General features: G+C 47.4%; 8 protein-coding genes and 1 non-coding gene across 17 annotated transcripts; 2 read left to right on the top strand and 7 right to left on the bottom strand.

The window, feature by feature from the left end:
- Positions 1-12,627: 12,627 nt before the first annotated feature.
- slc13a2 (solute carrier family 13 member 2) lies at positions 12,628-27,083 on the bottom strand. The gene is made up of 12 exons (XM_088907218.1): positions 26,845-27,083; positions 22,976-23,104; positions 22,201-22,337; positions 21,602-21,834; positions 20,382-20,571; positions 19,925-20,047; positions 19,051-19,263; positions 18,482-18,585; positions 16,806-16,918; positions 16,063-16,224; positions 14,768-14,905; positions 12,628-13,601 (listed from the first exon to the last, which is right to left on the bottom strand). The coding sequence occupies exons 1-12, from the start codon at positions 26,944-26,946 to the stop codon at positions 13,470-13,472; spliced, it is 1,776 nt and encodes a 591-aa protein (XP_088763344.1). The 5' UTR covers positions 26,947-27,083; the 3' UTR covers positions 12,628-13,469.
- Positions 27,084-31,075: 3,992 nt separating this feature from the next.
- slc46a1 (solute carrier family 46 member 1) lies at positions 31,076-39,254 on the top strand. The gene is made up of 6 exons (XM_088906868.1): positions 31,076-31,764; positions 32,731-33,122; positions 34,015-34,475; positions 35,490-35,573; positions 36,769-36,925; positions 37,648-39,254. Exons 1-6 carry the CDS (start codon positions 31,429-31,431, stop codon positions 37,703-37,705), a joined length of 1,488 nt encoding a protein of 495 aa, XP_088762994.1. The 5' UTR covers positions 31,076-31,428; the 3' UTR covers positions 37,706-39,254.
- Positions 38,539-50,506, bottom strand: sarm1 (sterile alpha and TIR motif containing 1). Of its 2 annotated transcripts, XM_088906867.1 has the most exons (10): positions 50,158-50,506; positions 49,334-49,729; positions 47,232-47,850; positions 46,070-46,282; positions 45,700-45,791; positions 44,958-45,193; positions 44,486-44,588; positions 43,775-43,964; positions 43,070-43,191; positions 38,539-42,618 (listed from the first exon to the last, which is right to left on the bottom strand). In XM_088906867.1, exons 1-10 carry the CDS (start codon positions 50,166-50,168, stop codon positions 42,492-42,494), a joined length of 2,109 nt encoding a protein of 702 aa, XP_088762993.1. In that variant the 5' UTR covers positions 50,169-50,506; the 3' UTR covers positions 38,539-42,491. The 2 variants fall into 2 exon arrangements, with proteins under 2 accessions (XP_088762993.1, XP_088762992.1); XM_088906866.1 differs by having other exon boundaries at positions 49,334-50,506.
- A 1,866-nt stretch (positions 50,507-52,372) lies between these two features.
- vtna (vitronectin a) lies at positions 52,373-57,589 on the top strand. 3 transcript variants are annotated; one of them, XM_088907251.1, is made up of 8 exons: positions 52,373-52,523; positions 53,330-53,449; positions 53,756-54,025; positions 54,551-54,690; positions 55,044-55,200; positions 55,812-55,955; positions 56,134-56,592; positions 57,243-57,589. In XM_088907251.1, the coding sequence occupies exons 1-8, from the start codon at positions 52,466-52,468 to the stop codon at positions 57,362-57,364; spliced, it is 1,470 nt and encodes a 489-aa protein (XP_088763377.1). In that variant the 5' UTR covers positions 52,373-52,465; the 3' UTR covers positions 57,365-57,589. The 3 variants fall into 3 exon arrangements, with proteins under 3 accessions (XP_088763377.1, XP_088763379.1, XP_088763378.1); XM_088907253.1 differs by lacking the exon at positions 52,373-52,523 and adding an exon at positions 52,538-52,560; XM_088907252.1 differs by lacking the exon at positions 52,373-52,523 and adding an exon at positions 52,637-52,873.
- A 253-nt stretch (positions 57,590-57,842) lies between these two features.
- LOC148814338 (kinesin-like protein KIF12) lies at positions 57,843-69,320 on the bottom strand. Of its 4 annotated transcripts, none has more exons than XM_088907247.1 (20): positions 69,209-69,320; positions 68,357-68,428; positions 68,077-68,155; positions 67,477-67,598; positions 67,128-67,203; positions 66,841-66,975; positions 66,231-66,366; positions 65,097-65,188; positions 64,204-64,354; positions 63,040-63,158; positions 62,309-62,413; positions 61,801-61,936; positions 61,409-61,526; positions 60,841-60,948; positions 60,341-60,497; positions 59,911-59,982; positions 59,584-59,703; positions 58,984-59,117; positions 58,430-58,617; positions 57,843-58,075 (listed from the first exon to the last, which is right to left on the bottom strand). In XM_088907247.1, the coding sequence occupies exons 1-20, from the start codon at positions 69,229-69,231 to the stop codon at positions 57,930-57,932; spliced, it is 2,289 nt and encodes a 762-aa protein (XP_088763373.1). In that variant the 5' UTR covers positions 69,232-69,320; the 3' UTR covers positions 57,843-57,929. The 4 variants fall into 4 exon arrangements, with proteins under 4 accessions (XP_088763373.1, XP_088763374.1, XP_088763376.1 ...); XM_088907248.1 differs by having other exon boundaries at positions 58,523-58,617; XM_088907250.1 differs by lacking the exons at positions 67,477-67,598; positions 68,357-68,428; positions 69,209-69,320 and having other exon boundaries at positions 68,077-68,135.
- A 1,835-nt stretch (positions 69,321-71,155) lies between these two features.
- On the bottom strand, positions 71,156-80,013 carry scarf1 (scavenger receptor class F, member 1). 2 transcript variants are annotated; one of them, XM_088906553.1, is made up of 11 exons: positions 79,771-80,013; positions 78,818-78,879; positions 78,416-78,517; positions 77,075-77,606; positions 75,699-75,917; positions 74,873-75,001; positions 74,311-74,414; positions 73,942-74,089; positions 73,551-73,675; positions 72,934-73,071; positions 71,156-72,501 (listed from the first exon to the last, which is right to left on the bottom strand). In XM_088906553.1, the coding sequence occupies exons 1-11, from the start codon at positions 79,872-79,874 to the stop codon at positions 71,492-71,494; spliced, it is 2,673 nt and encodes an 890-aa protein (XP_088762679.1). In that variant the 5' UTR covers positions 79,875-80,013; the 3' UTR covers positions 71,156-71,491. The 2 variants fall into 2 exon arrangements, with proteins under 2 accessions (XP_088762679.1, XP_088762678.1); XM_088906552.1 differs by lacking the exon at positions 79,771-80,013 and having other exon boundaries at positions 78,818-79,022.
- Positions 80,014-81,674: 1,661 nt separating this feature from the next.
- On the bottom strand, positions 81,675-92,013 carry rilp (Rab interacting lysosomal protein). Of its 2 annotated transcripts, none has more exons than XM_088906952.1 (8): positions 91,305-92,013; positions 89,642-89,765; positions 87,710-87,831; positions 86,781-86,975; positions 85,625-85,794; positions 85,259-85,381; positions 84,176-84,268; positions 81,675-84,018 (listed from the first exon to the last, which is right to left on the bottom strand). In XM_088906952.1, the coding sequence occupies exons 1-8, from the start codon at positions 91,638-91,640 to the stop codon at positions 83,871-83,873; spliced, it is 1,311 nt and encodes a 436-aa protein (XP_088763078.1). In that variant the 5' UTR covers positions 91,641-92,013; the 3' UTR covers positions 81,675-83,870. The 2 variants fall into 2 exon arrangements, with proteins under 2 accessions (XP_088763078.1, XP_088763079.1); XM_088906953.1 differs by having other exon boundaries at positions 89,642-89,756; positions 91,305-91,963.
- A 708-nt stretch (positions 92,014-92,721) lies between these two features.
- Positions 92,722-92,795, bottom strand: trnat-agu (transfer RNA threonine (anticodon AGU)). Its single transcript has one exon. It is a non-coding gene; the product is annotated as a tRNA-Thr (tRNA).
- A 3,469-nt stretch (positions 92,796-96,264) lies between these two features.
- Positions 96,265-120,228, bottom strand: prpf8 (pre-mRNA processing factor 8). Its single transcript, XM_088906815.1, has 43 exons — positions 120,096-120,228; positions 119,552-119,663; positions 118,397-118,565; positions 117,842-118,006; positions 116,835-117,053; positions 116,062-116,274; positions 115,703-115,828; positions 115,387-115,492; positions 114,890-115,080; positions 114,276-114,395; positions 113,701-113,890; positions 113,410-113,529; positions 112,861-112,995; positions 112,576-112,705; positions 111,846-112,042; positions 111,316-111,522; positions 110,820-110,983; positions 110,373-110,499; positions 110,056-110,248; positions 109,519-109,706; positions 108,666-108,904; positions 108,187-108,333; positions 107,810-108,020; positions 107,530-107,646; positions 107,022-107,269; positions 106,290-106,469; positions 105,959-106,094; positions 104,955-105,124; positions 104,253-104,382; positions 104,010-104,156; positions 103,486-103,646; positions 103,161-103,352; positions 102,563-102,800; positions 102,087-102,215; positions 101,667-101,780; positions 101,232-101,405; positions 100,819-101,012; positions 100,069-100,308; positions 99,137-99,278; positions 98,778-98,918; positions 98,457-98,596; positions 97,857-98,059; positions 96,265-96,983 (listed from the first exon to the last, which is right to left on the bottom strand). Exons 2-43 carry the CDS (start codon positions 119,649-119,651, stop codon positions 96,829-96,831), a joined length of 7,008 nt encoding a protein of 2,335 aa, XP_088762941.1. The 5' UTR covers positions 119,652-119,663; positions 120,096-120,228; the 3' UTR covers positions 96,265-96,828.
- Between the last annotated feature and the right edge of the window lie 3,239 nt (positions 120,229-123,467).

Here is a 123,467-nt window from a genome sequence, read left to right as displayed (position 1 = left end):
GAAGCAGATTTTCTGGGATCCATCAGACAAGAACTGGATGAGACACTTTGATTAATGAGATGCTGGAAACCCAACAAGCAAGATGGTGATCTGATTTTTAATCTTTCCGTCTTTATAACCCATTAAAGGAGACTGAGTACCAATGGATTATAAAATAACACTGAGAGTAGGAATCCCTTCAGACAGACTCCTACACAGGAGGAACTGATTGTCTCTCTTGCTTTTAACGGTCCGTCATTCCCAATTTCATACAGATTCATACTGTATCTTCGTCAGTCTTCTCCAGAGTCATGGGCCCCTGTCCTGCTAGCTCATACTGGTCTGAGTGGGACACGTAGTATGGGCGGCTGGGGGCGCAGTCATGCAGAACCCACTCTGACACAGCAGGCAGGCGGCCTGAAACTAGCCCCAAAGCTCATTAAGATCTCAAGTTCACCGTGAAGATTAGGTCATATAACAACAACAGCCGAAAGAGAAGTTTCTTTTTTTTTTCCTACTTGAACTCAGCTTCTTGTCGAGTAGGGAAATTTTAACGTGTTCTCAGTTGTTTTTTTTTGCTATTTTTTCTCTTTCACCTCCGACGCTACATGAAGCCAAAGATGACAGAGCAGGGTGATGCCGAGAGGCACTCCGCGGCTGTAGGGGAAAACTGAGAAGGTCTGTGTAATGACAGGCAGCTGATCGGCTGACCCTCCGCAGCTGGGCAGTGGGTTGGTGTTTGTCCCTCGTTTTGAAAGTTAGACAGAAGATTAGCGAAGCCCCGGCTTTAAATATTCCCGTCTACTTCTCAACAGAAGAGTGACAGAAATTCTCTGGATGTGCGATTTTGCCATGGTATTTCCTTCATTTCCATTAATTTGCAAAAAAAAGTCACTTTTTTCCTCCAGGTGTGAAATGTTAACGTTTCGCCATGTAGTTCTTTGGGAAATCTAGCTTAAATCTCTACGGACACTGAAAAACAGACCAGTGATCATAGCAGGATCTGCTGGTTATCAGGCCACCAGAGGTCTGAGGTAGCGTATGTTCTTCATGAGCCAATTGAATAGATCACTGGTTTACTTGTTATTAATTTACAGCTGCTTCCAGGTTTTTAGTTATTGAGAAGCTTGGGTTCCCTATAAAGTAAGCAGGACTGTGTATGATTGCTGCATATCCAAGGTGCTTTTGAAGCATCAAGGAAGCTTTGTACAACGGAGCAGTGAGGTGTTGCACTCCATTCACAAATAGAACCGTGGGGAACATTCCCATGGGAACATCATCAATGCACACCAGCTGGCACTGAGTAATGTGCACCAGTGGAAGAGCAGTTCGTGGTTGGGATGTAAAATAGTCTTAGCCAGCTGCCATATCACCCTGCAACTCACAGCCGATAACCTGAAGCCCCGCAGGCGTGAGCCTGGTCAGTACCTGGATGGGAGACCTCCTGGGAAAAACTAAGGTTGCTGCTGGAAGAGGTATTAGTGGGGTCAGTAGGGGACGCTCACCCTGCGGTCCATGTGGGTCCTAATTCCCCAGTATAGTGAAGGGGACACTATAATGTAAAAAGGCACGTCTAGATGAGACAACACTGAGGTCCTGACTCTCTGTGGTCGTTAAAAATCCCAGGGTGTTTCTCAAAAAGAGTAGGGGTGTAACCCCAGTGTCCTGGCCAAATTTCCCCCTGGCCTTTACCAATCATGGCCTCCTAATAATCCCCATCTCTGAACTGGCTTCGTTACTCTGCTCTCCTCCCCACTGGTAGCTGGTGTGTGGGGAGTGTACTAGTGCACTATGGCTGCCGTTACATCATCCAGGTGGGGCTGCACACTGGTGGAGGTGCAGGGGATCCCCATTACCTGTAAAGCGCTTTGAGTGGGGTGTCCAGAAAAGCGCTATATAAGTGTAAGGAATCATTATCATCTACCCCTGTGACAACGTAGTGCCCTCTGGTATCCACTGTCAGAGGAACATGCTCTCTACAGTCCCCATTGTAGGTGCACCCAGTTTTACTGGTCCTCACTACAGTAGCGGGGATACCGTATTAAGGCTGTTACACTTTAAAGCAACACCACAGAGAACATTTGTCAAAAAGGGAGGGACAGGAGTAAAAGGAAGGCAGCAGAGGGCTCAACGAAGAGGCGATCGCCAGGATGCAGAAAATACAGCATTGTACATTTCATTACAGACAACAGGTATAGATTTGTGAAACAGCTGTCCAAAGATTGAGACCTATTTTCACAAGGAACTGGAGCCACAAAGCTCTGAATCTTGTTTATCTCTGACGTCGCCGTTATACTAAAGGAGCCATAGCTTGCGAACACATATCGCTTATTCATCCTGAAACACAGTAATGATGTATGGTAATAATTTGATATGCTATTGTTTGAGCGCGTAGAGTTTCACATTAAGCACCATCTTGCCATTTTACACCTACACAAGTATCCATCTTTCATCTTCAAGCTGTTTCCTAGCATGTTTATGCAGTCATGCCTCACATGTGGGAGACTAACCTTCCCTTCACAGAGCTGAGTGACATTTCAAATGGGCTGGATCCTTCTTCCTTCCACTTTATGCCAAAATGTAATTGGTATGACATCTTTTTTCATCTTCACTTGTGTTTGCAAATTCTATCAGACGTAATGCTCCCTGTCTCTGTGTGTACACGGGCAGGGAGCACATTGAATCTTTTATCTAAAAACAGCACACCCTTCTTGAGCAAGCTACATAGAGTCATTGCTCAGTTTTTGTACAGGTCTGTCTGGCCCCAGGGGAAGAATTGGAAGGATGCACAGCGTGTGGTGAAGGGTCTTGCACTGAGAGCGAAAGGACACGCTGTCGTGTGACATGTAACCAGAGGCTCCTATACTCACACCCAGATTTCTTTAGAAATCCTGAATCTAGGCTGGTAGAGGTACAAAGACACCTGCCTGACCCCTGTTCCAATGAGGTGTAAGAAATGGGATTTATGGTGCCCAGGGTGATTTCCTTGGGGATGGAGCGCAGACCTTTTGGAATCGGACCCCGATTTGCGATGGGGGGGCTCAGGGGGATTCGAGACCAGGACCGGGGACCAGGCAGGAACCCGGCAGCTGCTGTGATGAGCAGTTGCCCCCCTTGCAAGGGCACCTGGCCTTGTTCAGACAACACAAGATGATGTCAGGGAGTGTAAGAGACACCTCTGCCTGGGTTGCCCCCTAGCCAGGACACTTAAGTTAAGTGTTCAGTGAACCTCAAGGATTATTTGGAAAAATTAGCAAATTTATAGTGCAAGGAAAACATCAAGCAATAACACTGGCATTTATTTTACCGTACCAATACTGGCTTGGTGTTTTCTAACCTGTATCTCTCATGGCCCTCAGATATTGTTCTATATCTAAAGACCGAAAATGGACATTTGCTCTTCAGACATGGTTTCTCACACGAAAGGAAAGTTTCCAGCTTTTCTACTTGCCTACGATTCTTTGCCACTGCCTGGAGTCCTTTTAACAAGTTACTTATAAGGCCTGAGTGGCATTTTGGCCCAACTTTGAATTTTTGTGGGTGGTTTGTATTCGGGGGTAGATTTTGTATTAAGCAAGCAACCTGGATCTGTAAGATTTTTGCTGGGTTACCACTAGAGTTTCTCAAACATCCTCATCTCAGATCTCCCCCGGCGCTTAACTGTTAGTAACTAAACAGACACCGGTTCCTCGTTGTACATAAGCAAGGCCCTGTCTTTACTGCTGGCAGCTGTATTTCATTTCTCATGATATCACCTAATAATCTCCACTAAGGCCCTGCTCTCCCTACCCTGCCCCGCTCCTGCTGTGCTCTTAAATGTTCTGCAGTAAAATAAAAACAGACCTAGTGATTTATGCGTCATTTGCCCTGTGTTTTCTAGTTTCCTGCAGTGTGCCTTCACAAACACTGTTCAACCATCCTGTACTCTTTCCTCCAGTAATGTCATCTGGTACCGTATTCTAATTCATCTGTTCTTAGGGCTGTTTTAGAAAGCCCACCACCACTGCGTTTTCTGTCGCTGCTCCTTTGGTATGGAATGCTCTTGCTCAGACTCAAATTCTTTGACTCTCTTCAAATCCAAATTCAGAACTCTCCTTTTCGCCAAGGCCTGTGTCTGATTGCCCTACAGTTTCTCCTGAATGAACCTCTATGTTCATGTTCTTATTATGTACTTTTTTGCCTTTTTCTTCAGCACTATGTACAGTGCCCTCGGGTTTGGAAAAGTGCTTTATAAATAAATTATATTATTATTATTAGTAGCAGTAGTAGTAATAGTAGTGACAGCACCAGCCTCGCTTGAACAGCTTCATTGCTGCCGCCTCTGAGATGAGCAGAGCCTCACCGTTCTCCCCTAGACACAGTGAGCTGATCCAGGATGATTATTGATTTGCACCAAAATCGTACTGGAATGGGCTGACATTGGTGTAAAATATCTCAGGCGAAAGGGCTCTTTTCCTCCCCTATGAATATGAAGTAGAGGACTACTGTGCCTGGTATGTGCTGAAAATTTACAAATCCCATTCCTGATCTGGATATTCCCTCATGGAATAACATGAGATAAGAAAATGCACAAGTGTTAATAGATAGATCAACAACAACAATAATAAGTAAAAATCTGTATCTATGAACAGGCAGTAGATGGTAGAGTCAGGCATTCATGCAGCTGTGAGAGTATCACAAGACTGCTTGCTGGCCGGCAGCCAGCCTGCTGTAACAGAGAGTGATGGGCAGACCTGCTGCAACAGGTTTAAAGACTTTGCTCTAGTCACCGGCAGCTGGGAGAACTTCTCCCAAATCAAAAAAGCTACTTGTTTCAAAGGGAGGACATCAGATACACTCCTCCTGGCATCCAGAGGCAAGGAGTGGGCTGCATGCCCGAGCTGTTTGCCTGCAGCCAGAGGGACCCTCTGTGATAATATCTCCTCTGCTCCTCTGCCTGCCTGTCTAGGCCTACTCTCCTTGGGGTAAACATCGCAGTGGAAACGTCCACAAGGGGCAGGAGAGTGTATCACAACAACGAGCGGTGTGGCACAACACTGTGGGCTGTGGCTCAGCACAACGCCACGTGATGCTTGTGGCAGTTTTTCAGGTGAGCCAGGGCACTGCAAGGTTTCACAACTGACCGTCCTGGAGAAAGATACAGGGACAGGAAGACTAGGCCTTCGGCATGCCGAACAGAGAAGACAGAGACAGCGCACGCACCCTGCACTGCCCTGCATCTCGTTTTGGGAATTGTAACCTACACCTGAGCCAGTGTTAATTGCTATACCTGTTTGCAGACCAATTAATCTTAGATACATAACAAACTGTATGCACAATATGTATTTAGTCATTTTGTCTACTGGATAAGGTAGGTTTGTGCCAAAGCCAAACATCAGTGTTAACCCACAAGAACTGTGAAATTTTCTGCTCCCCCAAGGTAAACTGGCAGAGGATCAGAAGAAGCTCTGCTGAGAAGAAACGGACTGAGGATGCTTTGGTCCTTGCCGGTGGCTGAATGGTTATTAAGGCTGTCTGATGAAAATAAGCTTTATTCAAAGGCATTGCACTTGATTGCCAGTATTACTAAAAGGCAAGTTACGTTTGTAAACTACTCTCCCTTGATCCTACGTGCTAACACCCCTTTTCAACGTAATCCTTTTGTTTATGACGAGGATTTTTAAGAGCTTAATAATTCTAATGACTTTTTCAGGGATCAAGATTAAAATTGGCAGCAACGCTGGCATGGGGGCTCACAATACTGCCTCACAGATCTTGTATCCTGGGTGTGAGTGCAGACCAGAGATCCTTCTGTGGGGAGCGTGCATGTTCATCCCCATATTCTCATGGGTTTTCTCCGGGTGCCACAACAACGTTCTACACAACCTAACATGATTGCTTCTGACGAGGAGGCATGAAAAAACAATCTGTGTAGCAATTCTGTAGAATGTAGCATTCTGCAGCAATATGAAAAAAAGAGCTAGCAAGATGTTTTGACTAGTATTAGAACAGAGATGCAAACTAATTTACAGGACAGGTTCCATACATACAACTGTAGTTTAGCAACAGTGGAATCTTGAAAGCCACTGTCGACACCAACCATGATAGGTGCACAACATATATAGTATTGTATTAAAATATTAATATTAAGTGAATATTTCCTCCTTACCTTATGCATGCTGACAAACATTTCAAGCAGTTCCTGGACCTGTTTAAGTCACCACCAACAGACAGGAAGAAGGAATCTGAACCTTCACAGTGCAAACAGAAGCCAACTGGCTTGTCGGCAAGGCAACAAGTAGGCTGGAAGACACACACTGCCAGACCTTGCAGCTGGGAAAGGGACACAGAGGGCTGGAAGGGGGAGCAGGATTGAGGGATCTGAGGCAGCTCTCGCTGAGCCAGAAGAGGACAACACAAGGCTAAACAAATGACACCTGCGCAACACACAAAAGACATACCAGGAGTGTTCAAAAGCTTGTCAGCTGGCTCGCTGTTCGGCTCTGGTTAGTGCAGGAAGAGGGAAAACTTGCGCAGGTTCCTAAGTATCAGCTGCAGGATTTGAGGAGCTCACATACTGCGTCCTGAGCCTTCTCCAGAAGGAACTCAACAGCCCAGGCGCAGGAGGGCACACTGAGCTGGCGTCTGCCAGGGCCGATCGCCGATCTTTTATAGTTGACAGAGAGACAGGAACTAAAAGTGAGAGAGGGAAGGAGAGAGAGAGTGAAAGAAAGAGAGTCAGAACAGGTAAATTCTTTTCTTACCTTTCACTGAACCAAAACAGCGTAACTCTTTCTCCGGCAGCCTAATGAAGTCACTTTTAAGATGAGAGGGAGGAGAAACGTTGTGGGTTTTTTTTTCTGTGGGGGGGGGGAAGAGATAGCGAAGTTTTCCCTAAGAATTCCTCGAGTCAACTAAAGACAGCTGGTAGAAAAAAAAAAGGTAATAAATAAAAGCTATTTCCCCCGCAGGGCATTACAAGCGCAGGAAGAGTAATGTCAGGAGGGAGCCAGAGGCGAGGTTTCACGGCACCTGCCAAGATGACACAGAGGAACACCCACACCCCTGTGCTTTTATTGACAAGCTTCACTGCAAGAGTTTTTATATCTGTTTTTTTTCACCTGCCATTTTCAAAGAAAACAAATCTCTTCCACCCCACCCCACCCCCTACGATTCTGGGCTAAAGCCTTGACTTCTACTCTTCTCTGTTTCAGCTGCTACCTCCCTGTCTCAATCAATATTTAAAGACTTGAGAAGTGACAGGAAATACCGAAGAGATACAGTGCATGAAAAAGCTAGCAAAACAGTCATTTTTTAAATGTTGCGAGGGCCCAGGGATATGTAGAAATGCATATTTATTTCATTTTAATCAAAGCTGACAAGTTCACAACAGCCATAGTCTTTTTGCAAAAAAGGAGACATTTCTGTGCTTTGAAACACAGTTTCCATTGTATGCTCAGCACTCATCCTTTGCCTTTAGTGTGATTATGACCTTCTTCCCACACTCCCTTTCTAGAGTCGTCATTGAGTTTCAGGAGGGGAACTCCCAGTCCTGTGGTTTGCAGGGTGGGGGGGGTGGGGTGCACACCTGATGCTGGGGGACCCCCCTGGGCCCCTCCCCCTCCAGATCTGGGAGGGTGTCCCCAGGCAGCAAGCAGAAAGAGAATGAAAAGACCACAAAAAGTCACAAAATCAGCCCAGGAGCACAGATTACATCCAAAAAAATGTATTAATTAATAATAATAATAATAATAATAGCCCTTTTCTGGACACTCCACTCAAAGCACTTTACTGGCAATGGGGATCCCCCCACCTGGATGATGCGACGGCAGCCATAGTGCACCAGTACTCTCCCCACTGACCAGCTCTCAGTGGGGAGGAGAGCAGAGTGATGAAGCCAGTTCAGAGATGGGGATTATTAGGAGGCCATGATGGGTAAAGGCCAATGAGAAATTTTGGCCAGGACATCGGGGTAACACCCTTACTCTTTTCAAGAAATGCCCTGGGATTTTTAATGACCAAAGAGAGTCAGGAACTCGGATTTATCCGAAGGACGGCACGATTTTTACAGTATAGTGTTCCCCTCACAATACTGGGGCAATAGGACCCACACAGACCACAGGGTGAGTGGCCACACTAACACCTCTTCCAGCAGCAACCTCAGCTTTCCCAGGAGGTCTCCCATCCAGGTATTGACCAGACTCACACCTGCTGAGCTCCAGTGAGGCTGCCAGCTGTGAGTTGTAGGGTGACACAGAAGTGTCAGGGGGGGCTGTGTGACTGTTGGATGAGTGGATGAAAACACGAATAGACAGCTATTGGAAAAGAACTGCATGAAAGTCATGGAGAAGAGTCCTGGTGGGGTTGTTGAATCATTATAATACTGTCAGGTTAGCAAAACTGGCACAATAGCTTCCACTTGTCCATAACTTTGTCATGCTCCCAAAAAGAGCAGACATTGCTCTGCCTTCTTTCCTCCATTGTCTCTAATGCAGACCTGCTGTTAGGAAAAGCAAACCTTATTGAACAGAACACAGCCAAGCCTTCCTGACTGCTGCAAAACAACCGAGAGGATGATCTGCCTCCATCATGCACAGTTCAAGTCCACAGAGCGCCTGCCCTTTTCAGGCACTTAGGGCAACAGGTGGCTGGCAAGACAGCACATTAGCAAACACCCAAATGGATCTCATCCCTCCTCAGCAGCGACTTACGAGCCGATATGTCAACAACAGCGCAAATTGTGTCTAAGGAGAATGGATTTACAACTCCCCCCCTTTAGTCAAATTAGCTCAAGGTGATGCAATGTGAGTTATGTAAGAGCATTCCCTGCCATGCAAGTGTCATCTTGATATTTCCTCAGCAGATGTTCTTGGTTCTCAACCTATAAAAGATAAGCGAACGCAGCCTCGTTAGGGATTTTAGGGGTCTTTTTGCAGGGTTGAGTGCGAGTTGCGAATGCAGCTACCGGTATGATAACCTGACCTCCACAAGCTGCGTGCTGGCTTCTTCGGGGAGTGGGGGGGTGGGGTAAGTCCCATTGAAGACGTTTACCCTGAGCCTTTACCTCTGACGTGTGTGTCATGAGCGCGGCAGCTCCTGCCACTGCCGGGATTTTATCCATGTGGCTTGTGGGCTCCGAGCACACACAGCTCCACCATGCCAACAGACCGGCCCACCCCTGTCTGGCTCAGGGCATGAGCCCAGTTACTGTATATGTACACTGCCGAGGTTTACAGTCACTGTGTGGAAGTTTGAATGGGCATAATCCGACGTGCATGATTGTGGGTTCAACTGGGACTTGTCCACCTCATTGTCATTTCATAGGCACTCTATGAGTGACATCTCTCTCTGGTGTGGATATATAGATCAAGTTCCCAGCTGGCCTTCTGAAATTAAATGTGGGGATAACCAATTTCATTAGCAAACCATCTATAGTTCAATCAATTCCTCAAGATTTACAGCAAGAAAACATTTAACTGTCAGTGCTAGCTAGTGTTTGTCTGCATTCCTGATTGTTTAAAAGGCCTGGATAAAAATGGTTTTAAACAAAAAAAAATATTTCACAAATATTTCCTATTGCTTGCTTTATTGAGGTGCTGTAGAGAAACTGCCTACAGAGGGAGACAGAAGGAAACTAAAGAAAACATTGAATCAAAAACTCTGGAGAAAGGAAGACCACAATGCATTAATTTCTTTACTGTCACCGCAAACATCCGAAAACATTACAAAATCTAGTAATGTTTTGTTGAATTTCAATTATAGGAACAGACTGATGCCAGTTCTGTTAAAGAAGAGCTTGTTAAACAATATATAGACATAATTCTAAAAACCTTTTCCTTTTGTACAACAAAGTCAATGTATATGAAGATTGTAACTATTGTACGTCTGAAAAATCTGATGTACCTGCACTTAATATCTCAGGAGGATGGGAAAGACAATGCTCACGTCCTTAACAAAATCAGGATTTAGTTTTTATCCTGTGGTGCTTCCATGTGAAGACCAAAATGAGCCATTCACAGATTTCAGTATATGAAGAACTTAAGATAGGTTACAAATGAGAAGACGCCTAGCCCATCTGGTAGTAGTAAATTAACTTTTATCTTTAATATATATACGCAGTAACAATTTCCACTTATCCAACATGGCAGAGAAATTGAACTTATTTTTGTATAGTTTTCCCCTGCACCTATTTATAATGGTGTAAAACAAAGAAACAACCGACTTGCATATTTATCATCAATGACTGATGCTGTAGGTAAATGTAAGACTATAGTGTATTGTTGAGCGCATCACTTTTGCAGTTTCAACTGAGAAAATTAGAAGACATTTATTCTGAAGGGCATGACTCTTCTGTGCCCCCTTTTCTCGTTTCACAGCTCTGCTGAACATGTTCCTGAGCTCGTGAAATACAGAGAAACTGGAAAAGAAAATTTCGGCGGCTTTAGCTTTACCCACGAAAAAATACCAACAAATTACATGAGTACAATACAGAGGCCCCTACAGCGATGTCTGAGCTGGTGGCAGAGCCACTGACGGAATGGAACAGGGTACAGTACAGCCCTGCACACAGGACCCAGACACCTTCCTACCGCAGAGCCCCAAATGAGCTCTGGCTCACCGGCTCCTGAGCTCCAGTCTTTCCTCCTGTGGTCATCACTCCGTGGGAATGACCTCTTCCTAGTCCAGCGTCTGCAGGCAGGATCCAGAGCAGCGAGCCTTCCCTTCTTCCCAAACAATAGTTGCTCCGGAGGGGGAGGATGGGGGAATTGACAGGGATGTGTCCCAGCCGCAACCCGGAGTTCCTACAGGAGGCTAAGACCCGCAATCCAATCCAACATGCGACCTCTCTCTCACTCGGCCAAACCCAATGCATCCATTTCCTTCTAACCTCAATATTTTTCTAAAAAAATAAATTACTGTTTTTGAAAGGATTTGCCTTCTGTCCTCTTGACTACCTCAAAGCTTAAGTCTCCAGATCACAAACCCCGAGTAGTGTCCACCAAATGTAATCCTATACTGTAGCTGGGAGGAGATTTGTGTTCAGTGATAGAAGAAAGGCTTATATCCATGTGGACTATAAAAAGTCTATCTGTCTTCTACTTTTCTTTATGATGTAGTAGTGTTTTAGTAATTATTTGTAGTAGTGTTTTTAGTATAGACGGAGCAGAACTTGGGAATGATGTGTATTTCTTGTCATTTAACATTGTATGACGTAAAAGTGTTATTGTGTATTTATTTAATTTCCAATTATTTCCAAGGACAATGTATCCTTCAACACGTTTGATAAAAAATCACAAGAACAGCTTGAGAGCAAGTTAGTGCCTTTTTGCTTTGGAGAAAGGGTTTTTCAAAAATTATAAATGAATTCAAGCACCATGGACCATTCGCTACATAAAGCAGAAGAGAAGCTCCTCATCTATGTGGGTTTAATTTAAACCAAACCACAGTGTCTTTCTAAAATGTGATCTGTTGATATTTGTTACACACAGGATAAAGGCCCTTTGGAGATTTAAAGAAGCTTTGAAGAAGCTCCACACATTTTCAAACCCCTAGTGTTTTACTTGAAGTAAAACTTGAAGTTGAAAGAAAGCACAAGTTCACAGAATATTCAAGAGTTCTTACAAAATTGTTTTATCAACACGTTGTCCAAAAAAGGACTGAACTCTTGATTGCTAAAATCCTCACACACAGTTTATGGTAAAAAGACAATGCAGAGAGCAGGATTTATTCACCCTCAATTATATTACAGATAAAGAACAGAAGCAGATTTATTCTGTCAGCGCAGAAGCTAACCTGAGCTGGTAACCCTTCAGCTAACCTGTCTGATTTTAACAGTTTTTTTTAACTGTGGGTGGAAACTATCAGAAGACATGTGATGGATTGTCATTCTGAGGAGCAAATCACAAGCAGAATATCACACTTTGTAACAAAGGGATGCAATATGGCTCTTTCCTAGCACAAAACTCCCCCCGGGGACATTTCAGAAGTGTTTTGTATTTCTCACACAACACACAACAGCACAGCCAATTTAATTCCAAGACAAGGATGACTACAGGAGTCTGTCACGTTGCCAGCTCTGCTTAACCAGATCAAGCCTTGTGGATGACTTTCAAAGCATGTGTCTGGAAGGTAAGAATGTACAGTCCAGAGCTCTTCTAGGCCAGGATCTGCACTGTATCCCAAGACATCATTAATACACCTCTCTGCATAGCGCCTGACATACTGACTGCCATGCTAAAACATATTTCACACGATCTGCAAGCAACGAGGAGCTGTTCCCAGTTACAAGTAACTATCCGTTGTTGCTGCTGTTTATTCCAGATGAAACAATATAACACACTAGTTAAAAAGCTGGGGAAAAATGGAAAACTAAGCAATAGTTAAAATTTAAAGTAAATCATTTTTAGAGTAAGCTGAACAAGGAAGTGTTGTAGCTTTTTGATCTCTTTTATGAGCTGTTTTATAAACCCATTAACCTATGACTCCAATTAAATACTGTGGAATATATTTAACCTTTAACTTTAGAAGAAAATGAATAGCATTATAAATTCTATACAGCAGCCCTTTGCTATATACAGTATATAATAAAAATGCTACATACTTTATTGCATATACCTGCTTGTCAAAGGCTTGTTTAATTTACAATATACTAGACATACAAACAATTAGTCAAAGTATTATTTTTTTTAATTAATCAACACACACGTTGTTGGCTTTTTAAAAAAAAAAAATCTGATTAAATTTTAAGAGTTAACCAAACAAGGGAGCTCTGTCTATTCAGACTACCGCAGACTTCAGCCTTGCATATATCTTTCAGCTAGAAAGTGTCTTTACGTTGAGTTTCTGAGACAATGCAATGCAAAATTATGGCAAGAAGGCTCCTGAGAAAAATGTTGCAAAATGCCATGAAGCTGTAAAACCCCATGTTAAAAGATCCTAATTGATGCCTGATCCTCATGTGAAGGGAGACACGTAATTCATGCAACAATTCACCGATATTAACAAAACCACAAAAGTAACCCTGTAAAGATAAAAAAATGTAAAAAAAGGCTTGCCGTGCTCTCAGAAAGGTGTTCGTTTGAAAAGAAATAATATAACTTAATTTAATTTATTTGAATTGTGTTTCGCAGCCCGTGAAATTACAGCCCCTGGCATCGGTCAAGCCCTCCTCGTGAATGAGGAGGGCGAGAAGTTCTGAATCTCAGTAGGTCAAGTTCCTCTTTCTCTTCCTCTGTGTGGATGCTGTTTCACGGGAGGAAATGAAAGAACTTGCTTGAGGTTTCCTGCGGTAGCAGAGAAGGCTGGAAACACGAGAGAGAATCGGCCCTATCTACTGGGGGAGGAGAGAAGCCAGTCTTTTGGGGTGCTGATGATGACAGTGATGATGATGATGATGAAGATCCTGTGCAGGGCTGTGGTTTTGGACAATCCTGCCCCAGTCGCAGATCTCTTCCTTCCCTCCCTCTGCCATCTCTCTATGTCCCTGTCCCTCACCTCACAGTGCGTGTGGCTCAGGGAGCGTTGTCTGTCATGTTTGCCCAAGTGGGAAACGTGTCTAGATGGAAGATCGCTGCTCCCCAGGTGTTCAAGGCCAGGTTTATTGAGAGGACACCTATTACATTCAGCATAGCTCCAGCTTTTGCCTGTGGAAAAAAGAACCCACTGAAAAACCCCTGTTAAATATCAACCCCTTAGCAAGGGTCCCATTTCCAAGAGTCTGTCATGGATGTCGGAAAGGACGAACCGTGGAATGACAGGAGAGCGAAAAGACCCTGTGCGTAGCGGAGAGACGGGGGTCAGCCCGGGCTCAGCTGTTCAGGGAATGCCGTATAGAAACCTATGCCCTCAGGTAGCGGACGAGGGGCGACCTGGTGCTACTGTAGGCGGGTTTCAGGACATCCGAACGTCAATGCTGAGCGAGTAGCAGAGCAGAAGCAGGAAATAAATAGGCTACACAACAAGACACACCAGAAAGACAAGAATAATCACAGGGAACTAGGACCAGGAGGAAAGCAGAGCGCCCTCTAGGTGTACTGGGCGTGACAGAGTCTGCAATGCACACACCTCTGAAAGCTTCATTTAGTACACGAACCCTCATCTGTGATTCATAGCAGAAACCAACGAAATCAATAAATAGGCAAATACAGATTGACAAGATTGAGAAATTGGGACTGAGTAGCTATTGGCCATGAAGAGAACACAATGGATCAAAATCGCACCCAAACCAAAATTCCCAACTGTAATCGTCGCAACAAGGATCCTAGGACACACAAGGAGAGCACTGGGGAGGTCTCTCGGAAGATGGGAATGTGAAACGAAGAAGTGTGCTGGCGAAGATCATTTAATCCCATCGCATTGTAAAATGCACAGGTAAAGAATTCTATGAGCAAAGATGCTGTTCTTACACATCCTTAAGTCATAGGAAACAGCACTTACCTACAACACATGTGCGTCATACAGTATCTGTGTGCTAAGACTAGTGTTACCCCTAAATTCTCTTTGTTCCCATTGTGAGATCTCAGGAATTTTCAATAACAACTGAGTAAAGGGGACACAAACGCATGCATAAACTACTTCTCATCCCAAATGCAGGAAGAGAACATTCTGTCGATATCCTCATAGTAGCCTGCTACTAATGCTTAATTGTAAGGTTATGAACCAAAATCCAGAGACTTCCATTTGTAAATAGTCCACACCTCCTTTAGTGCCAACCATACAGTGTTAGCCACGCAGTTACAAAGTGTGACTGGCACTAAGACCAACTGACAAAGATTTGTCAATACATCGGAAGAAGAAGAGGGAGACTCACCATGTCTATGACTTTGAGGTTCCCGTAGGAGAAAACAATGGCATTGGGTGGGGTGGCCACTGGCAGCATGAAGGCCAAGGAGGCACAGATGGTACAGGGCAGCATGACGTACAGAGGGTTGAGCTCAATGGCTGTGGCCTGGGGAGAGAGGTGCGGGGATGCAGGAAAGTCATTGCAGGAACTGACACGAGGTTCTTCTATCAAGGAATCAATCAACCATTTGTTTTCAAGTAAGTAGCTTACTTGAAAGCTTTAACAAATTCCAAATTATGCACAAAATTGTGAACTTTGTGAAAATACTCTGCGGTCCATTGTTGTCGCAAACCCCTGGTGTCACCATGGGGAGAGAGTGAGAGAGCGAGAGTTCGGGAGAATTGTGACATGAAACAGCCCTTCCTGCTCACTAGTCCCTGTAATGACTAATGTAATGTGATGCACATGAGAGTATGGGGTTTTTATCCTGCTGTCCTGGCTAAATTCCACCTTGGGATTGCTCAATTTGGTTTCCTTTAAATTTAAATTGCTGCAGTAATTTCTCACTCCTCCACCTGATCTGCTGTGTACTTACACAGTGGTGGGTGATTTAGGGTCTTTCCTATATGTAAAGTTCTTTGAGATCCCGAAAAGCACTATACAAATGCAAGGAATTTCTACTACGACAAACAAGATTAAATAAGTGTAATATACAAATACATGTATATGCACTTAATATAAATATAAAACAAAAAATCTATTGTTTTATCTTGGGTTGGTGTTAAAATCCATTCAGCCACAGAATATCATCTGGAGAAAAAATGCAAGTGAGGCTGTAATATTGCCCTCAATCTTTGTTGAACTGTTTCAGTCTATTCCTAGAGATATTATAGAAGAGAGTTGAAAAATTCTCGGTGTTGCTGAAACAAAGACATCCTCTCAACAGGCTTTTCCAGAACAGGTTATATCAACCTTTCCACTCAAATCAACTGTAAATTCCAGGAGATTTATTTCCCTGTATCTTACTGAACTGAAATTTCCTTTGAACTCCTTAAATGCCTGTGGTGTCAAACGTTCTGTACTCTCTAAAGACAAAGCTAACAGAGATATGGCACAACCGAGTACAAACACAAAACACAGGAAGAAAACATACAAGTCCAAGGCACCAATCTAAAAACTCTTACCAAAAACACTTACTTATTACGTTACTTCATGAGCCTGCTGAAAGAGCTAATTAATTTGTTCCAGTTCTAGAAAGCCTGGCCACTGCTGTAGGGTTTTTGGCGCGTTTCTAACGCTGAGCACAAGGGGGCAGCACTCACCATGGAGGCCAGGATGGGCAGGAAGAGGGTGGTGGTGGCGGTGTTGCTGGAGCATTCGGTGAAGGTGCTCACCAGGAAGGACAGCAGGATGGCCGTGGCGGGCGCAGGGATCTCCTTCATCGGGGAGAGACTCTGACCCAGCCACTTAGACAACCCGGAATCCTGAGCACGGCCAGAAACACAGCACACACAACCTCCGTCATAGAGAGTAACCACGCGCCTCTTCTCTAACGACATGAGAGAGTAAACCAGTCTTGATGAGCCATCGATGAGCCCACAGCGACAGGGCACTGAAGGGCCTCAAGAGACTTCTCATGCAGGCAGACATCTGCTGTAATGGTTCTACTTTCTACATTTGTGAAGCTGCCAGAGCTAATTAATATTGGTGTTCACATAAATCATAGCAACTGCTTACTCTTAAGAGACACTGTAACCTTGCAGGGCTTTGCTTGGAAGATATGTATCCACAAACAACAGAGGAAAGAACTGTGGTGATGAAACCAGGTCCCTTACTCAGCCTCTGTGAAAACCAGTGCAGCTCAGGTTTTGAATGGAGAATCAAGACCAGTGTGCTGTTTTAACCACTGTACCCTTAGATGCTACATCTCAGGGAGTGATCATGCCTGTTCAGGTCTTTGGACAGTATCAAGACTTTAAAAATCAGTGTATCCTAATGGCCGGGGTTCAGTGGATTTTGGCAGGGTGTTTGGACTTTAGAGACCAACGTGGTGGCTCAGATTTACCTCGCTGCCCTTGGCCAGGGCGAACCCGCCACCCAGGAGCAGGACGATGTTCCAGGGCATCTTCTCATGGACCACCTCCCAGAGCAGCAGAGGCTTCGGAGCCTTGATCCTGCCTGTAGGAAACACAGGCAGCACCGGGCTGAGATCCGAAGCCTGGAATTCTCGGAGAGAGATCACTACCGGGGCTCCAATCAGGGTCGTGTGGACCCACCAGACAACTCCTTCAGCGTTTCTCTCTGTTCTGATCTTCAAAGTGCATCACAGGCAACAAAAACATTTTCCCTTTTGCGACTGAACAGTTGAATATTTTTGACGGAATTGAGAATAGTTCTAATAAAGGTAAGCCAAGGCTAGAACTAGAAACTTCTAGATCTTGTTTCTATTTGTCTCACTGAGTTTTTTCACCTTCTTTTAGTAATAGAACTGTCTTCAGTAGGTAGCCTCCTGGATCAAATATACAGTAGTTCTGTCTAATGTAACATCCTTTTTTCAGTTTCCTCTCTTGAATTCTTCAAAAATAAAACTAGAAACTTGTTTTTGTCAAGGGGAAGTGAGTGTGCTTTTTTTTAGGCCGACAACTGCTTGTTCTGTTGTGGGAATTTCACAAACGAGCTGCAATCCAAGCATGTTTTGCAACTTGACGTCCCAGCAGACCACAGACCTCAACCTGTGCAACTTCCTCAGTTCCAGTTTCAGGTGCAGTGGTGCCTCTGAGTCTTTTCAGACTGTGAACCTTGACCTCGTGGTGTTTAATCACAATGACAGAGGCTTTTATTGACAAAATACAGAAACACGACTGTGCACTCTGCACATCTGAGTAAGTACTAACCCTAGCACTGCTGGGTGAGAAATGGCCTTGGCCTTGGACTGTAGAGGCAGCTACTCAGATGTGATGGCCTTTTATCAACATTATCTAGATGAAGGCAGCCACAACCAGACCAGCTGCTGGAAAAGATGAGCATTTTTCTCAGCGGTTTCATTCACTTTCCTTTTCACAAGTTCCTGCTAGCAGAGCAGACTCTTTGGCAGCCTTTTGAGCTACATTCTGCAGGAAAAGGACAAATACTTTGGTTTTCATGTGTTATCAGGATGTACAAAAGGGATCCCTTTCTTCAATGCACAATGGTCAGTAAATATACAGTAGTTACTGTGGCCGAGGAGGCATTTGGAAGTTTCTGAGTTGGGGACAGTCCCTTTCAATTAATCAATTTCAATCAGCATTCAAAAACTCTTAATCACTTGTTACTGTGCATGACCACTCAAGTCTCAGGTATGTACTGGGTATGATCATACCAATACTAGAATAAAATTCACTATGTCACTTACTGTCGCACTTCTTAGATTTCTGCAAGGTAGATATCTCACTTAAACCACAGCCAGGATTTGCTTGGAACAAATTAAATTGTTTTTTTTAAATTGCCCCCCTAGTGGATGAATAAAGTGTTTTGAACTGAATTAAACTGAATTGAATTGAATCGTGCTCTCTTTTCAGTGTCTCTCAGGCGGAAGTCGGTGCTCGGCTTTTAGAACGGAGCCTGATGCAATGTTCTGATCCGACACGGGAACAGAATCCCAGTCCTGTCTGGGGAAAATGCGGGATGCCCCGGGTCACATGGAAGCAGCCGTGGTCAGTGAGTTAGCCTGCGCTTGCCAATCGTGAGATCAGCGCTCCTCACCTCCATCCGTTGTGCTGCCGGACAATGAAAACGTCGGGAGCTCCGATGGGATTACAAACAGCAGCAGGGACATGAATATCGCCACCGTCCCATCAGTGACAAACCTGCACACAGACAGAAGACACAGAAGAATCGAAGTCAGAAGAGACTTGAAGAAACATTAGAGATGAGAGGGGGGACATTCAGCCCCTCTATTTCCTTTCCTCATTAGCTCCTAATTGGCAGGCTTTCACAGCAGCCCAATCCAGGGCACAGGCACCACCATTTGAGTGAAAAAAAAGCTTCCTGATCTCAGTGTTAAAATGCTGTCAGCACTCCACAACAAACTCAGGAACACGGCATTGCAGCTGCTGCAGGCACAATGCTTCAGAATCTTCATGAAACTAAAACAAATCCAGATTGCATAACACCAGCGGGTCACAGGGACACTAGGTAACCTAGCTGCGTGTCTTTGGAGGCTACAAAGGCAATTTGAGAGAGCCAATGGAGCCTTCAAGCATGGTGTTCATCTTCCTCTCTAGCCCACAGGCATTCCGAGAGAGCACCCGAAGGGCCCCTCCTGAACTTACTGCGTGTCATTCTTGTTGAAGAGATACGTGGCCCATCCAGGTATAAAGCCGGGTTCCCTTGTGAACCAGAGCAGCACCAGTGTGACGAAGAGAATCAGGATGGCCACCTCGGAGAAGTTCATCCGGCCCAGCTTCTTGTACTCATCCTTTATCACCTTGTACGCCTGCTTGTCCGCGGCAGTTTTACCACCACAGCCAAACGTCTGCTTGAGACTGGGGCAGACAAACAGAGAATTCAAATGGGGGGCAAACGGAGGAGAAAGCAAAACAATCACTCTGTGTAAAGGCAGACATCTCTTTCCCTGAAAGACCTACAGCAAAGGACTAAAGCAAAGCTTCTGTACCTGTGCTTTCATTCTGTCATGGTTGCAAAACACAAGCCAATTCTTCTTTAGCCAAAGCATGTGGTCGCTCAACAGATGCTACTGCATCATATTCTTTTTGTATAAATAAACTGCACTTTGTTGGAGGCTGCTATGCATACAAAATATGCTCAACTTCCACCAACAGGATATTTACAGCAGTAAACCCATAATCAGAAAGCTGCTTATTGCTGTGGTGAGGGTCACAGAAGCAAAGGGCTCCAAGGCAGAACTTTATTCTGGACGGGACACCTGTTAATTGTTGGGACACCAACCAACTAACCAAGGATGTCTTTGGAAGGTGGGAGGAAACCAGAGCACCAAAAGAAATCCCGTGGAAACAGAAGGGGAACATGCAAACTCCACCCAGAAAGAGGTTCACTCTGAAACCAATCCCAGAACCCAGAAGTTGTGAGGCAGCAGAGCTGAGCACCTCACTGTCATCCCACCTTCTAAATAAATAATGGTAATGAGGTTATGAAAAGATGCCTGGAGGGAAAACTGAACCTTACTTGAAGCCTAGATAAATGAACTGCAGCCAGACCCACGACAGAGACAGCATGAGGACCATGTTTGGAAAAGCAAATCCAAACCAGCTGGCGAAGTTGATCACGTCTCCATTCTGAGGGTAGATCCTGAAGCAGAAAGACAAAGGCGCATGAAAGGGATCTGGCAGCAGTTGGCAGCACACCGAGGTCTCAGAGCTCTCACAGCTACAGCGGCATTTACAGGTGGCACCAGCCTGAGGCCTCTATTCAGGCACAAGTACCCCCTTGGTACGCCAGGTCTGGGGGCCCAGCCAGCTCCGGTCCCAGACACAAGGAAGGCATGGGCGACCCCAATATCTTGTGTAATGTGGAGGCCACACCTCTTTGCCTTTCCTGCACTGGATCCAGTGTTCCCATGAACATTTATCTAGTGCCGTAATTCCACGTGAAACCCATTGCGAAGCACTCCCCGATCGCTTACTTGTCAATCTGGCCCTTGAGGATGAGGTTTGGGGTGGTGCCCGTCAGCGTGGCAGTGCCCCCGATGCTGGCCGCGTAGCACACGCTCAGGCTCATCCCTTTGTACAGGTTGGCGTACTTCTCCACCCGACGGCTCGCCATCTCGCTGGCAGAGTCGACGCCCGCCTCCATGGTCATCGCCGGGCACGTGTCTGTCGGAAAGCACCAGCGGTCACTGGCCGCCCTGTGGCCCGAGAAGGAGGGCGACTCCCCGCCAGGTCCTTCCGATCCACCCCATCGCCCCGATTCCCCCCCATTGCCTTCGTTTTTTTGGTAAGGAGGCTGCAAATTAGCTGTTAAAGAAATGAAGGGCTGGCTGCAGCTGGGAGAGCCACAGGTCATGAAGTTACAGCAGCAGAGGGCTTGGAGGGTATGTCATGGCAAGAGCTCAGCCCATTTTCGCTGGCAGCTCTGACAAATTCCCTGTCTTCACAAACGACGTCTCTGGCTTCCTGCTGTTCTACTGCTGCCAGCCTCCTCCCTCACAGGTGGCTCCAGCGGCTCAGGATTGATGGCACTCCACAAGGGGGCTCTTATAGAATTGCTTTTGTGGGTTAACTGGCCAACAAAAGGGGGCACACTCAATGTAAAAGAATGATTTTGTCCATGAATTCCTCCTTGCATGTCCTATGTACAGCCCCTTCCTTTGTTTCTGGCTACTACAGTACTTGGATGGGAGACCTCCTGGGAAAAGCTAAGGTTGCTGCTGGGACAGGTGTTAGTGGGGCCAGTAGGAGGCGCTCACCCTGCAGTCCATGTGGGTCCTAATGCTCCAGTATAGTGACGGGGACACTATACTGTAAACAGGCGCCGTCCTTTGGATGAGACGTCAAACTGAGGTCCTGACTCTCTGTGGTCATTAAAAATCCCAGGGCATTTCTCAAAAAGAATAGGGGTGTTACCCCAGTGTCCTGGCCAAATTTCCCCCTGGCCTTTATCAATCATGGCCTCCTAATAATCCCCATCTCTGAACTGGCTTTATCCTTCTGGTCTCCTTCCCACTGAGAGCTGGTGTGTGGGGAGAGTACTGGTGCATCATCCAGGTGGGGCTGCACACTGGTGCTGTAAAGCGCTTTGAGTGGAATGTCCAGGTTAGCACTATATAAATGTAAGCAGTTATTATTATTATTATTATTAGTAGTAGTAGTAGTAGTAGCAGCTCAGAAGTGCCCAGCTCCTGACCTTTGCCATCCTCCGTGCCCTCCTTGCGCTCGGCCGGAAGGCCAGTCTTGGCGTCGGGTTCGAAGCTGTGGTTGGCGTGCCCGTTCTGCAGCTCCAGCTGGTCGGCTTCGGCCTCGCTGTTGCTGAGCTGCTCCAGCACGGCCTGCGCGATGGGCACCATCATGGCGGTGGTGGCCGTGTTGCTGATCCACATGGACAGGAAGGCAGTGGTGCCCATGAAGCCCATCATGAGTCTGCGCACGAGAAAGACAGAGAAACCGGGCTGACCGTCACGCCCTGCCACGCCCTGCGCGACCGTCGTTTCCTGTCTGCAGACACGAACCATCACGCCTGGCCCAAACACGAGCTCCGCAGGCTGATTCCCATTTTATACCATGGTAAAGGAGAGTAACATGCAGTGAAATCATGACAAAATCATGGAAAAGCACACAGTGGTATGGTAAAGCACTATACAGATTATGGGCAACCATGGCAAAGCAAATTTCATGCACAGTAAAAAAACTGCAAAGACACCGTGAAATTTACTATGGTAAACTTAAACACATATCTTTCTGCAGCAGCGCCACTCAGCTAATAGGAAATTCAGGAAGAGAGCTCACAAGGCAGGCTTGACTCCAACGACGAGCAGAACTCGCAGGGCAATGCGCTTGTGCAGGTTCCTGTATTCCACACCTATTGCCACCAGCAGACCCCCAATGAACAGCATGTTGCTGTCTGTCAGGTACTGGACACACACCTGCAGGCAAAGAGGGAAATAGGACTGACTTCCAGTATGCTCTTCCAGTAACACTGCCCTATGAGCATTCATATTAACATTATTCTACGTGAACTAAACAATCTAATTATTGTTAGAATAATTTCCTATGGCATCAATGTGAAATACAATAGATGCATTCACAGATTGCATACTGTATATGATTTCCCCTTTCTTTTTTAAATTAAACACGAACAGCAACCTATTGTGAGGTGTTCGGGTCTTCGGAATTCAAGCTTCATTTGTCACCACATTGCTTTCATCCTATGTTTCAAAGGATGAGGTTTTTCAAAGAAAGTCAACTTCTGTGTGAACGAAAGACTGACCATCGTGGCATCACAGAGCAGGAGGGGTTGACTGGTAACATGGAACCTGTAGTAAATGGGTGGGAAATGCAAGACATGGAAGATGAATTTCCCTTTAGGTCAGCGTGATACAGAGAGGGATTCAGACTTAAGCTGCACCCTGGTATCTGGAAATCCACGTTGTACCTGATTCGGATTTTAAGACGATGTTTTCCCGTGAGCTGAAAACAGACTTGTGCGCTAATCAGCACAAACCCTTTCTCCACGATTCAGCGGGCCACACCCTGAGACAAACAATGGGGGACCGAGTCTTACATTGGAAGACGTCATGATGCCCATCATGGGGAAGAGCACCACGGGCAGCAGGGCAGTGACGGAGAGAGGAAGGGCCTCCGTGCACCAGTACAGAGCCATCAGGATGATCACGAACCCACAGCTCGCCTCCTGGAAACACGGAGACAAGCACAGAGTCACACAGACCTGTCCTCAGCAGCCTAATGCTCAACACTCCCAAGTGGACACATCCACCACTGAGCAATGTTCTCTATGTGCAGAAGCAGCATCCTTGATTTAGAAAAATTCCATTTAGATTTTGTGACATTAGTCAATTATGTTATGCTGTCTGCAGGGTACAGCAGCAACCCTGATAAAAGCAGTGGGCAGGGGTGTCTCTGCTGAGTAAGAAACATTACATATAATTCGTTTGTTTGGGCACCAAAGGTTTATCCTGGGATTGGGCAACACAGCCAAGTCAATATAGTCACAGCAGCAGTCACACCTACTGGTGCTTTCAGAATGAAATGGCCAGTTCAAAATACTGCCCTTCATGGGCAATGCTATAATACATTGGATCCCATTAAACTGAGACAGAAAACTGGATCGCTCCTGTGCCCACTGTTTTCTTTTCCTCGAGCAAAATTCATGGGACTTAAATCCGTTTTTAAACAGGCCATTTACTGTGAACAATGCATTCATATTCCAGAGATTATTTATGTAGCAGATGATGGGAGACAACGCCCTTTGTTGACGTGGCTCATTGACAAAGTTTGAGATGATGCTGTCCTGTGCTGCATGCAAGGAGTATGACATGGCCAACAAAAATAAACGTTTTCTCAGCGTCATGGCTGGCTGGTTTTCTGATACAGATGTATGGTTTTTTTTGGTGAACAGAAGAGGGGACACTGTGTAGTATTTGTTTCCACAGGTCTAGAAAAGGGAAGGAGACTCTGAGTTATTTGGATTAAGAACTGGTTAATGGATAGCAAACAGAGAGTACAGATCAAGAGCGAATGCTCCCTCTGGGATATCATAATTAGTGGAGTACAACAGGGATCCATATTAGGACCACTGGTCTTCTAAATTTATCACAAAGAGCAAGATTTTAACTAGGTAAACTAGCCACGTTTGGAGATGATACCAAAACAGGAGAATTAACAAAGTAGAAACTGTAAAGGAAATTCAAAAAGATCTAAACAAGATCGAATATTGGGCAAACAACTGGCTGGCCACATTAAATGTAGACAAGTGCAAATGCAAAGGCACTGAGTGCTAAAGGTACTGTAGCAAAAACAAATGACACAAGATGGGAAATACTGAGTTTCAAGAAGCTATTTTTGGAAAAGACTTTAGTGTCTATGTTAACATCACTGTCACTTGCTACAAAATGTGGAGGAATAATAATAAGGCTGTCTGAATGTTTGGATATTTAGATAAAAGTGCAGAATTTAAATCAAAGTCTATTATGTTAGAGCATAATTAGTAAAACCTCATTTTGAATATGGCTCCTCTGGAATCCGTCCAGAGAAGAACAAACAGACATATTCCCAGCTCCATAGGAATGTCCTACTGTCACAGGCTAAAAGACTGAACCTTTTAAGTTTTGTACAGAGGAGAATGAAGGAACCCGATTCAATTAATTTCTGCCAGTCTATGCAATGCACTTTTTCAGAACCAGCAGTGAAATATGAATAAAAGGACACAGGCGCACTGAGCTGGACTTTTTCAAAACAAGGGCTGTTGTCATTCTCCCCAGTGACTCTATGAATTTCTTCAGGCAATAAGAAGAAACCTGAACACAAGTACCAGGTGCATTGAGGACTAGGAGGTGTTTGTACATGGTCTGGAACTGCTGAAGCTGACACACAAATGGGCTGTATTAGATTAGATCCTCTCATCACTTAGGTATTGTTAACCTATTTGTCTGATGCTTTTAATTTAAGTGATTTACATTTGTGTCCATTTACACAGCTGCGTGCTTTACAGGAGGAATCGGAGAATTCTGCTCAAGTGTTCAGCAGCTGTCCTCATCCAGGTTTTCAAACCCATAACCTGCCACTTGTGAGCTCAGACACTCCTCAACACTGCAGCTAATAGCAAGCAAACAACCTCTTCGTGTCAGAACTTTTCTTATGTTCGAACTCTAGGCTGTAAAACTAATGTGACTGAAATCAATTTAGCTGTTCCACTGGTGAACAGGTTGCATTAAAGCTAAGTCAAAAAATCAATGCTTATAAATTCATTATTTATTATTGATAACATGAAAGTTCCTGTTATACCAGCTCTGGCAAACTTTTTTCTTTTATTTAAAAAAAATATCTTAAGTTTCTTTTACATGGGGAAATTGTCAAAATCCCTAGATATAGAATGTACTTCTTGTGCTCTTAATGTGAGTTTCAGAAACATTATTTTTGCAGTAGGAGTAGCTTTTTTGTGATGTGACTGCATTAATCAAAACGTATATACTGTATACTTAAGATTACTGATTAAATAGGCTTTTGAATTTTGAATACCTCATTCATTTCTGCTGAAATGCCTGGGAAGAGAGTGAATCATCTGGATGTCCTCACACAAGGAAGATGAATTTGAAAAGTTATTACACTAGTGCAATAGTTATATTGAGGATGAGAAAGAGTTAGAATACATTTATTTTATATGTGTCATAACAGCAGACCTTGGGCTTTGTGTTGCTGTTAACTTTATGAATAAGTTGTAAAGGATAGGTCACAAAAACAAACAACATCTCGTTGTTTCCTAGAAAATCTCCCTGATTCCTAGTAAATGACTCCACAATTCATTTTTCTCATTGCTTTAAGAAATTAAGCAGTTTGTCTAGTCACCTCTACAGATTTGCATATTGGTGGTGCTGGATTCTGATTATGGCATTTAGCCATTTCAAATATGAAAACAAACATGTTTCTTCCCTTAAGGCATTTACTATTAACTGCCTTATCGTCATTTACTTTTTTGACTTATTTAGTAGAATGCATACAAAATAACTAAATCATTTGTTGCTTTCAACTTTCATTTTACAATTACATTTTTCTACGTAACGAACTACTTACATTATGCCAGCATAGATGGCAGGTTACATACGGAAATACTATCAGCAAAAACACAACAAACAGGTAATAATCCACACAAAAAGATTGCTTTCATCTTCTGTTATCATTAAAATCAGGTCTCAATGGCGTTATAAATTTTATCCAGGCTTGTCGGTATTTGCTAAACCTCTCTGCCTGTAACCTAAGAGAGAAAGTGATTGTTATTTACTTTTTTATGAAAACACTCTGCTTTGAAAACTGAAAAGCGGTCACTCTCTTGGAAATCCTCAGGAATCATGAACTAGAATTCCCATCGAGGTGAAAAGCCAGTGGCCCAGTCTGATGCCAGTTCAGGCTGGGAAGAAGGAGCCGCCTTTGTAATGCAGGACTAAGCAGATGCATTTAAGCAAAACTGAGGGTCTAACGCACTGCGAGTTCGCCCCCCTTGTGCATAGCAATGAGTGTTTAAGACACCTTTCCCAGCACACACCAGGTCACGCAGCTTTCCAGCTGACTGTCTGCCTGGACAAACCAAAGAGAGCTGAGGACAGAGGATAATAATAATGTAATAATGTTGCTTGATTAGCCATATACAATTTCTTGCATTAGGAATTCGTCTTTTCACATACCCCAGCTTGCTCTCCATGAGACACACAGACAGGGAGAGAAGCTTGGGGTCAGAGCGCAGGGTCAGCCACTGTACAGCGCCCCTGGAGCAGTTGGGGTTAAGGGCCTTGCTCAGGGGCCCAACGGAGTAGGATTCCTCTGCCGGCCGCGGGATTTGAACCGGCAACCTTCCAGTCACAGGCACAGATCCTGAGCCACAGAGATGTGAGCAAACTGGAGCAACAGCACTCGTCTTACCTTGGTCGGAATCACCAGAGGCAGAGGCAGCAACAGCAGAGGTGTGAGGAAGATGATCAGGTAGTTCCGATGAGCCCATATCCAGCTCCAAAAGGTAGACATGACTGTGTTTGCTCAAAAGCGATTGTGAGTATAAAACAAAGCAAGATATGCAGACCAAAGTGAGAGGAAAAGGGAAGAGATAATATATTGTTTAATTAGCTCAGTGGGACCTGAGATCCGTTAGGAAAAGAAAGCCAGGAAGCAAAGATGCAAGTTTATATAATATAGCGGGAGAAGTAAACATTAACCAAGGAATTAGGGGAGGTTGCAATTTTTTTTTCCTTCAGGGCTGAAAAAGATGAGAGAGAGGGAGAGAACACTCAGAGACAACGCACCTTTATAGCTCTTCAGATAAGTCCTAGTAATGGAAATCTTTTGGAAGTATTTAACCATTCAAGCCCTGAGGTCAAAGAAACTGCCTGCAAGGCAAAGAGGTGTCCAACGCCATTATCCAGTTTGTGCTTCCAAACAAAAAGAAAACGTGGCTGTGATCAAAACCGTCTGGTGTGCGGACGATAAAGTATTGAAGCGCTCAAAGCTACAGGTCTGAGAGATGAGCTATTGGCCTGTGATCAGAAAACAAATCAGGCCCAGGGTGGTGGAAAAAAAAGACAAAACTTAATACTGAGAGGGACCCGGCAGAAAGACATTGTGCAGACTTCATCTTTGACATGAACTCCCTGGAAACATACAAATGGGTATCTACATATCAGCCACGGCAGCAGTGTTCTGTACTGCATGCTCCATAATGCCTTGCTTTAAAGCAGCAATGTTCAGAAAACTCTAAGTTGTAATCGAAATTCAATCAGTCAGAGAAAAATCCATTTTTATGTTGCCTAATACCCTGAATATGCTAGTCTTTAGGCACAAAACAGCAGTTACCATAAAAATAAACAAAAATTGAATTAAATTAAAAGAAATTCACAACAGAGACAATTTTGCTGTGGCAATTAACAGCCTGAGCTAGGCTCTTTTGCTCTGTTATATTATAAATAAGAGTGCTTGATTAAAACAATGAGAAATAAAAGTCTACTTTTCACTTTGAGGTTTTTGAAATTGTTGCCTTTTTAATGTTGATATTTTTTTCTTCTACAGAAATAAACATTTAACTTGAGGCAGCTGAAATGTGGAAAGAACAGTCAGGTTTGTATTACAAACGTGAGATGTACAGTACATACACATCTTCTTTTGGCTGAAGGTTTCAGTGTATTTTAAAATAAATTGCAAGAACCGCAAGACAAAGTCAGAAACCCTGAGGAATAATGATTACATTGATTTTAGTATTAATAGGTAACCTATAACGCATGTTTGACTTAATATGAAACCGGGATCATTATTTTTTTAAAAAACAAATAGAACAAACACTATTAATTAGTGCATCTCTGTTACTGTACCTCATAACTGTCATCAAGCTAAAAACTTCAGAATCAAACTACAACTAGTAATGACGAAACTTTTAAAAAGCTCAGATCAAAGAGAAAAAGGCCTTAAAATGCCCTTTGTAAGGAATGGGTCAGTTGGTTGTGTTGTCACAGCACTGTCTAATGTTTTTTTAAACCCCCTGTCCTGGGTTATTTTTTAAAACAGTTACTCAATGTCCACTGGCAGAGCTACAGACAGGAGGGCGAAATCTGATATAACAGCTGACACAAAGATAAAGGCAGAACCCATTCAGTTACCTCTGCTACAACGCATCTTTCAGGCTCCTTCTTGACAACAAGTTGTTTTCTTTTATTAATGGGCCATACTGATTCGTATCTCAAAGCAGGGTGCAGCAGAACTGTCCCTTTTTGACTCAGATGCGTTGTAACACAAAACCTAAATCTTGACAGGAAGAGAACCGTAAGAAAAAAAAGATATAAGTAAACTGGCCTTTTACAAAAAAGAAATGTTCAGGTCTTTGTTCCCAGGGTTGGAAGATATCAAACTAATCTGGACTGATTCTCCAGAGAAGCATAAAATTATAAAATGTAACTACAGGGTTAAAAGTGTCCAACTGGTAGCTTATCTTTATGACCAGGCTCAAGGACTCACTATGATATAATTACATGATCTTAAAGAGTTATGCTTAAAAGGGTAGGAATTAAAATGCACCTTATCAAAAGATAAAATGCAAATTCAGCAATTATTAATAATACAATGAATAGTGACATTAATTCTTAGGAAATGAGGAGGGAATGTTCTAAAGTATACTGTAACATAATAAATATTGGCAATATAATGAAATGTACAAATGAGGGCAAAGAACAAGTTACTCACTAAATAGCAAGACGTAGTGTTTGTCTGTCACCAGCATGGAAAGGTACAGTATATTATCAAGAGCATGATTCCTTTGACAGCAAGCACACAGCAAACAAGGCTTCAAGAGGTCCCTGTGTGTGTATGTGTGTACTTGTGCTTTTCATCTCTGATTATTCTCAATATCCCCTTGCATGTTGAGAAATAGCAAAGCCGATACTTTGAGTGAGAACGTTGTGTATGAATTTGTTTGCCAGACAGCAGTTAATGCCTCCTGTCATAAGCCTTCATTTCCTTTAAACAGAAGTCGTTTGCCTTTTGATTGACTGATGCCTGTTAGACAATTTTGCAAGTCAGTGATGTACTGACAGGCTGAAGGAACTGAACCTTTTAAGATCTGAACGGAGAAAATTGCAAGGGGACCTCATACCAGTAATTCAGCTTCTATGATCAGTGAAACACGAACCAGAAGGACACAAATGGAAACTATGCTGGAGTGCATTAAAAACTGAGAACAGGAGGCATGTCTTAATGCAAAGTGTTGCTGGAATATGGAACTAGCTACCCAGACCTGTACCCAACTGCCGACAGCCTGGCTCCCTTCAATAAACACGCTGGGAGAAATCCTTGGATCGATGAGCTGCCAACTACAAAAAGGGCTGGATGGGCTGTGTTTTTGACCGCTGTTAGGCACGCAGATGTCCTGTCTCCTACTCACCAATCTCAAAATTAAAGTCAGGGAAGTTCAGGCAGGGTGGGGTCTACAATGTCTTGGTACACCGACCTTAGACATTTGTTTTGACGGCCTGAGTCCCCGACAGCAAGATTAGGACAGATCCCCATTTATTCTGTCTTGCCCTTTTGATGAAGAGGAATGAAATGTAGGAAAAATCTCTTAATCCTTATCAGTTCCACTTTGCTGCAATTTGCAGCCGGCAAAGAAATAAAAAAATCCCTCCAGTTCCTTCAACAAGGTCTTTAAAATGCCAAATTGCGTAAACTGTCAGCATTTCAGAAGGCACTATTAACAACACATTTACACTCCATACCACTAACTTGGTTTATAATTATACAATAGCCTTTTGGCACAAAGTCCTGTCCTGTGTAAACTCAAATAAAAACTCTGCCCCCACAGACCAAGTAATATAATAGTACAGAAATTGACTTGCCTGTTTGTTTGGCCAGTGCTCAACAAGATATTACTTAGATATTAATAGCAACCTCCATAGATCTTCAGAGAGACCCTATTCCATATCTGCTATTCACTTGTGCAATTCCTGGCACTCACAGATGACACTGCACCTGATAAGAGTTACCCGAGCACAGCGATTGTCTGGTACTCTGTTATCACACTTTAGACTTACTGAAACCTCAGCAGAAGGTACAATCTGACAAGCGAAGGAAGTGCACATGACACACAGAGACACTGGTTAACAAACTGGCGATCAGGCTAGATGGCATTCATTGTTTTTTTTATTATTTTGTTTAGTATGTTGTTATTATTACTATTAATACAAAATGAAACTGCCTGATAAAACCACAAAATATGTTTCCTTTTGTAAGAATATGTTTGATAATTTTGTGAAACAGGGTGCACCAATAACACTGGAAGGCGATGCCCATTCCTCCCTGCGCTGTCCCCTCTAGCTCAGGAACCCTAGAAGATTAAAGAGCTGCAATGGAGCCCCCCCTGCAGGAAGGCTTGGACTGTGTCAGGAGCTGCACTTCAGTTCTCCTTCACCCTTACTGGAGCTCCCAGCTGGCAAGAGCTCCTTCTAAATAATATCAGGGCATGCCAGGAGTGGGAATGTGAAGCCTTCCAATGCAGCACTAGCAACCTTTTTTGCAGGCCCCCCAAAACGTCTTTACACAAAGAGTGGTGAGAGCGTGGAACAAGCTATCCAGCCATACAGATGAGGCTTCTTTCAAGAAACAGCTGGATGAGATCCTGGCATCAATTAGCAGCTAGCAGCCAGATGGGTAGTAGTGTGATCTTGCCCTGTGCTGTCTCTGGGCTGCCTAAAAACCTTACCAGTCAACAAGCACCTTCCTCACAATTCATGCATTATTATTTCAATTGGAGGGTTATTGTTCGGCTGACGCAAAACAAATTGACAGCTCCGTATTGCTTTTTGCTAACTTAAACCCCTCCATTTCGGGAAGTACGGCTGAAGGACTAACCGTATATACCGTTAGCCAGTACAGCCTGATAAATGAAAGCGAAGAGATACGGGACTATGAACTCGCTGCTTGCGGCTGGCGTCCACAGCAGCGCTGCAGATTCCGCAGACTCGGCAGGGAGTGATGGACGACTCCGCGGACACGGACGCGATTCTCCCCGACGACCCCGGGACGCAGGCCCCGGCCGGCCCCACACCGATCGCAGGCTCGGTTTCCGAGCTGGCGCCGGTCGTGGACGTGACGGACGGCCGTGGCTGCTGCCGCTGCGGGCGGCCACCCTTTCCTTGCCGGCTACCTGTCACCGTGGAGCCCGTTCTGTTCCTGTGCACCTTCTCCTTGGTCCTGCAGACGCCGCTGTGCACGCAGTACCTATGGGACCGCATTAGCGAGGACCTCGGGTACAATGGAACTCGAGAAGGCGGCTGCAGGAACGACTCTGGGCCGCAAACTCTGCAGACGGTAAAGGATTGCGTCGTGATATCGTCCCGTGACTTTTCTGTGATTTAGCCAGTTTTATTGAGAAGTTCTCGGTGAATTTTTTTTTTTTCCGGCGACAGAGCCGATTTTAAAGTTTGCTCTCTTCCCTGCAATTCACAGAAACATTTTAACGTTTCCAAAGATGGAAAAGATTCTACAAGTTTGGGTGAAAATCAACCAGGACAGTACCGTCTCTAGTGACAAAACAGTAAAGATAAATTATATTATTGAATATAAATCTACCAGCTACTATACACTGCTTTGTGTGCTGTTATTTTGCGTGCACTGCATGACATTTGAGATTTCGCAGTCGTAGTTTAGACCCGTGATGTTTCAGAGAATAAGTAGTTTAAACATTTTTTAATTATTTTTCACCGTATTACAAAACGAAGGTTATTTGGATCATTTTCTGTTACGTTTGAACGTCACCGAAGCCATTTAAGGCGAACACGAAATTCGACGCAGCGAATTTTATTATGCGTGTTATGATGCATTTGATTTCACCGCCGGTTTTGAATTCAATATCTTTGCCGTCCACGATCTAGCCCTGCAGCTCATTTTGCGTGGTGCAAATTCTGAAACTGCTCATGGATTGGGGGGAGGGGGCGCAGGATGACGCAGTGGCTACCTTGCGTCGCTGATGCCCTGGGTCCAATTCCGGACCTGCGGTACTGTCTGTGTGGAGCTCGTATGTTCTCCTAGGGTTTGTGTGGGTGTTATCTGAGTGCTTCAGTTTCCTCCCACAGTCCAAAGACATTCAGGTGGGTTCATTGGCTTCTGGGAAAGAAGGCCCTGGTATGAATGTGTGTCTTTCTGCTCTAAGACGGACAGGCGCCCAATGTTTGCTCTGGCTCCCTGCCGACCCTGAATGGGACAAAGGAGTTTGTAAATGGACGGATGAATGCTATAGACTGGGAATAATTTCCGTCCCTGTCATTGTCATGCCAGGAGGTGGAGACCCTCACTGCCCACTGGAACCTGTACATCAGCCTGGGGGGCTTTGTGGTGGGGGTCTTCACCGCCACGCTCATGGGCTCCTGGAGCGACAGGGCGGGCCGCCGGCCGGTGCTGATGCTGCCCAGCCTGGCCCTGGCCCTGCAGGCCGGCGTCTACCTGCTGGTGATGTACCTGCGGCTGCCCGTGGCCTGGTTCCTCCTGGGGCGCCTCCTCAGCGGGCTCAGCGGAGACTTCAACGCCGTCCTCGCCGCCTGCTTCGCCTACGTGGCGGACGTCAGCGACACACGCTCACGCACCTTCCGCGTGGCTGTGCTGGAGGCCTGCATCGGGGTGGCGGGCATGCTGGCCAGCGTCGTGGGGGGCCAGTGGCGCCTGGCGCAAGGGTACCATCTTCATCAACCACAACAAGTCCTTAGGCCTGAAATCAGCACACATCCACACAGAGCTTGTAGCAGTGCGACCTGGGAGTTAGCTTCTGTTTTACTGTGCTAGTCCTGAGATACGTGAAATATAATAATAATTATTATTATTCCTTACACTCATATAGCGCTTTTCTGGACACTCCACTTAAAGCGCTTTACAGGTAATGGGGATCCCCTCCACCACCACCAGTTTGCAGCCCCACCAGCTCTCAGTGGGGAGGAGAGCAGAGTAATGAAGCCAGTTCAGAGATGGGGATTATTAGGAGGCCATGACTGGTAAAGGCCAGGGGGGAAATTTGGCCAGGACACCGGAGTAACACCCCTACTCTTTTCGAGAAATGCCCCGGGTTGTTTAATGACCACAGAGAGTCAGGACCTCAGTTTGACGTCTCATCCACAGTCACTATACTGGGGCATTAGGACCCACACAGACCGCAGGGTGAGCGCCCCCTGCTGGCCCCACTAACACCTCTTCCAGCAGCAACCTTAGTTTTTCCCAGGAGGTCTCCCATCCAGGTACTGGCCAGGCTCCCAACTGCTTAGCATCAGTGGGCTGCTAGTTGTGAGTTGTGAGTGGCAGGGCGATGGGTTTGTAAATGCTGACACGGCCTGGTCCCCCGTTAATGTCTGCACAAATTCATTTTAGCATAATTTGTTTCTAAGTGAGATATTTTCCAAATAAGAAGGCAGAGGTGCTTGGTCTTTACCACGTGCTCCCCGGTTAACTGCAGGTTTATATCCAGGGTGCTTGCCTTTAAAAAGCAAATGCCCATTATACACAATAGCGTAGGTCCTCCAGGCACCCTCGAACCTCAGCAAAGGAACTGAAATCCGCTGTTTGCTTACTCCCCAGGTATATTAACCCCTTCTGGCTCGTGCTGGCCACAGCCATGGCAGCGGCCCTCTACGCCTACCTCTTCGTGCCCGAGTCGGTGCGCCCGGACCCAGACGCGCGGCTCTTCTCCATGAAGCACTACCGGGCGGTGGGGCGGCTATGCGCCGCAGCCGGGGGGGGCGGCCGTCGGAGCAGGCTGTGGCTGTACCTCCTGTCCTTCTTCGTCGTGGTCACGGTCCACTTCGGGAGCCGGGGCCTGTACGTGATATACGAGCTGAGCGCCCCCCTGTGCTGGGGCCCGGCGCTGATAGGCTACGGCTCGGCCGCCCAGTACTTGAGCTCCCTCACCAGCCTGCTGGGGCTGCGGGCCCTGCAGTGGTGCCTGGAGGACTCCTGGATCGCCATCATTGGCCTGGCTTCCAATATGGCCAGTCTGGTGGTCATCGCTGTGGCCAGCACCACCACGCTCATGTTCACAGGTAGGGGGCACGTGGTCTTTCAGTTGACCAGTTCACTCGGGCCTCGGCTCTTTCAATTGGTCGAGACATGATTGATTGGCTCCTTCGGTTGGGAATACTTGAGTCACGCATACCAGTGTGCAAGACGAGTCCATTTCTTTCTTCAAGGAATTCGCTAACAAGTCTTTTCAGATGACTTTGTTTTCTTTTTTTAAATGCAGAGAACTTTGCCCATTCAGTGTTTAGTTAATGATTGCAGGTAACCCCCCGAGGCCTAAGAAAACATACCTCCTACCATATTTCACCTGTCTGTCTTGTGAGGGGAGGCTTTCTTGGCATTTTTAGACTGCTGGAGAAGAATTTGTTGAGATCGCTCACCCGGAATAAGTCAGGCACGTTTGTGAATTCGAAGGAAAAGTCTGAGGGGAGAGTGGAGGGACCTCTGGCTCAGTATTCCTTTCAGAAAAAGAAAACGGAGCTCCCATGCCTAGAGCTGTCTCTCCTTCCTGCTGATATCTGGGCACAGCGGCTGACTCGAGGAGATTAGGCCAGCGAGTTAGGAACTGAGTCAGTGTTCCGGCTTCTCTTATGTTTTCAAAGCCAAGAATGGTTAACGGAATGATGTTCAGAGGCTGAACACTGACAGATGTACCCGGTACGAAACAGTGATGTTCAGCAGGTGCTTCTGAGAGTCAGTGTGGTGTCATTTCAGTAGGTGTAAATTTAGTACCAATGTAGCAGCCTTTCTTCCCACTGACCACTGCCGTAGCACTGCTCTCTAGTGGACCTCTAAATGCATAGAACTTGTTAAAATGGGTGGCCATTGGTCTTGGCTTTCAGCATTCTGTCCTTCCTTGTTCCTGGGTCCTACAAACCAAGCTAGCGTTGTATTTGAGCGACTTTTTACCAAGAAACTTAACAGCTCAGTTTACATTTATATCCCTGGCATCACTATGAAGCAAATGGCAACAACCTGTTCCAGTTTGTGATGTGGCCTGCTCAGTCTGTCTTTTGTTCTGCTGTTTTTTTCCTCAGGCTATGCCATCTCCTTACTGTCCATGGCAATGACCCCTGTCCTCCGGTCCAAGATGTCCAAGCTGGTGGATGTGTCCGAGCAAGGTGAGTAGGAGTCATCGTTCTTTGTCCTCTCGCAGGGACTGTGTCCACCTTGGACAGTCTCTTGTCACATGGTTTGATTTCCACTCTCTGAAACTGACATCATGAAAAAAGTGACTGGAAGACGAGATTGTATGGCGTTCTTCCAAAATGGTTGGGCGTACCACCAGCTCGTTTGTTGGGGAGGATGGATTTCGGGTCGGTACTTATTGGTAAAGTGCCTGCTGACACAGTGAGTGACACTGGTCCACTAAATCTGGTTATGTCCCAAAGACTTTCTGCTCTCAAATTTGGGCTCAGCCAGAGCACGGATTCTGGCTACCTTGTGCAAAACTAGAAAAAAGTGCTGCTGATCGACAAATAAACCTATAAAATGATTAAAGTTAATGATAATCAAAGTGCGAGCACATGGATCTTTTTTCAGGAAAGATCAAGGGTCGTGGCATTGCCTGGACTCTTATTCCAGGCACAGCTTTCTCTGTGAGGTCTAAACTCCAAGGTCTCCCTGAACATTACAAAACAGTATCTGGCGAGAGATGAATGTCTTTTCACACAGAGCGGCTGTATAAATAGAAAATAAAAGTAGCACCAACTGTAGTTAACTGTTATCTTACTTGAAGATAGTGTCACATCTGGGATTCACTAGGGACTCCTTTCTTCATTGCTTTACCATTCAGAATCAAAAGTAAAGCCCTGGTCCTCAAGTAACCTGGGCAGATAATAGTTTAAGGCAGGAGGACCAGACACCTGCTGGTTTTCATTAGCCAGCACCCATATCACCCTGTAGCTCACCACTGGCAGCCCACTGAAGGTCACCAGGTGTGAGCCTGGCCAGTACCTGGATGGGAGACCTCCAGGGAAAGCTAAGGTTGCTACTGGAAGAGTGTTGGTGGGGCCAGTAGGGGGCGCTCACCCTGCAGTCTGTGTGGATCCTAATGCCCCAGTTTAGTGATAGGGATGCTGTACTGTGGGGAAAAAAGGCGCGGTCCTTTGGATGAGATGTAAAACCGAGGTCCTGCCTCTGTGGTCATTAAACATCCCGGGGCATTTCTCAAAAAGAGCAGTGTTAAGTTTAAGGGATAATTAAGAGATAGCAGCAGCAAAACAGGCTGGAACAGAGTGGTAGTTTTACCCCAGGGCTGTACATGAGTGCCGTAGCCGGGTGTGTGATTCCTTCTGTTCTGTGTGTTCTGGCTAGGGGCTCTGTTTGCGCTGGTGGCCTGCGTGGAGAGCCTGTGCTTGCTGGTGTCCAACGGGGTCTTTAACTCTCTTTATCCCGCCACGCTGCACTTCCTGAAAGGATTCCCCTTCCTGTTTGGGGCGGGCCTGCTCCTCGTCCCCGCTGCCATCATCGGGTAGGATGCGTCGCCCCGTGGCCTGAATTCGAGCGCCGCGCTCTTTATTTGTCTTATTCCTAAATCAACAAAGTGGGATTCCAGGAAACGTTTACTGTCGTTTCGATACATGAATCACTCAGTTCCTTGTATTGGATCACTTTTTTTTTGTACGTGTCTGTGCTTGTGCTGAGACCCACCAAAAGAACTGAGCACCTTGCATTTTGAGTGGGCTTGTATTTGGGGTAGATTTAGTATTACACCCAACAGAAATCTGAAAATGGGCGTGCTAAAGTTTCAGGCAAAGACCTGGATCTCACATTTACTTAAGTTAACTATTTAAAACACAACCATAACTCTAGTTTTACTCTCAGCCTTATGGTTTTCCTAACCCTAGCAGAGCCCAAGGCCCCAACTCCCAGCTCAAAATAAATAATTCAGGCCAAAAGTTACTTCTGCTTTACAACAAACGTGATCTAATTCACATAGTGTTCAGATGACTTTTGTGCTCCTGAAGAACAATATTGGAGGAATTTAGTACTGGAGTCCAGGGCAGGTAAGGGTCCAGGTAGTATTTTGAACTGGGCTAGTTCTACGGTCAATGTCAAGAGTTCCAAGGAAAAGTAAATTTTGTGTTTTTACAACTTTCCCAAGCTGCATGTGTGCGAGTACGTTAATTTGATCTGAGTCTGTTTGAATATGTATATGTACAGTGTGCGTAGCTGCTCATTGTGTCTCTGCAGGACTTTGAAGCTCAGAGAGAAAACAAGTGACTACAACACCTTTCAAGGGACGTCCTGACAGTCTGACATCCTCTGCCGGCCGGAATGTATCAGATTCTTCACAGGAGTCCCTCCAGACCCGGGCTGGGGGCAGCTGATCAAGGTGATGTCAGACCCTTCGGGCTGACCAGGCATCACAGCCAAAGATGACATCATGGCTGTGAGGCCAGCCAATGCTCTCTATGTCCAGCCCATCAAATGTGAAGAAAAAGCAAAATAATAAGATAAGGGAATGACTTAAAGCTCCGCACTCCGAAGAAAATAATTGGAGAAAATTGTTTACAAAAGCTCAAATTCAGAGTTTCCCGTCTACAAAGTTTGAAATGAGAGATTCAGTTGAGAGACTTTGAAATGAGAGATGCCTCTCTCTTTAGGAATCCAATTGCATTGTAAAAGCTCATACGTTTTACAGTTTAATAACCTTTTTATTGCTTCAGGGCAATAGGCCAGACTGGGCTTTCTTTAACAGAAACCAGTCCTCTGGGGCACTGATCCATCAGGTGCTAGTTAATTAATTTTATAAGATCGTGATCTGAAATGCAGATTCATATTAGATGCTTTGAGACGGGCAGTACTTGATTTCTCAGCATGCCCTTTTGAATCTCAGATTATACTGTCACTAATGTAATGTTGAGTTGCAATCACCACTTTCCTTTTGCACGCTGACTGCATTGATTGCACCCATACTTGGCACACGTGCTACCTAAGCACTTTTATCAAAGGGAATATGTGCCCTACTGGTTGTTTTAGACACTACATCACAAAGAATTTAAAATAACTCATGCACATCACTGTTGATCAGTGTGGATATATAGATGCCCAATAAAAAGTAAGAATGAAAAAGGCACTAGGTTTCTGTTTCTTATTTTAATTGAAATAGAAAAAGAGGAACTGATAGAATACATTAATGTACAGTGTAACTAGGTAATTCAGCACTTGACGGGTAAGTTCCTGGCGAGAGTCTAGCCTAAGGATATTGAACATCTTACTTTTTAGCTCATGCGGGGATGGCAGTTTTTACACGCCTCACTCGTGCACACATAACCAAGCCTGGGTCACTGTTACAGTCACATCAGCAATAACATTCACTGTACTGCACGTGAGTTGAGCAGTCTGCGCATCCCGGACACTAATAATTTCACACAAGGTGAAAAAGAATACTTCTCACACTGGAGTCCTCCACTGGAACATAAGGAAAAGGGTAGTACAGTATTTCAAAGCTAGGTAGTATTTCAGTATTTCAAAACTAATTTACCACTTAGGGTTGTCCAGAGGCCTGCTTCAGTAGTTACAGGCTAGTGCAGGGTGGTCTTGCTTTTTCTGTTCGGAGTTTTCCTCTCTGTACAGAACCTTTCCAGTCTGGATATGACTGTTGAGCCAGATATGCAGATTCATCAGGCTGTGCTGCATGTAGCATGTCCTGCTTATTTGAACCAAGTCCTGTATATAATGTCACTCTTGATGTGTTGTAAATAAAAATAAGTGTCTGATTCCTGTATTTTCAGTGGAAGTAACTGTAACACTTGATTTGGATGTAGCTTCATTAATAATTAAACCTAATCGGATCTACTGTCTCTTCCAAAGCAGGGGTCATTCTTAATGCAGTTGTGGACTGTGTAGCCCTTCTCCATGGGGCTTCATAAGAGATCATGACATTTCTTTCAACTTTGAATCATACCAAACGTTATAAATGATCCTAAAGCGAATGCCGTGACCTCTCGTGCACACGTCATTTTCACTTGTCCCTATAAAGTTTTATGCCTGTGACTATTACGTCTTGTATGGCAGCTATGAAAGGATTATGAAGCCATTATACAGCATGGTTCAAACAGATTGTTACCGAAATAACTTACTGCAAGAGTTATCGCCTTTTTTAAAAACTTTTCCTGTTATATAAGTGGCACCAAAAAACCCATCAAATTTTGTGGTTTCACTTTTTAAAAGAAAATTCAGTGGACAAGAGCACAAAAGTAACAGTTATCAAGTTTTATTCCTAAACCTGAGATGAAGTGATATCAAGGGATGTCAGGTTTTTTGGTTAATAAAGGGCAGAGTCTGGGTAACACAGGGATCCACCCTAGAAATATTGATCTGTGAAGAAACTCTCTAATCAGAATGTTTCCTAATCCTCTCCCCCACTAATTCATGGCAAACTCACAGTGCTTTTGGAAATGCACGTCACAAATTGGTAACTGACAAGGAAAAAAGATGGTTGTAAAGCAGATACCAAAGAGTGTGTCAAACCAGAGCATTTGCATAGTTCTCTGGGAAAATGTACAGCCTTTTAACAACCTACAATATAGCTGATTAGGCCGAGAAGTCAATGAGAATCAGATCAAATGATCATGAATTAGTTCTCAATGCATTGGACAATTCCTCAAACTGGTTTAAAAAAAGTGGTAAAAAGCATGAAAAAGAAACACTCCGGTATGTTTTTCTGGGAAAAACGTGAACATTAAAAATCAAATTGGCAGGCTCATTTTATTTATTGCATATTATGGTTCAGTTGACTGAACCTAAATTAAAAAAAAATGAATTTCCTGAATTCACATTAATATAATAGTTTTCATCTATACTCTAACATTGAATACGTACAGTACTTAAGGCCACAGGGACGACCGTAAAGGATAAAGCCGTTGACGCTACAACACTGAGAGAAAGGAGAGAAAGCCACTGTTCTCACTAGAGTGCCTGCAAGCCTGTTCGCCAGCTGCTTAAAAGCTCCTGTTGGCACAGACCTTGGGCTGCCTCTGCCCAGCTGACTGCACAACCCGAGAAAAGCGTTAGGAAGTCAAATTCTTCCATATGACCTGAGAGTTTGTAATCCCTTGGGCCGGTTTGAATTTAAAACGGAACCAAGGAACCATGAGATGATTGCTGTCAGTCTGCTGCTGCCTCTGGGAGAAATCCGACTGTACTCCTTCCTGACCTGTTACACAGTAAGGATTAAACTTCTGAGGCACCCCTTGTTCATGTATTCCAGACTTACACAGAGGGGTAGAAATCACTATCAAACGCGGCTGATCTTCATCTTATTTAAAAAAAAACGTCATCACTAGATCAGCTTATGTGAATATTGCTCTGAATTCTTTTAAAAGGGTGTTTTTTTTACACATCACGGATAGTTACAAGAGCAATGTTTAGGATGCTGCACTAGTTAATATAAAAAGCATATGGGAATTGTTATGTGGGCACTGATAGTAGCTGTATGGTTGCAGTACCAAAAACTAGTCTATAGTCCCATACAGGAAGAAAGGCTTCTGTTTGGCTACTCAGCTATATCTGCGGGGCTCTTGGATTATAATGCCAAGCAGTTCAATGCTTTATACAGTAGCTTTAATATAGTAAAGATAAATCAGTCATCTGGTTAGACACCTCTGCAGAGCTCGGCTCTATCACAAACGTTCTTATTGCAGCATTTTCTAAAGGGGATTTAGTGCAAGCAAACAGATCCATGCTAAATATGTCACAGGATAAAGGCTGGCTAGCACTGACTGACCACTATTCAGTTGCCCACTTTCATTTCTTGAACTGCAGCTTGACTGTGGAAGAGTAAGGCAATGTCTGTTTCTGAACAAGGATTTACAGTACTTCACTCACACTGAGCAGGCTGCTGTAGTATGCAAATTGGAGAATGAATCAGAGTCAAAGAAGTTACATAGCTAAGTGTTGCATTTTGGGACACACACTCCAAAGATCTTTGTGATGGTAATACTAATAGCTACACTTAAGATTGCCTGAGAATAACGACTGTGTTTTGGACAGTTTAATCAGAACGTCTGCTGTTTTTGCCTTATTTGCACACTTCTGTATAATGTAAGACAGTATCTAACATGTTAAACAGATTTCAGGCATGCACTTGAGTCACAGCTCAAGCTCCATGAGGAAAGAGACACTGTTGTTTGTCCAACAAGCTCTGAGGTTTGGTTCTGCTTTTCTCCCACCGTTTCAATAAAACACCGCATACGGCTCAGAACCAAAGCGGTCAACAGAGGCCAAAAAAGTACAAAGGGTGTTTCTGATTATATAAAAAAGAGGCATAAAACAAGCATAGTATCAAATTAATAAAACCTTGAAAAAAGGTTGTTGCCAGTTTTGTGTTTTTTGCACTTACAGCAGTTATTGGAGGAGTGTGTTGTGGTGTAGATTAGTATCAAGCAAATGAGATTTCCTTACAGAGAGCAGGAGTTAAGAAAAGAGGGACTCCCAGGTCCGAGGCTCATGGGAAAGGATCGTTCTCATCCTCAGGGTCAGCCTGTGACTACGTTTTTTTTTACACTTGGTATGGTCCACACCAGGGACGCTGCAGTGTTGTCATACCTGAGAGATGAGCAGCTTTTCCTTTACAAACTGTCAAGGCTGGAGTGACCACTAGGGAGAGCGTCCTCAAGTCCCAGTTCCTCAGCAAATCTCTAAGCCACTCTACCCTTGGTACTCCATGTAAACATATTTAAAAGAAAAATCTATGAAGTTCAATAGCATGCTGACCTGGCCTTGATCAACTTGGCCTTGGCAACACAGGTTGCAAATTCTCAAAATATAAAACCTTCCTGGTTACTGCCTTTCTCTCTAAGGGTAAACAGCACTTGTGCACAGTGTCGCATCCGCAGGAGGTAGGAACAGGCTGGCCAATCAGTGCAAGGCGCAGGGAATGCTGGGTAAAGGGATGTACAGGCAGGGGGAGCGAGAGAAATGTCAGGGGTCACATTTGCGGCAGGGCCTCTCTTTGGCTCTGCGTCTTGCTCTGTGGGGAAAATCCCATTTTCCAGGTCACAAAATAACACCTCCCACCCCTTAACCTCTGGCTATCCATGATGTGGCCCCGAATTCCCCTGGAGGCTCTCTGGAAAGCTGGACATATCTTGACTTGGGCGGCCTTTCAGGAAGCGCAGGATCTTCTCAATCGTGGCTTCTTGGTATTCGTGAGACCACCTACAGGGAGAGGAGAGCGGTGGGGGTCGATGACATCAGTGTTAGGAGTGTTTGTAGGATGCTTCTTGGTACATGGGCTGAGTTTATTAAATAGGTAAGTCAGGTTACAGAGAAAACGGTTTATTCCAAGTATACAAACTACGACCATTTTTCTAAGACTCAGAGGATATATAGGAAGCTGTTGTTGAGAATACATTTATATAGGGCCCAGCAGAGAGATTTGAGCATAGAACAATTTTTTGTCCATAGACTATATGTAAGAAAACGTCTTATCCTTATCTGATCCTTCAATGTGTCAACCTAGGTTCTAGTAATTATGCTGACGAGACCTTCAACAGAAAATGCACAAATTTAGGGATTAGATCCTTAACACTGGCTCTCGAAAGACCCCAGGTTATGTCTCCACGGACATCACACCGCGAACGGCTGTTCAGCGTAGCAGCTGACTCACTTGATTCCGTTGAAGTTCAGGATGGCGCTCATGTCGTCGGGCAGGGAGCTGGGCTCGGGCCACACGAACTGATCGGTGACGGGCACGATATTCTTCTTGCAGTTCAGGGCGGTGACGATCTCCTGCGAGATTCAAGGGCCTGTTGAAACGGGCTTGCAGGAAACGCTGGAGAAAGCAACAGCGCTCAAAAAACCACACGTGAGAACAACTGCAGGGCTCTGCTCCCTTTCAAGCAATACTGGAGAAAAAGCAATGGTTTTGCCATTTTTTCCCCCATCTTCCTGCGGGTGGGGTGTCCCTGCCAGCTATTTTTGCATTCAAACAATTTACAAAAAAATTACTCATGCTTCTCCTTCTCCATTGACCTCTGATCTACAACCCTGACTCTGGGAGGCCAAAGGTTTTCCTGGTCCTTGCTCATGACTAAATGTGCATGACTTAAATGGTTTCATTTGGCTGACTATATGCGTATTCTGTGCAAGCTGGCATGCATTCTCTAGGCCTCTGATTGTTGGTTTCCCACAAATGCTGCAGGACCCGTAGGCACAGGACCCAGGTACAGGTTTGCAGACTCTTGCTACAACGTAATGGAAATCCAGTTTGAAACTTTCGGTTTCGAATGCCCCCTCTCCCCCCTCCATCTGTTTACCGTCCTCCTTCCCTGGCGAGTGGCATACAGCTCGTCTTCGCCTGCCTTGCCCTCACCTTGTGCACCCAGTCCTTGGTGTCGTGGTCGCCCATGCACTTGTCCAGCGCGTTGGCCGACAGCACCAGGATGAAGTTGCGCGCCCGCTGCACGCTCTGGATCAGCTTCTCCTCGAACTTGCCGGCCTCCAGCTTCTCCACGTCGATGAACACGCTGAATCCCCGTACCTGCAGGTGGACCTTCAGCAGGCTGGAGAGAGGGGGGGGGTGGTCAAGGGGGTCAAAGGCACTGGCCGAGCTGCATTTGGGTTGGGCTCATATTCCCAACCTCAAGCCAGAACCTGACCACAGAACGTAGTCACTGCTTTCTCTGCAGCAGAGATGCTCCTCAGCAGGCTTACAGACACACACCAGAGTACTGGTCTGTGATCCCACTGAACAACAGAATCTTATTTAACAGGTCCAATTAAGAATGTTCACAAGTCTTCCTAAGGTGCCTGAAAGAGACCTTCAGAACCCATCGAAGAGCCAAACTGGATTGGGTATTGGATGCTGCAGCTGCTATTTTGCTGAGCTCAAGCGTGGTGATACACTGAAGCCCGAGTGCAGGTCTCAGAGCACCTCTGAAGGTCCGTCTACAGAAGGTGTGAAAGGCGAGATAATGGGATTTAAAGAGGGTGATAAGATTTGGGTTGAGCTGCAAAAAAAGTCTATGTGCTCACCTGGCCAGCTGTTTCCCTGTGCTCTCTCTCTACCTGTCTTTGTGCTCACCTGGCCAGCTGGGACCCAGTGGTGCGTCGGTAGCTAATGAAGACGTCGGGTCCATCGGGCTGGAAGTCGGGGGCGCTGCAGGGCTGGGCTGGTCTCAGAAGACCTGCAGGACAACACATGGTTGTGGCGACCCAGAGAGGCGAGCATAACAGCAAGTTCCAAGACATTAACACACCCACACATTAGATATGGGCCTGGGCAGTGCCAACAATGCAATGTCTGAATCATAACAACAACTTGAATTTTTGTGATGCATAGTGTGTGCAATCAGATGAACAGATTTACACTAGTAAACCTATTTAATTGGTGGTTTGGAGCATGCAATGGTCAGATTAATGAGCCAGAACTACTAAGCTTTGATGAGCGGGCTGTGCTCTTTTAGAGCAATCCATATAAGTATGTGCATCTATGCATGACCCTCATGGTTCTACCCTCTCAAATCCTCTGCTTTCCCTCCCCCCAGTCCTGGTACCTTTGGCAGAAGCCAGGATCTTGGCGCGGTGGACACCATTCTCAATCTGGCAGTCGGTCTGAAGCTGCTGGTCAGTAATTTGCAGCAGGCTGTTCCGGTCCACTCCGCACTGCGCCAGGCTGTAGGTGTACTGGCGGAACCGCGGGTCCACGTCCCCAAGCCAGTCCGCCAGGTTACTGGGGTCGCAGGTCGAGTAATTGGCGTAAGTCTTTAGCACACGAAGCTCTCTGAAGAACCTACAGGTCAGGCCAGAAATGAAGAGCAAAACATGAAAAAACAAGGGGACGCCATTGGTTTCAGTGGTGTGACAGGTCATTCGTACAATTGTATTGTTCTAGTGCTCAGTACACAGTTCTTTCATCTCCTTCAACGCTAAATTGTTTTAATGGACACAAGAAGGTGATAAAGGGATAACAGATCACCATCCAAAAAGATTATTCCAAACAAAATACACGAGCTACTGCAGGTGAGAAAAAGATACATGCCTGCAGTCCGGATAATCATGTTTTTGAATTTATGGCTGAATAATCCGCAGAGCTTTAAATAGCAGTTTACAAGCAAACAACAATTAATTCATCACAATCTTTGAGGTATGGGTGACCAACCACAAAGTCAGTGGGCTCTACCAGCAAGACGTTCTAACCGCGGAAAAGCCTGTCTATCCAAAATGGCTACCGCTGGGGGTTCCAGCTGCAGAGCATGCTGGGTGTTCTTAAGAAGTACTGACATCTGCCCCACTGACCTCTTCCGAACGAGTCCTGCCGTCATGCCCAGATCGGCAAGCAGGTCCTGGTCAGTGATGTTGAGAAGAAGATCCCCATCCACCTCCATCTCCTGAGACATAGACAGATTGAACTTCGAACTCAATGAATTCAACAGCATTACATTCAATTTGTATTCCATCAATCTCAGCCGAACTGCACGGATCTTAGCTGCAGCGCTGGCAATCTGGGCTCAATCCCAGCAGCACTTGGGTCCCGGCAGTGAAACACCTTGCGTGGCCAACGGCGCGGTGCAATGCAGGTGTGCGTGGAGACCATGGAGTAACACACACACCCTCCACTGAAGTGCAGAGGATGTACCCCACTGGTAACAGGCGCGCTCTTGCTCACCTGGAAGGACTCGGCGTAGGCAGTGAAGCCGATCTGCTGGAGCCAGGTCTGAACCTCGCAGGTTTTCCAGTTGGGCACCGAGGAGAGGATGTGGCGAGGGATGTTCTCTCCCATCATCATCAGCGCCCGCTTAGCCAGAGAACAGGTGGTGCCATTGCTGGAGTACATGACGATCCTCTTCAGGCTCTGCACAGCGCCGATCTCCTGGAATATCTAAGAGACAGAACCGGGCATCTCGAGACCAACGGCAGCATCCAGATTTCTACAAGAATGGAAGAAGGTCAAGTCTGGAAATGAGAGGAGGCTGTGTGACCCGTCTAGCTCCTCTGGTGTACGAGTGTAACTTCAGCTTTTAAAAAGACAACAGAGTAGCTAAACTGTGCGACCTGGAGCTCAGTGGCTTTCAAAAAGGTTGTACAAGCTGTAAGAGCAGCTGCTGGCCATTCAAAGGCTTGTTAGCATTCAAGGGGAACTGCAACGCTATTTTTATACTTCGGGGTTAGAAAGAATCGGCATTGATGAGTGCATTTCAAACCACAATGAACGTAAAATGTGCACTGTAACTTGTAAAACAAATACAATTTACATGACAAGACAGACAAAACTTCCAGGTCTGAGCCGCGCCATATTGCTGTAAGTCTCTGCGATTCAGAACGGAGCAACAAATCTTCCAGTGAGGTGAAACGGCTCTATGACATTGTAAACAAGCAGGCTTGTGAATACATCGCTTTTAATCCAATAGAAATTCTGCTCTCGACTTCCAGTCGCTGATAAATGGAACCTGTTAACACTGCCTGCAGATCACGTTGGAACATTTCTGCAGTGAAATGTCTGCTGCACAACCTGTACTCATTCTCTTGTACATCGCATTACATTCGATATCACTGGGACTAGCGAGCAGGAAGGGCCGCATCACGTCCCCATTCTCGTAAACTCTTGCTCGTGCTCGTCGCGGCGAGACCAGCTGTTTGCCGACAACATGGCAACCATACAGTACTTCCAGGAAGTTCCCGATTTTGTGAATAATTCGGAATTCGCCCTTTGCGATAGGTAAAATTTGTCAATACCGCCAATGAATGTATTCTGTTCCTGATTTTTAAGAACCGGTCTGGGAAATTGGGACTGCAGTCCAGTTTGGCGTGGGTCTGTCTGGCGGGCCTACCTTGGTGTTGCGCTGGCGGGACTTGATGCTGGACTCCACGCACATGTAGAAGGCAGCGATGCACTTCGCCTCCAGGCGGGAGCCATCCAGCAGGGGCAGCAGGTGCTGCAGGTCGGCGGCGTTGCGGCCCTGCATGTTATCCGAGCTGTCCAGCAGGCTGCGGGCGAACTCGTCCGGGTCCAGGGAGGCGATGAAGGGCTCCACCAGCTCCAGGGTGCCCGACTTCACCACCTCCTTCTCGATCTCCCTGTTGGTGGCCAGCACGGCCACGGCCAGGCAGGCGTAGAAGCGGATCAGCTCGTCCTCCTTGGAGAAGGCCAGGGGGAAGAGCCAATCGGCGGCCTGCTTCTCGATCATCAGGCGCTGGCAGTTGTGGCCGCCGCACATGGCGCAGTTGGCCAGCGCGACGGCACAGTGCCGCAGCACGGTGGGGTCTTTGCCCCGGCACCAGAAGAGCAGGGCGTCCAGGGCCCCGTTGCCAATGAGCTGGGCGCAGGTCTCCTCCGTGTGCTTGAACATGTGCTCCAAGATCCCCGAGACGCTGCGGGCCAGCTGCGTGTTCCCCTGCTCCCGGGTCAGGTTGAGGATCACGCCCAGCCCCATCCGGGCCACGTAGTCCCTGCGTGGGACAGAGAGCAGCTCAGCCCGGAGGACAAAACCGGCAACAGGCCCCCCCTTCCACCCACAAGCCTCCAGATCCCCTGTTCACTTCCTTTCTGTGCAGACGGATTTCTGATTTCTGATCATTTACTGCATGTTCCACCTCGGCTCTTCAAGATTTAATGGGAGAAGGCAGCCTCGCGCTCAAAACCACGAAACGCTGAGTGGTCATTCCTCTGGGGTCTAACGGGGCTAAAAATTAAAATAATTAAATTGGTGGCCTGCTTGTCTAGGGAAGGCCAGAGCTGCGATTTGAAAGACACATGCACGCAGCCAATATTGCATGTCTACTACTCAAGCGCCACAGAAAAATCAGCTGATTTTATGGAAGCAGTGTTGCAGGTGATGCCTGGTGTTTCTATCTGCCTGTTTATTTGTCTTTGCGGTTTTGTGAGATTAATGCATTGCAGGTTCACTCGGCAGTCCCAGTGCTTTGCTTGTGTTTTAAGCGGAGACGGTCCTACACTTAAATCCGTGTAATAGTTACAAATCCTTCTCTCTCAGTGGACTGACAGCCCTGCTTCACTTCAACCTAACCAGCTGTAATGACGGAGACAAGGAAAGGCTCTTTCCAAGTAAGTGACTGAGATTTTCCTCTCGCCTTCCTGAGAACTGGGCATCGGCGTCTTACAGCACCAGATCATAAATGACTCAGGCCAGAATTTACCAAGACCTGCAAAGTTCACTGCAGGTCAGCTCTGCAGCAGTTGCCCTTGAAACAGCACGAGCCCACAGGAATTAACTCAAAGCCAGCCCCGGAGACAGTGTGGATTGAGGTGTCATCTTGCAGTGAAAGGCAAACCATTGCACATGGAAAGGGCGAGGACTGGAATCAGACTCCCATCACTCAGCAGTGTGAACTGTTTCAGATGTACAACCTGCGGGCTCTTGTGTTTAAGCCAAAACTGGGCACAACAGGTTTACACAGTCAGAACCGTCCATTAGCTATTCAAAAGCTGAATCGTTCAGATAATTTTTTTTAAAAAAAAACTCATTTACATCATTGGTATATCCTCCACAGGAGTCTCCAGCTTGGAAAATGTGATTGCAGTTCACATTGCTGTGCACCTGGAGCCTTATTTCCATCAATCAATACACGGATATAGCCTTATTCTGCTGCTACAGAATTGCTCACCTGATACTGCTGAACTGAGGAAAACAATACCCCAACCCAAAACGACACCTCTTCTGGTATAGAAGCGCTGAGCACTAGAGCTCCTAATCAAAGAGTTTACTGTTCCTTCAAAACGCGCCACAAAGTAAGACAGGTAGAATTAAGCTGGCTGTGTCTGTACCTTAACTTTTAGAATTCTGAAATGTCCGCACTTTAAAATAGTTAAGTCCTTATCGTTGTCACGCCAGTATTTAAGCGGCGAAAGAAAGCAGACTGCGAAGTGACCGCACGCCAGCTGTGTGTACGGGACTGCGGCCTCCGTTTTCACCTGTTCTCGGACACCAGGATCTGCTCCAGCAGCTGGGCGGACTCGCATCTGACCTCCACCTCGGGCGCCTGCAGCAGCTGCAGAATCAGCTCCAGCCCGCCCTCCAGCCGGACGCGGTTGCAGATCTGTTCGGCCACCTGCCGCCCGATGGTGGGCAGGACCCAGGCCTCCTCCACCAGCCGAAAGATCTCGGCGACAGCCCGCCGGGTCTCACCGGGGTCCGAGCGCTCGCTGGCCGCCTTCAGGGTCCGGATCGCCGCACTGAGCGCGGGCAGGGAGCTGTCCAGAGCCTGCTGGACGTCGGCGCTGAGACCCGGCGATACCGCCTTCCGGTCCGGGGCGGTCCCGCGGTTCTGGAACCGGGTCACGTGTTCTGGGACCGTTAGTCTGTCGGAGCTGGACATGGAGAACAATCTGCAGAGTTTGTAGAGAGAAAGGAGGAGGGATACGAGCATCTACGACTAATCCCCCGGGCAAGATGTCCTCACCGAAGCTCTTCGAGGCGTTGACAGCCCCTTATCATACCTTTTTAAACTCCCAGAAAGACATGTATGCAGGAGAAAAAAAAATGCATGTAAATATTATGACGTTTACACGTCTTTTCATACACGCAGAAGCTATATTGCGTTAGGACGTTTCGTTATCTTTGCTTAAGCGCTAAACCGCTGTCTCGGATTTATCCTTATTCCTGATGATGAATCTCAGAGGCGGTGCTGATATCAGAGCAACGCTTTCTCCTGCATATCCCCAAGCTGCATCATCCGCCTGCAGTCAAAATACGGAATCAGTCGTCAGGAGGAAGAGGAGGAAAAAAAAAAACTTACTCTGCTTGCATCTTTTATGTCCCAAAAGATGTCTCCCCCGCATGCAGCAACGACCTTCAGATTCAATTCAAATTGTGACAAACCAATGTTGGCTCCAACAACAGCGTGCGTGCTTGTTATTTTAACACGACCGTGATGTCATACCAGCAACACAGCGGGGAACCCCACAACGGGAAACGAAACAGCCACACAGAAGCGACGTTGTGCAGAGGCGCTGACTTGTGTTATTTAGCTACAATTTAAACAAGAGCGTTGACTCCCATTTCCTGCTTTGTCATTCTCCGGCTATGAATCCGCGTTCATCGCTGTATCGCAGCAAAACGAATGCTTTTTTTTTCCCCCTGCCTTTTCGGTTATCAGGGTTCACCCCAAAGACACGGTACAGCTTCCTGCTTCCGAAATAAGAGGCCTCCTCTTTGTCTGCCCCTCCGCTGAGAGCTGAGCATCTTCTTATGAGAAGACGTTTCCAGCCTTACCCGGACTGGTTGACTGAGTCGCTCTCGCCCTCCCCCTAGTGGAGAAAGAGTTCACGGCAGCATCAGAACCGCGGTCAGCACCGGTGCTCGTACAACACAGAGGTATAGGGCTGCTCTGGGGTTTTGCCTACTGGGAATAAGTGACCGACTGTCTCTGTGCAAGACCTCTTTCTGTATATTTTTCTACTCGCCCCTGTAGCGCCCGGCGCTTGTCACAAAGTGACAAAGTGATAAAGTGATAAACATGTACCAAAATGCAGCCTTAATCCGCACAATATGGAATATGGAAGTCTGATATGTATATTAAAATGTTTTTTTCAGCGGCTTTGCAATGAGAAGCAAACATTCTGCTAAAAGAATATATAAACGGACAACCTCACAGAATAAAGTCACTAAATATTTTTGCTTGAGAAAGTATACTCCCGAGCACAGTGGCTCATCAGGACTGAGATCATCCCTGTTGGTTACTCTAGCTTTAAATTGATTGAGAACATATGACACCCCCCCACAACACCTCAGCAGCATTGCCCTCCCACATACAGCTGGGTGGACTGGAGCTACTGGGGCAAACAGCCTGACTCAAGGTATACCAGCTGTGTCTACAGAGGGAACTAGGCTTATCTACTGCTCTATGGTGGTACTCAGTCCCAATGTTGCCTGTGGGGTATTTCATTGATTCAATATGACTTAACAGTTAACACTCAAACGTTTTTAACTTTAAACCTATTTAAAGCTAGATGCATACACATGCGCACGTTCTTCTTACTGTCAATGCAGAGTTAGATGTAATACGTATGTAAAACATTTTACAGCAATGAAACACTGTCAATCGTAAGATCCAGGACATCAACAAATAAGGGTAAAAGCGGCTCACCATCTGGATTGCTAAAGAATTTAGAAGAGGTTTACATGTCACCCAAACAGAGGTACCACTTTGGTTTGATTTTAATAAACTGACCTTGATTATAGGACCGATTACCATTGTGTACTTAGAAAGTACAAGGGTAGCTAGATGGTCAACACACACCGAGGTTTAATCATTAACGGGATTTCCTAAAATTCTACTTTCAACCACAGAAAAAAAAAATATATGAAAAGAAAATGATTGCACTGTCCTCTCAAGACACATAGCCTTCCATCAATCAGTCATGACTAGAGCTGAGGCTATCAATCAAGTATTTTATCAGAGATGTATTATTCTATGTATTATAGCTGCTATTAAGGATTGGTGATCTCATGACCAGCTGCATCAATATTCCTAAGACAGCACATAAACAGGAACTGCAGAGCTGGAAACAGCTGAGAGAGATGTTGTCAGAACATTAGTACTCTTCTCTTCTCTTCACATGAAAGGATTCCATTACAGCCTCCCTCCCTCCAGTGTAGCAGCCTCTGCGCTGTGGATTATCAATTGATTCTACATATTGATATTTTCTCATGTACTGCCACCTAGTAAGTTTCCAAAACAGGAGTTTTGCTGTTATGAGCTACCCAGGCACATCACATAACCTCTGCCGCTGGCTGTATAATTCCATGTTGTTCTAAAAATAGCACTTCGTAAATGTACTTGGTATTCTAAGGAAATGTACTCACAGGCAAGTCAATTAAGCCGAGACACAGCAAAGGAAAATGAGTTTTTAAACCTGACGCTGGGACACACCAAGTGCGCGTCCCGCGGGGCTCGCTCGCTGGTGAATGATTAATTCTCCGAAATGTTTAAAAACAGGGCAGAGCAAACAGATGGAGGTGAAGGACTTTGGAGCCCCGTGGTCTCGGTCTCCAGAAGATAGCTCTGTGCCCCGCTCCTGCCTTCAGACTCGCAGGCCGACGGCATGCAGCTCGGGACGGTCCTGCTGGCGGCTGTACTGGCCACTGCCCTGGCGGTGGAAGGTAGGGCGGCGGTGAGCAGATTTCGTCTCCAAACCAGGTCCGCTGCTTTAACGTGGGGCGCTCGCTAACGCGGAGACGTGAAAGAATAAGCAGCGAAATGGCGTGTCTCTTTTCTACTACTTTCGCCTCTTCTTTTTTTTCCCCACTCTCAGATTTAAGATTCAATCATTACCGTGGCTCTCCTTTCCCTGCTCTGGAAAGCCCTCTCCAGTCTGCAGGTTAACTCTGTTAGTCGGAGCGCTGCTGCACTAGGGGCTAGAGAGTGTGCCTCCCTGTGCTTTGATAGCTGATTGCAGTGTGGCAGTAGTTGACTTGCCTTGGCAGTGAGGCAGGGAGCCGCTGTGTTTTTGGTAAGTTGTTTTTTTTTTTCCTTTTCAAAACACAGCATTAGCTTTAAAACAGACCTGTTTGTGAAATGGCTGTGCGTAAAAGTTGTTGGCACGGCTCCAGTTCTGAGGGTTTTCGTTTTTCTCAAGCTTTTGGAGATCTAAATGATGGAATTATTGTCTCCAGTTCTTCAGATATACAGAGACTTGTGGGGCTGCAGTTGTGCACCCCTGTGCAGATTTGCAGACATTGCTTTACCATGCTTTTACTCCATTTGGGTGTCCCTTCCCATGATTTGCCTTTTCTCCCTGTGCTTTACCACGCTTTTAACACAATTGCACTGTGCCACTTCCATCAGGAGTGGGCTTCTGCTGTAGGAGACACCACAGTAGTGTTTTCATCAGGAGTAACAGAGTTAAAGAGAAACAGGCCTGTGTGTCTGACTGCTCTTCATTCTCCTGTCTGGTCTCTCCCTCCAGAGACCTGCGTGGGGCGCTGTGATGGTGGTTTTGATGCCAAGAAGAAATGCCAGTGTGACTCCATGTGCAAGTACTACCAGAGCTGTTGCATCGATTATGACACTGTCTGCCGCCCAAAAGGTGATCCAATAAGACTTCTTCGATGCTACGATTGTTATACACTATTAGAAAAAACACCAACATTCATACACTACAACCTCACTAAACCTCCGCAGGATTAAGGTAACCTACACAGAGCACATGGGTGAAAACATCACAGACAAATAACCAGAATTCTGGACAAAATCCTCACCAGAGTAGGGAAAATACATCCAGGCCCTGATCTTTGAGCACAAAAGGAGAACTTCAAATCCCACTAACAGCAGGGCTGGGGAAGGTTGAAACGTTAACTGGGAATGTGGGAATGTCCTTCTGTCTTCGGGCCAGTGGTCCGCGGAGATGTGTTTCAAGTCCCGGAAGATGAATATGACGACTACAGCAACGACACGGTCTCCGCCAAGCTGGAGGAGTCTGGGGGCCTCCTGAACCCCAACACCATCAAGCCTGCACCCACAGCGACACACACAGAAAGCAAGCCGGTAACGAAGCCCCCCCCCACCGATCCCAGCCCGCCGGGCCCTGGATCCGAGACCTGCAGCGGGAAGCCATTCGACGCCTTCATGCAGCTCAAGAATGGCTCCATCTTTGCTTTCCGAGGTGAGAGAGAGGGCATCGGGGTGAGGGGTGGGGGGGTCAGCTTCACTGGCACCCTGCCCTGTGGCTCTTTACATCGAGACAGAAGCAGCGTAGCAGTTTACAGCCAGTGACAGATCCCCAAAGAGTGTGGCAGCACCAAAGGTGGATCTTGTAGTCAAATCTTGCTCAAGATCGCCTTGAGATTATCCTTTTAAAGGTTAGCAGAGTGAATGCCCCTGTACAAAATACAAATTCAGTCAAAGCCAGTAGATGTGAACCCACTGGCAAGACCAAAGGGTGCTTTAATCAGTCAATACCAAGAGAGTGCCAATAACAGAGACCCTGAACTGCGCTCTCAGCGTGTTTTGCACCTTCTACAGTAAAAGCCGAGTCCCTTGTAGAACTTTGTTGTTGTTTTCCTACTTCTGGCTCTGCCACCTCTAGAGCTCCTGAATGTCTAGAGATGATCCATGTACAGGTTGGTGCCCAGCACCCCTCACGATGAGCCTGTGGGTGTGACGGGTGTGGGTGTGTCTGCTCTGCCAGGGGAGCATTTCTACGAGCTGGATGAGAAGGAGGTGAGGCCGGGGTACCCCAAGCTCATCAAGGACGTGTGGGGCATCGAGGGGCCCATCGATGCCGCCTTCACCCGCATCAACTGCCAGGGCAAGAGCTACATCTTCAAGGTTTGCTCCATCTGTTCTCTAACCAGATAGTGCAGTTTAAATTGATGTTGGATGGCAGTTTCCTTACACCATCGGTGTCCAGTCCTGATCCCGGAGGGACACTGTGTGTCTCCGGGGCTTCTAGGTCTCTTTCAAGCATCTGCGTCCCAAGTGCCGGGAGAAGCTGTTAAATGGGCCTGATTAAGCCGGACATCGGCTGGTTTATCTCGTTAACGAGTCCAGCTGGGGTGAAAGCCCGCGGACATACCGGCCCTCCAGAACCAGGACTGCCTTAGAATGCAAGAACAGACACGCCTGCCCCAGGGCGTGGGTCACACTTGGAGGAGTCAGTGCTCGGCTGTTCTCTAAATCAGGGCAGCAAGTACTGGCGGTTTGACGATGGCTTCCTGGACCCTGACTACCCGCGGGAGATCTCCGTGGGGTTCGCCAACATTCCCGAGGACGTGGACGGCGCCTTCGCCCTCCCTGCTGCCAACTACTACGGCAGAGAGAAGGTCTACTTCTTCAAAGGTACCTCCCCCCCCTGCTCCTACACCGGCTCCCTGGGCCGCCCTGCCCTGCCCGCTGGGTGTCGGCACAGGCCAAGCTCCCTACGGGTCACCTCCTCTGACTAGATCAGGCAACGGAGCAGCACTGCTTCTCTCTGGGCCTCAGAGCACCCGATGGGCCCAGGAATCAAGTAGGGCTTTCACATCGTCCAACATTTGACTATACAATTACATCCAGTTCCCCTACAAAAGTGAGACCTTTAGTCTACTTGAACAGCAAGCAGCCTTGTTATTTAATAAATGTATGACATCTGTTTATGTGCTTTGTCAAACTCTCAAAATTGAAGGAGTGATGGACATTTGGCAAGTTCCAATTATCCTGGGTGCGAGATTCGAACACAGTGGTGTACATCTCTGGCCCTGTGAGAATCACAGTCCTGAGCTTTTTTTTTGTAGCGTCTTGATTGTCAAAAGCAAGAGTAATTTAGAAGACTCTGTGAATTGAGTTCCTCACCGGCCCAGCTGGCTCATTCAGGGTTCTGCTGGAGAGCCCCAGTTCTGCAGGATTAGGCCGTATCCCAACTGGGTGTGCACAGGGAGCTGCTACCTTCCCCATCCCCTCTCCCCACTCAGGCGACCAGTACTACCAGTATGAGTTCAGACAACAGCCGTCCCAGGAGGAGTGCTCCAGGATGGCCCCGTCCACACTCTTCACCCGCTACACTGCGCTGAAGATCGACAGCTTCGAGGACCTCTTCAGCTTCCTCTTCCACAACAGTAAGACAGGCGGGGCCTGCGAGTGTGCAGGCGCGTGTGTGGGTTTGAGGGAGGGGGGGAGGACTGGGGGACACTGAGTCCAGGAGGAAGGGGAGGCAGGAGGGGGAGACATGGCAGAGCCCTGTGCGCCACAGCGCCGCCAGCGCAACCACCCGCCAGCTCGCGTCTGTCCTTCCAGGCCCCCGCCCAGGACAGAGCAGCAGTCCCGGCCCGCGGTCCCTCGCGAAGGACTGGGGGGGGATCCCGGGCCCCATAGACGCCGTGATGGCCGGCCGGCTGTACGTCACCCCCAGGAGCCCGGAGGCCCAACCCAAGCCGCTGTCCAAGTGGAAAAGCAAGGCCGAGCGGAGAAGGCAGAGGCAGATGCAGAGACAGAGGCAGAGGCAGAAGCAGAGGCGGCAGAGGGGCCGATTCAGCCGCTCTCCCTTCTGGGACATCGTGGATCAGTTCTGGCTCCCAGACTACGGCCAGAACGAGGAAACCAGGCAGGACCAGACGAGGCAGAGAGGCAGGGGGCAGCAAGAGCCCGACAACTATAACTACGACTTAGACCCCCTGGACGTGGCAGACCTGGACTTCACCTACGACGCGCTAAGCAAGTGCCAGCCCGTTCAGAGCATCTACTTCTTCATTAAAGGTAGGGGAAAGAGCAGCTTCCTTTGTCAGTCCCTTCATTCCTGACTACGTCAGTGCTACGTCAGACACCGACCAACCCCTTTGGCAAAATGCACTGTACGGGGCTCCGAAACAAGCACAAGCAACACCACTCCTGTTCACAGCCACTTTACAAACCACAGCTGTCCCCTTAAAGCAAACAATCTGCAACATTGAAAGTAGCTATAAATGTAGGTGTGCGCTCACCATGGGGAAAATATAGCAAAGAGTCGCTTGTGTGGGTCTCTTGTGGTCCATACAGCATACATTGTGGAAGAATCGAGAACAGGACACACGCGCCATTGTTAATCCTCAGCTATGAGACATTGACACAAGATTTAGATTCAGTCTGCCTAACGCTTCTTACCTGTTTCATCAAAAGATTTGGTTAAATTAGTCATATTCTAATATTTTGTAAATCACATAAGCACGTTTTATGTGAGTATACATGGGTTCTAGTCCTGTATGTTTGTAAAAAGTTAAGGTTGCAAAGCTTTGTCAACTTATATCTGAAAAGAAGTCTCGGAAGTTCATTCCAAGTGGAAGAAAACTCCAGTTCTTATGGATCTGATTTACATGGTTCACAACAGACCTACTCTGTCTCTGATTTTTTTTTCTCTCGCTCGTTTTTAGATCAATATTACCGCGTGAACCTACAGACCAAGAGAATCGACTCTGCGACACCGCCGTACCCAAGATCCATCGCCAAATACTGGCTGGGCTGCCCAGAAACAGACCTGGCAGAGAAGAAATGAAAGACAAAACTATCCCTGTATCAGTAATTCTAAAAAATAATAAGCCATATTATTAAACGCAGAAGGACTGAAATTGCAAATAATGGAAATAATAGGTCTAATACATCTAAGGAGGTACCAAGTGAATAATTGGAGATGTTGCAATAGAATGGATTAATGGCTTGTTACATTTATTTTACAGATCGGCCTCTGGTTAAATAAACAATTTCAGTGGAATGAAAACCCCTTCTGCAGTTCAAGTCTGTTACCTTTACTTGCACTTGAGTCTCAGTGATTAATGAAATGGGCGAATCTGCTAACAGGTTACTGTCTTTTTCTCCAAAGAAATACAGTATAATCGAACAGTTGAGTTTTGCAAACAGAACAGATTTCTGATGGGATGATATACAGTGTGTGATGACCAAATGGAAATGCTGGACTCTCCTCCCCCAACAACCTCATCTTTGTCTCAAATTAATATATCACGAGTCAATATTGGTTGAATTAACAATATTCTTTACTTTCCATGAGGTAGAACTCCTAGATAAAATCCCGGAAGGAAATGCCAAAGCATTGGTTTGAGTGGTCAGTGTCGCACTGAGGCAGCACAGACCAGCTGTGTATTTGGAACCTCTGTCCTCACTGAGCAGGCGTTGCCATGGTGTCCGATCTCCCGGGTCATGTGACGAGGGTGTGGTGTACCCGGTGGTCTGAGCCCCTCTGTCTGCTCCACTGCAAAGGAAAAGTCAGGGATCTCAGTAGGGGCAGCCACTGACTTGACCTTCAGCAGCCTACTGTGGAGAGGAGTGTTGTCAAGACCTTCAGCTTGTATTGTCAAACAGAGCACTCATGCCAAGATCAACCTGCACACTAGGTGCCATCGTTTTCAAAGTAGGTTGGGCATTGTTCCTTGTAAACATCAAATGCAAGAAACTGTGCTGCATGGTAAGCACGTATTTTTGTAATAGCGCTGACATAACGTTGGATTGCCATTGTGCAGGGAACTCACAGGAACATCGAATGTATCCATTTTCAGCCGTGAACAAAGCACAGTCATCGGTTCTGACATGCAGGCAAGATGATTACCTCTCCTCCTCACGGCCCCTGGAGGAGGTGCTGGGGTATCCATGTCCTGGACAGGGGGTGTTGGGAGGGGCGGAGCGGTTGGGACAACTTTACCCTTTGACTTTTGGGGCGGGGGACCCCCTCGTTGCGCCCTGGCATCCCTCATGACCTGAAAGCGGTCAGCATAGCCGTCGGTCTCCGCCTGGCTCCTGCACAGAAGGGAAACTCGTGTCACTGTTCACCCCTGCTTCCTTACACTTCCTCGTGCACCAAACGTCATTGTGCAGGGCCTCTTCACTGTCTCAATCAGCAGGGTCATCGTACGTGACTGCAACTGCGTTAAAGTTTCTTTGACACCGAACATTCAAGACATCATTTTTTATCAAGGCTAGTGACTCTTTGTCACCTATGAATGAAAATGGCTGGTGTCATAGGAGAGTTCGGCATTTCCCTTGCAGACTTGCAGATTGCAGAGGAGGGATTTGCATCCCAAAGTAGGTTTTCAGCACAAAACATAAGTGTATCAATGCAAACAGAGCTATGAAATCAATTTCTAACACAGGGGGAGCACTAACTTCTTTCTGCAGACCAGGCTCAAGCTGGGGCCTGGCTGGTGGGCTGGGTGGTCCTGCAGGGCACTTTGACAGTCTGGAGACGTTTTGGCTGCTTTGTGCTGGTATGAGCAGACCAGCAGGGGCAGCTGCCCAATCTGGAAGGACAAAGAGAGAGACGGGCCTGTGGGAGGGTTACGTAAGAGTGAAAGAGGTCAATCGCACCACAGAGATGGAGTCCTTACAACATCAAACTATTTGCAGCTCTTGTGTTTGTGGTTCCACTCATACGGATTCATTGACACGGTGTTTCCATCCATCAAACCATCCATTTTATAAACCCTCCTGCGAATTCAGGGTCACAGTGGAGCAGGACACACCCTGGATGGGACACCAGTCCGTTAAAGGGCAGACACACGCAGGATATGGTATACCCTTTATTCTCAAAATTGTCTGCCCAGTTATAAGCTCTTTAAAGAGGCATCAACATTGCAAAAACATAAAAATGCATTGTATCATCAGGCTATTCTACAGTTAAGTCCATTTAAATTTCCCTGTGGATGCTTCCCTAGGAATTCCCTGTCAACTGTAGAGTAGGTCAGGCACACGTGAGAGAGCACAAACCTGCCTGTGTTGATCTATATGGGAAGCCCCTCCTCTTAAGAAGAGGGGATGCAGAGGGGTGGGGTCTTCCTGTGCCATAAATGGGCAGGGCCTGGTGTTCCACTGTGGCTGCGGTCGACACTGTGCCCGAAAAGAAAACAGGAATAAATGACCATTAGTCAAGGACTTGTCACAGAACTTCCTGCATTCTCACCTCAGCCTTTGACAAAAGAACATACCGAGACAAAAGAAAAGGCCATGACTTTGTCAAGCAAAAGAACTGCTCCTGATCGGCACTTTACCATGAAGAGAAAAAACATATGGAAACGTTCCTAAGCAATGTGAGACCTGTAAGGCGCTGTCAGAGGGACATCCGCAGCAGTGAAGGCAGGGATACCAGGGACAGGCAACACGCTGATCCTGCGGAAGGCAAACACCAGGGTGGGGTCTGAGTCATTCCCAAGCAGTCTGAACAGGCGTACAGAAAGAAGGAGGTCCACATCCCCATAGGTTAATTCCTGAGAAAATAGGGCAAAGTCAAAGCCACCTAGAAGGAGATTTTGAATTGCTCTGAAATGCATTTCGAGACTGCCTTGAATCACTACAGATTGATTTGATTCAACAATAGACAGCTCAGTTGGCCTGGCCTCAGATCCAGGAGACAACTCCAGAGTGGCGTCTTCTCCACCCGGTTCATACATCTGGAGACGTGTCAGGCACGTGTCACGCGGAGCCCCAGACGGGCCGAGGGGGGGGGGGGTTGGGGTGGACGACTCACAGTGTGGCAGGAGTGCCCGTGGGCAGGCGGCGGGGGGGCAGCGGGTGAGTGCTGGCGGTGGGGGGGGTTGGCGCTGCCACAGCTGCTGGCGCTGCTCAGGGAGTGACCGGAGGGGCCGGAGTGGCTACTGCTGACCACTGGGGAGGCGGCCATCACCCTGGAGAGAACACAGAGGGTCAGCATGAGTCTGCAGGGAGAGCTGTTGTAGATCCAGGTAACTGGAAACCTGTTAGTTCAGCTTGTTAAGATCCGAGTTGGATGGAAACCCACCGGCACACCAGGCCTCCAAGTATGGACTAGATTGGATAGCCCTGCTGCAAACTGTTTATGTATGCTCTTCTTTTGTCTACGATTTAGATCAATCTAGCACAGCACCCAAGATCCACTCCCTGTTGTGGGAGTGTGACAGAGTTCTGTACAAAGTCGTTTGCCTCCTCTGTCAGAGAAATGGTCCTCTGCCGTACATGTGGCCCACTCCGCAAAGGTGTGGCGTGACGTACCTTTCCAGGTCTTCCAGTTTGCGCAGAAGCCGGGTGTTCTCCTGCGCCAAGAGCGCCCTCTGCTGCTTGGAGGCCTCCTGACTGCACAGCAGTGTCGTCTTCTCCTGCCTGAACGGGAACATAGCAGACCTTCCAACATCAGCCCAAGTGGCACGTCTGCCGTGCAGCGCAGTGCCAACTGCATTACATTAGTAGCACCGACAACATGGCATTGCAATCACAATGGCCTCCATTACTAATTTGACAGCAGTGTGGAACAATGGTTAGGCCTGTGGAAGTAAAACTGGAAGGTTTACAGCTCAAATACTAGACGGAGCATTGCACCCATGAGGCAGGTACTTCATTCATTTTTCTCTAATAAGATGTCCTGCTGTATAAGTGGGTAGTTTCCAAATTGTCATTGAAAATAAGAATTTGTTCTCAACTGATTCAAATACATTATTATTAGCATCACCAGGCAATGGAATATCCAATAATCAATCTAAGAGTATAATAACACCAACGGCAACAAGAAAAGAATGTTACATAATTAAGATCAGTCATGAGTAAATGCTAGGGCGGAACTCACTGTAGCTTCTTGTTTTCCTCTATGAGCTGCCTCAACAGGTTGTGCAGACTGTGATCAGGCCCATGGCTACCTCTCTCGCCCTCTGCTACCCCCACCATCCCCGGCTCACTACTGCTCCCTACAGGGAGAGAGGGGTAGAACAATGGCAGTAGCAGAGCCAGAAAGCAGAGAACTTGTCAAGATGTTGGACTGGCAACAAATGCCTTCTTTATTCTAGCACAAATTAGGTCAATTTGAGAAGATGGTGGAGAGACACAAGCAATGCAAATACAATAAAAACAAATGTGTAAACATATCGGCTTCCAAGGCAGGCCCCTCTTTAACTACTGACCTGTCTGGAGACCTCACAGAAAAAGCTGACACCCTTATAAGAGATTGAAAAGGACTCATACTCCCAGCACCCTGTCTGCCCACTGCAGGATTCCTCTCCCCCTCCAGAAACTGCAGTTCTTGTCTCAGCAGCACATTTTCACTGCGCAGTAGCCTGACCTCCCTCTCCAGGCTGATCACCAGCTTCTCTCGCAGGTCCTGCACGGGGGCACAACAGCACAGAACTCTGGGATACTGGATTGCCAGGACGATGCCCTCTGACCTTTGCCTCTGAACTTGTTTCATTGGGAGGCAAGATTCTGTTCTGTCAAAAGGCTAGCTCCAGCTATGTTGCTCTTTTAAAAAAAAGAAAGATTAAAAGTTTGTTTTGCTTAGCGGAATCAGTTTATAAAGATGGAACAGGCCTCTAAATTTAAAGAAAATTACAAATGACTCAAGGTCATTTGCATGGTTCAAGAAGAAAATAATATCTTGTGTAACTTAAACGATTTAAATACTTCAGCCTTTTTCTGAGAGTAACACTGCAGGCCCTGTTTTAATTTGGATGCCCCATCTGCAAAAAGTTCTTACCCGCTTAGCCATGGGTCTGTTTTTGATCTTTCTGGCTCTGCTGGCATAGCGCAGTGTGTTCATGGTCTCTTGGAGGTTAGTGACAGAGGGGGACACACATGCAATCTGGACACAAGAGGGCAGCAGTCACTTCACAGGTACAGTACAGTGCATTTACAGTATATCAGAACAAATATCATACATCCCATAACATCACTTTATTAACACTGTACAATTTCTTGCATTAGGAATTAGTCTTTTTGCATACCCCAGCTTGCTCTCCATGAGCCACAGACAGGGAGAGAGAAGCTTGGGGTCAGGGCACAGGGTCAGCCATTGTATAGCACGCCTGGAGCAGGTTGGGTTAAGGGCCTTGCTCAGGGGCCCAACGGAGTAGGATTCCTATGCTAGCTGTGGGATTTGAACCAGCAACCTTCCAGCCACAGGCGCAGCTCCTGAGCCACAGAGCCACCGCTCCGCCCAGAAGTACACTGTACACTGCACAGAAGGTGCATCTGACCTGACCATGCTTGCTTCATTAAATTTAAAGTCTGTGAAAAATGTTCATCATCTTATTCTTGCCTTCTTATTCAAACAGTGATTGAGAATTTTGTACATTTTTTAGAAGATACTGTTAATTCTACCTTTACTGCTATTTCTACATTTTAACCTTTTGTACGTCATTGATATTAACAATCAGGTGTTGTAATCTGTGCAACTGGCAGTGGTATAAGACAAGTGAGCTTGCTCACCATGAGTGTGACCCCTGAGCCTCCCAGCGAATCAGAAAGCAGCTTTGTGAGCTTGCTGTCTCGGTATGGGATGTGTCCCTCCCTCTTTTTGGGATCCACCAGAGCAGAGATACACTTCCCTGTGCAGAAATGAATACAAGCAATAGCAGTGTAGTGTCTAAGGCTGAGATTACACTTGGGAATCATTAACATCAGACCAACACAAAAGGTCAGAGATGACAGTGCGTCACCAAAGTCACCAAACTCATTTCGTTCACTTTCTCTATAGAAGGAAACTCCAACCCTGCTCCTGGAGAGCCCCAGTCCAGCAGGACTATAGGTTTATAGCCAGCTGTTAAACTATCAAGAAGTTGGAGTAGGGAGCTGTGTCATCACGCATAGGCTGCAAAGGAACAGGTAGAGGTTCATTCCTTGCTGTAAAGAAAAGAGACAACGTTTTGGCTGTGGTGCCTTCTTCAGGTTAAATAATCAATTTCTAAAGGCCTGGAAGAACTGAACTACTTAAACATTGAATCAATTAAACAGGTGGTGCATTCAATCAAAATCTTTTGAGATCAGTTGGAACAAAAATTGGATTGTCCTCAGGGACAAGTTTTCCCTTAATAGAAACATTACTTAGGAATTGCTTAAACAATGTTAATCCTCAAATAAAATTGCTGTGGATGTCCTTTTGACAGTACCCTACAGGTGACCTATAATATTATAGGTCACCTGTAGGGTGACTGGGGCTGGGGCTCTCCTGCTCTGGTCTGGTAAAACTAGGAACAATGTCCCTCCAGGTACTGGAGCACCGTAATAAACTAGTTATTTTCATGATAGCCACAGTTAGCCATGTGTCCACCGTGCCCAAAATTAGGCTAAAAAATGTTGAGTTTCAGACAGCAAGCTCATATCTCGTCAGTGGGCCTCCTGAGGTGGCAGAATTCAAATGTGTGCCCAAAAGGCAGGCCAAGAGACTACTTCAAAAAATACTTTAAAACATTCTTGCTCAATATTCACTTTTGAGCTCCTTGATGGATATGCCTAAACTGTTGTATTATGAAACTATGTCCCCCTGTGGCTTCACTTTTGACATTTATAAGCACCGGCTGTAAAAGTAACGTTGTATAGTTTTCTTTTCAGGTTGAAGTGGGATTCTGGAGGACCGCAGCTGGGCACACCCACCCAGGGTGAGCAGACTGCGGTTGATGTTGCTGGTCTCCTCCAGGAGCTCCCCCGTGGAGTCCGTGCCCTTTGCCCTCTCGCTGCCCGCCAGGTCCACAATGCACAGTTTGCCATGCCTGGCCAGACACCCAGCGCACCCTTCCTCCTCAGCCTGGTGCTCATGGGAAAAGGGGCCGAAACATGTTAACAGGCGGCCACACAAGACACTCCAAGTAAAATTCCCTTGTATTGTTAAAGCATGTGGCAAAAAGCTGTTTGATACATGTGAGTCAACCTTGTAATTAAGGGAGCCTTCTCAAAATGAAAAGGCTAAGTTATTCATTTAGGTATTCCATACCATTTCCTTCATGGAGAACATCAGTCCGGTATGTTTTATAGACTTAGTCACTAAAGCTTATATTTATCTAGACTAACTAGACCAGGTCCAACATTGTGTCTGAGAGCTGGGCTGGAATGAAAACCAAGAGATTCTGGATTCTGGGTTAGAGATTCTAGATCTGCTTCTAGAGCAGCAGATCTACACCTCCCCAGCAAATCAGCAGTTCCTAAATTGCTGGTCCAGTTTATGTAATCAGTGTGGCAAATGATTTATTATAACTTAGGTCATCTTGAACAAACATCTTAATATCCTTCAGCTCACAAGGAGCAGAGACCTCTATGTTGAACAAATTATTTGATTGAATGATCAATATTTAAAAGTGTTCTTAATCGTCACAAAGTAATTAAGGGTGACCTATAAGGCTAACTGTATTGGAATGAAACATCTGTTGCTGTTTCGGGCATTCAGACATGAATATCTCTCGCTCTTCAACCTCATGCCTGCTTTTCAAAGCCATTGAGAGTGTGTGAGAAGGTACGAGTGCAGAGGAAGAGGAAGAGGAAGGGATCGTCACCGATTCGCTCTCGATGTAGACGGTGAACATGCAGTGACTGCGGCTGGAGTGCTTGTTCAGGGCGTGAGACGAGGTCTGTCTGTTCCGCATTCCTGCACAGAAGACAGAGACCAAAAGGGGCAGGTAGGTAGGCAAAGAGCCTAAGAAATAGGGCCTCAAGATCACTCCATCTGTCCATTTTCCAACCATTTTATCCAATACAGTGACGCAGAGGAGCTGAAGGAGACTATACTCACAAGGCAGGTTACACCCTGTATGGGATGCCAGCCCATTGTGGTGTAGACACACAAACACAGACACGCACACATCCACACAAGGGCCAGTAATCCCAGAAGCCAGTCTTTGGACTGTGGGAGGAAACTGGAGTAATCTCAAGGCCTAATGTGGTCAAATACTACCTTGCAGCATCAGGATAAATTGAGTCATTAAGGGTTGTAACGAAGTGGGAGTGGGAGGAGCCATGGAGAACACTGGTCAAAGTCGACGCCCCATCTGAGGGGGCGGGGGCACCAGTATGAGGCTAGCGAAAACCCCCAAAACAAAAAGGAAAAAGCACACCGCCTTGCAAAGTGCCCTCCAAACTGGACAATCCCTATCTAACGGGGCCCAGTCTGGGGAAAAAGAAACCGCTTGGGACAGCGGCAGCTAGACTAGACTGTCCCTGTTTATCAGGGCCCAGACTGAAAGAAAAAGGAAAGTGTGGCCAAAAACAAAAGAAACTCCACCTGCACCGGTGAATCCTCACAACGGGACAGGAGAGGAAAGAAAAAGAAGCAAAAATACGGCCCCGATGCTCTCTCCACAACCCCCTCCGCGGGGAGGTTCTCCCCTTGCGGGGGTCTGCTTGTCCCTCCGGGGAGGGGCTCAGTCTGTTCTTACAGGGCCCCCACAGCTGCAGCACATTCTTAACCAGCCAGGACAGCTGCGGTTGTTAAGGTAACGCATCCCCCTTAATCCAGGGCTCCGCCTCCACACTGGACACGCCCCTCGAAATGCCACAGAGTCAATCAATATTTGATCAAAAACTGGAAGGATTTTTGTTATCTACTCTCAGTCCAAAAACAGTGTAGAAAAAATACATTTATCTCAACACAAAGGAAAATGGGTTAACCCTTCAGGCCCGGCTCTCCATACCTTCCTCCAGGAGCTTCAGGGCTGCGTCCAGACTGTGAAACTCCACGCTGGACAGGTTCTCCACGTAGAAGCCACAGGCCCTACTCCCACGGACGCTCAGTGAGTCAGGCAGGTAGGGGTTGAGGAGGTCGTGGACCTGCAGGGACAGAAGGGCCACACAGAGGTGGAGAAACCAGCAGCAAAGACAGCCACCATCTCAGAGCTCAGACACAAAATAAATGCTTAATAACATGCAAAAATATTAGAACACCTGTCAGAAATAAGACAGGATCCAGCCAAACAAACCTCTGAGGTGATCTGAAGACCATCTCTTTTGGTCCATTCTGGATTCTTATTCTGATATAACATGATATTTCTTTACCAGTAAAACTGCTTCCTTTGGATGTGCTGCTTTATGATTGCAAGCAGATCTATTCTTGCTTGTATCAACTTGAGCTCAAGCTGGAGCTCTCAATTAGGGGGACACTGGTTGGTATGTTAGTTCCTCACCAGCTCTTCCACAGAACAATGAAAATGCCAGAATACATAGTTGATCACTCTCAGGTTAAAGTTAACTTTGATCTGTCTTTTCCCTGTATTTACAGAGGACTCTGAGCAGTTAATTTATTACCTGCTCATTGTAGATCTCCAGGTAGGAAGCACTGAGGGCCAAAGTCTCTTTCTTGGACTGCACCTGGTCCAGCAGGTAGGACAATGACCTCTGCATCAAGGCAAACTCGCTGAGCCCCATCAGGCCGTCAATGAACTGTGGTGAGCAAGATGGAAATGGACAACAGATTGCACCAAAAAGAGGGTTATGCTTTGCTGAGCTTGAAGTGCTGTGTGTTCAATTGTTCAACAGGCACAGCTGTGGCTGGGGGTGGCAGCCAAGCATAAGAGAAGCCAGGAGGTTCCTACTTGGGAGTGAGGTCCTGTGATGGTGTAGGTCTTGCCCGAGCCCGTCTGCCCAAACGCAAACACTGTGCAAGAGAATCTGCAAGGGCAATCAGAATTTACAACAGTGAGTCTGAGGAGGAGGAGGAGGAGGAAGGCGAAGAAGATTCGTCTTTCGCTGATGGTGCACCTGCTCATACTAAACAGCAACAGTGGGCACGGACACAGCCATATACCGGATCATGAAGCAAAGCTCTGGGCTTCCTATTCCTGCCTTTCTTCAGCACTGGCCTCAAGGCCAGATGGAAGCTAGGAGGCCAAGCAAGTGTCCACTAGTCTCTGCAGCCCTGCGATCCCTGGTCTCCGCCCTCACCCCTCGAGCGCCATGTCCACGAGCCGCTTCACCCCGCATTCCTCAAAGACCTCGTGCTGCCCGCTTCCAGGCTCCAGCACCATGTCGAAGGTGAAGGCTCTGTCCTGCCCTCCGTGACTCACCTACGGGAAACAGTCAGAGCTGCTTGAACAAGAGCAACCCCCCACACCAAGCCTTCTGAGGTCAAAACCTACTAAAGCTCTTAAAAGTAGTTAAGATCGTGCTAAGATACTTCTTAAACAGAATTCTCTGTGGCCTAGAGTAAAGTTTGTAAAGGTTTAGGACCTTAACTAACTGGTTAACGTCAGATGAGCACCTTTAACTCAAACCTAAACCCTGTCTAAATCACATGTGGCCCTGAACTGAAAGATGCCTGTTCCTCTTACGGAATTTCAGAGCAGAGCACAAGGCAGGACCGCACTCTGGATGTGATGTACACACATACACAAATTAAATGATATCAAAGTTTTGAAGGTGGACAGAAACACCCAGCAAAAAAACAATAACACTTGAACATGCAAACTCCACACGGAAATTACTGTTTGTCCCCTGTAAGAGAGAGAACAAAGCATGAACAGAGGTGCGATCAGGAGCTCTCACCAGCAGTGTGCGCCGGTCAGGACAATACAGTGCCGCCTGATGTCCATGACTGTGCTCCTCATCACTCAGAGGTCTCACCCTGATCGCAGACAGACACAGAGAGACACAGCAGAGAACTGAAAGGCAGCCTGCATGTAACATAGCACTGGACCTTGTTTGCTCATAGGCATTTGTTTCTAAAAGGTTTTTGTGTAAAGGTTCAGAAATTATTATTACAAGTTTGAGTGTCCTCACAAAGCACCAGTTTGTGTGCTTGAAGTCGGAGACACATCAGGTATACCTGACTGCTACAATAATGTTGGACTCGTCCTCTCCTGTAGTGCCTTTGAGCCCTCCGGTCTCCGGAGACTGCCTGGAAAACAGAGGAGAGAGAAGGAAAGAAGGAGAGACTGAGTGGGAGCACAGAGGCTGGCTTCTTAGGTTTCGTTTCTGCCTCTGATTCACATCCTGCTGAACACCATAATGTCTGGAAAAGCACTTCTGGTGACTTTTTTGTCGCCATTCTCTCCTTCAGCGAGTACAAAATTACAGCAAGAGGAAGTTTATCTCCCCCTGCAGAAAGAAACAACAGGACTGGAAGGAAACTCAAAGCCAAAATCTGAGAAAGACAATGAGATGAAAAAGTGCTTTAGCCCTGGTCAAACACCGAGCCGCGCAGCTCGACTGAGCACAATTAAACAGAAAAACACCCCAGTGAGAGAAATCCTGGAGTCTCAAATATGACCTGTCTCCAGGAAGCCAGGATCCTGGTTCAGGCTAACTTTACTACTAGGTTTTATTGGTTTCTTTTTAAAGGATGTTCCTTGAAAAAAAAACAGAAAACACATTCTTGGTTAAAGCATGAATAAAAAAAACCTCATGGAAAAAAAACCTGACACAAAACAACTTGGACTAATCGATCAGTAGAGCTTTCCACTGCTGAAATTTGTCTTTTTCATTTACAACACAAAAACTGAACTAAAACAAATCCATCAACACAGCAGTAAAGGTCTTTACTTCTCTTCTACAGATGAGCAAGACCCTTGCTGTCATTTTTTGAGCACCAGTCGCTCACAGTGAAAAGGTACAGGGAATAACTAAGGGGATAAAGAGCATTAATGAAATTAATTAGAAATTAGAAATGAGAAATTACCCAATGGAGCTGGAGTGGAACATCAGTAGCGTCAGCGAAGACTTAAGGTGCTGCCTTTGTTCCTGTCCAGTTCAGATGCTCATCTCCATCAGTCCCACTCCCAGTTCACTCTGGCCTGTGCCTCTTGCAATGGGCTCCCTCCTCCCGCCTGCAGAACAGTACCTCCATGACATCACAATGTATTAGAATACCCAGGGGATTTGGGACAGCTCCTATTCACGCTTAACCCTTCATGCGCCAGGCAAGGCCCCACCTGGGTCTGCCTAGGTTAGCGTATTATATTCCTTGAAGCAGATTAGACTATGTCTGACATTCCCAGTTAGACTGCTAAGATCATTGAAAAGTTTGAAAAGTTTAAACAATTTTTTCAATCGTTAACAACTGCAGGTCTATTCCTAGGTTTAAATGTATTTAAAAAAGGTGTTTTTAACAATTTTGATTAAATTAAGAATGACTGAATGTATGATTCACTGATTTCAGCTGCAGTTTATACTTTTGCTGCTGGTCAAAACCTACTCATTCTGCAAAGTTATATTGCTTCCAAATTACTGTAACAAACCATTTTGCTCATTAGTCAGGTTTTAACAGCATAAAACAAAACGGCAGCTTGTACTGGAAGGGTTAACTGGCCAAATACCTTTGTGGTGACCTTCTCTTCCCTGCCAGTTCCAGCCAGAAATCTAACCTTGGTTTTTCTCTTAATTTGTCACCCATTAACTAAACTTAATAAATGTTGTAATGGAATTCCTTGGAGCAGGGACAATGGCACTTATTTTTAGTGCGTGTAGGTGGTGCAGAGAGGTTTCAATTTTGTGTTCATGTCAAGGGAAGCAGCTCTACAGGAGTTAAACGACAAAGGGACAGTTTTCAGATGAGCTCATTTTTAAACATCCCATTTATCTTTTTTTACCAGTTTATTTAGAAGACCATTTCATGAAATAGACCAGCGGTAGGCTATCTGCACATCAGTTGCTGACTCTGAAGGCAAGCATGTTGCCTAAGTGTTGTCAGCCTAAGTGCATTCCCGCACTGTATCTGCAACCAAAATGGAGAATCCCACGTCTAACAACCAATAATATGTTTCAATCAGTAAGCAGTTCCAGGCAAAGAACTGACCCCCGTCACTGCCCCCAAAGGTGAACTCTTTTCACCAAAAGTTCTCGATTGGCCTACAGTCTCATACACAAGGTGGCCTACACGTTAAAAATGTGATTTGTTTCGTTGAAAACAAAGAAAACACAACAAAACTAACACATTTTAAAGGAGTGAAGTGTAAGGAGTGTAAGAGCTTTTAGCAGAGTTTTGCGAATAAATATTCACTTCCTCTATCTTAAATCACTTAATTTCTCTACAAATCATGTCGTGCTAAGATTATATGGGCATAGTTAACTGTCAAAACATGTTACTGTCAAGAACTCATTTTCTCACTCTACAGATCATTGCATGTTCTACCCAATGGCACTCCTTATTTCCTGTTAGTTTTAAAAGGTCTTTAGAAAAATGAAAATAGCACAGTGGCATAAAAACAAAGTTTACAAATGCGACGGAACTCTGCAAAAATGCTTTTCAAGATGGAAACAAAGAAAGGATTTATTGATAAAGCAAGGTCCATTTCAAGGCAGGAAATGTTCAGGATTCTGCTAAAGTCGAGCTGAATTGCTCAATAAGATTAAAACTCCTCAGGGCTCATCTCTCAGATCCATACTCACTTAGCCCTTTCCAAAGGACTTTCTGCTGAACACTGAATCAGCCTGTGGGTGTTATTTCAGAGTTTCTCCTACTGGGTGTGGTTAAAGATTTAGTGTCCCTAAAGTCTGTAGTATGATCAGAAAGCAGGGATAAAGGAGAAAATGTAGACAATACAAAACAGAAATGTGCAGCCATTCATGGTGATCACTGCCCTGAGCACAGATGGATTAAGGGACATAATTGAAAACCTCATAACACTGGAGTTTAAAAAGGAAATTTATAACACAAATAAAAACTACAACATTATAAACACAAAAGGCTTTACAAGATCCTTGATACTGGTACCACGGTGTGTCAGTTTATCTTGGCTTTCAGATACACAGAAAAAAACATTAATCTGACTTGTGATGAAGCTGAATCAGTCTCAGTTCATGAGCGCACTCTTGCGGGTTTGACTGGTTACAGCTCAGATCAGCTTTGACCTGAGAAGGATGTAGTGAAGTTCATCTTAAGTCCAGGAGAATTTCCCAGCTACAGCATCTTGCCAGCAAGGCACTTTCTGCGTTTGTTCTTAAGCTGCTACAGCCTCAGAGTCTACGGTTGTATTATTGAGACATTCTCATATTGAGGCCCCTCATCCTCAGTGGGTTCTGCTGTGTCGCTGCCCAGACTAACGGGGTCCACTGATTGGCCAACAGTGCTATATCTGCCTTCTGATTGGTCCTCTGTGTCACCAGCTGCTCCCACCTTTGCAGAGACCTCTGGCTCTGCTGCTGTGCTCTCGGGCACGCTCTTCAGAACGGAGGAGGCTGGTCTGCCCAGGGATGTATTCTCTGTCAGAGCCTCTGCGGAGCCCAGGCCCTGCTGATCTCCGGTTGACTCCTTCCCTCTCGCCGCCCCTTGCTCCCAGATGCCAGCCCTGGCCCCGAGTTTTCTCCTCGGGGGCTTCGAGATACTTTCTCCCCTGCCTCTGGGACGGCCGGCAGCCTCATCCCTCTGTCTCTGGAGACTGCCTAGTCTCCGCAGCATGGCCTGGACAGGTCCTTCCAGGCCGGGCTCCGGCTTCGCAGGCTGGGCGGCTCTCCCCACGGTCACGTACACGGTGGTGATTCGGTCCGAGCCCGTCGCCGGAGCCTGGGTGCCTCTCTTGGCGTTGGACATCGTCCGTCGCCTCCCCCCCGGGTCCCCCCCCCTGGGAGGGGAGCTCCGCTGGCCTGGATCGTGATCGCCCCCCGCAGGGTGGCTCCCTCCATCCTCCGGTGGGTCGCTCTCCCTGGGCCTCTCCTCCTCGTCCTCCTGCTCCCCCCCATCGTCCCCAGGAGGGGTTTGCGACTGGATGGTCGAGAGCTTGAGGGCGCCCCAGGGGGATTTGGGCTTCCGGCAAGCGCCGGGAATCTCGGCGCCGGAGCCCCGGCGCTCCTCGGGAGCGAACTTGGTGCCCTCGGCGAAGGAGACCGAGGGTCTCTTGGATTTGGCGATGCTGGAGGTGCGGGGGATGGCGAAGGGCAGGGCCACGTCTTCGCTGTTGAAAGCCGAAGCGTCGGGGAAGATGTTGCACTTGGAGCTCATTTCCTGAAACCCTCCTCCAGCGGCGTCTGCTGCATCTACCAAGGAAACCGAGGAACTCGAGTCCATTAATCAGCCTGACTGGGGAATAAAGGAACAGGAAGCGAGCGATTTTGATACAGCTGGGGAGATTGTCTTGCTTTTAGTTGAAGCTGAGATAAACGCCACGTTGATGGGGCCCGTGATTAAAGATGAGGAAACGCGAAGCCGCCGCACTGGGAGGAGGCCGGAAACCTGTGTGCCGCCATTAAAATTCCCGAGAAAATCAAAAGCCATACGAACCGGTACAACATGACCTAAGGCTGGGAGTCCCGCCAACCGTGCAAAGAGGCTAAAATAAGCAACTGAAAGCACAGCAGATAAAAGCACACAAAGGAGACCCCAGGACGAGGGGATTTCGTGCAAGGCGCTCAGAGTATTCGGGCAGGGAAAGAGAAGGAGGGAAGAGCCGCTGTCTCGCGACCCGCTACCTTCTCGGGGAGGGACGCAGTAGAGCGACTCCCCCTCGTCGGTTTCGAAGGACGAGAAGGAGTTCTCCGACACCCATCCCGCCGACGGCGGCTCGATGAAACTGTGGTTAAAGGTCACCTCAGGGTCGTGGTGAGACACTGCAGAGAAACGACACGGCGGCAGCCTTTAAGGCAGGTGAGACAGCAGAGCACAGATTCCCTGTACTGGCAGTTCCATCATGCTCCGCTGAACGAAGGCGTGAAGCAGGAAACTAAATCAGGTCTTGACCAAGAGAGATGCACAGTTATCACGTAACCTTGTTTTCTTTACTTGGGGGAAAATGCACAATAATTCCCACAGCTAGAGACCTCTTTACTATAAAACAGTGCAAAGGCATCCCATGTGATGGGATGGCAGGTCCAGGCAAGATGGCAGCTCCTGCGATCCTGTCACACTGACTAAAGGCATGAACACATTCAACCATGTGTGATTTCAAGCTATTGTCTCCATTGCCACTAGAGGGCTCTTCATGCCCAGAAAACCACAGGCTGCTGGGGACAGCTGTGTTCTGCTTTGTGTGGGCTGAAAGGAGGGGTATGTGGGATCTCTTCAAGTGCAAACGGGAGCAGTGCCTGACCTGTGACACGGGGCAGGGAGGAGGAGCCCAGGGTGAGGCAGGGCACCGCGGAGCTCAGGTTGGCCAGCACGTTGATCACATGGTGCTTCATCCGCGCCGCTGGGGTTCCGTCCCCTGCGGCCAGCCTGCGTGGCGAAAGGCACAGTGTTTACACCACACAGATGCTCACGGCTCAGTATGGGCACAATACACTGGCAGAGGCTTTCTACGGCACACAAAGACAGGCCTGAGGCAGCACAAGCCCGCACATGCCCACATACTCGTCCATACCCTCCCTACACACACAGCTACACTTCCATGCCCATACCTACATCCACACCCACTCATACCCTCTCTCTCACACACACATTGGTGCACACTCGTGCACACTCGTGCACACACAGCAGGTCACCTGTCCTTGGCATCAGTCTGGCTTCCTCCTCTTCCTCCTCCTCTCCCTGCTCCTCCTCCACAGCAGCAGCAGCAGCAGGCCAGCCCCAGCAGCAGCAGGAGGAGGGGGATAAGCAGGCCGGCAATCAGGGCCCTTCGACTGCCCGGCTCTTGAAACAATAATAATCTGGGATCACTCACTACCCATCCTCCAAACCCGTTACTGCATCCTCTCACCCTGAGCACGCGCATAGCCAGCTGAGCCAGCGTGTCAGCGCTGATAATTACACCTGCAAACGCCTGGCGACCAGCTAGGGGAATGCATTAATACATGAATACAGGCGAGGCGAACATGAAAACATGAATACGGGCGAGGCGGGCGAGGACTCACCGTATTGGCATTCTCCAGTGACTGGGTGGCAGCGGCTGTCAGCACAGCTGCAGGGGGTTGAGCAGTTTGTCCCGTAGAAGGGTCCTGTGCAGGTACTGTTGCAGCTGCAGGAGTTTAGAAAGTCTTTAAAAATAATGGCCTTAAACCCACCGGTGCTACAGCAGCACTGCTGGAGTTAAGACTGCAGGGCACAGCACTGGCTACTGTTTCACTGAGGCAATTCCAGATCTCGCCAGTGAATTGTGCTAAACATGTCGAGGGTTTAAGTGTCACCTGTCTTACTCAGTGGCCTGAGTTTGGGCCTTCTTGCGTTTTCAGCTATTTGGCACCTCTGTCAGTTCTCTACCACATGAGGAGGAAAAATGCCCAGCAGCATGAAGGGGTCTTTCACCTGCACGGACAGCTAACACCACAGGTTCTCAACAAGTGGACCATCCCATCTTCAGAACATCAACCTGCAAATCGAGCAAGGCTGACCCACACAGGGCGACACAAGGAGGATCCTGAAATATTCCATTGCCTGGAGTCGGACATCCCGGGAATCGATGCGCGAGATCCTTACCTCTCACCCAGGTATCCTGGGTGACACGTACAGGCTCCTGTCACGTGGTCACAGTGTCCGTGGTAACAAGGCGCACAGTGATGTCGGCACCGGTCCCCATAGGTTCCTTCCGGGCAGCGCGAGTCACACCTGCAGAGCCCACAGCCCGACAGTCCACCATCACTCCAAGAGCAGCAGGTCAGTAAACCTGTGCACCTCAACATCAGAGCCCTGAGCAGCGGCTTTTGGTCACAGAGTGGTGCATTTTCAGTGCGACACTTCTCATTAACAGCTATTGAGCATTGACAGTGGATTAGCGTTCAAAGGGTGCTCTCTGTTTTTTCTCTCTGTTTCTCTCTGCAGAGGGAGGAGTGTCAAAGGGGCAGCTGCACAGGGGAGATGGGATGGAGGGATGCATGAAATTATTGCAAGGGGGGGGAAGGTTTGCATATGGTATGTAGAGTTTTTTTTTAATTTAGGAAATGCTGTCAGGATGAGTTATGAGTTAGGGCAGCTGAGGGCGAACTGAACTTGGCTACTGCCATCCCTCGCAAATTTTCATTGTAAACTCCTTTTAATCTGGCTTCTGCCTCACCCGACTGCGGAGCTAACACTGCAGCAGATTACGGACGAAGGGGCCCCACTCCTACTCGTCACAGAACTGTCGATCACCCAGCATGTCTCTGGGAGCTGGGAGGAAACCCAGAGAAGAGCACCCAGACAAAAGGCTCCATGAGCTTCAGAACATGCAGACTCCACACAGAAGGCACCCCAGTTAAGATCTGAACCAGGAGGCAGCAGCGCCGCATCGCCGGGCCACCAGAACGAATTCATGATTGTTCCCCACCTCGGTCCGGTCCAGCCGGGGTCGCAGTGTGGGCATTCCCCCGTCTGCGGGCGGCAGGGCTCCCCGTCCCGACAGCGAGGGCACACGCCCTGGCAGAGCTCCCCGTGGGAGCCGGGAGGGCAGGGCCGGTTGCAGCGCGTTCCGTTCCAGCCCGGCTCGCAGGCCGCGCAGAACCCGTCGACAGGCGAGCAGGGCTGGCCTTCTTTACAGTGGCCACACCTGGACACAGAGCGGAGAGGCAGCGGGGCTGGGGATCAGACCTGGACACCTCCCGAGATCCCAAAGTCCCACGACTTTCACGGGTGCATAAACAACTGCATGAGCACATGCGCACACAGGACAGTAACAGACAGAGTGATTACGGCCACTCTGGTTTGTCAAGAGTCAGGGACCTGATTGTTTGGCAGCCAAATGCAGTAAAACCTGGTTCATTTTTCTTTTACGTTCAATTTTTATTTATTTATTTTTTGGGTGGGATAAGGGAAAAATTGGAAGAAATGCAAATGCAAGAAAGTTTAATGTCAAGAATTGTAGCACACAGAGCAGACCTGCAGCCAGGGCAGACCTGCAATCAAGGACAGAATCTGTGTGCACCGCTCCAATGCAGATTTAACCCCCATACTACAACCATACCATGGCACTAGAAAAAGAGGAAGCTGCCAACTGCATGAATTAAAAATCACTTCCCTTCACCTTCCACCACACAACTACAACTTACTGCACAAATGACCTTTTCTGCAATATAACGGGCTTGGGTAACGCAGAGAAAGAACAGGCACCCAGGAAAGCTGCCAGGCCAGCTCAGCAGTGTGAGCCTGGCCAGTACCTGGATGGGAGACTCCTGGGAAAGCTAAGAAGGGCCAGTAGGGGGCGCTCACCCTGCGGTCTTGTGTGGGTCCTAATGCCCCAGTATAGTGATGGGGAAACTATACTGTAAAAAGGTGCCATCCTTTGGGTGAGAATTAAAATCCAGGTCCTGACTCTCTGTGGTCATTACAAATCCCAGGGTGTGTCTTGAAAAGAGTAGGGGTGTTACCCCAGTGTCCTGACTAAATTTCCCCCTGGCCTTAATCAGTTATGGCCTCCTAATAATCCCCATCTCTGAACTGGCTTCATCACTCTGCTCTCCTCCCCACTGAGAGCTGGTGTGTGGGGAGAGTACTGGTGCATCATCCAGGTGGGGCTGCACACTGGTGGTGGTGGAGGGGATCCCCATGACCTGTAAAGCGCTTTGAGTGGAGTGTCCAGAAAAGCGCTATATGAGTGTAAGCAATTATTTATTATTATTAAAAGCCAAAACAAAAGGCAAAAATCAAAGTACAGACCAGTGGCTCTTACCAGGCGGCCACGCGAGCTTTCAGCGGCGATGCGCCTACCTGCTCTGGCACCCGGAGCCGTAGTAGCCCGCGGCGCAGGGCTCGTTGCAGAAGGGGGCCCGGTACCCGGGGTGGCACAGGCACTCCCCGCTGGCCGGCTGGCACTCCGCGTGGCTCAGGTTGCAGTTGCAGCGGCGGTCGCAGGCCGGGCCCCACCAGCCCGGCAGGCACTGGCAGGCCCCCGTGCGCTGCAGGCAGGGCGAGACGTAGCAGTTGCACGCCAGGCTGCACTTCTGCCCCCAGAAGCCCCGCTCGCACGAGCACTTGCCCGTGGCCGGGTGGCAGCTGGCGCTGGCCCGGTGGCACTGGCACGGCTTGGAGCAGGTGGGCGACCACCAGCCGGGCTCGCAGGTGCAGTTGCCGTGGAGGGGGTCGCAGCGCCCGTGGCGGCCGCACTTGCAGGTGTGCTGGCACTGCGCCCCCCAGTGGCTGGGCAGGCAGGTGCACTGGCCTGTCACAGGGTCGCATCGCCCGTTGGGGTGGCAGGGGCACAACTCCCGGCAGTCCGGACCCCAGAACTGCTCGGGGCAACCTGACCAGGGGTAGGAGAGCACTGTCAGAGACACGGGCATTCATGCATGTACAAGAGCACACAATTGTAATCATATTTCTTTAGATTTGTCCCTTGTTTTATTATTACTATCTTATTATTAGAAGGGTCGCACTGAATGTGTTTGAGGTTTGCTTCTATTTCATGCTTTGTGCTTTCATGCAATTATTATTATGTCTGTAATGTACTGTCTACATTGTGTGGTGTCGTCTGCTGTACTGTATACGTCCCGAGAGATCAGCGCAAATAAGAATTCCAATGTACATATGGCAATAAACTCCTCTACTCTACTGCTACTCCACAGAGATCACCCACACACTCGAACTCTCCATCCGCGACCTTGGGGTCAACGAGGAGCACTAGGGTTGTGAAACAGTGAATCCTCGCACCATCACGTGGTCACATGACCCCCACACTGGTCACATGATCATTGCACAACATTACAGGCACGGCTGCTATTTCTGCATCCTCGTTATTTCAATTCGCCAAGGTAACGCCTGGAATAATTAGCAGAGTGACCTGAAAATTTCTGCTTTCAAGTCGGGGGCCTTTTTTCCCCGTTGTGTGGTGACAGAATTTCTGCCAGACACTTGCTCTCGCTCATATGATCTTGCCTCTTGTTTCGGTCAACGTTATTTACGTTGTGTTGATTGATTTTCTTTTTGTGTGCTTTCTGCGCTGGTGTGGGCCTCTTGATAAGGAAACCTTTGCAGATGAGTGTTCGTTCTCCGTTTATCCGGTACAATAAAGTCATTTAAATCACACAGAGTTAGAGCAGTGATGCTACTTACTCATCTTGCACTCGTACCCAAAGAAGCCAGGCTTGCAGCCACAGAAACCGGGGTACACGCACACCTCGTTTTGCCGACAGGTCCTCTTGCCCTCACACAGCGCTGGAAAACAGCCCCCGAAAGTGAGTGGGGAATCCTGCTCAGACAGACAAACAGAGACCAGCACACACACTCACACAGGGAGGAACATGCAAACTCCACACAGACAGCACCCCAGGTCCAGAATTGGTTTCCAGAGCCACATCACTGCGAGGCAGCAAAGCTAACCACTGCGCCACCATGCTCCCCTCCACTGTTTCATGCCACGTTTACATTGGATTACATTCCAGAGCACATTTAACAAAGGCTCAGACAACTCACAACCCCCGCCAACTCTGAATAAAGAAAGAGGGCATTACTCACGGATCGGACAGTCGCTTCCCTGCTGTTTCCACCCAGGACAGCACACCAGCAATGTGGAATCCCTGTTCAAAGGAAAAGCCCCTTCACTGTCCACCGTGTTCACAGACACACAGCAGCTAACTCTCACACTGCAGGGCTGAAGGTTTGCCTTTGGAATTTTACCTACACACATATCTGTAATATAAGCATTATCTCTGAAAATAACAGCCAATATAAATCCAAGATATCATAATCTGAATCACAATCACATTTAATGTAGTTGATGAGATAGTCATTTTTTATCTTTGCACCTTGTAAAACAGTACATAAAGTGTTTAATTATTAAAGCTTTTTTGATGGCGGAAATATTGGCCTTCTTGTGTCATTTAATAATTAAATTAAATAAATCTAAAGCCTTTGCTCAAAACGCTATACAAGAACAGTAAAACAACACAGCTAAAACAAACAAAAACAGTAAAAAGATAGGAGATAACACCAGCACAAATAAACACAAGGGATTAGAAATGGAGTAGGAGTTTCAAGGAGCAGACACCAACACCAGCTACATCAAAGCCTTTCTGAAGGCTGTTTGAGTCTGGATTTGGTCAGGGAAGATGACTCTGATATTCTTGGGGATAGAATTCCGGAAATGTGGGGAGCAGCAGAAGGCCCTGTCACCCATAGAGTGTAAGTGAGCTTGGAGGAGAAACAGGAGACAAGAACCAGACAAATGAAGATTATTTAATGTCATTCAATTAATTCTGAATCATGCACAGCCCTACAGAACTTTGGGAAGCTTTTCTGAAGCGAAAAGGCTTGCCAGAAACAGGTGAGGATGTCAGAAACTGTTTTCCACACCATACAACTGCTATTACCTTTTAGCATTAACTAAGAACAGCTGTTAACATAGCAGAAAGATGGCAGGACAAACAAGCCCGAGTGAAAATGAGAAAAATCTGGAAGAAGGTGTTCACCTCTGGTCAGGACAGACATTCCTCCCGGTCGGATCCAGTTTCTGGCCGTAGGAGAGCAGCAAGCCGTGGAAAAGTCCGAGGCAGGCAACAAGAAGGAGGACCATTCTGACTCGGGTCAGCCCTGCACCCCAAGAACCCCAGCTAGTGTCGCCCCAGTACAAGGCTTGTTGTAGAAGCAGCCACGAGCCCAACTCTCTCTCCCCTGTAGCCTCACTCTCCTGCCCCAGCCCGTCCGTAAGTCTGTCTGTCGGACACTCGGTACGCTGTTGTCTCGGGCTGTCCAACACCCTCCTTTTCCTCCGGGAGCTTCCTGGGGAAGTTAGGGTCACTTCCTCCCATTCAAGCTGGAACAGAGCTGAGCGAAGACAACCACAATGCTTCTTTCTGGGAAGAGCTGAGCTGGTTTGAGAGCTATTTAAACTTTAATAGGACTTTCCCCCCCCTCCATCCCGTCTTGTGTGTTTATGTGCGTGCAAGGGCTTCCTGTTGTGTCAGTCGTGATACAGATGTCCAGGCAGCGTGGGGAATTACCAAAGGGATCCTCGAAAAGCTGGACAGATCAGCCAACAATGGGAAAGCGAAAACCATTTGAAAACAATATATCCAAGAAAAAGCTTGCGTTTTATATATAATCTGAATTATTCTTTACTGTACATATACTTTTTGCAAATTAAAAAAGGCTTTTATTGTTTGGGGGGTGTCAGTTTTGATGTCCACTAAGTGATGTGATTGCCTGAACATACTGCACAGTTAGCCCACGGCACACTTTGTTTTATCAGTTAAAATCTATTTGAGTGTATAAATATGTACGGGTCTGCAATTTTAGCCGCTACCGAAATCAGTTGTGCCAAAAAACCTGCATTTGTTCATGTGTATGGAACCAGAAGGACATGTGATCTTTTGTACAGCACATATAATGCTTGATTACAAAACATCTTTTATTTAACATGTAATGAGGTCAGTATGTAAACACAAGTAGCTACATGTTTGCTTATGTGGTGGGACAAAGTTGCGTCCCAGTCAGTGTACTTTGATGTTGTAAGACTGCGTACAGCAATACCAGAAAAATGACATTAATAAACCAGAAAATGACATTAATGAACTGAATTAATAAACACCAAGCGCTTGGATTGCAGTGTCTATACTGCACTATGAATGCCCATGGTGACTCTGCAAAACTGCTTAAACAAGAAAAAGTGATGTTCTGAATTTGCCATCCATTCAGCTAATTCAGAACAGTGTGAGAAAATGAATACAGCTGATAAACTTTTTAGAAAAAAGCTGCCCACCTTCATGAAATGAAAGAAACATGCATCAACAAGAGTTTCACAAACATCTCCAACTTTCACTTGGGCAAGATTGCTTAATATAATTCTTGGTGTTAATATTTGTATTAATTTCACACACATATTGCAGGGCGCATTCAATACGTAATGCTCTTCTGCACAGCAATTCCAGATGGGGAAGGTTAAAAAAAAACTCGCAATCCTAAATCTAAAAATAACAGCCACCCTCCAGGGATTCTTGGGAACACAGAGACCCACCTGAAGTAACTGCTGTCTTATTAAAACCCGCCGAGCAACCCTCACGAAAAACACTTGCTTTTATGGACTTTTATCAGTCCTCTGATCATCTGCACACATATCAGGTGTGAAAAGGTATGCAAGTTTTTTTAAAATAGTTTTGGACAGGTCAAATCTGTGAGGTCCTACAGAGGCATTGAAATGGGTCAGCTTGTCTAAACTAAAAAATCGCACCTGGCACATTGCTTCTTCCACAGATGCTTAGTCTATAATGCAACGGACTAGAGATGGTGCCAGGAAATATTTTATTTTTACCTCATTGTCTTCCCAATCTGGAATACCAATTAGGTATGAAACAAGACACGGTCTTTAGTCATAGTACTGTCAGTTAAAAAATTTATTTGCACACAACAATAAGCATGACTCCTTAATTAATCGAGGATAGTTTAAACATGTAGAAAAATATACTGTAAATACAAAATTGCACAAGGATCGACTATTGTCTCATCTTGGGTTAATAAATCCTTTAAAGCCATTTTTGTCAAAAGGGAGAGGCTATACCTTTCTATATCTTCATAAGACATAGGAACAATTGTTTTTTTAGCTTTAGAAGGTGAGGGGGGACGTTTCTAAATTTTTGACAGTCCGTTCCCTTCAAGATATCTGAGTAGGAGTATGAAAGCTCAGGAAGTTGTAGAGTAAGCAGATTGATTTCCTTTGTGCGATTTCCCACTGTCCTCAAGGGAAGCAAAAGCGACAGAATTAGACAGAGAAACGGGCCATTCGTGTGTGCGTGCACGCGCACGGACGTGTGGGGGTGAGGCCGTTTCTCTCCGAACAGTCCCTCGCGCTGCACCCAGCCCTGCAGTCAGCTCTGACAGCGCCCGAAACAGGAGGACAGGACGACACCTGTAGCAGAAGGGGCTGGTTTTGTCTGGGACATCGATCGTGCTTCAGGAGAGAAGGCGTCGCTGGGCACTGAGATGCCGAAACCCGAGCAGCTTGCGGAGGTAGTGAACGAGGCTCACGAGGGCCACACGATTAAAATAGTCTGTTTCGCATTTCCTGGCCGATAAAAATTGATTGCATCATTCAGTTCAGCAGCTTTAGTTTCTCCGTTACGCGCAGTGACCAGTATGATCATTTTTAAACTCTCCTACATGCATAAACATTCCCCTGCCACCTCTCACTTCCCTGCCTCCTTCTATTCCCAGTTTCTCTCTTTCCAGATCCCATTCCTTCCATCCCTCATTCCCCGTTTTCCTTACAGTCTCTTCTCTGGTCTTCGCTAACGCTCATTCCTGACACACCTCCCTCGCCCACACTGTCCATTCTCTCACCTTTCAGTTCGTGTATAAAAATTATATACATCAAAAATAAAACATCTTCTTTTAGTCTTAAAATATAGGCTTTTCAATACAAGATGCCTCTGAATTAAAACAATAACAAACATGAACTAAGGTACCGTCATTAATACTAATATTTTTTTTTTCAGTGCAGAAAGATCCTTTCTCTGGGCATCTGCACAGCAAATGCAAAACATTACGACAATACATCTGGTTTTAGAAGAAAATAATGCTGTTTCAGCTTAGGTTTTACAAAAGCTAATTTTGCTTTGGTTCGAAAGTGGAAAGCAGAAGTGTACAGGAATAACTGGAGGAAAGGCCCAGCAGAAGCAAAACATCTCATCTTCTGGACTAAAGCTTCAAAGCCCACTGGAGCAAACCGTATGTAAATAAGTTACAGATAAGAAAAAAAACGCCACCTAGTGGCGCAAACTTTACCACCACTTTGACATTGAACATCAAGACGATCAAATTCTTTTGCATGGTTTTTTTCCCCTGCTGCAATTTACTAAAAATACATAAATCAGACTAACTCTCCTGTCTTGCACAAGGGAACGTCTTTGTTGACCTGTAAACAAACCACATCTGGCCAACTGGATTTGCACAAGTGGGGAAAAAAACTTCCGCCTTTCCTTTGTGCGTTGGTGATAAAAATGCAGAGCTCGATGTACAGTACCAGTTATTCCTTTTCAGGATATGCTGTACGCCAAGTGGCACATCCAGTTTAAGGATATTTCCTAGAGGTAACTGGGCGTGTCCAGTTGAATTCTGTCCCACTGTGCTTACAGCAGAAGAGCAGAGGATCCTCACTCACCTGTAGAATCAGGTGTTGTCACCCTTCGGCTGTCCCCAAGTCCAAGACAACAGCATGCAAACAGAGAGACCTCCACGTGCCCCTACAGGCCTGTTCGTTAAGGGCAGTAATGGCGAGATGGGACGCACCACACCCTGTGAACTGGGTGTGTAATTATATCACGCGCAGCAATTCATGTAACATAGCAAAGCCATTTAAAGATGGCTTAATGAGCAACGCCCTGTGAAAGTCTCTGATTTACCCTCAGGAAAGCGCTGTTTATCTGCTGTTTGCAATGTCAAACACGGCTACTATTTCAAACAGTTTTAGGATTAGTGGTGGACTCTTCACGGCTGAAGACAAAAGCTAGAGGCCTGAAGCCGAGATGACATTTTCGAAGCCCTATTTACAATACTGGACGCCCAGGCCGGAGTTCCCTCAGTGCGAGCCGGAATCTCGGGAGGGATCGGGAGGCTCAGGCTCTTCCGAGGACTCCGTCTCCTCCGGGACGAGGATCTCCCACGACGTGCTGGTGCTCTGCTGGGAAGGGCCCTTCGCACTGCTGGACCGCGACAGGAAGCCGAACCTGTGTGGAGGGAAACCGATACAAACCGCAAAGCTGAACCCATCCAGTTGTCACTCTCCCTCTTCCATTCTCTCTGTTCGAAGACAACGCTCAATGGCCTCATTGCCAATTCCAGGAAAAAGCTGCCGGGGTGCGTAGGGAGTAGGTTGGAACTTACACATTCCTGATCCGGGACTCCGGGGCTCCACCGTCGGTGCAGTCTGTCCCAGCACTTCTGCCCCCATACAGCGACTCCCTCCCCTCCTCGTCACTGTGGGAAGAAACCAACAACCCTGCCATCAGACCCAGGGCTACCAGGGACAACCCAAAACGCGCTTTCTACCAGGTCTGTCAGAACGCTGCCTTTTCACGATTAAGCACAGGTTATCTTTCCAGGTCTGGGTGGGAACTCCCCTCCAAATCCTGAGTTATCTACAGAGACGTAGCTCTAGACCCCAGTGATGGTATATAACCCCATCCACCCAACAGCGCTTTAAGCATGTTATCACCTCATAGTCTGATCTCAGAAGCTAACAACGCCTGGATCTGTTCAGCTGGGCCGGGAGACGTTTAAAGAAAACGAAAAGGTTGAAATCGATGTTGGTGGTGCTGTTCCTTCTACAGCGCAATTTCCTAACCAGTGTGGCGACAGAGGACACTGCTGTAAGAGATACCGAGATGATAAACCCAAAGTCCTGACAGTTCAGTCATTAAACATGTAATGGAGCTGTAAGAACTGGAGTGTGAACCTCTGCTTTGGGTTCGAACAATCTGGCCTCCCTAAACGTCTCCCTTAACTTCACCAGTGAAGTGATTTCAGCGGAGATACAGGAACACGAAAGCTGCCACCTAAAACCCAGGTGAGGCTGCGTTTCAGTGGAGGATGAAGCGATTCACTCTGGCATCCTTTGAGATATAACGCACTATATACATGAGAGCAATTATGAATATATTGTCTTCTGGGAAAACTGGCCGAGGTGCCAGTGTCTCTCCGCCCCGTGGACAGGCGCCCCGTCCAGGGTGAAGCCTGGATTGCACCCTTGCTTGACGGGATAGGCTCCCCCTCGACCCTGAACTGGAAGAAGGGGTTTTAAAATGGATAATTGGATGGGAGTGGAACCTCAAACACAAGAGCTGCAAACAGTTTGAGGTTGTAAGAACTCCGTCTCCGCGGTGTGATCTGAGCTCAATAATATTATTAATTATTATTATTAGATACCATCCCAGGAAGAACCACCTTCCAGTTCCCAATCCTTCTTACCTGCTGCAGTCTTCCTCGGGGATTCCCAGCATCTTGGCCTTGATGACTTTCCTTTGTTTCTTAATGGCCGATTTCACCGCATCCAACAGGAACCCTGGGCACCGCTCCTCGTTCAGGATCTCCCTGCAATCACACAGCGCAGACGGCTCAACTCAGCTTTCCCAGCAGGCCAGCCCACCATCTGCTCGGTGGAAAAGCACACACATGCTTAGCGTGTGATCTAATGTTAGACCACAGAGTGACAACCCAAGCCAGGCAGGGGGGCAGCACCGTACTGCAAATGCCCTCTCCAATCCGCAGGGGTCGCGAGATGCGCCGCCTCTGTATCACAAGCAGTCCTGCTGCTGTCCCTGGGGCCGAACTCACCTCTGGTAGTATGTCAGCTCTTCCTGAACCAGGAAGAGGTTGGCCTTGAGCTCATTCCTCTCGAACAGCATTTCCCTCACTTCCTGTTTGGTGAAGAATGGGCGGTTGGGGTCCTTCAGGTCGATGATCATCTTATCGGTGAGGTCAATCTGCGTCTGCGCAGTGCCTGGCTGTTGGGGGCAGACAGACATTGGCGTTTTGCCAGTGTAGAGAATACTCCCCTCATTTGAGTTTTTGCACACATCTCTGACCCGTTTTCCGCTTGTGTACCTGGTCACATTTCACGAGAGAGTCTGGAGGCTTCAGTATCACAACGCAAAGTAAAAGGCTGTCCTAGCATGCGACAGTGATCAGCACTGATACCTCATGCTAGGTCAATCAAAGCAGCCTTCACAGCCTCCAGTAATGTTAAAAGACTTCAATATTACCTTTTTACTTTTATAAAGCTCCTTTCAGGGAATTCTATATCAAAGTTCTTATTCTGTATGGTAAATATGATTCCCAATTTGAAGAATTCCAGTAGGCGAATCTTTAAAATGGCTTTAGTGGCTCTAACAGATATCAGAATCTGTATTTATCAAATAAATATGAATTTGAAGCAGAATGGCTGTTGCTTCACATGTAAGTCCACAACGCATGCGCTGGTAGCCAGGGTGTGGATGGGGATGTCCAGAGTGTGTCCAGTGGGTGGAAATTCCCAGCGGCAAGTGTAAGAGTGCTCCAATTTATGACCCATGATAAACCTGAGTACTGTACAGACGAGAACTCTGGGAGAACAGGCAAAGTGAAACCTGGTTCCCAGCATGCAAAACATGTAAGGTAATTGCCCTGAGTAGCTCAGTGACTCACATAAGCAAATAAAACACACTGCATTCTGACCTCGACAATAAGGATCACAGTGTGTAAACTGCTGCAGCTCACGCCAGTGAAGTACAATATTAACTTGCTTTCAGAGACAACAGCACACGAACGCAAGATGGGAGAATTATATTGTCCGAAACTAAGCTCCCTATCTTCAAAGACATTGTGAGTGTTTATCTGAGAGCCTGACTCACTCTGGTTCAGAAATCAGAGAGAAATGTGCAGGTTGTCACCCCGCCATGGCTGTGAGACACTCTCACACACTCTCTCTCCCACACGAAGGCAGGCAGGTTACCGAGCTCTCCCCGGCGCTCCGGGCCGTCTCCTCCAGCTGGGCTCGGAGGCGCTCGATCTCCTTCTGCTTCTCGTGCAGGTCGGTCTCCAGGTCGGTCCTCCTCTCCATGGCGCTCTTCAGCTGGGCCTGGGCCATGCTCTGCTTGTGCCGCAGCTCCCCGTTCATCTTCATGAAGCGCTCCAGCTGCTCCTGCAGCTGCAAGGCAGGGTGCAGGGGGACGCCGGTCAACCCCAGTCACAGCGACCCGAGGACTGAACCGCAGCCGGGCGCCTGCAGGGCTTTGTCTTCCCAGCTACTCTCTTTTCCATCAGCAGGTTTTCTACACCTCTGCTAGCACTACATTACAGAGGTCAGACTGACCAGACTGGGTGAAACAAACGTGTATACAGAACCTAATGTCCTGGCCCTACAAAGACGTAAGATTGTTCCTTTAATCACATCCATAAGAAAGCTCACAGCTGCAAAGAGCCCCTGCTTGGGTAGGGGGACAATGTTCTTGTTTTGTAAGCTGTTATATCACTCCACATATCCTTATATCCCCCACAGCTGTGCCCGATTTGTGAATTAGGCATACATGGGACTTCAGGCAGGAGTTTTATATGTTATATGACACAGAGCGAAACTGTTTTGTTTTTCACTAGCTAAAAAACCCCACACAGGGGAGTTTCCTGGAAGGAATTCAGACTTTGCTCAGACTTGTCTTCTCGTCTTCCACCCCTTCCCTCTTCCCTCTTCCCGAGGTGTGGCGATGCAAGTTTCCGTTTGTGACCTGCGGCTGAGATCAGCATGGATCAGCCAGGAACGGCTCCTCTCCGGCTCGGCGCTGCCCCGGGCCTAGCAAGCCACCGAGAGACCTGAGCCTAGAGCGCCGCGCCTCTGCGGAGGCCCCATGCTCTGGACAGCCAGGACACAACGGGCGGCACACTTACCGCCTCCACCTCCTTGGATACGCTGGAGATCTCCTGCGCTTTGGCCCGGATCTCATCCCTCTGCCTGTCCACCACCTCCTTCAGCCTCAGCATCACCTCGCGCTCCTCCCGCTGGGCTCGGTCTGGAAGGCACAGTGCAGTGCGGGTCAGAACACCCAGCTAACTGCCCCCTGGACACCTGAACACCCTGCTCCCCATCCCCTGAACACCTGAACACCCTGCTCCCCGTCCCCTGGACACCTGAACACCCTGCTCCCCGTCCCCTGAACACCCAGCTCCCCGTCCCCTGAACACCCAGCTCCCCGTCCCCTGGACACCTGAACACCCTGCTCCCCGTCCCCTGAACACCTGAACACCCTGCTCCCCCCTGCCCTGGTCACCTGAACACCCAGTTCCCCTCCCCCTGAGCACTGGGCTCCCAGCCCTCCTGAACACCCTGCTCCCCGTCCCCTGAACACCCAGCTCCCCGTCCCCTGAACACCTGAACACCCAGCTCCCCTCCCCCTGAGCACTGGGCTCCCAGCCCCCCTGAACACCTGAACTCCCAGCTCCCTGCCCCCTGAGCACTGGGCTCCCAGCCCCCCTGAGCACCTGGCTCCCCACCCCCCTGGCCACTCCCCGTCTATCTGACTGAAGTTACGAGAGCCTATCCCACAACCTGAAGCACAGCCAACACTGCGGCACTTCGTGAAACTCAGCGTGGGGATCTCAGAGCCGGCAGTCTCGCACATCTGCACACACTCCTCACGTTAACCCAGTCCAAGTCCAGTGGTGGGGCTGGATTAGTGAAAACCAGGTGTGCTTGTGTCTATGTCTATGTCTATGTCTATGCAGACGGTTGGAGAAAACCCATTTCCCCAGCAGACAGAGCACAGGGGAGGCCAGTGACACGCTGCTGCTGCACAGAGTTAGAGCCCGGGGCTCGATTCCAGACCTGGGGTGCTGTCTGCGTGGAGTTTGCATGTTCTCACCATGTGTGCATGGGTTTCCTCCCACAGTCCAAAGACATACTGATAGGTGAACTAGCCCTGCTGTGAGCACATGTCCGTCTGCCCTGTGTCTTGCCAGTACTGGATGAAACTGTTAGAAGATACATAGCTGGGTAGACAGGCTCTGTCAGCTTCTGTCACCTCCACGTGTTGCCGGAGCGGTCATGAATACGGGAACTCGGGGCCGTAAGGAGAAATGGAACCAAAACATTATCAGACGGCTTCCCCTTCATCAAGTACCAGCCCAGGCCCAGCTCTACAAGTCCGACGTTGCTGCGCGTGACCGATTTCCTCCGCCTCATTCACGCGAGTTCCTCTCCAGTGAAATACTGGCTGGTTTTTCTTTCCTCTGAGGACTGAACGTGGAAAATGGCTTGGTGTTCTGTCTGCCAGCACACGAGCAAGCAGCAGCTGAGGCAACCCAACAGGCACAAACGCGGGTTCTGGAGTAAAACCGATAGTGAAACAAACCTATAATTGCATTTAGCCCTGACGTCAATACCAGTCGGGTTGCAACGCCTCACACGAGTTGCTCTCATTTTGTAGATTAACTGCCGCAGGCAAGAGGACAAGCAGCTTTCAGATTTGTTCCACGGTGAACTATTCGGGGTCACTCCAAATTAATTTGCTCATTCTGTTGATTTCTGTTTTTTGCAGCAACTGGAAAGTGGCATATTGTGGGAAATGCATATACAGTACAAGCATTGGTAGGCTTCAATTTTTACAACATTAATAACTTTTTGCCCCCAAATTATCAAACTCATCCCACTTTTTGCTGGACGTGCGACAGTGTTCCTGGAGTTAATTTACAGAGGTGCAGGAGAGTGCAGATCCACATTGAATTACTCAAGATAACGACGGAGACCTCTCCAGTATCGGCAGCAGGCTGGGCCTCCTCCCCCCTGCCCTTTCCGAAAGCCGCAGGAGCTGGAAACACACTCACCTTCCTGGGAGAGGCTACTTCTCAGCTGGGTCAGCAGCTGCTGGTTGTCCTCGCGGAGCTGGGAGACCTGGGCCTGCAGCTCCTCTGCCTTGCTGCGCCACTTCTGTTCCTTCAGCTGCAGCTCCTGCGCAGACAGGCGCAGCTATCACCTCACCTGCCTCACTCACACACACAGCTCCTGCGCAGACAGGCGCAGCTGTCACCTCACCTGCCTCACTCACACACACAGCTCCTGCGCAGACAGGCGCAGCTGTCATCTCACCTGCCTCACTCACACAGCTCCTGCGCAGACAGGCGCAGCTGTCACCTCACCTGCCTCACTCACACACACAGCTCCTGCGCAGACAGGCGCAGCTGTCACCTCACCTGCCTCACTCACACACACAGCTCCTGCGCAGACAGGCGCAGCTGTCACCTCACCTGCCTCACTCACACAGCTCCTGCGCAGACAGCATAGCTGTCACCTCACCTGCCTCACTCACACACACAGCTCCTGCGCAGACAGGCGCAGCTGTCACCTCACCTGCCTCACTCACACAGCTCCTGCGCAGACAGGCGCAGCCGTCACCTCACCTGCCTCACTCACACACACAGCTCCTGCGCAGACAGGCGCAGCCGTCACCTCACCTGCCTCACTCACACACACAGCTCCTGCGCAGACAGGCGCAGCTGTCACCTCACCTGCCTCACTCACACAGCTCCTGCGCAGACAGGCGCAGCTGTTTGTTTTACATAACAGTCACCACACCTGCCTTACTTACACCCCCCTCCACTGCCAGACACACACACAGGCACACTCCTCCACTGCCAGACACACACAGCTCCTACACACAGGCACACCCCTTCACTGCCAGACACACACAGCTCCAACACACACTAAAGGTACTGACACAGTGGGCTCAGTGAGGGTCACACAGGCCCGGGGACAGACCTGTGCAGCGCAGTCCACCTGAACCATCTTGGAAACGAACCCTGGGGGGAATGTCTGTCGAGGGTCGCGCTCGGAGATACACCTCCGCCCCGGGCAGGGCAGCCCACACCGGACGCGTCCATCTCCAGCCTTGCCCACTGTTGTCAAACACACGCGACGTGCTGACGTCGCACCCAACCACAGGTATGCCTCTTCCTCCCTGTGTGTCGGGGTGTAACACACCGAACCCTCTCACCTGCGCACCTGTGCAGGTGGGCAAAGCGCGGACAGCAAACCGCCTGTGACCGGGGGGCTGCCCAGCGCCTCACTGGACCCGCTCTCTCCGCGACACGGGCGGCCTCGGCGCCACCTTCTCCCTCAGAATCATGCTGCCAGAATATGCAGCCCGACCGGCTTGCTGGCATCGCCTGGAGCGTAACTCCCTCAGGGCTTGCTTATAGGACACGGCTCAACCTTCTTCTACAGAAAAGAGCATCTAGACGGAAAGAGATGCTCTGCAGGGATATATTATTAATATTATTATTCGCTCTGCATCCCGCTCTTAACTATACCTAGCTGTGTTAAGTTGAAAGGTGCACTTTTCCCTCTCAACACGGTCCCACGGGCGAAGCCGGGTTTTCAGACTTGTTGCTCCACGCCGCGCGCCGTGGAGAGCGCTGGTGACGGACGGGTCGCGCAGGTTCGGGTCGGCGGCCCGGGGGCGGGGGGGGGGTCGGGGGCGCTTCGCCTTACCTTGATCTCCCCCCGGCTGTCGGGGTCGCGCTGCTTCCGCTGGACCTGCAGCGTCTCCACGGCGCGCAGCAGCTCCTCCTCGGGGCAGCTGTTGAGCCGGTTCCGCGCCGCGAAGCGCTCCAGCAGCTCCAGGACCTTGACGATCTTCGGCACCAGCCCCCCGGCGCTCTCGCTGCCGAACGCGTCGATCAGCCTCTCCACCTCGGAGCCGATCAGCTTGGCGATGTCGTACACGTCGTCCACGGTCAGCGCCGTGTAGGGCTTCTCCAGGCAGGCGGCCGGCCGGCCGGCGCTCAGGGGCCTCGGCGGCGGGTAGCCCTCGCAGGCGACGGACATGGCCGGAGCAGAATGACCGCGCCGCGGGTCTTCACTTCTTACTTAAGAGCGACACAGAAACCGGCGATATCCAGCTGCCCCAGCGCCTTGCTCGTCGGCAGTCAAGCGTCAGTCATGTCTTCCATCCGAAACGCAGCTCAAGAGTTCTTAATTTTGGTTTCGAAACAAAAGCGTTTCACGCCTTCCTTGGCGGATCCGGGCATTTAATCGCCCCCCTCCTCCTCCACTCCTAAAACGCGGAGGCCGTCACGGTAAAACGGCCAGGCTGGAGTACCGTCGCTACAGGAATATCATACCTGCTGCTCCGCGTACTCTCTCTCGGCAGCGACTCAGCGCGCGCGCGCGTCACGTGCACTCCGGGGAGGCTCGAGGCGCCGCCGCGCGGGGGTCGCCGGATTTATGGGGCTCGTGGTCTTCTCGCACCCAGAACACCCTCCCCTCCTTTCGGACCAATGAGGGACGGCGACGCTTTGGCTCGGGGAGAAATAAAACAGGGGAGAGTTTAAACAACAAGAACTCGTTTAAAAACAAAAGTAAAAGCTTGCTCGCTCAAGCGTGAAGTATTTGTACCAACAAGCCTAGGCTTAAAAAAAAACAGGTTTACTTATGAGTACTTTTTTTTTTAACAGAATAGGCTTTTTACGATTTTTATTTGAGGTATTGGCCACATTAGGTGATCTTTAAGGCTTAGGAAAGTCCGGCAGACATCTGTTTAGCTGGGGAAGTTCGAAGGTGTTTTGTTTTCCTTTACGCTTGCTGTGAGAAAGTCCCAGTTAGAAGCGAAACTCAGTGGTACTGCTACAACACGTTGTAAATGCGCGCAGTAAAATATCGAAATCCACAACAGTCCCAGATCAGCGCCATACACCCATGACTAAAGTATTTAGTATAAATTAAATGTACTCATCGCGCTCGCTCTGTACCGGGGATTATAATATACAGAGAGCACTGTTTAAGGAGAAGACGCTCACGAAAAACTAGAAAGTAGTCGGTTGAGCTACATTGCTTTGCTTTTAAAACTTTAAAGTATTTATCAACAGGCCATATAATGAAGCATTTGTTATTTTTTATGAAATGTAAAAGGCACCGCTGGGATTCGAACCCAGGATCTCCTGTTTACTAGACAGGCGCTTTAACCAACTAAGCCACGGCGCCGGACGGGAAACCAGGGCGGCCAAAGTCAGTATGTTTCCCGATTAGACAACATTTACGAAACGTTTTACATAAACTGGGCGGTTTAGTGCAGTTGACGTTGTGGGGTTTATTTATAGACGTTGCAACCGCATCCTTCGGCGGCTCTCGGACTCGGTGAAACGCCACGGCTTTGCAGAATTAAACTCACTGCTGACGCGCCGCTCGGCTACTTCCGGTCGCACATGACTTAGATTTCGACGAACACGCGCCGGAGGCATTTGCGCGTATGAACTGGGCAAAGGAAAAAAAAGGATTTCGACCATTGCAATAACCAAGATGTACTGATGTCGTATATTTATTCCCCCCCCACACACACACATATATAACCCGAAACGAAGTTTACTCGGCAAATTTATCCTACCGCTTTATATTATAAACAAGGCAACTCGAGGCGACGAGCTGCCAGAAAAGCATTACAAAACATCATGTAATAACATCAGCAAAGCAACATTTGAAAAATTACTTCCTATTTCCTGCAGCACAGATGTCATTATCTCCTCCATTTACAGCTCTCAAACTACAGAACAAGGAGTACCAGTGGTACGCTGGTCTAACCTGGAGCTTTTACGTGGGTGTTGCGAATATATTAGCGTTAGGTCTAATAAGAACACCCAGCAATAGACGTATATACGTATCAAAAACCAGTCTGATCTCCACAGTCTCTTAATTTAAGCATTTAAAGCATCTGTAAAAACTAGTTTCACAGGTTTTTTTTTAAGTCTCAAAATTAAATTCCTACGCTACTCTTAATGCCGTCTCAACACTAGGTCTGACTTCAACACAGAACCGTATCTAAAAGGAGAAGAATAAAGGACGTTACTATATAAATCTGCTCATCTGTGCTGGAATGACATTTCAGCTTTCGGGGAATAACGTTGTGGTAAAGAGGACTCTGTACAGTAAACCAGGGAAGCTGAAGACTCAGACAATGTTTGGGCCTGGTCTTACAGTCTAGCAGTCGAGCAAGAGGAGTGTAACAAAGCTCAAGTCCAGAGTTAAAGTACTATTAAATGATCCATCTTCAGTGTTGTTTTAGACCGCCCTTGAAATGACTTTTGAGGGCCCGCCTTCAGAAGAGTTTATTACACCCGTCGGATGCCAGAAACCTAAAATAGGCACCTTGCCCAACATTCATGCCAAGATCAAACTGGGCCTCGCACTCTTAAAACGCAACTGTATGACAGAAGTTTTACACAACTGTACAGTTTTAACCCTTGTTTAGCCCACACCCCAGCAGTAACCTCAATGTTCTCTCAACACAACCTTTAATAATTTAAGACCAAAATTCACTTACAGTCTATAAAACAGAAATACCTTCCAGACAATCCAGATTTAGTCTGTTCTTTGTCAAACTGACTTTTGAGCTCCTGGACAATGACGCAGGAAGAATTGGCAGTACTGAAATCCGGTGCAGTTAAGGGTTCATTTGGACCTGGGGAACCTGTAGGCTTTTGTGCAGGTTATTGTTACTCTACGATACTCTATCAAGGTGAAATCAGTGGACCGACCCCCCATATGGAGAACCATAATCAAGCAGGTCTTTTCAATCACCCTTAAATGATCAATCCATGCAGTATCGGTGAATTTAATAAGTTAATTAGTTCAATTAAGTCAGGGATTTCTAACTGTAGTCCTTGAGTTATATAGGGTGTCCGTTGGTATTTTCATTCATCCTTTCACTAACCACGTCCTCCAATTCAGGGTCAAACAAGCCACCAATCCATTGCAGAGCTGGCATACACCAGCCAGTTTACCCAGAAACCAGTTAACCTGCCAGCATGTCTCCGGACTGTGGGAGGAAATCGGAGCACCCAAAAGAAACCCACACAAGCACAGGGAGAACTTATAAACTCCACACAGACGCCACCCAAGGTCTAGAATTGGACCCAGAACCCAGGACACTGTGAGGCTTTTAAGAAATGCTGACCACTGCACCATCATACCTTGGTGTTTTCGGATGATCTCTAATCTACGTAATGGAACACACTGACTTTGAGTGGCCAAAGCAAAATGGCTCTAAGTGTTTAGAGATCAATGATTTCGGTGGTGTCCCACCTAACTGGCTGGACAACCCTGGAGTAAATAATTGATTTATACCAATATAGTCAAGGAAATATTATGTCCAATATATCAATCATCGGTAAATATCAGTATTTTGTTTTACATTTCAACACGATCTTTGCACTAATACATGCTGAAATTGGTAGTTTAATGGAAAATCCAAGATAATGCTATTTTGAGTCATGCAACAGCCTCCCAGAGGCTGAGAATAGCTCTTGGAATCCTGCAGTATCACTTGATTTTTAATAACCATTATCACTTGGGCAGAAACAGCCCTTGTTTGCCTGAGAATGAAGTATAATAAGTGCGCAAGATTCTCCACTCCAATTAATGACAAGACAAAAATTGAGGGAGGGGATTAACTACCAACATAATTGAAGTCTATTGCAGCTTCTGCACGTCTCCTTTCTCTAAGGTGCTAATTGGATCATATGAAGTGTCTTACCCTCCGGCCTCGATCACTCAGAGCTTACACACGCACTTCAAACAGAGCTGCTGTAGTTTTGATCAGTTAATGTCCGATGCAGTAGCAGCAAATAAAGGAAAAGAACATTTTATAGAACCCACCTGGGTCTGCTTTCTGATCATTTGTCCTGGTGAGGGTCACAGTTCTCAGCTTTTACTCATTTAAAAAAAACATTTAGCACTGTTAAGCAGAAACCAATCTTTATATAGTTAAAAATCCTGGGGTTGTGCTGCTGAATTAAAAAAAAAAGCCCTCATCCCTAATCAGAACGTCACACGTTCCTGGTTAAGGTCATGGCAACTTAGAATGGGATACCAATCACAGGACATGCGCAGCCAAGCAAACAGACTGGATTTGGAGACGCCAATGAGTCTAGCTAATGCCTGGAAGGAAAATGGAGCACCAAGTGAAAAGACCAAGCCAGGGGAACATGCAACCTCCATACAGAAGATACACCCAGCCACTCAACAGTGGTGAGGCAGCTGCACTAATTGTCCCTCCACCATCCCGTCCGCAAGTGCTCACACCAGTGAAATTAATTCTCAAGTTAAACTAAAAAAAAATCAAAACAGTCGAAAGCCTGTAACTTTCAAACCCTTATTAAAACCCACGATGGAATTACTTACTGCCACTTCCAGGGTGGAACTGTTCTTCCCAGTACACTCGGCAGAGACGAACTGGAAGGTCAGCAAGCGGTTTTCATGACAATAGTCAAATATGCACATTCACACCCACTTGCATCTGAAAGGAGCCGTTTGCCAGACGCCCGAGGCCTAATGCAAATCAGGCCCTTCTTTGTGACTCTTGTGGAATTTTCAGACTACAAGCAAGTCAGGTTAGTCTTGTTCTTATTTCACCGATATCAGAGAAATCCCCCCCAACAAAACATACCAACATGAGTACTTATAAAAAAGAAATTTGCTTTATTTATGACCCCAATTAAAAAGTGCACACACCAATGCACGAGACAAAACAAAATGCTTCAGTAGAAATAAGTGGGAAAAAATTCTTTAGAGACAGCTGCTTAACTAGGAGTACGCCAACACTCAATTCACAATGAGGAGAGCATCTAAATGACGCCTTCAACCAAACCATTTACAATAAATCACTGAAAGCACAGAAGTAAAGCCACATATGCAAATCTATCATTACAGAATTCGCTATGCTTTACCCATGCACGTAAAAATAAAAAAAAAACTGGAATACATTTTTTTTCCTTCTTCTGGTAAAAGATTCAAAATTGGAGATGTGGCTGCATCCTCAGGCCAGGTGCAGCAGAGCCTGTGCACTGAGACGGCAATGTCAAAGCCACATGGTCTTCCTGCACGAGCACAGGAGTCTGCTCCGGCAGGACCACAGATTGCGGCTTTTGCTACGCCCCGGCCCCCACCCGGCCCCCACCCAGCTCTGTGCATCGTCCCTTGTTGAATATCAACAGTAGCAGGGCCAGCTGTGCGGGCAGCGGCTCTATGCGTACATGTCCTCTCGGTCTGCGTTGTAGATCTCGCCCTCCTGCAGGGAGGCGAAGTTCAGGAAGTGAGATGGGCGATGCACCTCGTGGTAGAACTCCTTGGGGTTGGCCAGCTGCAGGTCGTACTTCATGTTGGGGTCGTGGCGAACACCTGGTTAGGGGGGGGAGAAGCAATCCAAACAGGACACCGGTCACACAGGCGGCCATCGACAACAGGCGACCACAACAAGCCTGGCATCTGAACATACAGCACTTCAAGGCTGCATTCCCAGCACAAAGCACCTCCTTACACACGCAACACTGCAGATGCAAAGATTATAATAATAATTGCTTACACTTATATAGCGCTTTTCTGGACAGTCCACTCAAAGCGCTTTACAGGTAATGGGGATCCCCTCCCCCACCAGTGTGCAGCCCCACCTGGATGATGCGACGGCAGCCATAGTGCGCCAGAACGCTCACCACACATCAGCTATCAGTGGGGAGGAGAGCAGAGTAATGAAGCCAATTCATAGATGGGGATTATTAGGAGGCCATGATTGGTAAGGGCCAATGGGAAATTTGGCCAGGACAGCCAGGACACCGGGGTTACACCCCTACTGTTTTCGAGAAATGCCCTGGGATTTTTAATGAGAGTCAGGACCTCAGTTTTACGTCTCATCCGAAGGACGGCGCCTGTTTTACAGTATAGTGTCCCCGTCACTATACTGGGGCATTAGGACCCACATGGACCACAGGGTGAGCGCCCCCTGCTGGCCCCACTAACACCACTTCCAGCAGCAACCTTAGTTTTTCCCAGGAGGTCTCCCATCCAGGTACTGACCAGGCTCACACCTGCTTAGCTTCAGTGGGTTGCCAGTTGTGAGTTGCAGAGTGATATGGCTGCTGGCAACTTAGCTCATGATTTGGGATTCAGCAGCTGACATTTTAAATAACGGCAATGACCATGTCTTGAAAGTGTAAGTAGAGGAATGTACAACGCATGAATTAACCCAACAGGCCGTGTCGGATCACAGCATCTTACCCATGAAGTTGTAGTTCCAGGAGACCTGGCCGGGGACCATGAAGAATCCCAGGAAGCGGTCAGACAGCAGCATCTGCACCCTCTCGTAGTGCGAGGGCAGGTAGCCCTTAGGGTTGTTGCCCTTGTCCGTGTTCTGTCGGCCCCACTCGTACCCGCTGGGGGTCAGCTTGTAGGCGGTCAGGGTGCAGGAACCAGGGGTGAAACTGGAAGAGAAAAGGCATTCTCCCACCTTAGTGATGGTAATCACATGTGATCTCCCACCACCTCAGTTTGGACATATTGTAGAGCTGCAGATCCATGATGCCTTACTCACAATGGACAAAAAAAAAGATCTACTTCAGAGTTATGTAGCTATTTCAACAATAGAAATGAAGGTCAATGTCTGGAGTGGAAAGGAGGGAAGTGATTAAAAATTCCTGACAAGTGGCAGATGGAGCAGAAAAACAAAACTGTTATTGAGCTTGCCACTTACAGAATACTGCATATTAAGCAAGAAACATAGGTCCGTTTTTTGTGATGGGACAAGGCAGCACAGCGACTAACGCAGCAGCTGCACTGAAGCAAACAGCAGAGCTGCCCCAAGGCAGCAGGGAGGCGCACCTGCAGGTGATGATGATGGTCTTCTCTCCATCCCAGGACGGGTTGTCGGCCATGACCTTGGCGTGCGTGGTGACGTCCTGCGGGGACAGCTGGGGCGACTCGTTCGGCTGTGTGTGGATCCAACCCAGCGGCTCCATTTCCTGAGACAAAGTGAGTGGGAACAGTTAAGTAAACATTGCGCTGCAAGAGCCCTGTGCAGCCTTAGCACTTGATCCTTCACACATCAGGTGCCTCCCATACAATGCAAGTATATCCTGAAACCCACCCACTAGCCAGCCAGGTGTAAAAGGCAAACCAGCAGCCAGAGGAAGAGCAGATTACCTTGAGGTACTCATGCTGGGGGAGCTGGTTGGGCAGGTGCACGGTCTGGTGTGTCCCCCACTGGGGCACCATCACTATGCAGCGGATCTCCTTCACCTGCGGGTTGTCCGGGGGGCTGGTCCCGTACAGGTACCCTGCAATCTGCAAAGGTAGGGGGGCAGACACACATCAGAGGAAGGCCAGGTGTCATACAAGCACGTCCTCCCAGGGAAAGGAGAATCCAGGACACTAAGAAATCACCATTGACGGGCCTGTGCCTTGATTTTATTATAACTTAAGTTGATATACAGTAAGAAAAACCGCAAAATGTGACCGATTTAAACAGCTGGCCTGGAGTCCCAACAGAACTGCACATTCACCTGAGCGCGGAGGTCAGAGATGCAGATGAACTTCTTCAGCACATTCTTGGGCAGGATGTAGGTGTATCCCGTCTCCTTAATGTCATCCGAAGACACGTAGATGTGGTTGGTCCGCAGGTGCAGGTTGGCAGCGGAGATGGCTCTGTGATGGAAAGGGAAGATCGCTCATGTAATGCGAGGTGGGGAGAAAACCCACCACAGCCTGAACACCAACATTTAAACTTCCATAATCGTTTACGAGCTACAGATCCAAAGGCGCTTTAGTTGTCGTGGCAGAAGCTGACATACTACACTCCAAAAAAGCAGGTAGAGAGAAATTTAAAAAAACCACAGCACACAAGTGAAAATCATGACTGCATGTTCAGAATGTAGGGGAATGTAACACTGCAAAGTGATCCGCACACTGAGGATCGCTTGGGTGTTGTGAGCGACCGGAAACGATGCACCAAAGGGATACAAATGCTCATGCAGATTCTCCTTTGTCCTCATGAAGACAATGGAGGGAAGCAATAAATAAAACATTGGGCAAAAAGAATTTAAATCAAGGGAAGTTGTGGTCAAGCTTTACACTGACTCTTATATCTAAATCATTCCAGTCTAGAACTAAGCACATGGAGATCAGATTTGTTCCAGTATTTCAAGTCCTAAGATGTATAAGACAATTCCTAAGGGACTATTTCACACCAAGTAGTGTGATCCTGTGAAACAAGAACTGGAAACAAAGGGAACTCATTTAGGACTCAGAACAGGAAACACTTATTTGCAGAGTTTCTGGAAATTGTGTCTGGAATAGGCCAGGAGGTGAAATAAGCCCAAAACTCCCAAGACCCTTCTAGAAACAGCCGGGAGGCATTTTAAATCAATATTAACCCCTATATTTCCAAATGAACACTGAGCCACCAGGCCCCACCAATCATCCTGAAGCAGCTCACCGGACTCGCCACTCCGTCTTGGAGGAGAAGGTCTGCGTCTCGTAGTTGCTGGTGGTGGAGGTGATGATCTCGTCGCCGTGCTTGTTGACCGTGCGGGTCTGCGTGGCGGTCAGCTGGGACTGCTCCTTCGTCTGCTTCTCGATCTCGGCGATCTGCTGCCGCTGCTGCGAGGGGGCCGAGATCTCCATCCCCAGAATGATGTCCCTGATCTCCGACTGGGTCAGGGAAGCCACGTTCACGCTGGAAGACAAGACCGCAGGTTCAGCTCAATCCCAGAACGTTTCTCAAACAGTGGGGGCGTCCTGGCAAAATTTCCCATTGGCCTTTTCCCCCCAATAAAGGCCTCCTAGTCATCCCTAGCTCTGAACTGGCTTTATCACTCTGCTCTCCTCCCCACTGAGAGCTGGTGTTTGGGGACTGAACTGGTGCACTATGGCTACAGTTGTATCATCCAGGTGGGGCTGCACACTGGTGGTGGTGGAGGGGATCCCCATTACCTGTAAAGCTCTTTGAGTGGAGTGACCAGAAAAGCTCTATGTAAGTGTAAGGAATGACTGCAACAAACCTATTGCATTTAACTAACCTTGCAATGCCAACTTTACACACTCGACATCTGCCTACACACAAGCACCATGGGAGTGTTTTCACACTGGTTTCGCTGCTCTGATCACCAGGTCCACCCACGGCTACCTAGATTCCAAGCCCTTGCACTGATCCCATGGGATCCCTTTCCGATTCCCAGACACTCACTTGTTCTTTTTCCCGTAGTCAGCCAAGATGAGATCTTTGAGCTGCACTTCCACCTTGATCCACTCCTCGTCGGTCAGCGTGGGCCATATGTGGTGCGGCTCGGTTATGGTGGTCTTGTCCGGCTTCAGGATGACCTTGGCGCGGTCGTTGTTGACATGGAGCGCCCTCAGGATTAAGATCAGACGGGAGAAGGCCTGGTGCGGGGAGAGAAAAATTAAAAGGCATAAACGACCAATTAGAAACTACAAACATTCAAAATCCAACTCATATCTGTATACAGCCACTGTGACAAAAAATGCAAGACTTTTGTGCTTCAGCTACTTGACAACTTCCACAAAGTGCCAATAAGTCAAAAAGAGCTATATGTATACAGTATAAAAATAAATATATATAGACATGTATAGCAGCCTTACAGTGTAGGATGAGATGGTCTTCAGCCAGTCATCATACAAGTTGAACAGCACCATCTGCGGCTCTGTGGCCTTCAGAATGAGATCTCCAAATTTCTCCACCTTCAGACAGGCCTGGAAGGGCAGCTGCAGCTCAGAGCCCTTGATCACAATGTTGGGGAAATCCAGCAAATGGACCTAAAACCAAACAAGAAGGCAAAATCCTCCTTAACGCACATTTCCAAGTGAACACTATGGTCAGGCCCGACAGAGGTTAAATGCACTGCCAGACTGAAGAAAACATTATCTAAAAGACAAATTAGAGCCCAGAGAGAATCAGTGCAGTGATACGCAGAAAAAAAATATAGGTTTAAATAAGCAAAAATGAATAAAAATGGTGAAAGCGCAAAAAATAATTTGAACGTTTGAACTCTAAAAAATGTCAAATAAATCTCTCACCTCCAAGGGGTCCAGCATGCCCTTCCTGGTGACAATGATCTGCTTGGGCTGCTCTTCCACGGGCAGTGAGCGGATCAGGGCAGCCACCTCCTCGGCTGTCTTCCATTTGGCCAGCTGCAGAGAGAGGAACAGTGAGGAAGCGGGCAGGAGAGGGGAAGAGGCAAACCGTGACGCTGGATTGGCAATCGATAAAGATCAAAGACTCCAAGAAGACGCGTGTGTCAAGACAAAGACAAATTAAACTCTTTTAACAAGACTGCAACAATTAGTGAAACCAATGCTATGTCTTGGGACATCTCTGCATCACATAAGTTACTAGATCACTAACTCAAGGAAACAATTTAAATCTCAGTTCAAGACCTCCGTTGCTACTGATGCACAGGACATCACTGGAGTAAGGACTGCTCAAGGACTCCATACCTGCCCCAGACGTTTCTGCCCAGCCCACACAGAGGTGTGAATGATCTTCAGGAAGAGCTGGCCTGTTCGCGGGTTGAAAATAAATATAGCTCCATTGATGGGCTTCGTGGTCAAGTTGCCTTCAAAGGTCTGCAGGAAGAAATTCAGCTCGTTAAGCGTTATGGAGACATGGTGGGAGAGCACAGCAAATTCTTCTGTGAAGGGCCATCCATAATAAGTGCACATGTGGAGGTGTAAAGCAATAAAGGAATGCACACAGACTGAAGCACATAGATGCCTCTGAAAGGGAGAGCAGTTATATATAATTCTTGCTGATATTTCATCCAGTTGTCCACGATATTAAATGTAAAACCCATAAAATCTGTTAAGATTAGATTGTCCTAAAAACACCAGCCAATGCATTTTTAAAAAAAGAGTTTGACAAAAAAGGGGAAAATGGGAGCAGAAACGAGTGGACAAGGGAGGTCGGGGTTCACCTTGTGGATGGTGACTCGGTACACGTTGGTGTCATCCACAAACCAGATGATCTGGTTGGAGAAGAGCTCGCCGTAGTTCTGCGAGGACAGGTAGGGCTCCGTGGGCTCGGAGGAGTAGAGCTGCAGGCCCTTGCGGATGCGCTCCCTCAGCACGTACAGGGCAGGGTTGGCCTTCATGATCTTCGCCATCGCCTGCTGGATCAAGGGCTTCCCTCCGGGGAACCAGTTGCCGTAGCCGCTGGAGAGACGGAGAGCAAGCGCAGACACTGCCTCAGAGATCTGCACAAACACCCTCAACCCAGAGCAGCCATTCCCCAAGCATGCACCAAAAGGCTCAAACCAGGTGCTCTTTCATAATGGCACGCAGGAGAAATACACAAAACCCATGCTTGCATGTAACCAAGTATAACTGCAAGAGAAAGAAATGGGTGAAAATTGTTTCCATTCGCAATCGCTCAGCTTCTTAAACTGTCCCCCTGGGGATGCCCCCCTTTTGAAATGAAAACTGAATTGAAATCATCCTGGCTGGGTTATGTGGACTATTTTTTGTTGACTACTAAGCGGAGCTGGTAAGATTATGATGAGACGGTGCAGTTACCTGTGCAGGTTGTAGGCCAGGTCTATGGCGATGAGGACTCCAGTGGGGGAGGGGTAGATGCTCATGTTGTCCGTGGTGTAGTCCAGGAACTTGGCCCTGGCGTACCTCTCGATATCATGAGAGTCATAGTCCCCCCATCGCAGCTGGATATCGATCCAGTACTTCTGGGTTGTGGTGCTGTCCATAACGTCTCTGGCACAAAAAATACAAGCGACATTACAGAGGAGACAACATCCAGTGGGAAAGCAAATATAATGGAAAGAACCCTTAGGTAACCCATGGAAAATCAGGGAGGTTTTGACCGGGGAATTTCCCCATGGCTTACTTTGAGTCTGCCAGCAGAGAGGGACGGGACACATTCCACTTGTAAGATGCAAACAGCAGGATGTCGGCACAGGAGGAGTTCATCTTATAGGACTTCCTGGGATGGATAGTTTCCTTCTGCACAGTCTCTATTTCCAGAGCATCCAGCTCCTGGTCAAACACCTGTAAGTGACACAGAGCAGCTAAGACAATGTACTTGCTTAGCAACAGTTACACCAACTCATGGAACCTCATTGCACAAAGGACTACCAGCAATGTGTTGCCTCGTCAATGTTTAAGCATTTAACCTGCATACTGTGATATGAAGATCATACAACTTTGACCTGCAAGTCCAAATTCTAAACTTTAAAGCAGGTCTATCAGATTTACCCCACAATAAAGGGTTAAGGAACAAAGACTGCTGCAATGACATCTGTCACTACAGTTTACAAAAAGAGGATGTAATCAGAACGCTTTCTATTGTGGTTTACACAGGAGGAAGTCGAATCACGACAAGGGCAGGAACGGATATGAACAACCCTCTACCTGACACAGATCCATGACAATGCTCTCATGGATCTTCTGCCACAGGTGGGCTCTGAAGATCTGGATCAGGGAGATCTTGAGGGTGGGGATCTTGCCGTGCATAAAGATCCCAGTCAGATCCAACTGCACCTGGAAACCTACATACACCTGGAGGAGACAAAGCAGTTACGGTAACCACAGTGCCACTGCAGATCTGCATGTTATTTTGTCTAATTGAAATGTATGGTGCACTTAGCGACGTACATTGGCCCTGTTGATTGTGGGGGACCACCAGAGAGTGAATCTTCTGTTGGGAATCTGGTTCAGACCAGATCTCTGAGCGTTGGTCAGCTTCTTCCACTTCATGGATTCCTCAAACCCACTGGCCTTCTCCCTGCAGAACACACAGGTTAAAGCAGCCAAGCTTACAAAAGCCCCATACAGTTAGGCTAAGGGCAGAATAACACTACTTTCTCAAACACCAAAGGGAGATAACCTTCTGTATATTTCCAGGCACTGGAAATGAATTTTAAGACAGGCTGACATTCACATAAAAAAGGGAACTAGAGGAAGGGAAACCGAAACCTTGGGACAGAGACCAGACAAACCTTCTTAGGAGAGGCCAGAGCAGAGGTTGAAAAAAAGTCCCCTAACTGCAACAGTGGGGTGGTCACGTTGCACTCTCGGGTTCAAATCCCACGCACAGAAACCTCCGATGAGCACTACAGATTTCTAGGCTTGCTTAAACATGCAAGGGAGGTTTCACTAAGGCCTATTACACCAACTTCCTCCTCTGTAAGCAAATAACTTTCACTCTGGCCATATGGATCATAAGAGCCTAACTACATCACACAGCTTCCTGATGACAATGCTGCCCTTGTAATAGGCCTCTGTGTAATAGGCCTCTGCACATGGGCTCCTGGATAACCGTGCAGGGGGAGAGAAGGCCAGAGTAGCCCATCTTACCAGAAGAGACCCTCCCAGGTAGGGAAATAGGTGCCCTTGAAGAGAGTGTGCTCCAGGATGCCTTCCACACCTCCCAGAGCCTGGATCATGTCTGTCCGGTAGTTGTTCAAATTCCACAGTTTCCCGTCGTGTCTCTGGTGGGTCCACCAGAAGGGGTTTTGCTTCAAAACCTAAAAAAAAATGAAACCAAGGTACGTCACTGAAGCACACAGCAGTACACCGATATACTGCAGTCAGCATTTAGTGTTTCTTGAATATTAAAGGGGAACTGCAGTCCCAATTTCTTGGATCGGTTATTAAATCTCAGAAACAAAAATTCAACGACGGTCTAAAAATTTAACAAATTTCAAATTTGTCACATACGAGTTCCCACGAATTGCAATGTGACGCGGCCCTTCCTGCTCACTAGTCACTATGATGACATGTACGAGCTAATAGGTACAGGTCGTGCAGCAGGTATTTCACAGCAGAAATGTTCTAAAGTGATCTGCATGCAGTTAACAAGTAGTATTTGTCTGCAAAACCGTCTCAAGTCAAGAGCAATATTTTGACTGGATTAAAACAGATGTATTCACAAGCCCAGCTCAAGCCCATATTACTGCTCGTCACAGGGCCACTTCATCTCATCGGACATTTTGTAGCCTCATTCTGAAATGCAGAAAATGGCGCTGCACCTACCAGGAAATTTAATCTATGTCATTATGTAAATTGAAGGTTTTACAAGTTACTTTGTATATCTTACTTCCACCGTGGTTTGAAACATACTTAAATGCTGGCTCTTTCTAACCACGAAATATAAAGATAGTGAATTAAAGGGGAATTGTGACTAACTCTGTTGGATTACTTTTGGTAATTTAACGCGTTTCTGAGCCAGTGCATCCCAAATCCCACTTGAAAAAGAAAAGAGCGGATGATCAAACACCAAAGCATAAACCGCTGACTTCAGACGCTGGCAGTCTTTCCAAGTTCCCCCCCCCCCAGGCCATGATCTCATCACTTCCTACCTGGTACTGCTTGAAGTCGGTCCTGACCCGCCAGCCCTTGTCGTAGGCCAGCGTGTGCCTGTCCTTCTGGAACAGCGTGTTGATACGGGGGATGCCCCTGTCCCAGGAGTCCTCCAGGTCTTCAAGGGTTAAGCGCCTGCACGGAAAAGCAAGCTCCTTCAGCAATGCAAGCACTGGCATCATGATCAACAGGGAAGCTTTAAAAGCAAATGCATGGTAACGAGCATTTCACTCCTCTTTAAACCACACTAGTTAGAATTCCCCATACTGGAGTGTAGCCTCCAGCAGTGAACAGGTTGACGGGTTTGGGTATTTTGTTCTAGAAGCAAACCTGTTCTGAGCGATGGCTTCCTGTCTCTTCAGTGCGTACTCTGCCCACACCCTCTGAGAGTCGATGAACTCGCTCTCCCATGGCTGGATGTAGCGGTACAGATTGGGGATCAGCTGGTCCTCCTCGTGGCTCATTCCTGACCGGAAATGAGTGATGCCCACATCAGTCTGCTTGGACCACCTGCGCAGGAGGACAGACAGGGGAGGGCATTAAAACTCGCAGGGACAAGACTACGCACTTCCAGTCAGCATCGACACACACTTTATCATTCCAGGTTTCTCCAACTCAGCTAAGCCAACCATGGTAAATGTATGGTTTGCTCCTGGGTGTTCAAGGTTGGCAACTAGACTATCATCACATTCATGACCATCAATCTAACCACTTCTTCCAATTCAGGGCTGCAGGGAGCCAGAACCTTTCCATTGGACACAAGGGACAGGACGCCAGATCATTGCACAGCAGACATGTACACACTTGCACCAGGCCCAATTATCCCAGAGGCACGTTAAGCTCTCAGTGCGTTTTCTGAATGTGGGAGTCCTAGTCCAGAACTGAACCCAGGGCACAAGTGCTACAAGGCAGCAATGCTAACCACTGCGCCGCCATGCCACCCTTGTTTAGGGACAGAGATCAAAATTTAAATCAGAATTCAACTTCGCGGAAGCGTCCGCTAACTCAAAACTGCTCACTAAGGGACCCCTTGCAATGGAAGAATGGAAACCGCTGTCGTACCGGAGGTCCGACTGGGGGATGAGCACGTGGCCCATGGACAGCATGCCGAGCCCTCCCAGCTCTTTGGGGGTGTAGAAGACGACGGGAGGGAAACGGCTCGGCATCTTGGAATTGAGTCCGATCTTGATTCGGGTCTGGATCTTGTTCTCGCACTTCACCAGCAGGTCCAGGAGCTCCTGGGTGTTCACGACAGCCTCGCGGAAATACGTCATCAAGCCGATCAGAGCCGTATTCCACTTGTTCACAATCTGTGAGGGGGGAAAAAAAAGGATAAAACTGATCAAAGCCTTTATAATGCAAATAAGGAGGAGAACAAACTTTTTTTGATTGAATAAGCAAAAGATTTTCAAGAGAGCGGCCGAAATAAAATCAAGGAACGCAAAGCACTGATCAAATGCTATGCTTTCAGAACAGGAAAAAATGTCGGCTGCCTGATCGCCGCCTGCGTGACTGGAAAACAGCTTCCAGCTTGTTAACTCCAAAAGAGGCACCATGCCACTGCTCCCACCTTAGTGAAGGTGGTGGATCCAGAAGCCATGAGGATCTGCCGGACGCGGTTGTGGAATCTCTGCATGGATTCATCGTCCACACGCAGGAAGCACTGAGCAGTGCGCTCCTTTGTCACCTAGAAGGGAGGGAGGATAAGATTAATTCAACAATGCTGTAATAACACCCCCACATCTTCAAAATCCTAACCACAGGCTTATGTCTGCAGCCTAACTTCATTGCCCTGTGTTTTATTAAACCTTGCAGCTCCTGCTGTAGAAGCGCAGTCAAGGACTCGTCACCTCGTTCTGCAGATTCCAGACGCCGTCCTTGTGCGTGAACTCCTCGTAGCTGGTCCGGCACTTGGGCAGGATGCGGCACTCGAAGCCGCACATGTTGAAGAGCAGGTTGGGGTTGTCCTTGCTGTAGACCGACACGAAGCTGTTCTCCCACTGCACCGTGGTCACGGACCGCGGCAGGCGGTTCTTGATGTCCCAGAACACAGCCCGGCCCCTAGACAGACACACAGAGCAAAGACATCCCCGTCACCCTGGGTGGCCATGCTCACCTTCCAACACAACCCAGTGCTTGAATTCCTGTTCGGCACACACATTATCCCAGTAATTGCGGACTCCTAGAATGCGACCCAATTTCGAGGCACAGTTAAACGGGAACTCACAGATTAACATCGTGCTTCATCAGCCTCATCCTGGCATCCCTGGGCCAGCACTTCTTGTTGTTGTACCCCACAATGTTCTCATTATTGGGGTCCGGATGCTCGGTCAGGTACCTCTGGATAAGATCCCTCGCCTCATCGGCACTAAACCTGTACGACAAGAACAATAAATGCCATGTTAAAAATCTGGTTTGCTGTAACATAAAATAAGCCAACTACTCCTTCCAGAATGTGATCTCATACAGAAATCACTCCATGTGGATGGAGCAAAATCTTTGAAAATGTTTTAAGGTCAACGTTTTATTGCAGGTGACACAGGAGGTAAGAAGACCAATGGATTTAATTGCCCTTTAAAACGACCATGAAGGAATAAACGGGAGGAATCATTTTAGGACAATATCTGTGCACGTCTGGTTCTCTCTGAGATCTGGCCCAGTTCTCAGGCCACGGCGGCTGTATGAACCACTGGTCCCGGCACCGACCTGAAGAAGATGTGGATGCGGTCGATATAGCGGCAGTAGAGCCGGATGGGGTGGGCCGACTCCGTGGCAATGTCCTGGAAGCTCAGGAAGTCGTTGGGCATCTGCGGGGGTCCTGCCATCTCGCTGGCCCGGTGCAGGCCCAGCACCAGCAGGTCCATCACCAGCCCGTAGTACTGGACGATGAAAGAGGCGAACTGCAGCCCGCGGATGATCCCGTACGAGTTCGTGTGGTTCATGTCCTGGGCAGGGAGGAGGAGGGCGACACTTGAATAATAAACCCGTGCAGTTTGACTTGGCACTTTCACAACCCGTAAAGCCACTGCTATAATCCCGAAAAACATGATCACCATCCATACACTTGAATAGCACTTTTTTTCTGAAGCCTCCACTCAAAGCGCTTTACAGGTAAGGGGGACTCCCCTCCACCACCACCAATATGTAGCCCCCACCTGGATGAAGGGAGAACAGCCATAGTGGAACCAGTACACTCTCCACACATCAGCTGTCAGTGGGGCGGAGAGCAGAGTGATGAAGCCAGTTCAGAGATGGGGATTATTAAGAGGCCATGACTGTTAAAGGCCACAGGGAAATCTGGCCAGGCCACTGGGGTTATAATTACAAAATGTTTCTAAGAAACTAACAAAAATACTTAAAGCCCTGCTTGTCTTGCAAGGTCTTGTGTATGCATAGTAACAGCAATGTTTTTGTGGTGGGAAAATCTATGAAGAATGTCTCAAATACAGTTTCAGATTCAAATAGCCTCCACTGAAAAGGAACAGAAGTATGCCATGAGGCCATGTCAGGCGCAGGAGCTCTTCGGCAGAGCTGGGAGGGGCATCTGGGCACCGCCCACCTTGTAGTTGATGACCACGTTGTTCTTGGCCGTCATGTAGTCGGCGATGTTGTGGTCCACGATGAGGCGCAGCAGCCTGTTGAGCAGCGTCAGGTCGATCTTCTCGTACATCTTCTCGTAGCGCGACTCCAGCATGACGTTGCACTCGCCCTCCGTCGTCTCCCACACGTCCTGCAAGTTGTTGATCCCTGTGGGGGGGGGGGGGGGGGGGGCACACGGGCTGTGAGCTTTCAGGCCGGCCAAGGCGACGGGCACAGGGCACCACGCAACAAAAGCAACTGGGCAAAATGAAGAACATGCACCGCACCATGACCGTAAAAAAACAAACACGAATCTAATTGCCTTTTAACATCTTGCCTGAGCTATCAAGCACAAACCGCAATAATAAAAAAGATGCAAGTTTACGACTATACTAACATGACAAACCGAACACGCCTTCATGATTCATGAAGCGCTGACAGCTCACGCACCCTAGGAGGCAGAGGTGTACTTTTCGGCAGCTAAAATGCCCCCCCAGACCCCCGAGGAAAGACTCACCCTGGCACCACTTGTAAACCAGCAGCGGGGGAGGCTCGGTGTCGGCTGGTTTGATCCAAGGAGGGAAGAGCCTGCGCTTGTCCGCCTCGTACCACAGGTACTGGTCCAAGTAGGCGTCCGTGATCTTCTCCAGGGGCTCCACATCGTAGACCGGCACCAGGTGACTGTACAGGTCCATAAACTCGATGCCAACCTGAGAGGGGAAACGGGGCTTTGTGAGACTGGGTGCCCTGAGAACAACCTGTGTTCGCCTTATACCGGGCACCCTCACGTCAATGAGCCAGAGGGGCTGCTGGGAGTTACCCTCCTCCTCGTACCTCTTTGAAGGCTCTCTGGGTGAGCAGGTGACGCTTGATCCTGGACAGCGCCTCGTGGGGGTTGTCGTACGCTTGCTCTATCAAGCCCAGCTCCTCGCGCTGCGACTGGTTCAGCCTCGATTTCACGCTGCCGAGCAAAGACAGGCCGGCGTTAGAAAATTTCAGCAATGGCACCTAAAGAGGCAAAAGCCTTTTCCGATTTATCTATTTCCCCCCCCTCTTCCTAAACCAACAGCTCCCCGCCACCTTGTTAGAACTCCCTCCTGTATAACAGCCCGGCAAGTCAAAAAGAGCGAACCGAATGTCGCTTCTGAGATTCCTGCACATTAGTCGGAATATAACGCTGGAAAACCTGACCAATAGAAGACTAAACAGCAGGGCAGGTGGACACTTGGGCTCGTGCACTAAACGTGCCCTGCTAGAGCAGCCCGCAGGGGCAGCTCTCACCTGTACGCCTCCTTCAGCCTCTCCAGCGCCAGGATCAGTAGCTTGGTGTCGTGCTTGTAGGACAGGGGAGGGAAGGGGATGGGGGAGAAGCGCCGGCTCTCCAGCCAGTGCACCGTGGTGGTGTAGATGGCTACAGCCTCCTCCGCCGTGATGTAGGGGCCATCCTGGAAAACACAGACACTCCATCAGTCACTCCCCAATTAAACAATTTCCTCTTTTTCTCATACTGCCAAGTCTCCCCCACCCCCCCCAACAAGACTCACTTCAAGAAGAATATAATGACTTTTGAAGTTGAACTAAAAGCCAAATTTACAATTGCAGTAAGAATCACTTGAAGCAGGAACATTCTGCAGAGTCATTAAGGAGCTTTTCCTATCTGATGCTTAATCACAGCACTCACACACAGAAGCTAGGGTTTTGAAAACCAGCATGCCTTGCATGTCTACACTTGTGATGCAGGAAGGGGGTAAGCGATCTGCCACAATGCAACGCCTACCTTCAGGTAGTTGTGCTGCCTCTCCTGCTCGGCCTTCAGGTAGAGCCGCGTCAGGCGGCCCAAGTTCTTCTTGCAGACGGTTTTGTCGACGGTGGCGCCGCGCCGGATTCGCTCCCGGTTGTAGTGAGCCGTGTTCGTCCACCAGTCCGCCTTGGCTTTCACGTAGCGGAGGATCATGTTTTCGATGGGAGTAGGCAGCCCGGGAACCTAAAAGCAACCCAGATGCACAGATGGCATTTATTTAAAAAGTGATGCACGCCACCCACACCTCTACTGGTTCCAGGTTTAAAAGCAAAAAAAAATTACTTTAGCGAAGATCTGATCATACAATAAAGGGACACTGCCTTATTTTAAATTTGGAACCATTCCATAAAATGAAGTGGAACAAAAGAGCTGGTTAGCCCTCACAAGTGCAACAGGAGCACATAGTCTAATGAAATGACAATGAAATACAGGGAAACGCCCCCTCCTGGACGTTTCCCAGTACTGCCTCCTCTGCGCAGCATCTTGGCCGTTCGTGAGCAGTGTACCTTCCAGGGGATGTTGGCCTTCCAGCACCTCCAGGACTCGCTCAGGTGCTGCAGGATGGTTCTGGCCTTGTTCTGCTTGATGCCCTCGGGCATCATGTCCAGGATGTCGTGCATGACGGCCGCCCGCAGCTCCAGGTCGAAGTGCGACTCCACGCGCTGCTTGGTCACGGTCTTCGCCACGCCCTTCGAGTGGCGCCCTGAAAGCATCCCGAGTGCGGTCAATCCTACAGACTTCCACGTCAGGGTGACATGAGCCATAATCACATTTTCAGTAGGGAGCTGCGTCAGCATGCGCAGGCTGCGAAGGAACAAGTAAAGGTTTATTCCATGCTGAAAACAAAAGAGACGCAATGTTTTTGGCTGTGGAGCCTTCATCAGCCAAAACGTTGCGTCTCTTTTTTCAGCATGGAATAAAACCTTTACTTGTTCCTCTGCATAATTACATTTTGCTGTTCTTGGAACCTTTCAACCAATATTATACTGTCTCCTGACTTTATCTGACAGCAGATCTTTCAGCTGTCAAATAAAGTGCACAACGCTCCTAAATAACTTAAAACCACACGGATGTAAACAAGCAGCTGTTGATCAGAAGCACATAAAACACATATGAAAATGAAGGATATGATGCTGCGTATGATACCCAAGCTTTCATGGAATTCTGAAGTCGACGTCAAAGAGCTGCAGGAAGAAAACAACCCTCAAACACCAGAGACAAGAAAGGCAACGTTACCCTCAAACTGCCTGGCCAGCAGGTTCCCCAGCCACCGTTCCAGCAGAGGGGTGATTCCCCTCATGAAGAAGAGCCAGACTCTCCAGCCAGGGGCCCAGAAACCACAGCCAGGCCCTTTCCCCACTGGGCCCTACAGGGGACACATACACACACACACATCAGCATTTGCAAAATGGAACAAATGCTGGAGGGGATGGGGTGTCCCAGCCCAAATCCCAAATCAAGGTTTTACAATTTAACCCCCCCCCCCACCGGAATCTCAGGACAGGAGTCACAGTTACTCACCGTGTTGAACCGGTAGTAGATGAGGTGCTTCAAGTCCTTGCACATGCGAATCTGTCTCATCAGCTTGTACTTGTATCTGTACATGCCAGTCAGCTGGCCCACGTGAGCAAAGATGTACTGCAGCCCATCAGCCAGCTGCAAGGGACATTGGCAAGAAATCCAATTAACTGATTTAAGGGCAACAGTCAAGAGAAATAAGAAACAACCACACAAAACAAATAAAACTTAACAGGCGTTTCGCTGACCTAATTATTTAATATATAGGTCTGCGTCAAACACATAACAGTGCATTCATGGAACTTCTGCTTTGCAAAACACCCTGGTGCTGTGCTTCAGCATCTTGCAATGTCTGACATCCCATTTCAGCCTCCAAGTGAAATATGTGCAGTTATTTCCCAGCAACTGGAAAGTCATCAGAAACATTCCAATGACACCTGCGTCCTCTCAGCAACATCCTCAACTGAGCAGAAAAGCCAAGGATGACTGAAGGAAAGCGTCTGAGCCGCCAGCTAACGATTCCGGTTAAAACCAGTGGCCGACGACAAGTACCTGGAAGGCGTCGACGTTGCCCAGTCTGTACTGCACGTGGCTGTCCACCACCAGCTTGCTGAGTCGCAGGACCTCTCGGCACAAGTGGAACGCGTTGCCAAATCGAGACTTTTTACGTTCCTGGAAAAGGGAAAGCACCCGTGATGAACGCACATTAACTCAGACTAAAAAAAAAATCCTGGCCGCTCTTTATCAAGTTTAAGGCCGTTGCAGCAAAACAGCTTTGGGTAGTTTCCTTTAAACGCAGCCTAAAGAAACGACTCCGCGATCGGCTCGCGCCACTCTCTGTACCTTTGTGGTGAGGGTCTTGACGGGCTTGAGGTTGAAGTTGTAGTCCAGGTGCAGGTAGTTGAGGTTCTTCCTGTGGATCAGCAGGTTGAGCATGTTGTAGCCCTGCCGGCACACCTGCAGGCCCACCTCCACCCAGTCCAGCTTCGTCGACTGGAAGAACTTGGTAGCTTTGAAGGAGCGGAAAAGATACCTGAGAGAAAAAGAGGACACGTCAGCTCCTGAGAAGGTACTATTCGGCTATTCTCCAAAGAGTCACCCGCATACAAGTTTATATGCTCCTCCGAGACGGGATCTGTGCGACTGTGGTATATAAAGACTCCAGTAAGATTCACTGGTTTTGCACCAAGAGGCACAGCTCCACGATTGTCAGCACTACTATCCCGGGATCTTGGATTGGACTGCAGCTTGGGGAGCCTGTGTGGAGTCCATGTGTCCTTCCTGCTTGACTACTCTGAACTGTCCCTTTCCAGAGACAGGGTTACGAAGGGAGGCGATGCTTGAGGGGTGCATGCCCAGATGAGCTTGTTGGGGCCAGAGGGCCTCCAGTGTTCGCAGCCTTTCTGAAGGACACTCACCTTTTCTTCTGCGCTTTGGGAGGTCTGTGTTTGAGCGCATTCAACACGTAGTACTTGAGCAGCTTCTGATAGGACACGCGAACTTTCACAGGCTGGCCAGCAGGGCAGTGCTCACGGTACCTGTTAAAGATCAGAACACTCACTGTGAGACTACTGACTCGCTCACCTTTGTCCTACCTGGACCCTACAATAACCTAAACAACAGGAGGAGATCCATGATCCACAGCCACAAGGGGAAAAGGGGTCACCATTTCTTTTTAAAAGCTAAATAATCTGATTTTTACAACAGCTTTTAAAGTGCAATTGTCCTCAATGTTTAGGTGCATTTTCATCTATTTTTGAGACTTTTAAATTTGCTGTATAAAAATGTTAAAGAATAGAGTACTTAACCACACAAAGATCACAATAGTGCAGAAACAGTGCTGCACAGTACATCACTTCAGCTTGTGCAGCGTAAACTACACTAGATAACGTACCCCTTTAATAAGAATAGGTTGTAAATACCATACTTTCAGCAGATCGAGCTGTGGAAAATGTCAGATCTACCATTCTCTACTACAATACTATAACTATAAATTGAATTCTAAGCTATACAGCACCAATCAAGTCCTCACCAGTTCTTAATGAGCGGGATGTCTATAGCCCTGCGTGTCCTTCCTGATCGCAGGTTGAAGGGGCGGGGAGCCCAGAGCAGAGCAATCCCATTGGCTGTGTTGTCCGTGTAGAGGGGCGTGTCTTTCAGGAAGGGTTCCACGTACTCGGGGAGCTCAAACTCTTCGTCGTCATCGAGCACGGGCTCCTGACTCTGCAACCAAGGAACACTCACATGATACTCAGCAGGACCGCAGAGATGCACAAGGCTAGCTCAAGAACTTTCAGGCAAAAAACAGAGACATTTTTAAATGACAGCATATCTTGCAGATTAATTCTTACTGGGGTTAGTAAATTAGAGTGGTATTTTAAATGCCAAAACTGTAAATGTTCAACAACCCCTGAGCCTGTAGTTTAGAAAACCAATAAACTAAGTGCTGATGCACTTAATGTCCTCCCAGTACCAGAAGAGTACAGCCATGAACAAAGCTGAAAGCACACGCTATCTGGGTCCCATTACCTTGACTGAGTGTCTGTGAGAGATGGGGTTGATCAGGGGATCGAAGTAGAAGGCCGGCAGATCAGGATCTTCCGTTTTAATGAACACCACATTCGGAGTGTGATACCTAAAATTGCACATCACAGCCCATGTTAACAACCCACAGCAAAACACTTATGCCACAACACTGCACACAAAACAACTTGGACGTTAACAGGAATAAAACAAAGCCTGCAAGCACGCCAAATTGTGTCCATGTTATTTTCACTTGACTGGGGTCACCACATGGGCTCTGCACCCTGCGGTGCAGTGAAGTGGCGAGGCTGCCCACACTCACCAGGTGAGATGAACGTGGTGAGGCAGGTTGTTGTACAGGTAGGGAAAGGCAATCTTGTACTCCGTCCTGATGGGCTGCCTGATGATGATTTTGTTGATGTCGTTGAATTCATTCCAGTCTTCATCTCTGCAAAACCGAGGGGAAGAAAAACAGGTTAAGTTACCAGAGCAAATTCACACTGAACAAAACAGCAAAACCGCATTACAGCATAAAGATAGTACGCAGTACATTTCTCATCAACTGAACAAGAAATTCCTCCTGAAGTCCGTTTTACTTATAACCACTCATGGATTTTCCAAGCAGGAAACGTAAACCAAAGATGCACAGGAAAGGAGATGCTTCTTCCACACTTCACTCACTGCAGGTTGATGTCTCTGACCAGGGGCTCAAACTTGGGCCCCCCAGGGATGGCCATATTCAGCGCCTTGGAGGTGAAGAACGCCTTCAGGTCAAACAGGTAGAAGTAGTTATCGTCCACCAGGTCAGTGAGCAGCTGGTTGGCCAGCCGGTACAGCGTGGACATCATGGGCAGGGTGAACTGCCAGCGGCGGTATGTGCACCCGTTCACAAACCTGAAACAAACAAGACCGTCAGAGGAGGCAGAAGAGGTACAAGGGACAGAGTTAAGACGAAAAATACAAGAAAAGATCACTTCGGATGTGCCGTTTTAAGTAGAAGGCTTAGGATTGACAGAATTTTTATTTCAGGGTTAATCTTTAAGCAATATGTCCTAACAGAAACAGGCAGCTACTAAAATGTTCCACACTGTCTCACAAACTCCTTTGTACTGAAAATACCTTGAGATTTGACTGTCATTTACCCTCAATTAACGCTTGTGGGCAGATCTCTGTCTTGGTGAACATATTCTGATGTAAAGACACGCTAGAGGCTAAATTAGGTGCTAGGAAGAACACGAGTAAAACAGGTAAGGGGGAAGAGACTGACATCATCCATCACCCCTGTTTCAGCTACAGGACAGCCAGGGGTATGATCAAGACGGATCTGCGCCTCATTAGTCCTCGCAAAAAAGCATCAAACGTTTTGGGGCCTGCTAGCAAGGCGCCGAGTTCACCGACCGCCCCCGGACGATGTTCTCTGGACGGGGGGGGGGGGGGGGGGGGGCCCCACTCACTTGGTGTTGTCCTTGAGGGGCTGGTGCTCGTAAAACCAGTCTGCCACGGACGCGTCCTCCTCGGGGTCCAGCTCCATCTGGATGGCCTCCAGGGGCTCCACGTCCAGGATGTTGTCGGCGTAGTCCAGTGGCGGCTCCTCGTCGTCGAAGGGCGGGAAGCGCATGCGCTTGAAGTGCCGGCGGTCTCTCTTCTCGCGCCGCATCATGATCCACATGGCGCTGCGGGCGGGCGGGGGGGGGGGCAACGTCAGCGTGGCATCCAGGCCAAAGCTACGCACGTGGGCTCCGCGATCACCCTGATCGTGTCACCCTCCCCCCTCAGTCAGCACCCACTTTTACCTTTAAAATTTCTGCACACCGATTCCCAGCAATACTTAGCAGCTCTCATTAATCAGCAGAGCGTAACGGCCTAATGAGGTAAATCTTAGTCTTATACACCTGAAGAAGGCTCCACGGTCAAAACATCGTGTTTTCTTTCTACTTTTTTTCAGCATGGAATAAACCTATTACTTGTTCCTTTGCAGCCTACACATGCTGACGCAGCTACCCACTTAAATCTTATAGTACCTTCTTACAGGTACAAGAGTATCGGGGCGCAAGCTTTCAGCTGCCTTGCTGCAGAGTTCCCTGCCAGTCAGAAGTATAAACTCATTTATAGTTTTTAAACCCAGCCTACAGACTTCACCATTCAGTCAGGCTTTTACCCTCTGCCCTTTCTCATTTTCCCCCAAATTACATATTTCTGCTCAGTATTACTATGATTTTTTTTCCCCATTTTACCCTCGAAGGCATCCCAGACACCACTAACGTCCCGAAAATAAATCCTTGTGCATTTAAGTCCCAAAATACGCAAGATGAAATTCTACCTTGCTCAGGCCACGCTAAATTTTCTTCACAAAACCCAAAACCAGCATAACACCCAGAACCCATAAATAATTATAGGAACTGTATTTAGTGCACATTAAGGGAAATCCACTTAGTACTGGCAAGCTGTACAGCTCTCTCACCCCCACTGTGCGATGTAGACGGGCTCGATGACCCAGGGGATCTCGTTGACAAAGGAGATGGCCCCGGTGATGTGGTACAACACGGGCACGTCCCGGATCTGCTCCCAGGGCATGGGCATGTTCTCCAGCAGCTTCAGGACAGCATGAGGCATGTACTTCAGGGCGCTGGACAGCACAGACATGGGACATCAGAGACAAAGCCATTTTATACCTTCCAATTACACAAGCAGGCCCCTGGCTAAGGTACCTGAGGTCCATGTGGAATTGAATCCACAAGTAAGAGAGAAGATTAACAAATTAATAGGATTTCACACCATGCAGAAAATGTCTGATCTTCAAAACCTTTCAAGATTCTCATTATACCTGTGCACATAATATAGCAATTTCACAATTCCAACACAATATTCCAATTTATATTCCAAAGGAGTACACACTTCAAGATATACAGATCATTGTGGGGAGGGGGGAACCTTCAGGGGAATCAGGGTTATGGGCCCCACAGACAGCACTCCAAGGTCGAGCTGGAAAGACGTGCAGCCCCGAGTGTTGCCTTACCCCAGATACACTCTCTTGTCATGGCGGAACTTCCTGTTGGTCATGTCGCCGTGGTCGCGGATGATCTTGCGGACGTGCTCGGGGGGCATGTCCTCCTTCTGGGCGTCCACGAAGCCGAACTTCCTCTTCTCCGCGTAGCGCTTCGCCTGCAGCTGCTGCCATTTCCGAGCTGCGGTGGGGAATACGATGGGGTGTCTGTCAACCAGCTGCATTTACACCCCCTTGCAGGACGCCAGGGGTAATATTACTGCCGTTACCAACAGTGCCATGGGATCTTTAATAATAACTGATAACTCCTTACACTTCAGTAGAGCTTTTCTGGACACGACACTCAAAGCGCTTTACAGGTAATGGGGATCCCCTCCACCACCACCAGTGTGCAGCCCCACCTGGATGATGCGCCAGTACTCTCCCCACACACCAGCTCTCAGTGGGGAGGAGGGCAGAGTGATGAAGCCAGTTCAGAGATGGGGATTATTAGGAGGCCATGATTGCTAAAGGCCAGGGGGAAATTTGGCCAGGACACTGGGGTAACACTGCTACTTTTTCCTAGAAATACCCTGGGATTTTTAATGACCACAGAGAGTTTTAAGTCCCACCCGAAAGAAAGCGCCTTTTTACAGTTTAGTGTCCCCATCACTATACTGGGGCATTAGGCCTCACACGGACCACACCCCTACTGGCCCCACTAACACCTCTTCCAGCAGCAACCTTAGCTTTCCCCCCATCCAGGTACTGACCCGTACAGTGGGCTGCCAGCTGCGAGTTGCAGGGCAATATGGCTGCTGGCCAATGGAGCAGTACAGATCTCCAGGCACCACAGTGGGGAGGACTGGCTTGGACACGCTGGGCTATAGTTAAGAGCACTGGTCCACCACCACCACTTACAGCAGCAGCAGCAGCCCGGTTTTCTCTCAAGGTCTCCAAACCCAACAAAAACAGCACACATAAACCGCACTCTGCTTTTGAGCTGGCAAGATCGCCCTAACTACTGTCCGACACACGCTGGCTTCTCACGCGTCAGGTTCGAGCGAGAGTGTTTACTTCTGCCGTTTAAGCAGTTGATCCCAACCCTCAACTCAGACACGGCCCTTCTCCGAGCCACACTAACACAGGGTGTCTCCTCCAGTGTCTCCCCTGTCCCTCCTCGCTCACCTTTCTCCTGCAGCTTCTCTTCAGACATGTAGTCCGGCACCTGGCCCGGAGTGGGGATCGTCCCTGGTGCTGCTCGGTACGGAAAGGCGGCAGCAGCCATGGTGACGCCAACCTGAAACCGGGCAAACAACAGCGATGTTAGCTCCTGCTCTCCGTGTGGCGTGTACGCGGCTCTGTGTAACTTTTAAAACGCGCAAGAACGTGTTCACGGGAAATAAACATCGAGCTCCCCCGCCAAAACAGCATATTCTAGATAAACCGAGGCAGTGGCAACACTAACGCCAGGAAGTCGCTGTAATTTGTAAACAATTCGATCTCCGATTGTCTGGATTACAAAATCCATGAGCGATCATACTGCGTACATACCGACATTCGTCTTTATTATGACCCCCACGGGGGGAAAAAACAAACTACACGAAAAATAAAATCGGATTACACGACCAGCTCAGAAGTTTGCGCCACAGTCTAGGCCAAATAAAGCGCACCTTTATTGCAAGTTTTCTAATCGCTGCAAAACTGCTCTTTCATCACCAGTGTTACCTACCTCAGGTCCACGGCACTTTACTTATATTTAAAATCCGTTCCTATGCAATCTCTAGATCATTCCTTTAAACGATATTTTATACAAATCCGTCCACAGCTTTCTCCGCTGCTAAACATCCACCAGGCACAATGGCGCAGACTAACGCAGACCGCACGATGCCAAACTACGAAAGTATTCGCGAAGAACACTTACGATTTTTCCGTAGCTCTTGTGCTGTGTTTGCAATAGAATACCCGATAGCAACCAACGCCAAAAGCGTAAGCGTTAATGCGTGACCTTTTGTACAAAAACCCCGGATGCTTACCCGGAAAATGATCTAGACTACATTTTATTGGCGGGTATAATTATCCAATCAGTGAGGTAAGAGGTGGGCTAGAGCGAATGATAGGAACCATAGAGATTTTAAAAAAGGATATACGTCACTATGCAGCCTCATTGAATCGCCATCTTTGTAGAGTGTACGCTGTAGAGCGTATTTATTATAGTAAATAAACAGCAAAAAATATTTATTTTCCCAGCATCGTCAATCTCCCTCTCCACCCCAGTAATTAAAAGTATAAATTCTTTTTCCCTACATCTGGAAAAAACTTTATAAAAAAAAATTAAATTGACTGAAATCATCTGAAGAAGGTGGTGCCCAAATGATAGACATTGATATCATGAATTGTACCCTAACGATAAAATGGTTGCGTTCTTTTATGAATAATAAAGACAGCTTCAGGTTTGCTATTCCTAGGAAAGTAATGAGAAAAATATGAGGCTTTGACCTCTTGCTGAGATGTGACTTTGACATAAACAAGCTCCCAATCAGACTTTTTGTTTTTCATCAACAAGTACTGTTACATTGGAAATTATCATATAACCATAACTTCACCCCTCATAATGCTATTATATGGAACAACAGATATATCTGGCAAATGATTCCTGGTTAAATAAAGGTATTTGGTCAGTCGAGCATCTATTGGAGAAGGCTAATGGAGAAGTTTATACATTTTGTGATTTTGTTAAAAATATGACATTTACATGACAATTATAGATGCAATTCCACCAGATGTTCTGACTTTGGTTAAAAAAAAATCCACATTCCATAGTAATATAATTCCCCTACTACCTGAGATCAAAATTGGTACCTACAATATTTTAGAAAAACGTGCAATAATAAATACATCCAGACAATTATGGCAGATAGATTCTACCCCATCATCAATGAGAAAGTAATTTTTAATTAAATAGACTATTTTTCTCTTATGTCTGCTAGAATCCAGGTGGGGCTGCACACTGGTGGTGGTGGAGGGGGTCCCCATTACCTGTAAAGCGCTTTGAGTGAAGTGTCCAGAAAAGCGCTATATAAGTGTAAGCAGTTATTATTAATTATTATTCTTATTCTTCTTCTTCTTATTATTATTAGAACTGAATATATTAATCTCTCCCCTTGCCACTGAAAAAATTAAGTAATTTTAAAATACTGAACAATTTATATCCCTCTAAGGAATTTCTGAGAAAAAGGTTTAACTTTGACTGTAACACCTGCACCTTTTGTGAATCAGATATTGAAACAACTGAACAAATTTTTTCTCATGTCATCATTCAACAGCTTTCTGGCACTCTGGATGTTCTTGGCTAAATAATAGTAATATTTGTGCCCATCTAGCTTTTAAGGATATTGTGCTTGGTGTTTTGAATCCACACAGAGAAGCCCGTATAATGTTAAATGTCATTCTCTTGTTGGCAAAAGTTTACATACGTGCATGTAGAGTTAAAAAAACTCCTATGTGCTTTAGAGAATTTTCGAACTCATTTAAGTTATACTCAAATTCACTAAAAATATTTAAAAATATGCTTGATGAGTTGGTTTATAAATATCTTTTACCATATTAACATATTTAATATGATTTAATTTAATGTGACCCCTATCGCCACACAACCTCTGTACTGTTGGTAAAGTTCTGTTTAATTAATTTGAGGCTACCTTTGTTCTGTCATGTTGTGACATCTGTGTGTGTATAACCTTGGTTGTTGTGTTTTCCTTTTGTTATATATCAAAAAATAAAACACTGGACAGGACTGTGGGAAGGGACTGTTCCCTTGAGCTCCTGCTAAGGACTGGACACCCGCGGTTTCAGAGCCGGGACAGGGGTAAGGCAGGGACAACAGCAAGAGGCAGGGCTGGTAGAGACTCTTTTAGTGTGCAAATCCAGCCCCAGAATCCACTTGCTCTGACTGAACATGGACAATCACCTTTCCAAGAACTTTTGTAATACAGCAGAGATTGCATGACTTGTAAGTGTATACACATGGTCAGATGTTTATTGTGAAATAAAGTTTGTTGTGTTGAAAAAAAAAGCAGTAAACATTCCCCACAAAACCAATGGTTTCATGATATTGATTGTACCGTTCCCTGTGTTTTCCATAAAGGTCTTGTTCCTTATTTCTATTTCAGACAAAGCTAACACTGTAGACAGGGCATGAGACTACATTTAACCTTGTACTAAGAAAATTTTCTTCATGTCTTAAACTACTAACTACTTTCCAAGGTGTTAATTTTTTCAGGCTTTTAAAGTATGAAAAAGAACTGTGGTCTGCAACCCCCCGCAACCTGATTGATTTAAGTGAAGATAACGCAGTACTGCAGTGTATGATAAGCTTTGTTAAAAGAAATTCTTAATAACTCAATCACGCAGACCTGCATATTATATCAATTATACTTACCTCTAGTATAGGTATAAATTAATACCTAAAGATAGTTGTTAAAAAATCACTTTAAAACAGGATTTATACGAACACATGTCCCTGCATCTGAGTCTAAAAGTTTTATTGAAAAGTTTGATCACAGCACATAACAAGAAATCCAATTTAGTTTTGTTAAACGAATGACGTGTTACATTTAAAAAAATATATGTTTGCATCTTTAAAAAAAATCAGATTCATTCAAATGATGTACAAACGCAAACAGAATTAAAGTACTGTATTTAGTAACAATGATGTTGGGGTGTTCAGAAATTGCATACTCTAGGCCAGGGACTTTGGCTGTTAACTTCTAAGTTAATGGGCAGCGTGGGCCTCTCTTACAGAGTGCTGTTTATAATGAGCTTTGCTTCGCTGGCTGGCTCATTCACTGTTAACAGTGGTGATTCACACAACACTCAGACCCAGAAGTGAGAACGGCCCACTTGTCACCTGTGCAACCCAGGCCTTAAACAATGCAGTCATCGGGCTCCAGTGCCCCCTGCTGACTGCAGGCACCACTTAAGAAGTCAAACGATTATGCGCCGTGGATTTCTAGTTTAGATAAAGCCTCCCCCCCCACCCCCACTTTGGAACAGTGTGACCTGACAATGTGTGAGAAAGACTAAGGTACTGTGAGATAGTGTA

This window comes from Atractosteus spatula, chromosome 27 (assembly GCF_055471065.1).
Source record: "Atractosteus spatula isolate fAtrSpa1 chromosome 27, fAtrSpa1.hap1, whole genome shotgun sequence".
In the NCBI taxonomy this organism is placed as follows: domain Eukaryota; kingdom Metazoa; phylum Chordata; class Actinopteri; order Semionotiformes; family Lepisosteidae; genus Atractosteus; species Atractosteus spatula.
The sequence above is the reverse complement of the archived record's forward strand: the minus strand, read 5'-3'. Positions and strand labels throughout refer to the sequence as shown.

Bases quoted from the DNA above. Each gene is read 5' to 3' on its own strand.
- vtna (XM_088907251.1), top strand. From the start codon at position 52,466: ATGCAGCTCGGGACGGTCCTGCTGGCGGCTGTACTGGCCACTGCCCTG. The intron at 53,450-53,755 runs GTGATCCAATAA...TCTTCGGGCCAG, and splicing joins CACTGTCTGCCGCCCAAAAG to TGGTCCGCGGAGATGTGTTT. The intron at 54,691-55,043 runs GTTTGCTCCATC...TCTCTAAATCAG, and splicing joins GCAAGAGCTACATCTTCAAG to GGCAGCAAGTACTGGCGGTT.
- slc13a2 (XM_088907218.1), bottom strand. From the start codon at position 26,946: ATGTCTACCTTTTGGAGCTGGATATGGGCTCATCGGAACTACCTGATC. The intron at 18,586-19,050 runs GTAAGTTCAGGA...GTCTGTGTGCAG, and splicing joins TTCAACAAGAATGACACGCA to GTTTGTCACTGATGGGACGG. The intron at 14,906-16,062 runs GTGAGTGCTGCC...CTCTCTCCCCAG, and splicing joins TGCCCATCCTGGCCTCCATG to GCCACAGCCATTGAGCTCAA.
- LOC148814338 (XM_088907247.1), bottom strand. From the start codon at position 69,231: ATGTTCCACTCCAGCTCCATTGG. The intron at 68,429-69,208 runs GTAATTTCTCAT...TCTGTTTTCCAG, and splicing joins TTCCACTCCAGCTCCATTGG to GCAGTCTCCGGAGACCGGAG. The intron at 59,704-59,910 runs GTCTCACATTGC...TTTCGGGCACAG, and splicing joins CCTCTGACAGCGCCTTACAG to TGTCGACCGCAGCCACAGTG.
- rilp (XM_088906952.1), bottom strand. From the start codon at position 91,640: ATGTCCGTCGCCTGCGAGGGCTACCCGCCGCCGAGGCCCCTGAGCGCC. The intron at 87,832-89,641 runs GTGAGTGTGTTT...TGTGCCTTCCAG, and splicing joins AAGTAGCCTCTCCCAGGAAG to ACCGAGCCCAGCGGGAGGAG. The intron at 85,382-85,624 runs GTGAGTTCGGCC...GTGTGATTGCAG, and splicing joins GAGCTGACATACTACCAGAG to GGAGATCCTGAACGAGGAGC.
- prpf8 (XM_088906815.1), bottom strand. From the start codon at position 119,651: ATGGCTGCTGCCGCCTTTCCGTACCGAGCAGCACCAGGGACGATCCCC. The intron at 116,275-116,834 runs GTGAGTGGGGCC...TGTTTGTTTCAG, and splicing joins CCCCTCAAGGACAACACCAA to GTTTGTGAACGGGTGCACAT. The intron at 107,647-107,809 runs GTGACGAGTCCT...CCTCCCTTCTAG, and splicing joins TCTGGAATCTGCAGAACGAG to GTGACAAAGGAGCGCACTGC.
- sarm1 (XM_088906866.1), bottom strand. From the start codon at position 49,788: ATGCTCGTATCCCTCCTCCTTTCTCTCTACAAACTCTGCAGATTGTTC. The intron at 45,194-45,699 runs GTCAGTGGGGCA...CCTGACCTGTAG, and splicing joins GCAGGACTCGTTCGGAAGAG to GTTCTTCAGAGAGCTTCGTG. The intron at 43,965-44,485 runs GTGAGCACAAAG...CCCTCTCTCCAG, and splicing joins ACTGGGTCCCAGCTGGCCAG to CCTGCTGAAGGTCCACCTGC.
- slc46a1 (XM_088906868.1), top strand. From the start codon at position 31,429: ATGGACGACTCCGCGGACACGGACGCGATTCTCCCCGACGACCCCGGG. The intron at 34,476-35,489 runs GTAGGGGGCACG...TTTTTTCCTCAG, and splicing joins CACCACGCTCATGTTCACAG to GCTATGCCATCTCCTTACTG. The intron at 36,926-37,647 runs GTAGGATGCGTC...GTGTCTCTGCAG, and splicing joins GTCCCCGCTGCCATCATCGG to GACTTTGAAGCTCAGAGAGA.
- scarf1 (XM_088906552.1), bottom strand. From the start codon at position 78,989: ATGTGTGTAGGTAAAATTCCAAAGGCAAACCTTCAGCCCTGCAGTGTG. The intron at 75,002-75,698 runs GTGGGGAACAAT...TGGGCTCTGCAG, and splicing joins CCCGGCTGGACCGGACCGAG to GTGTGACTCGCGCTGCCCGG. The intron at 72,502-72,933 runs GTAGCGGGTCGC...TTTCCTTGGTAG, and splicing joins CTGCGTCCCTCCCCGAGAAG to ATGCAGCAGACGCCGCTGGA.